A 141321-nucleotide genomic window follows, 5' to 3' on the forward strand; every position below is an offset into this window, starting at 1 on the left:
TGTCGTCTAATAAACCTCTGTTTTACTGGCAGGCTGAGAATCACATCTGACTGTGAAGTTGGGGGGCAGGGCCCTGTGTCCCCCTTCCCACCCTTTTCTGGCCTGGGCGGGGGGGCCTGTGGTCCCTCTTCAGCCCCTTTCCCGTGCAGGGGGGGGGCCCTGTGTCCCCCCTCACCCTTCCCCCCCTTTACTGGGCTGGGGGGGCCCTGTGTCCCCTTTCCCGGGCTGGGGGGCCCTCTGTCCACCTTCCCCCCTTTCCCGGGCTGGGGGGGCCCTCTGTCCCCCTTCACCCCCTTTCCCGGGCTTGGGGGAGCCCTGTGTCTCCTTTTCCTGGGCTGGGGGGGCCCTGTCTCCCGCTTCCCCCCCTTTCCCAGGCTTGGGGGGGCCCTGTGTCCCTCTTCCGCCCCTTTCCCGGGCTGGGGGGCCCTCTGTCCCCCTTTCCCCCCTTTCCTGGGCTTGGGGGAGCCCTGTGTCCCCTTTTCCCAGGCTGGGGGGAGCGCTGTCTCCCCCTTCCCCCCCTTTCCCTTGCTTGGGGGGGCCTCTGTCTGCCTTCCCCCCTTTCCTGGGCTGGAGGGGCCCTGTGTGCCCCTTCCCCCCCTTTCGCAGGCTGGGGCAGGGCCCTGTGTTCCCCCTCTCTCTTCCCCCCTTTCCCGGGATGGTGGGGTCCCTCTGTCCCCCTTTCCCCCCTCTCCCGGGCTGGGGGGTGCCTCTGTCCCCCGTCCCCCCTTCCCTGGGCTGGGGGGGCCCTCTGTCCCCCTTCTCCCCATTTCCTGAGCAGGGGGGACCCTCTGTCTCCTTTCCCCCCTTTCCCTGGTTGGGGGGGCGCTCTATCCCCCTTCCCCCATTTCCTGGGCTGGGGGGGGCCCTCTGTCCCCCTTTCCCCCCTTTCCCGGGCTGGAGGGTCCTCTATCACCCCTCTCCTATCCCCCCTTTTCCGGGTTGGGGGGGCCCTCATTCCCACCCTCCCTTTCCCCCCTTTCCTGCGATGGGGGGCCCTCTGTACCCCTTTCCCCTGGTGGGGGGCCCTCTGTCCCCCCTCTCCCTGCCCCCCTTTCCCGGGCTGGGGGCCTCTGTCTCCCGTCCCCCCCTTTCCCGGCCTGTGGGGGCCCTCTCTCCCCCTTACCCCACTTCCACGGGCTGGGGGGGGAACTCTGTGCCAGTTCCCCGCTTTATCGGCCTGGGGGTGGCCTCAGTCCCCCCTCCTCCTTCCCCCCCTTTCCCGTCCTGGGGGGGTCTTCTGTCCCCTTTCCCGGGCTGGGGTGGGCCACTCTTTCCCAATACCCCTCCTGTCCCGGGCTAGGGGGGGCCCTCTGTCCCTCCTCCCCCTTCCCCCTTTCCCAGGCTGGGGGGACCCTCTGTCCCCCTTCCCCCCCTTTCCCGGGCTGGGGGGGCCCTCTGTACCCCTCTCCCTTCCCCCCCTTTCCAGGGCTGGGGGGGCCCTCTCTCCCCTTCCCCCCCTTTTCTGGGCTGGGGAGGGCCCTCTGCCCCCTTCTCCTCTTTCATGGGCTGTGGGGGGGGCCTCTGTCCCCATTTCCCCCTTTCCCTGGCTTGGGGGGCGGCCCTCTGTCTGCCTTCCCCCCTTTCCCGGGCTGTCTGGGGCCCTCTGTCCCCCTCTCCCTTCCCCCACCTTCCCGGGCTGGGGGGGGGCCCTGTGTCCCCCCTCTCTCTTCCCCCCATTTCCTGGGCTGGGGTGGCTCTGTGTCCCCCCTCTCCCTTCCTCCCCTTTCCCCGGCTGGGGGGGCCCTTTGTCCCCCTTCCCACATTACCCGGGCTGAGGGGGGCCCTCTGTCCCCCCTCTCCCTTCCTCCCCTTTCCTGGGCTGGTGGGGGCCCTGTGTCCCTCATCTCCCTTCCCCTCCCTTTCCCGGGCTGGTGGGGGCCCTGTGTCCCTCATCTCCCTTCCCCTCCCTTTCCCGGGCTGGGGTGGGCCTCTCTCTCCCTTCCCGCCCTTTCCCGGGCTGCGGGGGGGACCTCTGCCTCCCTTCCCGCCCTTTCCCGGGCTGGGGGGGGGGCTGTGTCCCCCTTCCCCCCTTTCCCGGGCTTGGGGGGGCCCTCTGTCCCCCCTTTCCATTCCCCACCTTTCCCGGGCTGGGGGGGCCCTCTGTCCCCCTTCCCCCCCTTTCCCGGCCTGGGGGGCCCCTGTGTCCCACCTTTCCCTTCCTGCCCTTTCCCCTGCTGGGGGGGGGCTCTCTATCTCCCTTCCCCCCTTTCCCGGGCTGGGGTGGGGCCCTGTCCCTCCTCTCCCTTCCCCCCCTTTCCCTGGCTGGGGCGGGGCCTCTGTCCCCTTTCCCCCCTTTCCCGGTCTTGGGGGTTCCCCTCTGTCCCACTTCCCCCCTTTTCCGGCCTGGGGGGGGGCCCTCTGTCCCCCTTCCCCCTTTTCTCCTCTCCTTGGGCTGGTTCAGGCGTGCGGCCTCTCCATCCCCCCTCCCCCTTCCCCCCCTCCCCTCGGGCTGGGGCAGGCGGGGGGCCCCTCCGTCCCCCTTCCACCTCCTCCCCTAGTGCTGGGTGGCCCCTCTGTCCCCTTTCCCCCCCTACCCTACCCTCTCTCCTCGGGCTGGGGGGGCCCCTCTGTCCCCCCTCATCCATTCCCCTTCCCCCCCTCCTCTGGCTGGGGGTGCGCCCCCCCGTCCCCCCTCCTTGGGCTGGGCCTGTCTGGTGGCTCCCCCCCCACCCCCTGTCTGCTCGCTGTGGATGGGGCACCTGTGTGGAGCATGGAGCTACCTGGGCCCTTTCCCTCCCATGGCTCCAAGCCAGTTGGGGGGCTAGTCATCAGCGCACTGTTGCTCCCTCTACCCCCAACCTTGTACCCCTGTACTCCCAACCGTCACGGGCATCCTCCCCCTGCCTGCAAGGGGGAAGGAAAGGGCCACTCCCACAATTTCCCCGCCCCTCCCCCCATGGGGGAAGTTTTGGACATGAAGTTTTAATGGTTCTATCGCCCACTGGGTGGGCACTTGGCCTTAGAAAATTACTGAAGTATAAATGGAAAAGTTGATTAAAATTGATCATTTCAATTGAGGCGTTGGACTTGGTGATTTAATTGCCTTGATTTTACTCAATCCATCCTGGTTCTCTCCCCCGCCCACCAACTCCCCACTCCTGTTAGGATTCTCGACTTGCTCTCGATTGCGGGAGGTATGTGTGGGGAGGGAGGGTTTTTTCCTCCTGTCAACCCCAGCTGGGTGCCTGTCACGCGGGGGTGGTGCACGGCGGGTGGGGTCCGTAGCAGATCAGGTCTCTGAAGCCCTGGGGGGTGGAGGGGCCGATGGCTTTTAAGGGGGTTCAATCATCATGGCACCACCTCTGGCAGGGGGTTGGGCTGCTGGCAGGGAACGAGAAACCACAAATCGTGCTCCACCCCCCACTGACCTGTCCTGCTGGGTCCCTCTTGACTTTCAGATCGGCCGGAGAGTCTGGAGCAGGGTGTGCGGGGAGCCAGGGCCAGGACCCCAGCTCGGCTTTGCTGCTGCTGAATCGGACCCAGTCACAGAGAGGAGCCGACCCCAGCCCAGCGTCTCCAGCAGCGTGTGCGGCCCGAGTGTCGCTGAGAGAGACGATGGGGCCAGCAGCTGGACCTGCTGGGAGCGAAGAGCAGCTGCAGGAGTGGCCTGTTGAGGGCCATGGACACCTGGAGACTGGAGGGGAGCCAGGTAATGGGGTGTCGCTGCCTGGGGACAGGCTGGAGAGAGACACTGAGGCTACCCCACATGGGGCCAGGCTCTCAGTGGCAGCAGCCAGTGCCCAGCAACACCCCGTCTGTGGGCAGCAGGGACTGGATCACCCCCAGGGGCTCTCAGGGCACCGATCCCTGGCTCACAGCTGCTGTCTGGCAGACACAGCGGTGGCCGTGGGGCTGTGCAGGGCCCTCCTGGGCTGGGTGTGTCAGACCCCCTGTGACAGCCCTGGCCCATCTCTGCCTGATTCGTTCTCCCCCCTTCTGCTGCGTGTGGCCAGTGTGAGACCCCAGTGTGCGGGGACAGGGGCACTCGGCAGTGTGGGCCCAGCCAGTGCTCGGCAGGGGGCAGAATGGGGGTGGGGATGGTGGGGGCGCAACTGCCACCAGGACATGCGGGTCCTTATCTCTGTGCCCCTGAGCTCACCAGGCCTCCTGGCAGCCTGGCTGGGAGTGCCCAGGGGAGGGCACTGGGCTGAGGGGAAGGAGGGGCTGTTCTGCCAGCCCCAGCCGGCCTGACCCTCCGGGCTCCTCTCCCAGAGCGTCTGACGGAAGGAGCAATCGACAGAACGGTGCATGTTCGAGTCCAGTGGTTCTCAACCTTTCCAGATGACTGTCGCCCTGTCAGGAGGCTGATTTGTCTTGCACTCTGCTAAGTTTCATCTCACTTAAAAACAACTTGCTTCCAAAATCGGACATAAAAATACAAAAGTGTCACAGCCACTATTCCGGAAAAATTGCTGACTCTCTCATTGTTGCGTATTTAATTATGAAATAGATGAACTGGACTATAAACGCTGTACCTTTCCGTGTATAGTCTATCGAGCAGTATAAACGAGTCATTGTCTGTATGAAATTTTAGCTTGTACTGACTTAGTGCTTTTTATGTAGCCTGTCGTAACACGAGGCAAATCTCTCGATGAGTTGATGTGCCCCGTGGAAGACCTCTGCTTACCCCCAGGGGTACACGAACCGGTGGGTGAGAACCACTGTTCTAAGGCAGCTCCAGCCCTGGTGCCGTCGGGGAGACGTGTCCTCGTGGCCCTGCCTGACGGGTCTTTCTGTTTCAGACCCTCGTCGTAACTGCAGGAGATGTAACTACAAGAAATGTACAATTGTGCTCGCAGTCGCCCTCGCAATCATGTTCTTAGTTCTCATCATTGTCCTGGCAGGTGAGTTCTCACCCTTCCCTTCCCCCTCTCTGCACATCCCATTCCCCCTGGAGCCACCACAGTCAGTCTTTCCTCCTGGCCTGTCTGGCTTCTGCCCCTGGGACAGAGGATTCCTGGGGGATGTTCCTCCAAGACCCCCCTCCTGCTCCCTCCCAGACCCCTGCACCTGGGCACTCTCTGTGTTGGGACTGACATTAGCTCCCCCCAGCCCATCTCTGAGCCCTTTGGGTCCAAGTCACTGTTGCCGGGCCCCAGGCACAGTCACTGATACTCGTGCAGAGTGGGGGTGATTGACGGTGCAGGGCAGCAATGAGCTGGGCCCTCTGCCTGCAGCGTGTCGCCCTGAGGTGCCAGCCTGGCCTTCCTGCATCCCTGGGTGGTGCCCAGTGCTGGGCAGGTGCTGGCGTGTCACTGAAAGGAGCCGTGGAACGCAGTATGGACACCTCCCTTAACGCAGCGTGAAACCCACCCATTGGTGACCTCGGCAGGGCAGGGTCTCGTCGCGCTATTGACGTCCCCGCCTGCACAGACAGTGTCTGCGAGCGCAGATGGCAGCTGCTTACGGTGACCGTGAACCTGGCTGGCTGCGCTGGACAGGCCGGGCAGTGGGCGTTCGGTTTCCTGAAGGGAAGGGAGTTTGTTCCCGTCTTCATCTCAACCTGCCTCTCCAGGGAAGCAAAGCGCAGAGCAGGGGGAGGGGGCAGCAGTCCAGGCTAGCAGAACTCCTTGGGGTACTAGACCTGGCGAATCATGTTGAAGTTAATCTCCTACCCATTAATTATTGCCCCCCTGCTGGCCCCCTGGTAACTGTCCCCTCCCTCAGTGGCTCTCTGCCCACCCCATGTTGTAACACGGAGCTTGGACCCAGCTCTCTGTCCTGGGCTTCATGGCACGAGCTGCTTGTCAGCTGCATCCCTGTTGAATGTGAACCCAAGAGAGGGAGAGCAGAGTCAGATAACTCCCCTCTGGGGCTGGATTCCCAGCGTCCTCCTCCTGGTTCCCTCACGGCCTTTCAGTACCCACCCTGGTTCGAGGTGTCTCAGAAGCCTGGGGCACAGGGTCTGATCTCCCCATGTTCTTTCTCCTCGTTGGTGGGTGGCGGGTCTCGCTCACACCACGTGTCGCTGTCTCATTCTCAGTGTGGAGACCTAAGCTTCCGTCACCTGAACCGGGGCCCGTTACTGGATCGGATACCGAGGGAAATGCTACTATTTCTCTGAGGCCGAAAGGAACTGGACCTGCAGCCTGACCTACTGCTCTGCGCTCAGCGCCTCCCTGGCTGAGATCAACAGTGAGCAGGAAATGGTGAGAGATGCTCGAATTGCAACGTTCTGGTCTTGGCTCAGCAGCTGCTGCAGGAGAACCTGGGCTCGAGGAGCAGCTCTGAGTAAATGAGCTTCCAGTTGCTGAATGCCAGGCCTTGCTGGCTGGCCCGGGGCACCTCTAGTGTCCGTGTCTGACTGCAGGGATCACTCACTGTCAGCCCTCTCAAAAGGAGACCGCCCCTCTCGAGGGCAAGGCTGGATGAGTGTCTTCTGGGTGGTGTGGGGCCAAAGAGGTACTGAGATCCCAGATTGACTTGAAGAGCCAGTGCTCTTGGGTAGCCAGATGAGGATGGGGGGGCTCCTCTTAGCCCTGGCCCCTTCTGGCTGAGGATTTGGTGGCTCTACTCTCATCCCTGGCCCTTCCCAGCATCCCTTATTGAGATCAGCTGGGCTCTTTCCTTCCCCTTCCCCTGTGATGGGGAGGGGAGCTCAGCTGTTCTGTAAGGCAAGGTTTGGGATAGGAGAGTTAATACTGAATTACCCAGAGCTGGGCAAGAGGGAGGCGAAAATCCCCAGCCGTTCCCTGAAAACAGAGCCCTTCAGTGTATCCCTGTGAGTCTCTGGTGCACAGATCCTGTGCTCTGACACCACCTCTCCCTCTGCTGTTTTTAGGCTTTCCTGCGGCGCTATAAAGGCAGATTTGACCACTGGATTGGCCTCCGGAGGGACCCTGGGCAGCTCTGAAAATGGGCCAATGGCACCAAATTCAACAACCTGTAAGTCCTCTGTGAATTCCCTGGGCTTTGGGTCCCTGGCGTCTGAGATAGCGAGTTCAGGCCGACGCACCAGTCAGTGCTATGTACTCTGTGTATTAGTGATGGGTGGAAGCAAGTGTTGTCTGCTGGGAGACTGGCCAAAGCTTTCAGATCTGTCTGGCTTTCGTGGGGCCACGTGCGTTAAAGATGCCTGATAGTCACAAATGCTGAGTGCCTGGGGCTGCCATGAGAAGTGGGGTACAGTAGAGATGGCCCAGACGACATCCCAAGAGGGATTTCAGTGGGATGTGGGTGGGATCAAATAACCAAACCCCAGTTGATCCGATAGCAGGGTTTGACCCTAGACCATCAGCGCTGAAAGAACGGCAGAGTAGGTCACGCGGGCGGGGGAGTGGTACTACATGTCCAGGAAAGCATAGAGTAAAGAACAGTAAAAATCGTAAACGAACCCAACTGTATCCTAGCATCTCTAAAGAATAGGAATTCCACACTTGAAGAATAAGAATCTAGCAGTAGGAATATACTACTGACCAGGATGGTGACTGTGAAATTCACCGAGATTAGAGAGGCTACAAAAGCAGAAAACCCAATAATAATGGGGGGTTTCAACTATCTCCATATGATTAGAGATATGGAACAGCTTCCATATGAGGGGAGATGACTAAGGGGGGGATATAGGAGGTCTATAGAATCATGAGTGGGGTCAAGAAAGTGAAGAGGGAAGTGTTACTTACGCCTTCATGTAACGCAAGACCTAGCGGTCACACAATTAAATGAATAGGCAGCAGGTCTGACACAAACAAAAGGAAGTATTTCTTCACACAACACAGTCAACCTGTGGAGCTTGTTGCCAGGGGATGTTGTGAAGGCCAAGAGTATAACTCTGTTCAAACAAGAAGTAGATAAGTTCACAGAGGATAGCTCGACCAGTTCCTATCAGCCAGGATGGTCAGGAATGCAACCCCATGCTCTGAGTGTCCATATACATCTGACTGCCAGAAGCTGGGTGTGAATGGGATGGATCACTCGATACTGACCCTGTTCTGTTCATTCCCTCGGAAGCACCTACCGCTGGCCAGTATCGGAGGACAGGACACTGGGCTAGATGGACCATTGGTCTGACCCATGTGGCCAGTCTTAGGTACTTAACAGCTGAATGGTGTTTTTAAAAAAGCCCTTTGTGATTGATGGGAAGCTGGAAAATGTGCCCAGAGGAGGCTTAGGAAACAAGTCAGTTGATGACCTGTTGTTTGATCCCAGTCAGATATTTTCACATATTCCAGCAAGGATGCCCTGATGTCGGCAGCAGTCTGTCTTTGTGATTGCCTCATGAGCCCATCTGTTAGCCGGCCTGTTTGGGGTCTGTCCACACCGCAGCTGGCAGCATGCCATTGCAGAGAAACTAAATGAATTCTTTGCAGCAGTCTTCGTGGCTGAGCGTGTGAGGGAGATTCCCAAACCTGAGCCGTCCTTTTTAGGTGACAAATCTGAGGAACTGTCCCAGATGGAGGCGTCATTAGAGGAGGTTTTGGAACAAACTGAGAAACTAAACAGTAACAAGTCACCAGGACCAGGAACTCAAATGTGAAATATCAGGACTACTCACTGTAGTCTGTAACCTATCATTTAAATCCGCTTCTGTACCCGGTGACTGGAGGATAGCTAATGTGACGCCAATTTACCGGAACTGGGTAAACAGGCATCTCAGTGGGGTGTTAACCCTGAAATCTGCCACCCTGCGGGCGCCCACCCCAGCAGAAGGCTCTGGGTGCATCATTGCCATCCCCTCAGAGCTCGTCTGGGGTGATGCTGGTGGGGGAGCCACCCACAGCCATCTGCTCAGGTGGCTGTGAGCTGGGTTCTCCCTTCTCTGGGACAGATCTCACCCCGAGCCAGAGGCTGGTGGCCTGAGGGCAGGGAGATCCCGGCCTGCCCAAAGAGTAGTGCTGGGCCTCCTCCCAGCCCAGCACATGACTACTGTGAGTAGCCAGGATGGGACCATGGGGGAGGATTTGCCTGTGGGCCTGGACCCCACCCTGTTCCCAGGTGGGAAGCGCTGGCCTCCAGCTCTCACGGGAAGCTCTGTGTGAGTGGCTGGGGTCACCCCATGGCTGCTGGGTTTGTGCTGCTGGCATTTCACTCCAGCCGCCCCCTGCAATACAGCCTGTCCTGACAGGCCTCTGGCCTGAGAGCTGATGTAAACTGTCCAGGGAGCCCTGGACCCAGCTCTTCTGTGCGGCGTTACGGCTGCTCCTCGCCACGCTGAGAGTCACCTGGAACCTGCGCCCGGGGCAGTTTGGGTGGGTTGGGCCTGCAGGGGCCCATCCAGACCCAGCTGGGGGTGGGGGGAGTAGGACCTGGGTTAATACCCACCCATCATAAATAGTCCATGGAGGTCAGTTGATCTTCGAACCTTTCCTGGCCTTGCTGCCTCACTGCCCCCTTTCTAGCTGGGGCCTGTGGCAGGTGCAGGAAGGGGAATCGTGAGGGGCTGTGAGTGCAGCAGCTCCCTGCACTGTGCGAGAGCGTCTCTCCCTGCCTGTGACTGATGGGAAATGTCCAACTCCTACCTGACACCAGCTCCCTGGCTTCTCTCTTGCAGGTTTCCGATAGGAGAAGGAGGAGACTGCGCGTATCTGAACGGTGTGCGTGCGGTCAGCAGCTAGCAATGCACCAGTGAGAGACACTGGATCTGCACCAAACCCGATGCATTTACACAGGCACAGGAGGCTGCAGTGGAAGGGGGCTGGTAACAAGAGTATTATAGAATCTAGCCCTGGAAAAGCCTGACTGTGATTTCTTGTGACCATTACATCTGAGCAATTCTGGAATATCGGGGAATGCTCTGCGCATCACTGGGTTACTTCCACGTCTGGCCATCCGTGTATTGTGTGCCTGATGTTGGATTTCTCTTTGCACACTGAGCCAGGTACAAAATTAGATTGCAAAATCCACAAAAAAGGAAATCTACAGGAAGAAACTTACAGCAGGGGGCTGTGTGTGTGTCCATCTGTGGTGTTTAAGCATAAAGACAAAGGATCGGTCTGATCTCTCTCGGTGTGCAAAGACATACTGGATCCTTCCCCTCGGAGACAAACTGACGGTATGCATGTCTCCTAAAAGAAGGGTCCGAGCTTGCCTGGCTGTAAAGTGCTGCAAGGATTTCGGGTGAACTGTACTTGGTTAGACTGGAGAATACCTTGTTAGTTCAATCTAGGCTCTAGAACGCATGTTATGACTTTGTTATATGTAACCATTTGTTTCCAACACTTTCACTCGACTCTTGGCTTTGTTGAACTGAGGCTTGATTTCGCTGTGAGCCTATGGCAGCGCTGTGTGTTAAGTGGAGCAGTGATCTGAGCTGGACCTGGTAAGCTGGGGCCGAGGATGTTACTGTTCCTTTGGAAATAGGCAATCTGTGAATAATACCGGTGCCCAGGGGACCAGGGACTGGACGCTCCAGACAGATGCTCAGAGGGCTTGAGGGCAGAGTGGGCCTATTGCTACCCTGCAGTGACGGCAGGCCCAGCAGCGAGTGCGTGTGGCCAGTGGAGTTGGGGAGCTGACCCCTGGCAGGCACAGACAAGGCTCCCTCGGGCAAAGGGCAGGTGGTGGCGAGGTGCCTCCCAGCCCTGGGTACCCTGGGAAGCATTGCAGGGTATTAATTTACTGCAGGTCTGGGGCAGTTAAAAATTACACCCCAAGGTCCCAGCCCAGTGAGGAGGACCGAGGAGAGGAACTGTGACTGCGCGGGGCACCTGAGTCCCAGCCCCGCCCAGAGTTCTGCTCTGCCTAAAGCCCCAGTCCCGCCCCGTGAGTAGGGCTTTACCAAATTCATGACCATGAAAAATGCATCACAGACTGTGAAATCTGGTCTCCCCTGTGAAATCTGGCTGCGGGAGGAGGGGGGGAATATGTCACAGAACTGCCACCCTTACATCTACCCCGCCTTCAGAGCTGGGCGGCCAGAGAGCAGCAGCTGCTGGTCTGGTGCCCAGCTCTGAAGGCAGCGCTGCTGCCAGCAACAGTGCAGAAGTGAGGGTGGCATGGTGGGGGGAGGGGCCAACCTTATGGGTGGGTGATGCGGGCAACTGCCCCGAGCGCGGTGGTCAGGAGGGAACCCCACCAACCGCCAGCTCCAGGCCCTTTTAACCTCTGAGTGCTGGACCCTGGAATGGGGGAGGGGCAGGGCTGGGAGCATCCCGGGCAGGGGCTCCTACCGTGTGCCAGGCTCTAGTTGCAAGTTCGAGCTGGGCTGGGGAGGAACAGGACCTCGTCCCCTGCATGGGCTGCTCCAGGGCCAGATCGGAGCCACTTCCAGGAACCTCCCCCAGCAGCAGAAAGCTCCGTGGCTGCTGGCCGGGAGCCCAGCTCTGAAGGTCGCACCACTGCCAGGAGCAGTGCCGAAGTCAGGGTCGCAATACCGTGACACCCCTCCCCCAATAGCCTTGAGACCCCCCATGACCCTCTTCTGGGATGGGATCCACACAGTTACAACAGGGTGACATTTCAGATGGAAATAGCTAAAACTGTGAAATTTAAAAGACTTTTAAAAATCTCATGACCATGAAATTTACCAAACTGGATGGGTGAATTTGGTAGGGCCCTACCCATGAAACTGAACGGGGGGTACTTCACATTACAGATACACAAATGTGGATCCTCAGTTGCACTGTTTATATCACGGCCGCTTCTTTCTGGCAGATCCATTTGAGCTCCGCGGCACACGTCTCAGACAGAACCTGGCTGCCTTTTATCCACCCGCAGCTGTTCCCATCTGCAGAGCCTGAGAAGCTGCAGAGTGAGAGAGAGTCCGTGTCACTGTGGGTCCCTGTAACAAGGAAAGGCCCAGGGGTGAGTCTTTTCTCCCCCTCTGCCTAATGGGAAGCTGGGCTCTGGTGTTGTCCTTCATCTCTAACTTTCCTGCAGAGTGTCAGTCGAGAAGATGTCCCAGGCTGTGAGGTGAGTTAGGGCAGTGGCTCTCAACCTTTCCAGACCACTGTACCCCTTTCAGGAGTCTGATTTGTCTTGCGTACCCCAAGTTTCACCTGACTTAAAAACGACTTGCTTAGAAAATCAGACCTAAAAATACAAATGTTGCCACAGCCACTATTGCTGAAAAATTGCTGACTCATTTGTACCATACAATTATAAAATAAACCCATTGGAAATAAGTATTGTACTTACATGTCCGGGTGTAGCATATAGAACAGTTTAAACAAGTCAGTGTCTGTCTGAAATTTTAGTTTGCACTGACTTCGCTAATGCTTTTTGTGTCATCCGCTGTAAAACTAGGCCAACATCTAGATGAGTTGACCTACTCCTCGGAAGAGCTCTGTGTACCGCAGGGATACATGTACCCCTGCTTGAGAACCACAGAGTTAGGGGGTCTGGAGCAAGGACCATACGAGGCTGAATCTCATGGGGTAAGGTGACCTGGTACTTGTTCATTGGAAGCGCCACCTTGATCTCCTGCATCTCAGTTTTCCTTTAAAAACGAAGTCTGATGGGTGAGAGGAAACCTGTACCCTGCGACCTGGGTAACGGGAGAGTTGCAGGGAGCTGAGGACTTGTCCAGATGAACGGTTAGGGCTGGATTCCCAAAGGGACTTAAGAGGCTTATGGCCACTTCAGGCACCTCTGTCTCTTGGAGTGGGAAGTTCCTTGGAGAATTCCACTGGGTGGGAGACTCAGCTGTGAAGGGAGGGGGTGGGCAGGAGCATCTCATCAACCCAAGATTGGAATAACTGAAGTAATATTCCTTTTGCACAGAGCCTCAGCTCTTTGGAACCTCTGCAAACGCTTTAGGCACATGTTTAACTCCATCCGTAGGAGTAGGAGTAGCCTTAGATCGCAGTGGGAGGGCTCAGGTGCGTAAGTGTTTGCAGGATGGGCACTCAGGGCAGTCCCTGACGCCAGGAAAAGTGGATGTGAAGTGCCAATGTCTGGGTTTGGGAGCCTGCCTGTACACCAAACTCACTAGGTGCTGGGTGCATGACTGCAAGGCACTGGGCCGGGGAAAATCAGCCCTGGGTGGTTATTTTGAGTAGAAAACCAGAGCCACTTCTGGGGTCTTTCACCTTCTAGTACCCTTTCCCTTCTGCAGCTGTATTTCAGCGTATGATAAAATCCCTCTCAATGCCAAGTCAATGCCATAAATCACTGGACTGGGTGCAGGAATCAGTAGGCGACGTTCTCTGGCCTGGATTATGCCAGGGCTCAGACTAAATTATTCTTCCCAAAACTTTTAAAAGCTGAGCCCCCTCCTCAAGGTAAAGAGACCAATCGTGCCCCTCACCCGTCAAAAATGTGTTAGCGACCCCACCCCGCCATTTTCATGTATACGTCTTCAAACCCCCAACCTTCCCACCATGGCTAGCCCTTCCCCACGCTTCAGGAGACGCTGGAGTACATGATCATAACCTTCCCCTCTAACCTTAAGACCTGAGGGACCCCATCCTGGAGCATCTTAAAAATCACGGTTCCCAGACTCTGGAACAGGGGCTGCTTTGCCGGGGTCACATTTCTCCCTCCGTCACATTGGCTGATGGGGATAATGAGCCTGGATATCTCATTCCCGCTGCTCTGAGTGCTGCCCATGTGCACACGACCTAACTCAGCTCTTCCTGTATCCCAGGAACGTCTTCATCTTCTGGGATCCTCATGGCAGCAGTGGGATGATTTAACGGCCACCCTTAGTAATGGGGCCCTTTTTTCTCTCTTTTGTTTCAGAGCCAGCGTCCTGGAATCCTCTCATGGTGCTTGGAGCGGTGGCAGTGGTGAGGGTGCTGGTCTCACTATACCTATGTGGGTTTTGGAAAGGTAGATGGAAAGTGTTTGCCTACCCCTGACTCGTCTTCAGGAAGCTGCTGACTCATCCCTCCCAGTAGCCTGGAAGTCCGCAGGATTCCCAGGAATCTGAGCTCCCCACAGTGTGTGACAGGGACGGGGACCAGGCCCAGGGAACCAGAAACAGGAATTGAGACCCAGCCCTGGAGAATGGGGAAGGAGACCTGCTCATGGAGGACAGACGCTTGACCCAGGAATCCAGAGGAAGGGATCCATTAGGTGGGGACACGGGTGTGGCCCAGGAAACTGGAGTAGCATTGCCAATCCTCCAGGATGACCGGGAGTCTGCACGAATTAAAGATTAATTTTTAATTAAAGATCATCTATTGTGATAAAATCTTCAGGAATACGTCCAATTAAAATTGGCAACCCTAAGCCAGAGTGGGGGGAGGGACCCATTAAAAGGAGACAGACTTGGGCTGGGGAACCAGCTAGAAGAGCTGATCCCTCTTACGATGCCCCTCAATGGTGGGGACTAGACTGGGCGAAACTTTTCATCTAAACCTATTTTAGGTGAAAAATGCAGATTCAGCAGTTTGCGAATTTATATCTGGTCTGCTGAATTGTTCACTTCCAGACCCTCCCCCCGGTTCTTAAAAAGTCGAAGCATTTCGTTTCGACACTTTCCAAACAAACCATTTTGACTTTTCAGTTTGAAACAATTTTTTGTTTAAAAATGTTCTTCACTTTTATTTTAAAAATTCAAAAAGTTACAACCCTTGAAATGTTCCTGGGTTTGTTTTTTTTTAAAGCTTTTTGGTTCATCAAAAATTTGGAAAAATGTTACATTTGTTCAACCTGAAACCAGTTTTTTTCCATCTCTTTTTTGGAATTGCCAGTGACTAAAAAATTTTGTTTGCCCAGCTCTAGGGGCGGGTGAGGATTTTAGCGGTTATATTGTGGCTTTCTGAGTCTCCTGGTTGCACAAAGTTTTCTTACTGTAACAGATTTATTTGGGATGAGGGCAGGATGGGCAAAAGCTTCCTAAAAGTGGGGGGGGCTGCTGGCACCCAAACTGTGGCCTAGGCCCTGTGCCACCCCTTCTCCTTGAGGTCCGGCCCCCTCAAACCGCCTCTTTCCCTGAGGCCCCCCCTCGCGCCGCCTTTCTCCCTAAGCTCCCACTTCATGCCCCCCTTTGCCCCCAAAACACCGCCCCCCCGCTCCCTTCTCTCCCCCCTCATTCAGTCGCTCACACTTATGGCCAGTAAAAAGTGGTGGGCCCTGGTCTCCCCTGTTCCGGCACCCCTGGTGAGAGTGGAAGAGAACGAAGAACTCCTTTCAAATATAACTCCCCCCACCACCACCACCACCACACACACACACACCTCAAAAAAGTACAGTTTACCAGCAACAGGAAAACATGTACCTCACCAACCCGGGCCAGTCACGCTGTGTTGTGTGTGACATTCCCGTCCTGGGGCGGTTTATGTCTTGGAGAATGTGAACCCTGCAGGCCTGGGTGTTTCTCTGCGTAATGTGACCTCAGTGATCCTGATGAGAGCCATTGTTTGTAAATGTTTCAGTAGCAGACATATTTATCATTCATGTACAGACAGACATTTATTCACAATTAGAACTGGTCAAAAATAGGGAGGGTGGAGAGGGGCATGAAAATTGAAGAGGAAACCATTCCCCCCCACATATTCTTCAAACTTATTTGGAAATGTTTTTAATTATCAAATTTTTGTTTCGTTTTGGTGGGAAAAACTCCATGTTCTCTCTCAAGTGGGCAGAGAAATCCCAAATGTTGTTTTTAAAGAGGGAACTTTTTTCAAATGATCAATGTAATCCAAAGTGGCATTTTTAGTTCAAAGGTTGCATTGTCAGTGTAAAACCCTTTTGAACCAGCTCTGTTACTGTATAACAAGATGAGTTTATTTTTCATGATGCATTGTTTGGGCCAGGTTCCAAGTGGCATTTCAGTTTTTGCACAGCTCTTCTCTTCTTGCATCTGCACCTCTCATAAGCTGTGGCCTTAATCTTGGGCCTGGAAACACTTATGTGCATGTTTAACTTTAATTACTGCTGTGAATAATTCCATTTCAATGGGACAACTCTGAGATCCTGTTTACGCTACGGCCCTATATTGGTGTACCTATGTCATTTATTTAATTTTCTTTCTTTTATATGTGAAAGTTCTTGAGAGGTTAAAGCAGGTAAAATACATGAACAGGTTCGGACAGTCCGAGTTTGTCCGTGCAAAGTGACAGCAGAGATGTGGGATCTGCTAGTTTTCCATAAGTCTCTCAGGGTTCCCCAGGGTAACTTTGGGGCTCTCTGTCTTGCATCGGGAATGTTCCCTGAAAGTGTCCAAACAGCTCAGAGCTACAGAACCATTCCCTGGATCCATTCTTATAGCTGTCTTTCCCAGAAAGCAGTCTGGCAAGTGGTCCTGTCAGCTCATTGCTAAGTTATCTGTCAAAACGCTAGAGTTTTCAGGTGCCTAAGTAGCCCCTGGAATCATGGTGAAATTATCCTCCCCGCCACCACCAAAATTGGAAATGGTGCCCGTGAGTGCACGGTACCCTACCGTGCTTCCCCCATAGGAGCTGCATTAACAGGCAACTCTGCAAGTTCTCTGCATGCCTCTGCAAGTGACCCCCATGCCTCTCCATTTCCTTGGCCACATGTATCCCGTCCCCATGCTGGCAGCTAATCCAGAAAAAGGGGGAAAGAGCTCACCACTGCGACCTCCTGAGGGATGTGTTGGGGTGAGATCAGCTGGTCAAAGCAGGCAATAGGGACCGAATCTGAGACTTGAAGCTCCTAGAGTGATCTCTGACCTTTCCAGACCTGCCCTTCAATCGCACACAGCGATTGTAAAGTTGAATGTGATAGTAACTAGACCCATTTTAAACCCTTCACCACACAAGACAAAGCCCGTAGGATTCATCATGAACTATTTATTTCTCCTCCCCTGGATTCCCGCAGCCACCAGCCACCTTGGAACTTTCCCTCGTCTCCCAGGCTGTGCTCACTTGATGGCAGGAGCTCAGCGGAGGGTCCAGCTTTGCTCTTTCGCTTCCGTTCTTCACATCTTTGGGTGGCTGCATTTGCAACTGAGCAGCCTGATGGAAACACTGAGTCCTCTGTCTCGGCAGGCAGGCCCAGCCGCGAAAGCCAAAGACTCCCTGAGAACAGGGGGAGGTTCGCCTGAACTCTCAGGAGTGGAGGCTTGGCCCATAGGTTAGGGTTACCATATTTGAACTTTCAAAAAAGAGGACACTCCGAGGGTGGGGGGCGGGGAGTGGTAGCCCTGCCACCTATCTACTCCCTCCCACTTCCTGCCCCCTGACTGCCCCCCACAGAACCGCCATCCCATCCAACCCCCCCTGCTCCTTGTCCCCTGATCGCCCCCTCCCAGGACCCTGCCCTCTATCTAAGCCTTCCTTCTCCCTGTCTCCAACTGCCCCCTCCTTAGACCCCTCCACCCTAACTGCCGCCCTAGAACTTCCCCCCCTACCTGTCCCCTGACTGCCCCGCCCCCTATCTGCACCCCCGACCCCTGACAGACCCCCGGGTCTCCCACACCTATCCAACCACTCTCTGTCCCCTGACTGCCCCCAGAGAACCCCCAACCCATCTAACCCCCACTGCTCCCTGCCCCTGACTCCCCCCCCGAACCTCCGCCCCATCCAACCCCCCCTTCTCCCTGTCCCTTGACTCCCCTGACCCCTCTCCATATGCCCATCCCCTAACAGGCTCCCCCCAGAACCCCTGACCCATCCAATCCCTCCTGCTCCCTGTCCCCTGACTGTCCCTTGGGACCCCATGCCCCTTCTCCAGCCCCCCGGCCCCCATACCCTGCTGCTCAGAGCAGTGTGTCTGGGGTGAGGAGCCAGACACAGTGCCGTGCTCCCCCGCAGAGCGCGCAGCTCCCCACCCCCCACCCCCAGCCCCCAGAGTGCTGCATTGGGAGGGAAATCCCGGCCCTTTGGAGAGTTTTACAAATTCCTCCCGGAGGGCAATTTAAAACCCAAAAAGCCGGACATGTCCAGGAAATTCCGAACGCATGGTAACCCGACCACAGGGACTCCAGGATCTGCAGCTGCTACCACCTCTATGGTGATTCCTCCGACTCATCACCAACCAGCTCTTCCCCATTCTGCCAGCCGGCCCCACGGTCTGACCGTGCAGGAGAACAGAAACCCTTTGGGACAGCGTGAGAGTCTCCCCAATGCCGCACTCTTTGCATGGCTTCCCACGGTCACCGGGAAACACAACTGCCCTGCCCCCAGGAGTGTCTCAAGGAGCTGCCGGCGCAGTCACTGGGCACCCACTCGTAATGCTCTCGGGCAGTGGCATTGCAGAGGGAGCTGAGCAGACCGTTCCTTCCGTGACTTCCTGAATTGCTGCCAGGACGGATTCTCTTCTGCGCTAGGGAGAGTCCCCGAGGAAAAGCAGCTGTGGTAGGGGAGGGGGCAAGACAAGCTCTCCCCCTGAGCCCTTGACTAGCAGGCAAGCAGGACTCTGGGAGCCAAGGGATCGGTGTGTCTTGCTGGGAGAGCAGAGCTGGAGAGCAGAAAAGGGCACTGGAGGAATTGTAGAAAAGTCAGTGTCACGGCCGGGTCATGGGCAGCCAGACCTAGTGGTCAGAGGCAGAGTCCACACTCACGAGACAGGAGTCGAGAGTCAGCTGGGTCAGGACACTGGAAGAGCAGAAGCAAAAGACCAAATTGTGTTCAGCACCTCAAGTCAGATGAGTCACCCCGAGTCAGGATGCCAGGAAATCAAGCCTGGAGAGTGGGAGCAGGAACAGCCAACACATGGTCCAGAGGGGGCGGGGAGGAGCTTGGGTGTTCAGACAGCTTGTTTCTGCTGCTGGTTTAAGGAGGTCCTGGGGGCCGATTAGCTGCTCTGGGACTCTGCCAATAGGAGTCTCAAACTGGGTCTGGACTTCGTCAGTCCTAGCTAAGCAGTTTTTCGTAGGCTTCCAGGTGGCGTGCTGGAGGGTGGCTGCTCCCAGGAACCCTGCAGACCCAGGTTAATGACCCATGGGTCATGACAGTGAGTGATCTCTCCCCGCTCAAACCTCCTGCACAAAACAGTCTCCAGGGTCCCGGACGCATCCTCTGAGAATAAAAAAACACAGTCAGGATGACAAATAGGCTATGGAACAGGAGTCCCCTCTTTGTTGCAACAGCCCCAAGTGCCCAGAAGAGTGGACGGTTCTTACCTCCAGGAGATGCCTGGGATCTTCCATCTAAGCCTCATTGGGATCCCTGTTTCTTGGTCTGACAGGATGAGATCATCTGTCCCCACTGCTCCCTGCACTGGGCTGGCTGCAGCACACATCTGTGTAAGAGGTTGGGCCAGAGAGATGTTACAGTCAGGGTCCAGGCAGCCCAGAAGGAGAACAGATGGTCTGAAACCAGAAGACGAAGCAATCAAATCAGCGGATTCGACAGAGACGTTTTGTACCCTACAGGGACTTCAAAGAAGGCCTGTTAGGAAAGCTGAGATGTTAGTCTGGAAACTGCTAAGGCAAAGATGATGACTTTTTAAGGTTCAGTTTAAGTCACTACAAAGTGTGTTTTGTTTTCTTTGTCTGTTTGAAATTTGTCTCTTTCTCTTGCTTAGTTCCACTTAAATCTCTTCTTTGTTACTGTGCTTCCCAAAGCACCTCAGCGTTGTGTGTTCGAGTGAAGTGTGAGTCTCCAGCCTACCCAACAGGCTGAGCTGTGCCCTGTCTCTCTGAAGGTAGCGAATAATTTCTGAGCAGTGCTGGGCCCACAGTCCAAGGGCAGTTCACCAGACATCTCCTGTGAAGCCCAAAGAGACCAAAGGAGCAGGAGAGATTCAGGCCCCACTGACCCATGGGAACTTCCCACAGAAGAGGCTACACAGGGCTCCAGACACAGCCAGCAGGATCCCTCCCACGAGCTGGGCCAAGTCCTTCCCCTCCCAGCCCCACAGCTTCCTCCCCACCCCAGCCTCAGGAACCTCTTCCATCTCCCTGCTCTCCCCACCCACTCTCCAATACCAGGCTGTTTCCAGAATGGAAGCAGGTGCATACCAGAGTTCACTCACCGCTAGATGCTGGCCAGGCCTCGTGTCACCGCTTTCTCACTGGGCTAGCAACCCCGCTGATACTCACTCTTGCAGTTTGTTGGCTGGGAACTCAGCCCTCCAACCAGGTGACTGTCCTCTAGTCCACTCCTTCCTGGGTCGTCCTCCTTCCAAACAAAGTCCAAAAATGTCTTGAACAGAAACAAGGCCTTCCACCCTCGTGGGGAGTTCTGCCTCAGCCTGATTTCGGCTCGGCCTGCCCTTCTTGGGTCTCTATGGTCTTCTATGTCCCCTTCCTTAGGGACGGTGAAAGAACCCAGTCCTACCCTGGACTCCAGGTTTTGGCCCAAGGCCGTCTACTGAACAGCTCGCTCTGCTTCTGGACTTTTGCTGCTGTTTTCCCTTGTTTCCTCTCAGGTGGGGCTCACTTGGTCATCAATTTGCCCTAGCCCCAGGCTCGGCAGCCATAGGCCAAGCCACCCTGTTAGATACCCTTCTCCTTCAAATCCGGTCCAGCCCGGCTGACAGGTTTGCTGCGGGGATCGTGAAACCCCATTGCTGATCAGAAGGAGTTCAGAGTCCGTTCTCTAGGAGCTGAAGGTCCGTTTGTCCTGCTGCGGGAAGTGGAGCTGGAGAGCGGAGATGTTAGGTGAAAGAGACTGCATGATGGAGTTGGAGACTGAGGGATGGGAGCCTCCTCCAAGAAACGCTCCCAGGAGAACAGGTTTGAGGAGTTCTCTGGGGAGCCTCTTGCTAGGAAGAAAACAAGGGTGGCACATTGATGGAGATGTCTCTGTCCCAGGGATGGGGGAAGCTCCCAGCCAGGCTATGCAGCAGGGATCCCATTTCTCCCCCAAGAAACCCAATGGCTCTTACCTCCAGGAGGGAGCGGGCTTTTCCCTCTCAGCCGCTTTGAGAACTACCACTGCTTGGTTTCCTAGGACAAGGAGAAGTGTCCCCACTGCTCCCTGAGGTGGTTCAGCTTCTGACTGCACCCATCTGGGAGGCTGTCACACACCCCAGGGCCTAGAAGACATGGGGGGAGGAGGCTCCTCTTCATCTCAGACTCGGAGAGCCCAGAGAAGGGCCAAAGGAAGAATAAAGGGCAGGAGATGAAACTAGCTCTGAGCCTCTGTCCCATCCTCACCTCCTCAAATGTGGAGCTTCCTGAGCTTCAGTTGGGCACACAGTCTGTCGCCCTGACACAAAGGTCCTTCTGCGCCGTATGGGGCAGGAAGATCTCTGCCTGGGAGCACAGGGAATGGGATGGGGGTCAGATCAAGGAAAGAGGGGAGGGGTATGGGTGCGAGGGAAAGAGCTCCTGCCCCAGATGAAGGAATTTGGGGGGCCGAGGGAAGGACCAGCTCCACAGAGAGGGCAGAGAATTTCTGTGAGTGCCAGGGGCCTCCATTTCTGCTTCCACTAGCCCCGCATTTGCAGTGAGACAGAGCAGTACCTGCAGCAGGGAGCGGGACTTGCTGAACAGGGAGGGGAACCTTTCAGAGCATCAGACGAGCCACAGTCCTTGCAGCACCTCGGGCATCTGGTGCAAGTGCCTGATGATGTGAAGCTGGCACATGACCTTGGCTGTGACATCCTCGTGCTGCAGGGGAACGAAAACATGGCAGAGACAGAGACACTCCCCAGGAATCAGGGAGGATGAAGGGCACCTGGAACCAGCACCATCATTTCCACCCAGCAGCTGCTCATGTCTGAGTGGTGGATTCACCCTCCCGACCCCCAGGATGGAGGCTTGCTGTCCTCTCTAGTGACCTCCAGTGCCAACCCCCCTCCTTGTAGGGTGAGCTTCTGCCACCTCCCCATCAGTGCCCCTGACAGCTGTTCCACTTCCAAGCCACCTGGGGACACAGCTCAAGTTCGTAGAACCCTCTCCTCCACCCCTACCTCCATCCCCACCCTGGTAGGGCAGGGAGGGGGCTCTAGCAGGGTAGCGGGGGGCAGGAGGGATTCTGGCAGCAGTGAAGTGGGATGGGGACAGGTTGAGACCTTTCCCCAAGTCACCCCAGTGACAAAAGCTGAAGCCACAGGACGGCAGCCCTGGTGAACGGGGCAGGTCAGCAGCCCCTGCTGACTGAATCCTCCCAATCTCTCTAGAGCGGGTCCAGCCCTACCAGCAGCAAGACCAGCTTCCCACGCCCATGTGCCTCAGCCCTTCCTGGTCAGTCGCCAGCACCAGTCAGTCCTTGGCCTCCCAGGCTGCCAGGGAAGGGAGTAACTCTCGATGGTGGCTCGGGTGACATGGACACTAGGCTATGGGGAAATGAGGGCAGCTCTGTGGGGCAGGAAAGGTTCCCAGAGGGCACTTAGGGGACTCTCCTGTCCTTCCCAGGAGTGATAGCAGAGCACCACATCCTAAGAACAGAAGTCCATGAAGTCCAGAAGTCCCCACTAGGCTCCTTGTCACCAGGCCAGCGAATGGCGATAGGATGGGAATGAGGCCCCGGCCCCCACCCCAAGCTCCTGAGTCGATTGCAGCTGCTTACCGTGACCCCCATCAGTTGCTGGGCTTCCCCCAGGAGGGAGTAGACGAGCACCAGCCCAGCCTGGCTGACACGCAGCAGGGGGTCGTGGATGGCCAGCACTGCTGTCTGCAGGAAGGATCTTTTCTGCCCGATGGAGAAGAATTTTCCAAAGACCTAAAACCAAGAGGACACGAGGCTCGAGCAGATTGTCCACAGCCAGCCTCCAAGTCCTGGCGGTACAATGGCCTCTAGTGCCCCAAAGGGCGGGGAAGAGAGCTGCTGTGGCCAAGGCAGTTCATTCCCCAGGAGGCTTTCAGGCTCCCAGGGCTCAGGGAAGCCCCTTTATTAAAAGGTCGCAGATGCTGAGGGACCAAAGCCTCCAGTGGCTCTTTTGGGAGGGCAATTTATGGCAGGGGCCAGGATGGGCTGGAAATGGATCTCTAATGTGTGTGAGCAGGCCCACTCTGCTGTGCAGGGCACAGAGACGACAGGGGACCCTGTATTGCTTCCAGCAGAGAGATCTCCTGCACCTCAGCGGCTAGAGGAGTGTGTGTGTGTTGTGGGGGGCGAGGGGGTTGGAGCTGACAGACCAAAGGTCTCTTCCCCGCAGCTTAATAATTTCTCTCGTCGCTGGGAATGACCTCTGCAGCTCCTTGGTTTCTTCACAGGGAATCCAACCTGCAGCCTGATAAGGACAAGGAGACTCATGGCCCAGGCCCCATCCCAGACACTCCTCGGAGACTTTTCTTCCGAGGCAGCAATTCAGCTTGTGGGAGGCGGGACAAGCTCACACAGTCTCTCTCACGGGGCATCTGTGGAGCAGCGTTCTGTCGATGCCCTTCTCGATCCAGGAGCCACTCCAAGGCCTCCTCTGTGATGTTGTGGAAATCACCCATTTCACCTTTGACTCCAGTCTGGGGGCACTGTGTTACGGTGTGTTCGAAGGTTTGGATATTCTCACCACAGTTGTGAGACGGGGGCAGGGGGGGTGTCTTTGGTTTTCTACTTGTGCAGCAAGTAGACGCAACTTGGCTCAGTGACAATGTGCTTCTTTGGAACAGTGGCTGAGGTCCAGATACTCTGCCATTCCCTGGCCGGGTCTGGAGACATGAGGGGGGCGCATGTGGTCCATATTGGCTCTGGAGCTCACTATGTCCCCTACCCAGTTCCCAGGTTGGGGCATTCTGCTTCCTGACCGCCAATGGAATTGGGCAAACCCCACCTCCTTTCTCTGCTTCTACAGGGTGCAGGGAATTAAACAAGGGTCTGATCAAGCAATCGTGACTCACTGACTCGGGGCTCTCCTCTCAGACACTTGGGGTTCAGCCAGGGGGACAAGGAGCAGAGAGACACCCAGAGCCATAATCCTATATTAATTCACGCACCCGGGGATCCTCCTTATGCCACGTAGCAATGCAGCCATGTAAGACACTCAAATCACGGCAACTAGCGAGGTTCCAATGTGGGGACCTTTAGCACCAGCCTGTCCCACTGGTTGCTGGATGAGGAACTCTGAGCTGGAAATAAGGAGTGGGCTCTTTTCCTGTCTCCAGGAGGCATCCACTGCAGGGAACCCAGCCAGCCACACTCCCTGAGCTGAGTCATGCCCTGGCACAGTGCCCTTACCTCCCCGACTCTGGCTGTATTCTTGTAGCCGAAGAGCCTTCTGTCCTGGTGCCAGTCATAGCACCAGAGATCTTCCGCGTCATGTATGGTCAGGCCTGGAAGAGAGAGAGAGAGAGAGACTTTTCTCTTCATTCTGGTTGCAGTTTCTGTGTCCTTCTAATCCCATTGGTGGCTCCACAGTGGAGAAGAACAGAGGCAGAAGAGAGACTTGTCCTCCAGCTGGGGTCAGTCTGAGAGAAATGGTCTGGGGTCCCATTATCCACCTGTGGTCACTCTCAGACCCCTATTGGGTTCCGTGTCCCAGCTGGGTTCCTTACCCCTCTGTTGGAGCAGCAGTTGGTAGAGCCGGTAAGTCCCCTCCCTGGCCTGCCGGCTGATGTCCTTGTCTGGATCGCTGACAAATAGAGCCAGCTGGGCCACATGGTGACCCATCCTAGGGAACTCGGCTGAGATCTAATGGAAGGGAGAGCAGAGGGGACTCCATCAGCATTTTCCTCTCAGCTCCCCTGGGCCAGAGGGCTCCTTCCCCTTAGCTCCTCTGCAGGAGATGCTGGGGGAGAGGAGCTTGAGATCGATCCTTCATTTTGCTCTGCTGCCAAGGGAGCCCGGAGCTGCTTTGGGATGCCAAGCAGGGGCTGGAGCATGGTCCCCTTAAAGGCCCAGGGACAACACTGAACCAGGACAAGAAGAACTTGACTCAAGCCTAGCTCAGTCCCTGCTCTGACTCTGCCTCCCCATGAAGAACCCTCCTAAGCCACAGCCCCGGCAGCAGCAGATCCTGCAGCCCGCTGGAGCCAGCCCGCCTCCACCTGGAGCCAGCAAGCTGGGGTTGGAGCTCACTTACGTCAAACTCAGGGAGGGTGACTGTGTATCTCAGCAGGGCTGTGCTGCTTCTGATGGCCCTGGCTCGCTCCTGCGACACCCTGGACACGACCCACAAGTTGATATCCTGTGGGGAAAGGAAGCAGGTCAGACTCAGTGGCCAGGTGCACCTGCTTTGCAAATGAGCCCCCCACGCCCCCAGCCCCAGGGGCCTGAGACATTCTGCGTAGGGGGGAATAGCTGAGTCCTTGGTGGCAGAGCTTTAGAAGGGGATTCTTTCCCCCAGGACGCAGCTTGTACCCTGCAGGTCACAACTTGTCAGCGTCTCTCTAGATTGGGACAATGTTCGGGGTCGGGGCTGGTCCCATCCTCCCAGAACTCCTGATTCCTGAACAGTTCACCAGAAAGGAGACTGAACCCTCGGCCCTTCCCTGCTGTGAAAATCCTTGCGGGGATGTAGGGAGTGACTGAGAGCACAATCCCCACAGGAATTTCAGAGCAGATCAGAGGGAAGGGCTGATTCCCTGGGCTCCTCCTGTTTCTCTAGGAAGGAACATGTGCCTCTTCTCTGAGAACCATCTCCCGAATCTCATGGGTGTGTGTGTTGGAGGGGTGGGGGAAGGGTGGGTTTTCAGACTCTCACTCCCCAAGACAGCCAGGAGCCCTGTGGTTAGTGCTCAGTAGAACCAGGCAGAGCTCTGGCTTGAAGTCCCAGCTCCTTCCTCTGTCCCTCAAGAAGGAAGGACCTGACACTGCATTGCACTGACCTCCCCAACCAAGGACGGCCCACTGGGGACACAGCTGGGAGGATAGAGTAGAAAATGGATCTTCCAGTCTCTCCTTACCAGTCCCCCAGAGGTCAGGTGAAATGGGGCTCACCTCCAAGATGAAGTGGAGCCTGTCTGTGTCTGGGGATTCTGCCAGCAGGTTCCCCAGCATGGCATCCAGGACCTCTGGGATGACTTTGTGCAGAGCCTGCAAAGCATGGGTCAGAATTAGGGAACCTGAGCCTACACCTGCCACAGGATGGGAAGAGGGGTCTCTGGGAAGCACTGGGAAGACTCCCAAAAACACATATCCTGGCCTCTCTCCTTCACATCCCACTGCAGGCAATTCGCAAGAATTGATGACCCCTGGACCTTTGATCCATGAGCTTAGCAGGTCTCTGCAGAGGGCCTTGTAGGCAGAAGAGTAGGAAACAGCCAAGTTGCTATGGATGGAAGCTGGGCTTCTGGGCAAAACACAGCTTATGGAAGAAAGAAAGAAAGAAAGAAAGAAAGAAAGAAAGAAAGAAAGAAAGAAAGAAAGAGAGAAATCCCCCAGGGAGGGGTAATCTCTTCCCTGCTGGAGGGAAGGATCCAACCCTGCAGCTTGTTCCATCTCTGCTATCCTCCCGCCTAAATCTGGAGCTCCAGCGAATCAAGGGAGCAGGGACCAAGGACCACTCTGGAAAAGTAAGAGGATGGAGGAGGAGGAGGTACCTGGATGTCGGTGGTGTCCTTCTCCGTGTCCAGGGTGAAGACGGAGTGAAGGGCAGCTCGCAAGAGGTGGGTCTCTAGGGCTGGCTCCAGGGCAGGTTTCATGGTGCTGGCAAGAGAGAGGAGCTGCTATTAGACTGTGCAGTACGGGGCTGGGACTGTCGCCAACATGGACACCAAGCCACAGGGATAGAGGCACAGGCTGGCGAGAATGGAAACTGAGGCACTTAGCTAGGGAATAACAAGGCCAAGGCGTCCCAGACAGACAGTGGCAGGACAGGAATAGCTCCTCTTCCCTGGAGCCTGCTGCCCGTCCTGTATCTGAGCCTGGGAGTGAGCCCCTCCCCAAGGCCCCTGTCATGTTATGGGAGTGAAAAGAACAGCCCCACCAGGAGAGAGTGACCCTTCCCACTCCACCATCTCTGCCAGAGGCGCCAGTCTTGGGAGATGACCTGGGGGGGATAGTGACGGTGACTCCCAGCCTTGGGCCTGAGCAGCACTGGGGTAAGGGGAGCCCACGGGGTGGGGGGGTGGGGCTGTCTCGGTACCAGAGGTTGCCCACTGCAGCCAGGGAGTGGGCGAGGACGGCGCTGGGTGACGAGTCATCGGGAAGCTCCTCGATGAGCTCCTGTGAGATGCGAAGGAGACAAAGGAGCGTGTGAGATTCAGGCCCGACTCACACCTCCCAGTGAGGAGATGACACAGCCATTGCCCCACATGGCCAGCAGGATCCCCCACCATCTCCCGCTCCTCTGATTCCTTCCTGCCCATTCGACTTGTCCCCCTTCCCGGATTCCTGCCCAGCTCACTCCCAATCCCCTTCTCTCCTCCTCCCTGTCAAAACTGCCCCCATTCAGCCCCATCCCAACGACCGAGCTGGGACCATGTGATTCCTTGGCCCCCACTCTCAACTGCCCTCCAGCCCCACAATTCCCCCCCTGCCCACTACTGACCAATCTCAGAATTTCTCCCTTCTCTTCTCCCAAGTCTTGAGCCCCAGCAATCCTTGTCCTCTGCTGCCCCTCCAACACCACCCAGCCCCCACCCATTAGCCCGGCGATACCCCTGCCAATCCCGTGTCTCTCTCCTCCCTCCAGCTGCCGTAAGGTGTGTCTCACTCACCACGATCCTCTTCACCACAGCCGCCTTGCAGCAGCGCGGCTCCAGCGTGTCCTCCCCTCTCTCCCGTGCAGCCAGACATGCAGGGTAGATGGCCTGAAGGAACAGGAACTGCTGCCCCTCATCCTGGACCCACCAGGAGTGGGGTATAGAGAGAGAGAACCTGTTAGCTAGGGACCTTCCTGCCCCACCCACACCAGCTCCAGGGCTCAGGCCTCAATGGGGGATTGTGGGGACCCGCCTATTCTCCAAATTCCCCACCACTCCTACACAAGCAGGATCAGGAACTGGAACAGTTCCTGTGGGGGGAGATGACCTCGGCTGTTGGGGGACAAACACCCCCATCTTGGGGGTCCCACATCATGGATGTAAAAGGGCCCCATTAGGGGTGGTGGATCATGAGGGACAAGACCCTCGACAGGGGGTGGGGATGCTGGGAAGGGACAGGGCAATCTTGGTTCAAGCCCAGGTGGGGAACATTTGTACCTTGAGAGCAGCTTCATCTTTGGCCACGTCCACCCCTTCCTCCTGCTCTGAATCCAGGGGGGTCCCTGCACCAGGGAGGGAAGGACAGGGGCGTGGTGGGCAGAGCAGGATTCAAGACCCCCCTTCCCACCTGAGGCACCGAGGGCAGATCGGGCCCCAAACCTCCCTTTCAGGGATGCCTTCAGCCCCCAACAGCTGCAGAAGCCCAGAGCAGAGCCCCTCCTCCCCTGCCCAGGACTCCAGGGGAGGTGCCTGTTCCCCCCGCCCGGAGCCGCAAGGACCAACGTGGCAGCAGCTCTTCACGCCCCCACCCCCAGGACCCCGTGCGGAAGGGGCAGCTGTGTGACGGCTGCTGCTGTCCGTGGGGTTCGCGGGGCTCAGGTCAGACACCTGGGCTGGGGAGCCCCACCCCCCCGTATCCCTGGGAGAGCGTCTGGGACCAGGGTGTTCACATCCCGTCCTCAGCCCTCCCTCAGCCCAGCCTGGCTCCTCACCTGGAACAAAGCAGTGGCCTCCATCGGCCTGGCTGCTGCCAGAGGCCCAGGTGCTGCCGCTGTCCCATGCTGAGCTGCCGGTGCTGGGACAGGGACCTTCCACCTCCTGGCCGGCGGGGGCTGGAAGGTCCTCAGAGACCGGGCAGGGCGATGCCTCCTGATGGGAAGGAGGGCTGGGCTCCTGGGGCCGCTGCTGCCCACACAACAAGCCCCAGAGCCACCCTGCCCGGCGCCCCTCCTGGGCTGGGTCCTGTCTGCCAAACTGCAGCCTGGGCCAGCTCCACCGGGGCCTGGTCGGGGCCTCTCCCAGCTCGGCGCCTGCGCCGGGAGCTGGGTTCCTTTTCCAGAAGGCCGGGCACTTCCGCCGTCTGGCCTGGACGGGAGCTGCTTCCCCGCCAGCGGGGACGCAGGGCTTGCTCTGCCCCTTGGGAAGATGGCAGCTGCTTCCCTCAGGCTCTGGGGCCACCTGCAGAGCCTTCCTCCGCCACATCCGCAGGAGCCTGGCCATCCTGGAACCGAGCAGGGAGCAGGGGTGAGACTGGGCTTAAGGCAGCCTTTCACTCCTGGGCCTTTTCCATCCCTCCTCCTCCCTCCTCCAACCACAGCAGCCCCCTCTGCCCCCACAGGAGTGCAGGGAGTGCCATCTACACACACGGGCAGGAGTTCATTGCATGATATTCTCCCAACGTTCCCCCTCGTAATCCCGGCTGCTGCAATATCCAGGAAGTCTCATCCTTTTCCAGCAAGGGGGTCAGTCCCAAAGACCATCGGTTACTCTGGACATGCAGCCCCCTCCTGTCGTCCCAGGCCACCCTCCCGCCCAGGCTAGAGAAGGAACAGAACCCAGGAGCCTGGACTTCTCCTGCGAAACCATTCTCCACGTCAAAGTCACAAAGACCCTAAGCACAGGAAGACCAGGGCCCTCCTCGTTCCCCATTGATTTCCAGGCTCAGCAGCTCACAGGGTCTGGTCCAGCTCAGAGACTCTCAGCCTGGGGAACAGTGTCCCACAAGGGAAGGGCTGGGAGCCCCATTGCTGGAACCTTTCCAAACACACTGGAGACGGCTCTGGAGAAGCCCCTGCCCAGTCTAAAAGTAAGGGGCTCTTGGGGGCTGTTTGCAAAGGAAATCCCCCTTTGGAGATAGTCTCTCCCCCTGTTTCTCCTCTCCTCAGACAGATAGGGGAAGCCACTGAGGAACCCGAATGCCACTCACTTGCTCTCAGTGATGGTATGATAGATGGTGGATGTTCAGGGTCAGCAGACGTCCCTTGCCCTCCTCCTCACTCTCCAAGCCCAAGGCAGGCTGGAGAGGGTGGTGACCTCAGGAGTTACCCTGCCCAGCCAGCAGGCAGGGTGATGACACGAGGGCGATCGACTGGCTGTGAAAACAAGACTCTGTCTTATTGCCAAGGGATGGAGAAACTCAGCCAGCAGCAGGGGGGTGCAGAACACTGCCCTAGGGCGGAGGTGACAGCGCCTCCAGGATCCTGACATCCCAGCACTTTACACACCTTCCTGGAGCCTCCCAACCCCGCTGGGCTGTAGCGATGGGACCCCAACCCTACTGATAGCAAACGGGCCTCAGCTACCAGCTCAGGGTCACACTGAGTGTCAGAGCCATGGATGGACCCCTTCACTAACCACTGCCGCACACTCCCTTCCACAGCTGGCAATTGCAACCAGGCCCTAATGTCTGGTCCCCCTGCCTTTGAGAGGGAGGGTCACTCCTGCTTCCATTGCTGCCTCTTGATCTGTGGGACTTTGGGCAAGTTGCTCCCCCTCTCTATGGCTCTCTGGGACTCACATCCCTGAATGGGCTTTAAAAAAGACAATGGTTAAAGTTTGGCCCCAACTAGTTCTTGTTTCTCGAGACTAGCCATTTTAGCAAAGTTTAGAGTTCTTGACATTCAGCACCTGGAAACATCCCTTTCTCCTTCGCAGACAGCCTTAACATCCCTTATCTCACCCAGGCTCCCTGCTGCCTGGAGTTAGAGAATTGACCCTTTTCCCATTGGACCTACCCAAGGTGTCACACAGCAAAGCGGTGACGGAGCCAGAAAGAGAAGACAACAGTTCTGACTCCTGTTCTAACAGACAACAACCCCCCCGGAGGCAGGGATAAAGCCCAGGAAATAAGGTGTGAACATTTGCATGGAAACCATTTTCTGTCAGAAAATCCATTCAGACGAAACCACTTTGTTTCTTGAAATCGTAACAAGTAGGAGGAAAATTCTTTGCAAAAATATTTGTTTGCAAAACAAGAGCATCTCCTGTCCGTCACAGCGCATTAAACTGTCTCATCGTACACAAAGGGGAGACACTATGCTCTAGAAAATTAGATGAGATGCTTCAGTCTGAGCTAAGTAGTTGCTGCTCTTCACAATTTCAAAACAATAAAATACAAATGAAATCGAACATTAGGTCATAATCTGATATGGCTCAGTGTGATAGGACACCCCTTAGTCTGCACTGCTCCGAGTGACACTCTTCAGTGGATCCCCAGCATCCACCCATGGCGAGGTAGGTGGGAGAGGATTGTTATTCGTCCTTGACAGAAGGAGAAACGAAGGCTGAGAAAGGAGCAGGGACTCGTCTTAGCTGATGCAGCCAGTCAGTAGCAGAGTTGCTCTCAAATGAGCTACAGACCAACAATTGTTCATAGTAATTATTCAGCAATTATTTCAGAAGAATTGGAATGTTCGAGAGGATCATGAACTGCTCTGAGACAATGAATGGAGAGCAGTGTCAACATTGGTCAAACATATAACTGGTTGTGACTTGTTTGCTTGGTCATAAAAGAGAACAACAAAGACCAGAGTTTCCTCCCTGTCAATAGCCCCCTCCTCAGCCAATCAAAGTTGGGACTTTGAGGGGTGGGAAGCTAAGCGTTCTCATCAAATAGCCCAAAGAATGGCCCTGGTCACCACCGAGGGGATCACTCTCGGAGCACTAGTCCAGTCTCACCTCTCTGTGAGGGCCTCCCACAACCCCTCCCCCCCGGGCCCCCGCTCCACCCACAGAGCTCCTGGTGGTGGGAGGAGAGCAGAGGAAAAGGACAAAGGAAGCAAGAAGAGAAAGGTAGGAGGGACAGAGGAAAAGGGAAGACAAAAAGGAGAAACCCCAATGTCCCCAGTAATTCTAAGGGACAAAGTCCTAGGTCGGAAATAAAATACTGCCCCCACAATCTAATGTTTTCCTTTCCTAAAAATCAGCCAGCACCTGATGGATCAGACTGAACAGGTTCCAAACCTCTCCGAGGCTCTTACCTTCTATACAGGGACGTCTGTTTTCGAGCAAAACCACTAAAAGAAAAGGAGAAAACTCCGAAGAGGGTCCTCCTTGCGCTCACGTACGTGCAAGTGAATGCTCTCTCAGTCCTCCAGGAGAGACCTCGAGAAGGAGACGTGCTGAAGCAAAGCCACAGGGATCTCCGAGGTTGCCCCTATCCTGCTCCCCTGTCCTGCCTGGCTGATGTCAAGATCTCTCTGAGGTCATCGCCTCCCCACCACCTTTGTCCAATTGGCTGAGGTCCTGCCAAAGGCCCTTGTGATGTCACTGCCACACCCACCCCTCCCTTGCAGTGCTGATGTCCTGCCCCTGTCCAGCTACATTGGATATTTGAGCTGCTTCCCCTAGATCACCCCACTCAATGACACTTCCTTGTGGGGTGACACCGCCTACACAGTAGAACACAGAGGTTCTTCCCCAGGCCACAATTAGGTTTCACAAGTTAGTCGACTTTATGGCCAGAAGGAACCGTTCGAGCATTTAATCTGATCCCCTGAGTGTTAAGGGGGCTTATTCCTTCACCCACTTACTTCCCTGGTCCTTCTCGCATGAACAGAAAGCAACAAGGCCTGTCTGTAAAGGCCTATACTCTAAGAATGTAGGTGTATTCTTATCACTTGGCTAGTGATAGAGGTATAAAAGAAAGAATCAAAATCACTGTCTGCTGGTGTAAGGGCCTTCTCTTACTGTGACAGTCTGAGGCCCTGTTCTTAGGCTAAGGCCTTTGGCTAAGCAGCAGAGGCAGCCATAAGCTGGGAAGCAAACAGTCACATCCTCACATTCCAAACTAGTCACACTGAAATAAGGTGCTATTCGGCTGTTAGGAATACAATCCTGTCCTGATAGTTCCTATCACCTCCAGAGAAAGGGAAGTGCCTAAAAAATGTAAAAGGAAACTTAGTTTGATAGCATCCTGTCTGGCAAGAACTCACTTATCAATAGCTGGGATGTGAAATCCTCACTTCTGTATTGTTTTGTCATTATAATTCCCACTTTGCTATTGTTTGTCTGTATAATCTCTGTCTGGTTCTGTGATTGTTCCTGTCTGCTGTATAATTAATTTTGCTGGGTGTAAACTAATTAAGGTGGTAGGATATAATTGGTTACATAATCATGTTACAATATGTTAGGATTGGTTAGTTAAATTTCAGGAAAATGATTGGTTAAGGTATAGCTAAGCAGAACTCAAGTTTTACTATATAATCTGTAGTCAATGAGGAAGTGAGTGGGTGTGGGTGTGGGTGGGCATGTGGGTAAGGGAGATGGGAACAGGGAATGGGGGTAAGGAAATTGCAATCATGTTTTGCTAAAGGGGGAAATGGGAACAGGGAATGGGAGTAAGGAAGTTGGAATCATGTTTGGCTAAGGGTAGGAATGGGAACAGGGACACAGGTGTAAGGCTCTGTGGTGTCAGAGCTGGGAAGGAGGATACTAAGGAAGGAAACTGGAATCATGCTTGCTGGAAGTTCACCCCAATAAACATCGAATTGTTTGCACCTTTGGACTTCGGGTATTGTTGCTCTCTGTTCATGCGAGAAGGACCAGGGAAGTAAGTGGGTGAAGGAATAAGCCCCCTAACACTGCGTATCCTAAGGCCTCCTGTATGTCAGAAGAGCTGGGCTTTTCTTTTATTCCAACATTTTCCAGAAAGGCATCTAGTCTTTATTCGAAGAGATCAAGAGATGGAGAAGCCATCATTTCTCTTGGTTCTTTGTGCCAATGACGAACCACCCTCTTACAAATCTGGGTCTTATTGTCATTATACTTTTTCTGATTTCTGCTTCCATCCATGGGGTCTTGTCATGCCTTTCTCTGCGACATAAAAGAGCCCTTTTATACTCAACATTTTCTCTCCATGAAGTCAAGCAACTCACTTCTCATTCTTCTCTTGTATATACTAAACAGCTTGAGGTTTTTCAATGTCTCATTATAGGGCATCATCCCCATCACTCAGTTATGAATCTTTTCTGCACCCTCTCCAATTGTTTTAACATAATATTCAAAATGTGGACACAAGAACTGGATTCAACATTCCAACATCAGTCTCACCAATGCTGTTTCACTTCCCTTTCCATCCTCACTACTCTATCCAGCCAAGAATGGCTTTAACCTTTTTTAACACAGTTTCACATTGACAGCTCATGTTGAGCAGCTCGTCCACTATGGCCCCAAAATCCTTTTCAGGGTCACTGCTTTCCAGCGGATAGTCCCCCATTCTGTAGGGTGCCGCCTGACTCCTTTGTTACTGGAGGTATGGGGTTGCATTTGGCTTGATTAAAACCTAATTATTGAGTAAGTATTTTAGAAGAACTAGCCCATTAGAGAGAGAATCGTGAATTACTCAAAGACAACGAATGGAGAAAAGCGGCAAGAGCAATCAAATACATATTTGGTTACGGCCTATTTCCTTGGTCTTAAAAGAGGGTAACAAGGACCTGAGCCTCCTCCCTCACAATAGCCCCAAGCTCCCCCAATCAGCATTGAGACTCTGAGAAGCAGAAAGCTGAGAGTTCTCACCAGATGTCCCGGGTCACCACCGGAGGGAGTCACTCTTAGAGCACCATTCCAGCCACAAGTCTTTGGGAGGGCCTCTCGCAATGAGAGTTGGAGTGCAAACCCCCCCCCCCGCCCCCCCCTCCGTCCCCAACTCCAGACGCACAGACAGGTCCTGGTGGTGAAAGCAAAGCAGGGGAAAAGGACAAAGATGCAAGAGAAGACGAGAAAGGAGGGAGAGACAGGAAAAGGGAAAACAAAAAGGAGAAACCCCAATGTCCCCAGTAATTCTAGGGGACAAAGTCCTAGGTCGGAAATAAAATACTGCCCCCACAATCTAGTGTGTTCCATTCCTAAAAATCAGCTGGCACCTGATGGATCAGACTGAACAGGTTCCAAACCTCTCCGAGGCTCTTACCTTCTATACAGGGATGTCTGTTTTCAAGCAAAACCACTAAAAGAAAAGGAGAAAACTCCGAAGAGGGTCCTCCTTGCGCTCACAAATGTGAAAGTCAATGCTCTCTCAGTCCTCCAGGAGAGACCTCGAGAAGGAGACGTGCTGAAGCAAAGCCACAGGGATCTCCGAGCTTGCCCCTGTCCTGCACCCCTGTCCTGCCTGGCTGATGTCAAGATCTCTCTGTGAGATCATCGCCTCCCCACCACCTTTGTCCAATAGGCTGAGGTCCTGCCAAAGGCCCTTGTGATGTCACTGCCACACCCACCCCTCCCCTGCAGTGCTGATGTCCTGCCCCTGTCCAGCTACATTGGATGTTTGAGCTGCTTCCCCTGGATCACCCCTCTCAATAAGCGTTCATTGTGGGCTCAAGCCGAACACAGTAAAACATCAGAGGCTTCTCCCCATGCTACGCTCAGCTTTTCATCAATTAGCAGACTTTATGGACAGAAGAGACAATTAGAGCATGTCATCTGACCCCCTGCATATCACATGCTTTCTGTAGAGCATAGGAGCTAGTTTTTGACTACACACGTTCCAGAAAGGCATCTAGTCTTCATTAGAAGACATCAAGAGGTGGGGAATTCCCACCACTTCCCTTTCTAGTTTGCTCCTTTGGTGATTCATCCTCACTGTTGAATATGTGTGCCCTCTTTCGAATACGAATTGGTCTCTTTTGAGTTTCCAGCCACTGGGTCTTGTTATGCTTTTCTCTGCTAGATTAATGAGCCATTTAATACCCGATATTTTCTCTCCATGAAGTCACTTCAACACTTCAATGACGTCACCTCCCGATCTTTTTTATCATCCAAACAGGCTGAGCTCCTTCAATAGCTCATTCGCAGGCATTTTTCTCCAGCCCTCAAAACGTTTCGTTGCTTTTTGCTGCCCCATCTCCAATATTTCAAAATCGTTTTTCAAAGGTGGAAGCTAAAACTGGATGCAGGATTCCATGATCAGTCTTCCGCATGGTGTGTCACCTCCCTCTGCGCCTCACTGCTCTTTTCATACATCTAATGATGGCTTTAGCCCCCTTCACCACAGCATCACCCTGGGTGCTCATGTTGAATGGCTTGCCCAGCATGGCCCCGAAATCCTCTGCACAGTCAGTGCTTTCCTGGATACACTTCCCCACTCTGTAGGTGTGGCCTGCATGCTTTGTTGCTAGCTATAGGACCCTTCCTTTGGTTATTTTCAAACTTGTTTTCTTTGAATGGGTCCAGCTTATCAAGGGATCCGATTTCTCTGTGTCACTGCCCTCTCCTCATCATTAATTACCAAGCTGCTACTATTTTATCACCCACCAATGTTAGCAGCAGTGATTTTCTATTTGGGTTGCAGTTCATTGATATTGATTTTCAAGAATTAGTCCTTGAGAGCCTCTTCATATCCCTAGTGCCTAGAACCTGCTCCACACAGCACAGTGAGAAAAGGCTGCCCGGCCCAGCTGTGCCATAGGGGCTAAGCACAGAACAACCTTAGGAGCTTGTGTCATCCATAGCTTCTGAACAACATGTGGGGTCATCAGCTTACAAATACATTCTAGACCGGTAGCGTAGACAGGCTCCAAATGTATCTAAGTGTCCCGCCTTGAAAAAGAGGAGAGAAAAAAACAGAACCTTGATTAGCTTTATTTTATAGTCGTGGAAACTGAGGCACAGAGAAGCAAAGAGATTCGCTCATGGTCAAAAAGCCAGGAATAGAAAACGGCAGATCTGCTGATAGTCAGTCCTGGGCCCTAGCCGTGTTTGTCCTGGCCTCTCTGCTTCAGCTCCAGCAACAACCCGAGTCGAGGTTTTCTTCGTCTCCATGTCCTTTAACTTCATGTCACTGCAGAAGAAAGATTGTTTCTGACCAGCTGGCTCTAATGCATGGAGATGTCTTTCCAGAAGACGTGCTCTGGCTCAGTCCCATGTCGTAGGTTTTCTGGAGGAAGTGCTCGGTGACGTTCTAGGGCCTGTGTTACACAGAAGATGGACAGAATGGTCCTTTCTGACCTTAATTCTTTTCTTTCGCTAGGAGGGTAACGCTGGACATTTTCTCTCATTCACTTTCCTTTGGAATAATTTCAATCCAGTCCAAAGGATTTCCTCTTCCATTGTGTCTTCAGCACCTTTCCTAGCAAACAGTTACTGTTTGAGCACAGGTTTCCAGTTTCAGGCTGTCCCAGGGTGAGATGGCTATGAAAGGGGTAGTAGCTCAACTGAACCTGTCCCCAGGTGAAGGGAATAAGTGCAGGGGCAGAAGGAGAGGCCCCGAGATAGGACAGATTCTTCTGCTGGGCGAAGAGTATAGTTGGATGCACTTCACTTCACTTCATCGGATGCATTCAGTGGAAAATACAGTGAGGAGATTTATATGCACACAGAACGTGAAAAAATGGGTGTTATCATACACACTCACTTCAGATGAGCTATTACCAGCAAGAGAGTGGAGTGGGGGAAAGAAAACCTTTTGTAGTGATAATCAAGGTGGGCCATTTCCAGCAGTTAACAAGAACATCTGAGGAACAGTGGGGGGTGGGGGAATAAACATGGGGAAATAATTTTACTTTGTGCAATGACTCATCCATTCCCAGTCCTTATTCAAGCCTAAATTAATTGTATCCAGTTTGCAAATTAACTCCAATTCAGCAGTCTCTCATTGGAGTCTGTTTTTGAAGCCTTTTTCTCGTAATATAGCAACTTTTAGGTCAGAGATCAAGTGACCAGAGAGACTGAAGTGTTCTCCGACTGGTTTATGAACGTTATAATTCTTGACATCTGATTTGTGTCCATGTATTCTTTTACGTAGAGACTGTCCGGTTTGGCCAAAGTACATGGCAGGGGGCATTGCTGGCACATGATGGCATAGATCACATTGGTAGATGTGCAGGTGAACGAGCCTCTGATAGTGTGGCTGATGTGATTAGGTCCTATGATGGTGTCCCCTGAATAGATATGTGGACACAGTTGGCAACGGGCTTTGTTGCAAGGATAGGTTCCTGGGTTAGTGGTTCTGTTTTGTGGTGTGCGGTTGCTGGTGAGTATTTGCTTCAGGTTGGGGGGCTGTCTGTAGTCAAGGACTGGCCTGTCTCCCAAGATTTGTGAGAGTGAAATGGCCCACCTTGATTATCACTACAAAAGGTTTTCTTTCCCCCACTCCACTCTCTTGCTGGTAATAGCTCATCTGAAGTGAGTGTGATTGATAACACCCATTTTTTCACGTTCTGTGTGTATATAAATCTCCTCACTGTATTTTCCACTGAATGCATACGATGAAGTGAGCTGTAGCTCACAAAAGCTTATGCTCAACTAAGTTGGTTAGTCTCTAAGGTGCCGCAAGTCCTCCTTTTCTTTTTGCTTAGATGAATGGGTCTGTAGTTGCCTGGATCACTTTTTTCCCTCTTGCTTTACTATCATCGGACACTAGATGGGGAGGAAGAGCCTCACCAGCTCTATAAAACCAGCTGGGGGAAGGCTGGGAGCAACAGGTATCAGAATAAGCTAGACCCGGGCTTCTCAAACTTTTGGTTTTGCTGGCCCCACTTTGAAAGTATTTCAGGCTATGACAACCCCCGACCCCCAAACAGTCATAGCAAGTTACTGTATGGACTCATAGAAACATACGCATGGTATTGCCACCCTTACTTCTGGGCTGCTACGGGCGGGGCACTGCCCTCAGAGCTGGGCAGCTGGAGAGGGGCAGCTGTTGTAGCCCTCTTCCCCTCCTGCCCCCCTCCCCTGAGAATAATTTTGTGATCTCTTGACCCCCCTCCCCCGCCATAGCCTTGCAACCCCCTTTTGGGTCAGGACTCCCAGTTGGACAAATGCCGAGCTAGACAATCTCAAACCATGAACTAGTTCCCAGGCATCTCTGGGCCGATTCTCAGAGGAGGCAGCTCCCAGAATCAGGCCCTCGATGGCTCTCCCAGTGCAGCAGGCCCTGGGTGCAGCAATCGGTTTGAAACAGGAACCCCTGCAAGATGCTCTCTACCTTCAATTCCTGACCCCTCCAGGGGCCGAGTGCATCTCCCCCAGCCTCAGGCAGAGCTCAGAGCAGAGTCAGCAGCAGCAGCCCCTCCCCAGCGAGAGCTCCAAGCGAAGGCAGGGGCCTGGCAGAGAGAGGAGAGGGGCACAGGCAGGTCAGCAGAGGGGTGGAAGGTGGATCCCACCCCAGGAGATTTAACAGAGAGAGGAAAGCGGGGCTGTGAGAGCGCAGAACAGAGACACCCCCCAGTAAATCCCCCCACCCCAGACACCGAGATCCCGGCCTGGGAGACGGGTTCGCTCCCCAACACTTACTCACGACAGCTGCAGCAAGGGGTCCCTGTGGGGCGGGAGGAGCTTCCACCCCGCTCCGGCTGGCTGGATCTGGAAAGAGAGAGAGAGAACAGGGAGAGGAGAGTGCGGTGAGGAGTTGGTGCCCAGGGGTCCCCCTGCCCCGCTTCTAGCTCTGGACCCCCATTGCAGGGGTGTCTGTGGGTGTGTTCAGGGAAGGGCCGGGGGCTCTGCTCCACCAGGGCTGAGAGTGTCAGAGCAAAGTAACTCTAACACTGCGGAGTATTTTCAATGTTGCCTCACCCTGAATGTCACTGATCCCCCAGTTTAGAATGCGTCTCCCCGGCCGCTTCTCTTGCTAATTTGAACCTCAGGGAACACATCAAATCTCTCTCCTGTCCTCCACAGCTGCTAGGTTTGGGCCACTGCCAGGGCCCTCTACACCAGGGTTAACATCTGGATCCTGGCCAAGCTGGTTCCAGCCCATGTGGCCAACCCCCAGTGACCAAAAATCACAAGTCAGAGCCCCCCAAAACCATGAGATTGGCTTAAACAAGATGAGATTTTGAAAACAACTGTGGGTTCTGTTCTTGATCTCCTGGTGGTGGAGCCTTTAGGGGTCACCTTTTCAAGCTTTTCTCCCCATCCAGGAGGGCTAGAACAAGAAAAACTTCTGACAAAAATGGCCAACCCCACGAAAATCTTCTACCAGAATCAGAAAAAATTAGTCCAGAATGATTGAAAACAGAACAATTTTTGGTTTTTAAATTTTCCAAGAAGACATTAAATGTTTTTTATTAAAGCCGACGCTTTCCACAAAAGGTTGCCTTGAATCAAACACCCAATTTTTCCGAAAAAAAAAAAAATTAATTGAGCCATTTCAGTGGTTCTCAAACTTTTGTCCTGGTGACCCCTTCCACACAGCAAGCCTCTGAGTGCAACCCCCCGTTATAAATTAAAAACCACTTTAATATATTTAACACTGTTATAATGGCTGGGGATGAAGCAGGGTTTGGGGGTGGAGGCTGACAGCTCATGACCCCCACATAATAACCTCACGACCCCCAGTTTGAGGACCCCTGGACTACACTGAGCATGCACAGAAAGAGAGCCAGAGGGTTGAAAGGCCGCTGGGATGGACAAGACTTGTGGGGCTCTGAGAGACTGTCTCCCCCCGCCACCCCGCAGCAGTGTGAATTCAGCTCCAACCAGGGGCAGGAATCTGAAATCAGTTAAACAGCAGAGACTTCATGCAGGCAGAGGTCCGGCTTGCCGGACAGGGCAGCTCCTTCCCTTCCAGAACGTGGGCATCAGCAAAACTCAAGCATCAGAAACCTGGGAATTAGAGGCGAGGGACAGAGGGCCCCCCCGCCCCCTAGCCTGGAGAGGGGGAAGGGACGGGGGACCCCCCCCCAGCCCGGAGAGGGGGAAGGGGAGGGGAGAGGGGGGACAGAGGCCACCCCCAGCTCGAAGAGGGGGAGGGGGCCCCTTAGGGGGAGCAGTCGCCAAACGGCGATGCCCAGCCCATGAGTCGGGGTTCCGGCGGGGGGGGGGCTCTGAAGGGCGGGGGTTCCAGCCCCTGCCCCCCAGTGTCCCGGAGCTCCCCCAGCGAGCCCGGCATGGGTTGCACGTTTCTCACCGGCTCAAGACCCCGAGGGGAAAAGGACCCTGCCAGATTTACTTGGGGGTGGGTCTTTTGCTCATGGGTTGTGTTATGAATCCCGTGGGTGGTGTTTCCCCAGCATAATGCCGCATTGTTTCCCTCCTTTATTAAAAGCCTTTTGCTGCACTCAGACTCTGTGCTTGCGAGAGGGGATGTATTGCCTCCTGGAGGCACCCGGGGGTGGTTTGTAATTGTCCCAGGTCTCTGGGTGGGGGCTCGAGCTGGTTTTGTATTGCATTATTGAAACCCCTAGATACTCAACCTGGCCCTTGTTCCTGCTAACTCTGACGTGCAGAAGGGTTACAGTTACATAGGAATTAGATACAGTGCTCCTGTCAGCTAATTTCCAAGTTATCTGCAAAAAAACCCTGGATTTTTCAGATGCCTAAGTAGTACCTGTTAAAGTTGCCCCCCCATCTGAAATGGCACCCCAGCACCGCCCCCAGCATGTACTGAGAGTTGGTCAGTCCCTGTCCCAACACATAACACCCCCCCATGTATCTCTACTTTTCTCCAGCTCCCTCCATCCTACCCCCATTTTCCCTGCACCCCTGGGTCTCTCCCTGCCCCCAGATGTCTATGGGGCTGTCTCTCCGAGGCCCCATTCCGGAGAGAAGCGTGTGGCAGAGTTGAGAATGAATGGCAAGTGATAGTTACATTCCACAATTTTCCAGGGAAACTTTGTTCCCTTGGGTTTGTGGCTGGCTGCTTCTTGGCTCTGTTCCCAGCACTGACGTGCTCCCTGGGCTGCTTTTCTGGCCCCCCTGGCTGGCATGACCCTGTTCCCCAGCTCAGCTTGGACCTCTGCTTTCTCCTTAGCTCGGCCCCTCTCTCTCTGACCCAGGCAATTCTGGCTCACACAGAGGATGGGACCCCCCTGGCCTCCTGACTCCCTGATTAACCTGCCCACCCTGTCAATCAGGCTGACCTGGCGCATTGGCCTCTCCCCATTGTTCCTGGGGACTGGCAGTCTCAGGGTCCTGATTTCCCATTGACCCTTCCCCTTCCTTTTGGTACTGGGAGCTAGCTAACCCAAACACCCCCACTGAGTTTTAGGAAGTGGACAACAGTTGCCTTACATCAGGGAGATTTGTACCCCCAAAGGGAGCAATGTACCCCCAACTTCCTTAAACTGATGTGGCTCTCAGCCACTGTTGTAAAAGCAGGAGGGTTTATTAGCTGTCTGGAACACAGCGTAGAGAGTCCTTGGTTAGAACAGAGAGTTCCGGCATGGTCCATCCGCATCAACCGAGAGCCCTTTGACCCCTTTGTTGTCCCAGTTCAGGAGAGCGTCCCCGATTCCAGTGGCCCCACACTGAACAACCCCCAACGTGGCTCCTCTTCAGCCCTTTCTTTTTGTTCCTGGGCAAACCTTGTCCCCTGGCCTTCCTCCTCAGCCCTTTGTTCTCCAGCTGGTCCCATCCCAGTGGCTTCCTGCAGAGGGTGGGCCATCCATGGTCGTTAGTTGCTGGGTGCCAAATGTCTGGGCAATTGGAGTGGCCATTGTCTTCTGGGGGTCTCCATGGGCATGGGGCCCCAGGGCCCAGGCATCTAGGTGTCGGCCACGTCTGTATCTCTGGGTCTCTACAAAGGATAAACAACCTTTTCCCACCACCTACTTAACCATGCAGCACATAGGGGAAACTGAGGCACATAGTATTCATACAAAATGTACAGAAAATTCCCACTCTGTCACAGTTCCAACCCTCCCCCAGTCTGTGCCCGGGGCAGAGAGGCCCTTCTTTGCCCCTTCTCCCCCCGTCCCACCAGGCTCTGCCCCTGCTCGCCCAAGGATTGCAGTGGCTCTCAACTTTTCCATACTGCTGTACCCCTTTCAGGAGTCTGATTTACAGACCCCAAGTTACACCTCACTTAAAAACCATTCGCTTACAAAGCCGGACATAAAAATACAAAAGTGTCACACAGCCACTATTATGGAAAAATTGCTGACTCTCTCCTTGTTACCATATAATTATAAAAGAAATCAGCTGGAAATGTACATGTCGGTGTACACTCCACAGAGCAAGATGAAGAAGTCACTGTCTGGAATGTTGGTTTGCACTGATGTCACCAGTGCTTTCAGGCAGCCCCTGGTAAAACTAGGCCAATAGCGAGATGAGCAGAGGCGGAGGAGGGTTTCCTGGGGCCCTGGGCCAGAGCAAGTGCACCCTCCTCCCCCTGTGGGGCTCCCGCCCCTTGTCCAATCAGAAGCAATATGCTAATAAGGCGTATGATCTCCCCCGTGCTGTGTAGTTTCATTCTCCTCACCGCTGGCTTTTTCAGGCGCTTTCCCTTGCACGAGCAATGGGGGAAGACATGATGTGTGTGAAGGGGGGAGTTGGGGCTCCCCGCTCAGCTAATGCGCAGAGAGGGGGAGATGGAGCAGGGACCTGCCTTGCAAAGGAGCCTGCAGCCATGGAGTCCCTGGAGGAGGTAAGCTGTGATCTTCCTCCAGAGCAGTGCCCTGGGAACCTGACTCCCACCCCCGCTCTGCAATGGGGGACTGGGGTTCGGGTGGAGACGGGGGGTTATTCTGAAGATCCCAGTGTCATTGCAGCCCTGTGATTATTGTTACAGCCCCCACAGGCAGGCTGCAGGGCCTCGCAGTGTATGTGAATGACGTACGATTTGTATGGCAGCCGCTGTTGAATTGTGTGTCCATTCTTCGGCCACAAATTGAGCTTGAATATTTTCGTTTCCCCCAAAGTGAGGTGTTGGGTAAAGGGGAGACTGGGGGGGGGGTCCAGGAAATGAACAGTAGCTTTTAGACGTGCCAGAAAACCCAGTAAAACACCCAGAATTGCTCCCAAGTCAGCGAGACGTCCTGCCTTTCAGAAAGGGCTCCTGTTCTCTGGCAAATCCTCCCTTCCGGGGACAAATCAACCTTGTGTGCAGACGTCACTTATCCCTTCCCGAGGAGCCTGGCCCAGAGCGCGATGCGCATTGCGTGGCCTCCTGCCCCAGTCCCTCCAACCTCTGGGGTCCCATGCTCATGGCTGGGGGGGGGTCTTACGGCAGCTGGCGGGGGCAGGCTCCTGGGGGACAGGGTAGCCGGGGTCTTTGCAGGAGCCTTCGCGAGAGAAGCTCACCCCTGAGCAACCCGACAGCTGCGCTCGCCCCTCGGGGGCTGCGAGCAGGAGCCGCGAACAGGCCGTGTGGCCGGGGAGCTCTCCGGGTGAAGGGCAGACGGTGTCTGACCCTGCATTGGCTTGGCTGGGGCGGGCGGGTCGCTCTGCTCATAACTCCAGCGGGAGAACAATGTTCCACCGCCAGGGTGATGTTTAAGTGGGTGGGGCGGGGGGAGAGACACCTTTAAATCTGCTTGAATGCTCTGGGTGCCGTTGTGATGTGCTGTACACCCCCAGCGCCCCTGTCTTCTTTCACTTCATCTCTCCCAGGTGGTGGGTGCAAGACCCAGGCTGTGGCTGCCTTTGTCTGTACCCCGATGGCCGGGTTCCTCTCCCTTCTCGGGGGCAGCGGTGTTGTGGCCGGGCTGGTCCCAGAATGTGAGAGAGACAAGGCGGGGAGCTGATAGCTTTTCTTGGACCAACTTCTGGTGGTGAAAGGTACAAACTCTGGAGCTCCACAGAGCTCTTCTTCGGGTTTCCTCTGATGTCCTCCCCCAGCCCTGAAGAAGAGTTCTGTGGAGCTCCGAGTTTGTATCTTCCACCAGTGGAAGTTAGTCCAGGAACAGGAATTACCCAGCTGGTCTCTCTCTTTCCTTGTTGCCATCCTCCTCTTTCTCTCCACACGTTTCACATCAGATGTTCAGGCTGGGAGCTCTTTGTGGCAGAGATTGTCTTACTATCTGTGCGCAGCATCCCTAGACCAACCCCTAACCCGATCCAGGACAGAAACCTCTCAGCTCTACCCTATTTCTTTCCACTGCAGTCCTGCCTCAGGGATGGAGGCCCCATTGTGCCAGATGCCATAAAAAACACATCACAAAAAGACAATCCTTTCCCCACGGAGTGTGCAGGCGAAGCACAATAAGTAATTCTCAGCCGCTTGTGAAGAGGAGCAGCAGTGACCTCTAGTGGGAAGAGGAATTCCCATTGCTGGAGCGCAGACAATCATAACAATAGTGTAATAAAGAATACAACTGCTCTGGAGGTTGGATCCCAAAGTGCTTTACCAACCACATCGTACTTATGGGAATCCTTTCCCCCCACTACTGACATGCAGCCACCTCTGGAGTGAAACTCCACAACTGTTCAGCAGCACACAACACGGGCAGACGATGTCTTAGGGGAATGATTGAAGCAGAATCCACTCGCCTATTGGAATTTCACAGGGCATTTGAGGGAGGCAAATTGTAGTCCCCCGAACTGTCATTTGAACCGACTTAGATCTCCCCCATTAAAGAAGAGCCATAGGATTTGTAATGACCATAATGGGACCTTGCTTTTAACTCCCAGCTGAATCCTGGCACCAGCAGAGGTACAGCGCCCCCAGCTGCCAGGTTGAGTCTCTGGGTTCAGTTCTGCCTTAGTCGGGGGTGTCATCCGTCTTATTTGTTTCAACTCTGAGTTTCCCTTGAGGTTTCCCATTGGGAAACAGCCTGGGTCTGTCCCTGTTCAGCTTTTATAAGCTCACACCGTCAAACCTCAAGGAATTACATTTGAATGCACCAAGCCAGAGATTCCTCCCAGCCAGTGATTCCTACATCGAGCCCAGAACTTGTGACTGAGTTAGAGCAGATCATTCGTAAGAGAGCAACTCCGTGTAAAGACTTGGAGTGAATTCTCTCCTCTCTGGCCTCCCAGCACCTTGCTTTCCTGACCTACAGCGTGCCCGGCTGTTTGAGTGCTGACCCTGAGAAAAGCCCTCACTAGTACATTGAGCCTGAAGGCTTTTTACTAGGGCTGGCAAGCGATTAAAAAAAATAATCGCGCTTAATTGCACTGTTAAACAATAAGAGAATATCATTTATTTAAATATTTTTGGATGGTTTCTACATTTTCAAATATATTGATTTGAATTACAACAGAATACAAAGTGTACGGTGCTCACTTTATATTTTTGGTTATAAATATTTGCACTGTAAAAAACAAAAGAAAGAGAATATTTCAATTCACCTAATACAAGTACTGGAGTGCAATCTCTTTATCATGAAAGTTGAACTTACAAATGTAGCATTATGTACAAAAAATAACTGCATTCAAAAATAAAACAATGTAAAACTTTCAAGCCTACAAGTCCACTCAGTCCTACTTCAGCCACTCGCTCAGACAAACAAGTTTGATTACAATTTGCAGGAGATAATGTTGCCCACTTCTTATTTACAATATGACCTGAAAGTGGGAACAGACGTTCGCATGGCACTGTTGTAGCCGGCATCACAAGATATTTATGTGCCAGATGCGCTAAAGATTCATATGTCCCTCCATGCTTAAACCACCATTCCGGAGGCCATGCGTCCATGCTGATGACGGGTTCTGCTCAATAACGATCCATGGCAGAGCGGACCGAGGCATGTTCATTTTCATCATCTGAGTCAGATGCCACCAGCAGAGGGTTGATTTTCTTTTTTGGTGGTTTGGGTTCTGTAGTTTCCGTATCAGAGTGTTGCTCTTTGAAGACATCTGACAGCATGCTCCACACCCCGTCCCGATCAGATTTTGGAAGGTACTTCAGATTCTTAAACCTTGCGTTGAGTGCTGAATCTATCTTTAGAAAGCTCACACTGGTACCTTCTTTGCATTTTGTCGCTGTGAAAGTGTTCTTTAAATGAACATGTGTTGGGTCATCATCCGAAACTGCTATAGCATGAAATATAGGGCAGAATGTGGGTAAAACAGAACAGGAGACATACAATTCTCCCTCAAGGAGTTCAATCACAAATTTAATTAACGCATTTATTTTTTTTAACGAGCATTATCAGCATGGAAGCATGTCCTCTGGAATGGTGGCCGAAGCATGAAGGGCAGATGAATGTTTAGCATATCTGGCACATAAATACCTTGCAATGCCGGCTACAAAAGTGCCATGCGAATGCCTGTTCTCACTTTCAGGTGACATTGTAAATAAGAAGGGGGCAGCAGTATCTCCCGTCAATGTAAACAAAACTTGTTTGTCTTAGCGATTGGCTGAACAAGAAGTAGGACTGACTGGACTTGTAGGCTCTAAAGTTTTACATTGTTTCATTTTTGAGTGCAGTTATGTAAGAAAAAAATCCACATCTGTAAGTTACACTTTCACGATAAAGAGATTGCACTACAGGACTTGTATGAGGTGAACTGAAAAATACTATTTCTTTTATCATTTTTACAGTGCAAATATTTGTAATCAAAAATAATCATGTAAAGTGAGCACTGAGCCCTTTGTGTTCTGTGTTGTAATAGCAATCAATATATTTGCAAATGTAGAAAAACATCCAAAAATATTTAATCAATTTCAATTGGTATTCTATTGTTTAACAGTGTGATTAATCATGATTAATTTTTTTAATCACAGTTAATTTTTTGAGTTAATCACGTGAGTTAACGGTGATTAATTGACAGCCCTGCTTTTTACACAACTGTAGGGGAAACTTCAGCAATGTCTAGAACTAGAGCTGATACAGTGTAAGCCTAGGTCATGAAAAACGTGAAAAGAAATGATAGTTTGATGTCCTTTGAAGGAAGTAGAAAAGTGAAAGTCCTCCCCCACTTTTCAAATGGAGGGAACTGTTAAGAGTAAATGTTTATTTCCCCTCCAGAACTGAATGAAATCCTCCCTCCCACCCTCAAAACCAGTATTTCCATTCTAAGTCCACTCCCCCATCAAAAAATGAAAAATGGCAATCAAAATAAAACCTTTCATTTGGGTCAAAATGGCATTTTCCATTAAAAAAACAACTTTGAACATGAGTTTTCATCCAGCTGTAGTTTGAAGGTTCAGAATTAATGACACCTCGGTTCCCATTTCTCCCTCCAGAGGGATCCGGGTGCAAACTCTGCCCCAGGGACTGGCTGCTGCATGGGGACAAGTGCTACTGGCTGTCTAAGGAGCGTAAAGATTGGACTGGGAGCCGTGACGACTGCTCGGGGAAGAGCTCTCGCATGCTCGTGATCCAGAACCGGGAGGAGATGGTAACATAAAATATAGGCTCATCCAACTCCAGCTGGAGAAAGACGTGTGTGTCACTAGTTACAATCCCAGTGTCTTTCACTAGAAAGACGTGTGTCACTAGTTACAATCTACCACCCCCCCGCAAATCAAACTCCACACTGGGGTGTTTTCTCCCCTTCTAGGGGTCTGGCTTATTAACATACAGTTCAGAACAAGAACCCCACAGCTTTCCCACCCCAGACTGCCCAGCTGGCTCCTGTAGGCGTTTCACTCCCAGGCCCTCTGTCTGAGAGCTCAGCAGAGCCCTTCTGCATAGATCTACTCACACAAACCTCCTACCCCATCAAATCTCTCCCTGCCCAGACTGGCTGCCCTTGTAGCCCCACCAGGCCTGGCTCCTGGTCACCTGCTTCCATCACCTTTGCCTCTAAGTCCAGGGGCATCTAGTCACAGGTGAGGCTCAAGACTCCCTTAAAGGGCCAGCTCACCCTGTGCCACCAAGGACTGGTGCTGATGTTACCATGTCTGCATAGAGAGAGCCACGTTCACCTGCACTGGGACCCTGCCTACCCAGGGGAGAGGGTGAACTAACTCAGGGGCTGGTGGGGTCTCCTGCTGGCATTATGGGCAGAGCTACTGAAGGAGAGAGCAGGCTCTTCATGGGATCACTAAGGGAATTCTAGCATGTTACAGGATACTCATCCCCACCCCCTCTGCTTTGCACATCACAGGATTTCATACAAGATGTTGTACAAGATGCAAACTACATCTGGATTGGCCTTAAAGTGACACCCCCAGGGGGGAAATGGACCTGGGTGGACGGTTCCCCATTAGATCCAGTGCGGTAAGTGCTGCTTGACGTTTACTCTTTGAGACGTTTGGGAAAAGCTCCCATCTGCTGCAGTTTCCACGGTATGTATCTGATGAAGTGAGCTGTAGCTCACGAAAGCTCATGCTCAAATAAACTGGTTAGTCTCTAAGGTGCCACAAGTACTCCTTTTCTTATTGTATAACTTGCTCATGTTAAATGTCCAACGTCTGTTCGAGGCCTGGTCTACACTGAAAAGTCTTACCAGCGTAACTAGGTTGGTTAAGGGTATTTTTCCTAACAGAGGTGTGCCAGCAAAGGCCCTAGTGTAACTGCAGTTCTACCAATATCTCTGTGTGTATAGCAGTGTAGCTTAGGGGGGTCAGGGGAGCTGGCATAAGCGATAGTGGTAGAAGCAGTTGTATATGGATATAACTGTACTTATCCTTAGGGGACCCAGCTATTTTCCTCTTTCCATTGTGAAAACAGAGCATTTATTCCTGTTGTTTCCTATCTTTTAACCAGTTACTGATCCATGAGAGGACCTTTCCCCTTATCCCATGACAGCTTCCTTTGCTTAAAAGCCTTTGGTGAGGGACCTTATATTTTCCTGCTTCTAATGTACTTAATTTTTTTAGGTTTTGCATCTTTAGGAAGTTGCTTCTCAAACTCTTCCTTGCCCTCCCTCCTTATACTTTACAATTTACTTGCTGGAGTTTGTGCTCCGTCCTAGTTTCCTCATTAGGTTTAGACTTCCAGTTTTTCAAGGATGCTTTTTGCCTCTAATGGCCTCCATTACTCTGCTGTTTAGCCAGGATAGCATTTTTTTGGTCCTCCTCCTGTCTTCTTTTATTTGGGGTACACACTTAGCCCTAGTCTACACTGTGTGTGTGGGGGGGGGGATCGACCTAAGACATGCAACTTCAGCTAGGAGACTAGCATAGCTGAAGTGGACGTGTCTAGCTCGACTTACCTTGGCATCTTCACGGTGCTCCCCCATCCACTCCGCCTGCACCTCTCGTGGCACTGGAGTACCGGAGTCGACGGGAGAGCGCTCGGGGTTCGATTTATCGCGTCTAGACTAGATGTGATAAATTGACCCCCAATAGATAGATCGCTACCTGCATTTCCGGCAGGTAGTGGAGACCTGCCCTTAGACCCGGTCTACATTACAGACTTATGACGGTCTAACTATGTTGCTCAAGGGTGTGAAAAATCCACCCCCCAAGCGATGCAGGTATCCTGACCTCACCCCCAGTGTAGACAGCACTACGTTGAGGGGAGCGCTTCTCCTGTCCCCATAGCTATCGCCCTTGGGGAGGGGGATTGGCTCTGCTGATGGGAGAAGCTCTCTGGTCAGCGTAGGTAGCGTCTTCACTGCAGCGCTGTGAGTGTAGACAAGCCCCTCGTCTGAGCCTCTCATGATGTTTTTAAGGAGTGTCCGTGATACTAGGAGACATTTGACCCTGGTGACAGCTCTGTGCAATTTCCATCCAACAAGCATCCACATGGTTTTGTGGTTCCCCTTTTAGAAGTGAAAGGTGGGGGCTAGAAATCATCTCTCTGCATCATGCCCCAAGGTGACAGTTAGTCTGTCTGCTCCAATCACTCTTTATCCCGAGTCTGGAACAGGGTTAACAGGAGAGAATAAGGGACCCCCCACCACCACCACCTCAGACTGTCCTCTAGCTCAGTGGCGTCAGCCTACTCCTAAGAGGTGAGAGACGCCTGTTCAAATCCCTTCTCCTACCCAGCTACAAGGGGGACTTGAGTTGGGGTCTCCTACTTTCCAGGTGAGTGCCAGAACCCCTGGGCTAAATGTTACCAGGAAGCGCTTGCTCCTCTCTGGTTTCAGAGTAGCAGCCGTGTTAGTCTGTATGTGCAAAAAGAAAAGGAGGACTTGTGGCACTTTAGAGACTAACCAATTTATTTGAGCATAAGCTTTTGTGAGCTACAGCTCACTTCATCGGATGCATTCATCGGCTGCATGCTCCTCGCTGCCAGTCTGTGGACGCTCACCTGTGGGGCCCAAGCTGGTACGGGTCCTTTGAACATGCCCACTGGCTTGGGGCCCCAAGGCAAGGCAGGCGGAGACTGGCTCCTGGATCGTACTGGGGCTTAGGCAGCCAGCAGCCTAGAGGGAGGGAGCAGCACAGGTGCTCGGGGCGCACACAAACACCCCGTAAACTTTGACTCAGAAAATTGAGGCACCGAGCAAGTTCAGGCGCTTCCAGGGTTTGGTGGCAGCTGAGCTGGGGTTTGGTGAATCCCAGGGGGATGCGGTTCTGGGACGGAGGTGTCTGAAGTGGCCTTTAGCCTCTTAAGTCTCTTTGTGAATCCAGCCCTAACCGTTCATCGGGACAAGTCCTCAGCTCCCTGCAGCTGTCCCGTTACCCAGGTCGCACGGTGCAGGTTTCCTCTCCCCCATCAGACTTCGTTTTTAAAGGAAAGCTGAGATGTAGGAGATCAAGGTGGCGCTTCCAATGAACAAGTACCAGGTCACCAACCCCATGAGATTCAGCCTTGTATGGTCCTTGCTCCAGACCCCCAACTCTGTGGGTCTCAAGCAGGGTTACATGTATCCCTGGGGTACACAGAGCTCTTCCGAGGAGTAGGTCAACTCATCTAGATATTGGCCTAGTTTTACAACGGATGAAACAAAAAGCACTAGCGAAGTCAGTGCAAACTAAAATTTCAGACAGACACTGACTTGTTTACACTGTTCTATATGCTATACACGGATATGTAAGTACAATACTTATTTCCAATGGATTTATTTTATAATTGTATGGTACAAATGAGAGTCAGCCATTTTTCAGTAATAGTGGCTGTGGCAACATTTGTATTTTTAGGTCTGATTTTCTAAGCAAGTCGTTTTTAAGTCAGGTGAAACTTGGGGTACGCAAGACAAATTAGACTCCTGAAAGGGGTACAGTGGTCTGGAAAGGTTGAGAGCCACTGCCCTAACTCACCTCACAGCCTGGGACGTCTTCTCAACTGACGCTCCACAGGAAAGTTAGAGATGAAGGACAACACCAGAGCCCACCTTCCCAGTACAGGGAGGGGGAAGAAAGACTCACCCCTGGGCCTTTCCTTGTTACAGGGACCCACAGTGACACGGACTCTCTCTCACTCTGCAGCTTCTCAGGCTCTGCTGCTGGGAACAGCTGCGGGTGGATAAAAGGCAGCCAGGTTCTGTCTGAGACGTGTGCCGCGGAGCTCAAATGGATCTGCCAGAAAGAAGCGGCCGTGATATAAACAGTGCAACTGAGGATCCACATTTGTGTATCTGTAATGTGAAGTACCCCCTGTTCAGTTTCATGGATAGGGCCCTACCAAATTCACCCATCCAGTTTGGTAAATTTCATGGTCATGAGATTTTTAAAAGTCTTTTAAATTTTACAGTTTTAGCTATTTCCATCTGAAATGTCACCCTGTTGTAACTGTGTGGATCCCATCCCAGAAGAGGATCATGGGGGGTCTCAAGGCTATTGGGGGAGGGGTGTCACGGTATTGCGACCCTGACTTCGGCACTGCTCCTGGCAATGGTGCTACCTTCAGAGCTGGGCTCCCGGCCGGCGGCCACGGAGCTGTCTGCTGCTGGGGGAGGTTCCTGGCGGTTGCTCTGATCTGGCCCTGGGAGCAGCCCATGCAGAGGACGAGGTCCTGTTCCTCCCCAGCCCAGCCCGAACTTGCAGCTAGAGCCTGGCACATGGTAGGAGCCCCTGCCCGGGATGCTCCCAGCGCTGCCCCTCCCCCATTCCAGGGTCCAGCACTCAGAGGTTAAAAGGGCCTGGAGCTGGCGGTTGGTGGGGTTCCCTCCTGACCACCGCGCTCGGGGCAGTTGTCCGCATCACCCCCCCATAAGGTTCCCCACCACCACCATGCCACCCTCTGTGGGTCTCAAGACTTCTGCACTGTTGCTGGCAGCAGCGCTGCCTTCAGAGCTGGGCACCAGACCAGCAGCTGCTGCTCTCTGGCCGCCCAGCTCTGAAGGCGGGGTAGACGTAAGGGTGGCAGTACTGGGACATATTCCACCCCTCCCCCGCCGAGCCAGATTTCACAGGGGAGACCAGATTTCACAGTCTGTGATGCATTTTTCATGGTCATGAATTTGGTAAAGCCCTACTCACGGGGCGGGACTGGGGCTTTACGCAGAGCAGAACTCTGGGCGGTGCGGGGACTCAGGTGCCCCGCGCAGTCACAGTTCCTCTCCTCGGTCCTCCTCACTGGGCTGGGGCCTTGGGGTGTAATTTCTAACTGCCCCAAACCTGCAGTAAGTTAATACCCTGCAATGCTTCCCAGGGTACCCGGGGCTGGGAGGCACCTCGCCACCACCTGCCCTTTGCCTGAGGGAGCCTTGTCTGTGCCTGCCAGGGGTCAGCTCCCCAACTCCACTGGCCACACGCACTTGCTGCTGGGCCTGCCGTCACTGCAGGGTAGCAATAGGCCCACTCTGCCCTCAAGTCCTTTGAGAATCTGTCTGGAGCATCCAGTCCCTGGTCCCCTGGGCACTGGTATTATTCACAGATTCACTATTTCCAAAGGAACAGTAACATCCTCGGCCCCAGCTTACCAGGTCCAGCTCAGATCACTGCTCCACTTAACACACAGCGCTGCCATAGGCTCACAGCGAAATCAAGCCTCAGTTCAACAAAGCCAAGAGTCAAGTGAAAGTGTTGGAAACAAATGGTTACATATAACAAAGTCATAACATGCGTTCTAGAGCCTAGACTGAACTAACAAGGTATTCTCCTGTCTAACCAAGTACAGCTCACCCGAAATCCTTGCAGCACTTCACAGCCAGGCAGGCTCGAACCCTTCTTTTAGGGGACATGCATACCGTCAGTTTGTCTCCGAGGGGAAGGATCCAGTATGTCTCTGCACACAGAGAGAGATCAGACCGATCCTTTGTCTTTATGCTTAAACACCACAGATGGACACACACACAGCCCCCTGCTGTAAGTTTCTTCCTGTAGATTTCCTTTTTTGTGGATTTTGCAATCTAATTTTGCACCTGGCTCAGTGTGCAAAGAGACATCCAACATCAGGCACACAATACACGGATGGCCAGACAGGGAAGTAACCCAGTGATGCGCAGAGCATTCCCCGATATTCTGGAATTGCTCAGATGTGATGGTCACAAGAAATCACAGTCAGGCTTTTCCAGGGCTAGATTCTATAATACTCTTGTTACCAGCCCCCTTCCACGGCAGCCTCCTGTGCCTGTGTAAATGCATCGGGTTTGGTGCAGATCCAGTGTCTCTCACTGGTGCATTGCTAGCTGCTGACCGCACTCACACCGTTCAGATACGCGCAGTCTCCTCCTCCTCCTATCGGAAACCTGCAAGAGAGAAGTCAGGGAACTGGTGTCAGGTAGGAGTTGGACATTTCCCATCAGTCACAGGCAGGGAGAGATGCTCTCGCATAGTGAAGGGAGCTGCTGCACTCACAGCCCCTCACGATTCCCCTTCCTGCACCTGCCACAGGCCCCAGCTAGAAAGGGGGCAGTGAGGCAGCAAGGCCAGGAAAGGTTCGAAGATCAACTGACCTCCATGGACCATTTATGCTGGGTGGGTATTAACCCAGGTCCTATTCTCCCCCCCACACACACCCAGCTGGGTCTGGATGGGCCCCTGCAGGCCCAACCCACCCAAACTGCCCCGGGCGCAGGTTCCAGGTGACTCTCAGCGTGGCGAGGAGCAGCCGTAACGCCGCACAGAGGAGCTGGGTCCAGGGCTCCCTGGACAGTTTACATCAGCTCTCAGGCCAGAGGCCTGTCAGGACAGGCTGTATTGCAGGGGGCGGCTGGAGTGAAATGCCAGCAGCACAAACCCAGCAGCCATGGGGTGACCCCAGCCACTCACACAGAGCTTCCCGTGAGAGCTGGAGGCCAGCGCTTCCCACCTGGGAACAGGGTGGGATCCAGGCCCACAGGCAAATCCTCCCCCATGGTCCCATCCTGGCTACTCACAGTAGACATGTGCTCGGCTAGGAGAAGGTCCAGCACTACTCTTTGGGCAGGCCGGGATCTCCCTGCCCTCAGGCCACCAGCCTCTGGCTCGGGGTGAGATCTGTCCCAGAGAAGGGAGAGCCCAGCTCACAGCCACCTGAGCAGATGGCTGTGGGTGGCTCCCCCACCAGCATCACCCCAGACGAGCTCTGAGGGGATGGCAATGATGCACCCAGAGCCTTCTGCTGGGGTGGGCGCCCGCAGGGTGGCAGATTTCAGGGTTAACACCCCACTGAGATGCCTGTTTACCCAGTTCCGGTAAATTGGCGTCACATTAGCTATCCTCCAGTCACCGGGTACAGAAGCGGATTTAAATGGTAGGTTACAGACTACAGTTAGTAATCCTGCAATTTCACATTTGAGTTCCTGGTCCTGGTGACTTGTTACTGTTTAGTTTCTCAGTTTGTTCCAAAACCTCCTCTAATGACGCCTCCATCTGGGACAGTTCCTCAGATTTGTCACCTAAAAAGGACGGCTCAGGTTTGGGAATCTCCCTCACCATGAAGACTCAGCCATGAAGACTGCTGCAAAGAATTCATTTAGTTTCTCTGCAATGGCATGGTGCCAGCTGCGGTGTGGACAGACCCCAAACAGGCCGGCTAACAGATGGGGTCATGAGGCAATCACAAAGACAGACTGCTGCCGACATCAGGGCATCCTTGCTGGAATATGTGAAAATATCTGACTGGGATCAAACAACAGGTCATCAACTGACTTGTTTCCTAAGCCTCCTCAGGGCACATTTTCCAGCTTCCCATCAATCGCAAAGGGCTTTTTTAAAAACATCATTCAGCTGTAAGTACATAAGACTGGCCACATGGGTCAGACCAATGGTCCATCTAGCCCAGTGTCCTGTCCTCCGATACTGGTCAGTGGTAGGTGCTTCCGAGGGAATGAACAGAACAGGGTCAGTATCGAGTGATCCATCCCATTCACACCCAGCTTCTGGCAGTCAGATGTATATGGACACTCAGAGCATGGGGTTGCATCCCTGACCATCCTGGCTGATAGGAACTGGTCAAGCTATCCTCTGTGAACTTATCTACTTCTTGTTTGAACAGAGTTATACTCTTGGTCTTCACAACATCCCCTGGCAACAAGCTCCACAGGTTGACTGTGTGTTGTGTGAAGAAATACTTCCTTTTGTTTGTGTCAGACCTGCTGCCTATTCATTTAATTGTCTGACCGCTAGGTCTTGCGTTACGTGAAGGCGTAAATAACACTTCCCTCTTCACTTTCTTGACCCCACTCATGATTTTATAGACCTCCTATATCCCCCCCTTAGTCGTCTCCCCTCATATGGAAGCTGTTCCACATCTCTAATCATATGGGGATAGTTGAAACCCCCCATTATTATTGGGTTTTCTGCTTTTGTAGCCTCTCTAATCTCGGTGAATTTCACAGTCACCATCCTGGTCAGTTGTATATTCTTGCTGCTAGATTCTTATTCTTCAAGTGTGGAATTCCTATTCTTTAGAGATGCTAGGATACAGTTGGGTTCGTTTACGATTTTTACTGTTCTTTACTCTATGCTTTCCTGGACATGTAGTGCCACTCCCCCGCCCGCGTGACCTACTCTGCCGTTCTTTCAGTGCTGATGGTCCAGGGTCAAACCCTGCTATCGGATCAACTGGGGTTTGGTTATTTGATCCCACCCAGATCCCACTGAAATCCCTCTTGGGATGTCGTCTGGGCCATCTCTACTGTACCCCACTTCTCATGGCAGCCCCAGGCACTCAGCGTTTGTGACTATCAGGGGTCTTTAACGCAGATGGCCCCACTAAAGCCAGACAGATCTGAAAGCTTTGGCCAGTCTCCCAGCAGACAACACTTGCTTCCACCCATCACTAATACACAGAGTACATAGCACTGACTGGTGCGTCGGCCTGAACTCGCTATCTCAGACGCCAGGGACCCAAAGCCCAGGGAATTCACAGAGGACTTACAGGTTGTTGAATTCGGTGCCATTGGCCCATTTCCAGAGCTGCCCAGGGTCCCTCCGGAGGCCAATCCAGTGGTCAAATCTGCCTTTATAGCACAGCAGGAAAGCCTAAAAACAGCAGAGGGAGAGGTGGGTTCAGAGCACAGGCTCTGTGCACCAGAGACTCACAGGGATACACTGAAGGGCTCTGTTTTCAGGGAACGGCTGGGGATTTTCGCCTCCCTCTTGCCCAGCTCTGGGTAATTCAGTATTAACTTTCCTATCCCAAACCTTGCCTTACAGAACAGCTGAGCTCCCCTGCCCATCACAGGGGAAGGGGAAGGAAAGAGCCCAGCTGATCTCAATAAGGGATGCTGGGAAGGGCCAGGGATGAGAGAAGAGCCACCAAATCCTCAGCTAGAAGGGGCCAGGGCTAAGAGGAGCCTCCCCATCCTCATCTGGCTACCCAAGAGCACTGGCTCTTCAAGTCAATCTGGGATCTCAGTACCCCTTTGGCCTCATGCCACCCAGAAGACACTCAAGCCAGCCTTGCCCTCGAGAGGGGCGGTCTCCTTTTGAGAGGGCTGACAGTGAGTGATCCCTGCAGTCAGACACGGACACTAGAGGTGCCCCGGGCCAGCCAGCAAGGCCTGGCATTCAGCAGCTGGAAGGTCATTTACTCAGAGCTGCTCCTCGAGCCCAGGTTCTCCTGCAGCAGCTGCTGAGCCAAGACCAGAACGTTGCAATTCGAGCATCTCTCACCATTTCCTGCTCACTGTTGATCTCAGCCAGGGAGGCGCTGAGCGCAGAGCAGTAGGTCAGGCTGCAGGTCCAGTTCCTTTCGGCCTCAGAGAAATAGTAGCATTTCCCTCGGTATCCGATCCAGTAACGGGCCCCGGTTCAGGTGACAGAAGCTTAGGTCTCCACACTGAGAATGAGACAGCGACACGTGGTGTGAGCGAGACCCGCCACCCGCCAACGAGGAGAACAGGGGGAGATCAGCCCCTGTGCCCCAGGCTTCTGAGACACCTCGAACCAGGGTGGGTACTGAAAGGCCGTGAGGGAGCCAGGAGGACTCTGGGAATCCAGCCCCAGAGGGGGGTTATCTGATTCTGCTCTCACTCTCTTGGGTTCACATTCAACAGGGATGCAGCTGACAAGCAGCTCATGCCATGAAGCCCAGGTCAGAGAGCTGGGCCCAAGCTCAGTGTTACAACACGGGGTGGGCAGAGAGCCGCAGAGGGAGGGGACAGTTACCAGGGGGCCAGCAGGGGGGCAATAAGTAATGGGTAGGAGATTAACTTCAACGTGATTTGCCAGGTCTAGTACCCCAAGGAGTTCTGCTAGCCTGGGCTGCTGCCCCCTCACCCTGCTCTGCGCTTTGCTTCCCTGGAGAGGCAGGTTGAGATGAAGACGGGAACAAACTCCCTTCCCTTCAGGAAACCGAACGCCCGCTGCCCGGCCTGTCCAGCGCAGCCAGCCAGGTTCACGATCACCATAAACAGCTGCCATCTGCGCGCGCTGTCTGTGCAGGTGGGGATGTCAACAGCGCGACGAGACCCTGCCCTGCCGAGGTCACCAATGGGTGGGTTTCACGCTGCGTTAAGGGAGGTGTCCGTACTGCGTTCCACGGCTCCTTTCAGTGACACGCCAGCACCTGCCCAGCACTGGGCACCACCCGGGGATGCAGGAAGGCCAGGCTGGCACCTCAGGGCGACACGCTGCAGGCAGAGGGCCCAGCTCATTGCTGCCCTGCACCGTCAATCACCCCCACTCTGCACGGGTATCAGTGACCGTGCCTGGGGCCCGGCAACAGTGACTTGGACCCAAAGGGCTCAGAGATGGGCTGGGGGGAGCTAATTTCAGTCCCGACACAGAGAGTGCCCAGGTGCAGGGGTCTGGGAGGGAGCAGGAGGGGGGTCTTGGAGGAACATCCCCCAGGAATCCTCTGTCCCAGACAGGCCAGGAGGAAAGACTGACTGTGGTGGCTCCAGGGGGAATGGGATGTGCAGAGAGGGGGAAGGGAAGGGTGAGAACTCACCTGCCAGGACAATGATGAGAACTAAGAACATGATTGCGAGGGCGACTGCGAGCACAATTGTACATTTCTTGTAGTTAGGACAAGGATCTGAAACAGAAAGACTCGTCAGGCAGGGCCGCGAGGACACGTCTCCCCGACGGCACCAGGGCTGGAGCTGCCTTAGAACAGTGGTTCTCACCCACCGGTTCGTGTACCCCTGGGGGTAAGCAGAGGTCTTCCACGGGGCACATCAACTCATCGAGAGATTTGCCTCGTGTTACGACAGGCTAAATAAAAAGCACTAAGTCAGTACAAGCTAAAATTTCATACAGACGATGACTCGTTTATACTGCTCGATAGACTATACACGGAAAGGTACAGCGTTGATAGTCCAATTGATCTATTTCATAATTAAATACGCAACAATGAGAGAGTCAGCAATTTTTCCAGAATAGTGGCTGTGACACTTTTGTATTTTTATGTCCGATTTTGGAAGCAAGTTGTTTTTAAGTGAGATGAAACTTAGGAGAGTGCAAGACAAATCAGCCTCCTGACAGGGCAACAGTCGTCTGGAAAGGCTGAGAACCACTGGACTCGAATATGCACCATTCTGTCGATTGCTCCTTCCGTCAGACGCTCTGGGAGAAGAGCCCGGAGGGTCAGGCCGGCTAGGGCTGGCAGAACAGCCCCTCTTTCCCCTCAGCCCAGTGCTCTCCCCTGGGCACTCCCAGCCAGGCTGCCAGGAGGCCTGGTGAGCTCAGGGGCACAGAGATAAGGACCCGCATGTCCTGGTGGCAGTTGCCCCCCCCACCATCCCCACCCCCTTTCTGCCCCCTGCCGAGCACTGGCTGGGCCCACACTGCCGAGTGCCCCTGTCCCCGCACACTGGGGTCTCACACTGGCCATACACAGCAGAAGGGGGGAGAACGAACCAGGCAGAGATGGGCCAGGGCTGTCACAGGGGGTCTGACACACCCAGCCCAGGAGGGCCCTGCACAGCCCCACGGCCACCGCTGTGTCTGCCAGACAGCAGCTGTGAGCCAGGGATGGGTGCCCTGAGAGCCCCTGGGGGTGATCCAGTCCCTGCTGCCCACAGACGGGGCGTTGCTGGGCACTGGCTGCTGCCACTGAGAGCCTGGCCCCATGTGGGGCAGCCTCAGTGTCTCTCTTCAGCCTGTTCCCAGGGAGCAACACCCCATTACCTGGCTCCCCTCCAGTCTCCAGGTGTCCATGGCCCTCAACAGGCCACTCCCTCAGCGGCTCTTCACTCCCAGCAGGTCCAGCTGCTGGCCCCATCGTCTCTCTCAGCGACACTCGGGCCGCACACGCTGCTGGAGACGCTGGGCTGGGGTCGGCTCCTCTCTGTGACTGGGTCCGATTCAGCAGCAGCAAAGCCAAGCTGGAGCGGGGGTCCTGGCCCTGGCTCCCCGCACACCCTGCTCCGGACTCTCTGGCCGATCTGAAAGTCGAGAGGGACCCAGCAGGACAGGTCAGTGGGGGGTGGGGCACGATTTGTGGTTTCTCGTTCCCTGCCCAGCAGCCCAACCCCCTGCCAGAAGCGGTGCCATGATGATTGAACCCCCTTAAACGCCATCGGCCCCTCCACCCCCCAGGGCTTCAGAGACCTGATCTGCCACTGACCCCACCCGCCGCGCACCACCCCCGCGTGACAGGCACCCAGCTGGGGTTGACAGGAGGAAAAAACCCTCCTTCCCCACACATACCTCCCGCAATCGAGAGCAAGTCGAGAATCCTAACAGGAGTGGGGAGTTGGTGGGCGGGGGAGAGAACCAGGATGGATTGAGTAAAATCAAGGCAATTAAATCACCAAGTCCAACGCCTCAATTGAAATGATCAATTTTAGTCAACTTATCGATTTACACTTCAGTAATTTTCTAAGGCCAAGTGCCCAACCAGTGGGCGATAGAACCATTAAAACTTCATGTCCAAAACTTCCCCCATGGGGGGAGGGGCGGGGAAATTGTGGGAGTGGCCCTTTCCTTCCCCCTTGTTCATTGGGAACGCAGGCAGGGGGAGGATGCCCGTGGGAAACCACGGTTGGGGGTACAGGGGTACAAGGTTGGGGGTACAGGGAGCAACAGTGCGCTGATGACCTCCCCCCCAACTGGCTAGGGGCCATGGGAGGGGAAGGGCCCAGGTAGCTCCATGCTCCACACAGGTGCCCCATCCCTAGCGAGCAGACCAGGAGTTGCGGGGGGAGCCACCAGACAGGCCCAGCCCAAGGAGGGGGGACGAGGGGGCACCCCCCACAGCCAGAGGAGGGGGGGAAGGGACGAGGGGGGAAGGAGGGGCCCCCCAGCCCGAGGAGAGAGGGGAGGGGAGGGGAGGGGGGGAAAGGGGACGGAGGGGCCCCCCAGCACTAGGGGAGGAGGGAGAAGGGGGACGGAGGGGCCCCCCGCCCGCCCCAGCCCGAGGGGAGGGAGGGAAGGGGGAGGGGGGATGGAGAGGCCGCACGCCTGCCCCAGCCCAAGGAGAGGAGAAAAGGGGGAAGGGGGACAGAAGAGCTCCCCCCAGCCCGGGAAAGGGGGGAAGGGAGAGGGGGGACAGAGGCCCCCCCCAAGCCCGGGAAATGGGGGAAGGGGGACAGAGGGCCCCCCAAACCGGGAAAGGTGGGGGAAGGGGGACACAGGGCCCCCCCAGCCCGGGAAAGGGGGGAAGGGAGAGGGGGGACACAGGGTCAACCCCCAGCCAGGGAAAGGGGGTGAAGGGAGAGGGGGTACACAGGGCCCCCCCCAGCCCGGGAAAGGGGGGAAGGGAGAGGGGGAAGGGAGAGGGGGGACACAGGGCCCCCCCCAGCCCGGGAAAGGGGGGGAAGGGAGTGGGGGGACACAGGGTCAACCCCCAGCCAGGGAAAGGGGGTGAAGGGAGAGGGGGTACACAGGGCCCTCCCCCCACCTCAGGAAAGGGCGGGAAGGGAGACAGAGGGAACCCCCCAGCCCGGGAAAGTGGGGGAAGGGGGACAGAGGGCACCCCCCCCAGCCCTGGAAAGGGGGAAAGAGAGAGGGGGGAGAGAGGGCCCCCACCCAGCCCGGGAAAGGGGGGGAAGGGAGAGGGGGGACAGAGGGCCTCCCCCAGCCCGGGAAAGGGGGGGAAGGGGGACAGAGGGCCCCCCCAGCCCCAGGAAAGGGGTGAAGGCATACAGAGGGCCCCCCCCCAAGCCCGGGAAACTGGGGAATGGGGACAGAGGGCCCCCCATCCCGGGAAAGGGGGGAAAGGGGGACACAGGGCCCGCCCCCAGCCCTGGAAAGGGCGGGAAGTGGGACACAGGGCCCCCCAGCCCGGGAAAGGGGGGGGAAGGGGGACACAGGGCCCCCCCAGCCTGGGAAAGAGGGGAAGGGGGAAGGGGGTGTGAGGATGTGACTCAGCAGGGAGGGGGGAGTGTTGACCTGGGAATGTGCCCTGGGGATGGGAGACCTGAGAGCCTGTCACCTCAGCCAGGAAGGGGGAGGGGGAGGTGACACCTCTGCCAGGAATGTGGACGGAGACTGCAGCAGGGAACCTGCTGGGTGGGTTTAGTTTTCAGTTTGGGGCTGGGTGGAGGAACACAGGGAACCCCAGGGTTGGGGTCTAAGCTCCCTGCTCCCCCAGAAGGACTTGACTGAGGGGTCCTGGGTGTACCCACAAGCTCTGTTTTGGACTGGGTTCCTGTTGTCCAATAAACCTTCTGTTTTACTGGCTGGCTGAGAGTCTCAGTGAATCCCAGGAAGAGGGGTGCAGGGCCTGGACACCCCTACACTCCGTGACAACTGGTGGCAGCGGTGGGATGTACTGCACCCCGTGAACGGCGCTTCCTGCAGTAAGTGACTGGGGAACAGTAAAGCGAAGGGGAATTGACGGGGACCAGGCGTGCTGAAGATTCAGAGAGAGACGGTTTCAGGGGGCGGTTAACCCCTGGGAGTGTGTGACCAGAGAGAAGGACTTTTGCAGTAACAGAGTCCCCCGGGGGTTGCAGCGAATGGTCCCAGGGGCAGAGGAGTCTGCAGCTCGACCCTGGCAAAGAGGTAGTGACCTCAAGAAGGACTGGCACACTAAGGGCTTTTCCTGGAAACCGTGGAAAGCTGCCCGGCCTGTGAGTGGCCAGCAGGGAGATGTACGCTAAACGCCTGAAGAGCGACCTGGTGGAGCTGTGCAGGCAGAGGGGGCTGCGCATTGGGAGGTCCACCAAGGAACAGCTGATTGCCCAGTTGGAGGAGAGGGATCGCTTGGATGACCCGATCCCTGTCCCTGAGGGAAGCCGCCCGGCAGACGCAGCGTGGGCCCTGGGGCCTGATCGGGCTGGGAGGGGTCAGACTGCTGCCGAGGACATCCCGAGACCTTTCCTACCTATGCCGGGGGGGGGGTTGGGGGAAGCCCAGCAAATACCGAGGGCACCCTGACCCCAGCAGCCAGCAGGGGATCCTCCTGGCAGAGCTCCCCATCCCTGGAGCGGAGGCGGCTGGAATGGGAGAGGGAGATGAAAATGAGGGAGCTGGAGGATCATGAAAAACAACGTCAACAAGAGGAGAAACAACGTCAACATGAGGAGAAACAACGTCAACATGAGCAGGAGGAGAAAGAGAAACAACGTCAACATGAGCACGAGGAGAAGGAGAGGGAGCGTCAGGAGAAGGAGAAACAAAGACAGCACGAACTGGAGCTGGCCAGGCTGAGGAGCAGTGGGGCCCCGGCTGCGGTGATTGCGGGGAGACCCAAGACTGCAAGGAAATTTGATAAGTGCTTCCTGGCCCAGCGGAAGGAGGGGGAGGACATAGATAGCTTCCTGACAGCCTTTGAGAATGCCTGCGAGATGCACAGGGTTGACCCTGCAGACAGGCTCCAGTTTCTCACCCCCTTACTGGACCCCAAAGCCGTGGAGGTGTACAGCCGAATGACAGGGGTGGAGGCAGGGGACTACGAACTGTTCAAACAGGCCCTGCTCCGTGAGTTTGGGCTGACCCCCGAGATGTACCAGAGAAGGTTCTGGAGTCAACGTAAAACGCCTGAGGTCACCTACCTACAACTGGTCAACCGGATGCAGGGATATGCCCGCAAGTGGACAGCTAGGGCCCAAGCTAAAGAGGACCTGCTTGACCTAATCGTACTGGAGCAACTGTATGAACAGTGCCCTTCCGACCTGAGGCTGTGGTTGGTGGACAAAAAGCTCGAGAACCCCCAGCACGCAGGGCAGCTGGCTGACGAGTTTGTGAACAGTCGGTCAGGGGGTAGCCGGGAGGAGTCCCAAAAGGACAGGCCCCCCCCAATGCAGAGAGAGAGTCACCATGGGGCCTCCCAGCGGGAAAATAGGGAGAACCCCCTCCAAAGGGGAACGCCTGGCGTTGGGCCCCTCCGACCCGCTCGAGGGGACTAACGTGACCTGAGCTGCTATTACTGTGGCCAGAGAGGCCACGTAGGGTCCCAGTGCCCCGCGCTCAGGGACAAGCTGAGCAGACCCAACCTACCCAGGGTTAACTGGGTAGGGACTCAGCTGGATGAGGGGCAGACGACCCAGGAAAGGGGGGCTACCAGTTTACCACCTGCGCAGGAGGGAAGAATACCCCAGGCCAGCTCCGCCAGAGGGCTGGAGGCTCTGGACTCAGGGTGCTTGGTTTACAGGGTGGGCGCGGGGCTGTCCCTCCGGAGAGAGTGCCTTGTTCCCCTGGAGGTGGACGGGAGGAAGGTCAATGGATACTGGGATACAGGCGCGGAGGTGACGCTGGCCCGGCCCGAGGTGGTGGCCCCAGATCGGGTGGTGCCCAACACCTACCTGACCCTGACAGGGGGGGCGGGACCCCATTTAAGGTGCCCGTGGCAAGGGTACACATGAAATGGGGGGCCAAGGAGGGCCCCAAAGATGTGGGGGTACACCACCATTTGCCCACTGAAGTTTTGATGGGGGGAGACCTAGAGGACTGGCCAAGCAAGCCCCAGACTGCCCTGATTGTGACCCGTAGCCAGAGCCGGCAAGGGGCACTGCACCCTGACCTCAGGGAGGGTACCACACCGGAGGCGCAGGACCCTTCCCTGGTGGGGAGGGAGGGCCGAGGGGCACGGCTCAGAGAAGCGGAGGCCTCAGACCTGGCCACTGAGGGGGAACCGGGCCCCATCCCTTCACCAGCCGCTGAGATCCAGGCCGAGTTGAGGAAAGATCCCTCCTTGCGGAAGCTCAGGGACCTGGCCGACCTCGGTGTGGTACGGACCATGAGGAGAGGCTGCCAGGAGAGGTTCCTGTGGGAGAAGGGGTTCCTGTACCGAGAATGGGCTCCCACAAGGGAAGTAGAGTCCTGTGGGATCAGGAGGCAGCTGGTGGTCCCCCAGAAGTATCGCCGCAAGCTCCTGTACCTGGCCCATGACGTCCCCCTCGCAGAGCACCAGGGAATCCGGCGCACCCGGCAGAGGTTGCTACAGAACTTTTACTAGCCCGGGGTCTTTACCACCGTCCGGCAGTATTGCCGATCCTGTGACCCCTGTCAGAGGGTGGGGAAGGCCCAGGACAAGGGGAAAGCGGCTTTGAGACCTTTGCCCACCATAGAGGAGCCTTTCCAGAAGGTGGCCATGGACATCGTGGGGCCTCTCAGCAAGACGACCCGGTCAGGGAAGAAATACATTCTGGTGGTGGTAGATTATGCCACCCGCTACCCCAAGGCAGTGCCCTTAGCTTCCATTGAAGCAGACACCGTGGCCGATGCGCTCCTGACCATTTTCAGCCGAGTGGGGTTCCCCAAGGAAGTCTTGACAGACCAAGGCTCCAACTTCATGTCGGCCCTGCTCCGGTGCTTGTGGGAGAAATGTGGGGTCCGGCACGACTGGGCCTCAGCTTATCACCCCCAGTCCAATGGGCTGGTGGAGAGGTTTAACGGGACGCTAAAGATGATCCTGAAAACCTTTATGAACCAGCACCCGCAGGATTGGGACAAGTACTTACCTCACCTGCTGTTCGCGTACAGGGAGGTGCCCCCGGAGTCTACCGGATTTTCGCCTTTCAAACTGTTATATGGAAGGAGGGTGAGGGGCCCCCTGGACCTGATGAGAGACGAGTGGAAGGGAAGGCCACTCCCGATGGAGAGTCAGTGGTGGAGTATGTCCTGATCTTCCGAGAGAGACTGGCTGAACTCATGGGCCTGGCCAGGGAGAATCTGGCCAGAGCCCAGAGGAAGCAGAAGGTCTGGTATGACCGCACGGCGCGGGCCCGTGCCTACGCCACCGGGGATCAGGTGATGGTTCTCATCCCCGTGAGAGAGAACAAACTACAGGCCGCCTGGGAGGGCCCTTTCAAGGTTGTCAAGCAGCTCAATGAGGTAAACTATGTGGTGGAGCTGTCGAACCGGGCGCACCACCGCCGGGTGTACCATGTGAATATGATGAAGTCATATTATGCCAGGGGGAATGTGGTGTTGGCCGTGTGTGGACAGTGGGAGGAGCAGGGAGATGACCCTTTAGTAGATCTATTCCCTGGGACCAGAGCTGGTTCCCCCCTGGAAACAATTCCCCTCTCGGATCAGCTAACCCCTGCCCAGCAAGCTGAGATCAGGGGGGTGCTGCATCCGTACCGACAGCTGTTTTCCAACCAGCCTGGACGCACTAATCTGACTGTCCACTGGGTGCAGACAGGGTCGCACCCGCCGATAAGATGCTCCCCCTTCCGAGTCACAGGGAAAACTGTTCAGGACCTGGAAAGAGAGGTCCGGGACATGCTGGCTTTGGGGGTGATCCAGCCATCGGCCAGCCCTTGGGCCTCGCCTGTGGTGCTGGTCCCCAAAAAGGATGGGTCGGTCCGGTTCTCTGTGGACTATCGGAAGCTCAATGCCATCACTGTATCTGATGCCTACCCCATGCCCAGGCCGGACGAGCTCCTAGACAAGCTGGGAGGAGCTCGGTACCTTACCACCATGGACCTTACAAAGGGTTACTGGCAAGTGCCGCTGGATGCAGATGCCCGGCTGAAATCGGCCTTTATCACCCCTCTGGGGCTCTATGAGTTCCTGACCCTGCCTTTCGGCCTCAAGGGAGCGCCAGCCACCTTCCAGAGCCTAGTGGACCAGCTACTGAGGGGGATGGAGAGTTTTGCCATGGCATATATTGATGACATCTGTGTCTTTAGCCAGACCTGGGAGGACCACGTGTCCCAGGTTAGACAAGTGCTGAACCGACTCCAGGGGGCTGGGCTGACTGTAAAAGCAGAGAAGTGCAAGGTGGGGATGGCTGAAGTATCTTACCTGGGCCATCGGGTGGGGAGTGGCCGCCTAAAGCCGGAACCAGCCAAGGTGGAGGTGATCAGAGACTGGCCCGCTCCCCACACCAAAAAGCAGGTCCAAGCCTTTATTGGGATGGCAGGATACTACCAAAGATTTGTGCCCCACTTTAGCACCATAGCCACCCCCATCACTGAGCTATGCAAGAAGGGGAAGCCAGACAATGTGTTCTGGACCGAGCAGTGCCAGGAGGCTTTCCGGGCGCTGAAGGAGGCTCTGGTCAGTGGCCCAGTTCTGGCAAACCCAGACTTTGACAAGCCCTTTGTGGTGTTCACCGACGCCTCCGACACGGGCCTGGGGGCGGTGTTAATGCAGGAGGATGAAAAGGGAGAGAGACACCCCATCATGTACCTGAGCAAGAAGTTGCTACCCCGGGAGCAACACTACGTGGCCATCGAGAAGGAGTGCATGGCCATGGTGTGGGCCCTCAAGAAACTAGAGCCCTATCTCTTCGGGCAACAATTCACTGTGTACACCGACGACTCTCCCCTGACCTGGCTACACCAGATGAAAGGAGCCAACGCCAAGTTCCTGAGATGGAGCCTGCTCCTGCAGGATTACGACATGGACGTGGTCCACGTGAAGGGAAGTGCCAACCTGATAGCGGATGCGCTGTCCCGGACAGGGGACCCCGAACTTCCCCAGGTCACCGGTCACAGTGACCCGGCTCAGTTCAGTCTTGAAGGGGGGAGAGATGTGAGGATGTGCTGCAGCAGGGAGGGGGGAGTGTTGACCTGGGAATGTGCCCTGGGGATGGGAGACCTGAGAGCCTGTAACCTGAGCCGGGAGGGGGTGGGGGAGGTGACACCTCTGCCCAGGAATGTGGACGGAGGCTGCAGCAGGGAACCTGCTGCGTGGGTTTAGTTTTTTCAGTTTGGGGCTGGGTGGAGGAACGCAGGGAACCCCAGGGCTGGGGTCTAAGCTCCCTGCTCCCCCAGAAGGACTTGACTGAGGGGTCCTGGGTGTACCCACAAGCTCTGTTTTGGACTATGTTCCTGTTGTCCAATAAACCTGTTTTACTGGCTGGCTGAGAGTCTCAGTGAATCCCAGGAAGAGGGAGGGGTGCAGGGCCTGGACTCCCCCACACTCTGTGACAGGGGAATACAGGCTCCCCCACCCAGCCCAGGAAAGGGGGGGAAGGGGACAGAGGGCCTGCCCCAGCCCGAGAAAGGGGGGGAAGGGAGAGGGGGTACAGAGGGCCCCCTCAGGACGGAAAAGGGGGGGAAGGGGACAGAGGGCCCCCCCAGCCTGAGAAAGGGGGGGAAGGGAGAGGGAGGACAGAGGGCCCCCCAGCCTGGAAAAGGGGGTGAATGGGGACAGAGGGCCCCCCCAGCCCGGGAAAGGGAGGAAAAGGGGACACAGGGCCCCCCCCAGCCCGGGAAAGGGGGGGAAGGGGGACACAGGGCCCCCCCCAGCCCTAGAAAGGGGGGAAAGGGAGATGGGGGACAAAGGGGCTCCCCCATCCCGGGAACGGGAGGGAAGGGAAAGGGGGGACAGAGGGCCCCCCCGAGCCCTGGAAAGGGGGGGAAGTGGGACACAGGGCCACCCCCAGCCCAGAAAAGGGGGGAAGGGAGAGGGGGTACAGAGGGCCCCCCAAGCCCGGAAAATGGGGGGAAGGGGACAGAGGACCCCCCCAGCCCGGGAAAGGCGGCGAAGGGATAGGGGGCACAGAGGGCCCTCCCAGCCCGGGAAAGGGGGGGAAGGGAGAGGGAGGACAGAGGGCCCCCCGCAGCCCGGGAAAGAGGGGGAAGGGAAAGGGGGGACACAGGGCCCCCCCATGCTCGGGAAGGAGGGCGAAGGGAAACGGGGGACACAGGGCCCCCCCACGCACGGGAAAGGGGGGTAATTGGGATACAGGGCCCCCCCCCAGCCCGGGAAACGGCAGGAAGTGAGACAGAGGGCCCCCCCCAGCCCAGGAAAGAGGGGGAAGGGAAAGGGGGGACACAGGGCCCCCGCATGCTCGGGAAAGAGGGCAAAGGGAAAGGGGGGACACAGGGCCCCCCCAGCCCAGGAAAGGGGGGGAAGTGGGACAGAGGGGCTCCACAAGCTCATGAAAGGCGGGGAAGGGGGACAGAGAGACCCCCAAACTGGAAAAGGGGGGAAAGGGGACAGAGGGCACCAGCATGGGAAAGGGGGGGAAGGGAGAGGGGGGACAGAGGCTCCCCCCAGCCCAGGAAAGGGAGAGAAGGGGGACAGAGGGGCACCCCCAAGCCCAGGAAAGGTGGGAAAGGGGGACAGAGGGCCCCCCCAACCCAGGCAAGGGAGAGAAGGAGGACAGAGGGGCACCCCCAAGCCCAGGAAAGGCGGGGAAGGGGGAAGGGGGACACAGGGCTCCCCCAAGACCGGGAAAGGGGGGAAGGGGGACAGAGGGCCCCCCCAGCCTGGGAAAGGGGGGGAAGGGGGACACAGGGCCCCACCCAGCCCGGGAAAAGAGGACAGAGGGCTCCCCCAAGACCGGGAAAAGGGGGGAAGGGGGACAGAGGGCCCCCCCCAGACTGGAAAAGGGGCGGAATGGGGACACAGGGCCCCCCACCGAGCCCGGGAGAGGGGGAGAAGGGAAAGGTGGGACAGAGGGCCCCCCCAGCCCAGGAAAGGGGGGATGGGGGACACAGGGCCCCCCCCAATCCGGGAAAGAGGGAAGTGGGAGGGGGGGACAGAGGACTCCCCCCAGCCCGCGAAAGGGGTAAGGGGGACAGAGGGCCCCCCACCAGGCCTGGAAAGGGGGACAGAGTGCCCCGCCCTGCCCAGGTAAGGGGGGTAAGGGGGACAGAGGGCCCCCCCCAGTCCGGGAAAGGGGGGAAGGGAGAGGGGGGACAGAGGGTCCCCCCAGCCCGGGAAAGCGGGGGAAGGAAGAGGGGGGACAGAGGGCCCCCCCAGCCCGGGAAAGGGGGAGAAAGGGGACAGAGGGCCCCCCAAAGCCTGGGAAAGGTGGGGAAGGGGGACAGAGGGCACCCCCAGCCCGGGAAAGGGTGGGAAGGGGACAGAGGGCCCCCCCAAGCCCGGAAAAGGCGGGGAAGGAGGACAGAGTGCCCGCCCAGCCCGGTAAAGGGGGGGAAGGGGGACAGAGGGCCCCCCCCAGCCTGGAAAAAGGGGTCCAGGGAGAGGGGGGACAGAGGGCCAACCACCATCCCGGGAAAGGGGGAGAAAGGGTCCCCCCCAGCCCGGGCAAGGGGGAGAAGGGAGGGGGGGATAGAGGGCCCACCCAGCCTGGGAAACGAGGAATGGGAGAGGCGGGACAGAGGGTCCCCCCCAGCCCGGGAAAGGGGGGGAAGGGGGACAGAGGGTGCCCCCACAGCCCGGGAATGGGGGGGAAGGGGGACAGAGGGCCCCCCACCAGCCCGGGAAAGGGGAGAGGGGGGACAGAGGGCCCCCCTGAGCCCGGGAAAGGGGGGATGGGAGAGGGGGGACAGAGGGCCCCCCTCTCAGCCCAGGAAAGGTGGGAACTGGGACAGAGGGCCATCCCCCCCAGCCCGGGCAAGGGGAAGAAGTGGGACAGAGAGGCCCCCCCCATGGCCGGGAAAGGCAGGGAAGGGGGACAGAGGGCCCCCTCCCAGACCGGGAAAGGTGGGAACTGGGACAGAGGGCCCCCCTCCCAGCCCAGGAAGGGGGAGGTAGGAGGAAAGAGGGTCCCCCCAGCCCAGGGAAGAGGGGGAAGGGGGAGGGGGGCCCCCCACAGCCCGGGAAAGGGGGGAAGGGGGACAGAGGGCCCCCTCCAGCCGGAAAAGGGGGGAAGGGGGGACAGAGCCCCCCCCAGCCCGGGAAAGGGGGGGAAGGGAGAGGGGGGACTGAGGGCCCCCCCAGGACGGGAAAGGGGGGGGAACAGGGACAGAGGGCCCCCCCCAGCCCGGGGAAGAGGGGTAAGGGGGACAGAGGGCCCCCCCAGGCCGGGAAAGGGGAGGAAGGGGGACAGAGGGCCCCCCCAGCCCAGGAAAGGGGGGCAGAGAGTGAGGGGACAGAGGGCCCCCCCAGCCCGGGAAAGGGGGGGAAGGGGGACACAGGGCCTCCCCCGGCCTGGGAAAGGGGGTGTGGAAGTATAACGTTGTATAAGGGGACATGCTGGATACATTGTATATGAGAGGGCATGCCAAAACATGTTACAAAGTATCTGAGGGAGCACACGTAGGGACAATTAGCTTTTGAATGGAGAAGCAATTAAGATAGAGCCAGCACGTCTAAGAAGCAGGCATCAGAATGGAAGGTGTGAAGGGCAATTAGTTAAGTTAACTGGAAGCTGTTAAAGGAGATTGTTAAGGGTGGCAGGTAATTGAAGATACGTGACTGGTCTCAGGGATCTCGAAGAGTGGTGACTAAAATCTTTTTCTTCTTTTGTCTGTAACTTCTCTGTAACTTGTTCTCCAAAAAACTGTATAAATTAACAGACACAAGCCCCACTCGGGGGGCTCACTTCTAAATGTATTAGCAGAGCAGCTTTGCTAATAAAACAGAGTGGTCTGATAAATTGTGAGTCTGAGTCAAACTTTGACAATTTGGAGGTTCCACCGAGATGGCAAGCGGCTGTGTGATCCCTGACTGCCTTGCAGGACGATCATGGCAGCCGGCGCCTGGACGCTTAGTCCAAGCGATCCTCCACAAGACAGAAAGGTACACAGCAGCAGCGCAGTCTACGCCATTGAACTTGTTGGTTCCCACTCTGTTCGGGTAGGGGTCTTTGGATCCAGGTTCTGGAATCAGACGTCTCAGGTAATTATTATTTTTGTGCTTTAACCGGTTTGAGGACTGTCTTGTCTTTGTGTCTATCCGTCTTCCCAGTGGTGTGTGTGTGAATCTGGGAGCCATCTCTGTCCGGAGACTGGCTGACCAAGGGGTCCCCGTCCCCACGGTCTGAATAAGTGGAATCTGCACAGCTGCAGCTGCACCACGCCTTGGGTATAACCCCTGGTGTGAAAGCAAGGGCAGTTGAGGCAGTAGCCTGTGGGCTCCTTTTTGTGTGTTGCACCGGGCACCGCTCTGCTGAGCCCGAATTTCCTTCTTGTGCGAGTGCTGTGTGAAGTCCTCCTGGATGGGTAATCAGAAGTCTAAGGTAGAACAGTTCCCTAAGGGAACTCCAGCTTATTTTATGTATTTTAGGAGGGGTCCGGACTCTTGTAGGTTTCTTGAAAAATGGTCCAAATTAGCTCTAGAGAACCCCAAATTACAGTGGCCACTGTTAGGTTCTTGGGACAAGGATCGAGTGGACGCTTTAAAAAGCGAACTCGTCCTCCCAAAAACCAAATTGGAGAGAGGAGAAGTAGACTGCTTCATGCAGTGGTGGGAAGAGGCAAATCGTAGATGGACTGAGTCAAAACTCACCTCTCTTAAAAATTCTATCAAAAAACTAACAGTTCAATTGGATGCAGTCTCTCCCACCACTAGTCCGAGCGCTCCCCTTTGCCCAGTCCTGTGCAATGATCCAGATCAAACCCGATCCCCACCATACTCCTGAGCAAATAAGAAATCAGAAAAGGAAAAATCTTCAGTGACTACAGATAATGAAAGTGAAGAAGATACCCTCATTGGCCTCGCAGCTCTGCAAAATATTATGAAGAAATCCAAAGCAGTCTGCAAAGATTCTCTTGACATCTCTTCTTGGAAAAGAGAACCTGATGGGAGGTTAATGAGAGACTCTGATCAAACTGTTGTGGCACCCTTACGAGTCCTTCAGATGGGAGAAAGTGAGTCCATATGGGATTATAAGCCCTGGACTCGTACGGAACTTTTATCTATAGTTAAAAGTTTTCCCAAACCACAGGAAAACTCTGTCAAATTTGCTGAGGAGTTTCTGTTAATCTGTGAAACCTATGAACCCTCTGAGACAGATCTCCTCCAACTGTGTAAATTGTTAGTTCCTGCCAGTTATTATGAAAAATGGTTGGCTGCCGCAGACTGGCCAGCTGAGGCACGCCACTCAACCATAAAAAGTACTGGCCCAGATTCGGCATACAGAGACCGGTGTATGGCTCTTTGGAAGCACCTGCATCAAGCCATTCCCAAAGTGTGGTCTCCTAAAACAAACTGGACAGCAATACGTTGCTGTAAGCAAGGGCAAGGAGAAAGCGCAGGCGACTATAGGTCCCGGCTAACTGATATTTTCCTACAACATTCAGGAATACAAGAGCCCGATGTAAATGGGCAGGGGGCCTTGGCACATGCATTTGTTGATGGTCTTCTCCCTGCCACAGGCAGCATGTTAAAACGAATAAGTGTGGGATGGGAGACTGAAACCATGGACAAATTGCTGGCAGTAGCAGAGCATTGCCACCGCACTTTAAAAGGAAAGGAGGAACAGTCCTCCCAAAAGTTAATGGCTCTGCAGATACAGCATTATTCAGGACTAAGCAGACCACACCGGGGAGAGGGAAGGGGTTGCGGAAGGGGGCGGGGGGCTGGATTAACTGGGGTTTGTAACTACTGTAAACAGCCTGGACACTGGAAAAAAGAGCGTCCAAGACGACCTAATAATTGTATGGGAAATCAAGTGAACCCCCCGCTGGTTCCTCCAGCTGATCCCCAACCCTATTTTTCACCCCAACAATGACGGGATGCTGGGGAACCTCACAAAGTTTTAGCTCCCTTATTACCTTTGTCCCCTACTGGAGAATGTGTCCTGACTGTAAATGATCTCTCTCTCCCTTTTCTTGTTGATATTGGAGTTCTCTTTCTACAATCCGCACCACTGACTTGCCTGAGGTTCCCTGATCTGGAAAATCTGTGTCTGCTGTTGGCATTACAGGGATCCCTACCTCTTTTCCCCTCTCAAAACCTTTGTCTGTTCAGGTCGGTCCCCTCTCTGAGGAGCATGCATTCCTCCTCTCTGATTCCACCCCTGCAAACCTTCTGGGACGGGACTTGCTATGCAAACTTGGCTGTTCTATTTACTGCTCCCCAGATGGTGTCTATCTGCAAATCCCTCAGTCTTCCTTATGTGATTCTGTAGCCTCCCTGCTGTCTGAAACTTCCCTCTCCACTCCGGTCCCTTGCTGTCCCTTAACTCCATCCCTAGAGCACCTAATCTCTCAGGTTCCTTCCTCCCTATGACCATCTCACCCATCTGAAGTGGGCCGATTAAATACTGACCCAGTTCGGACTACTGTAGACAATTCCAAACCCCTGCCTCGCCTGTCTCAGTATCCTTTGAATCCTGAGGCAGAGGCTGGGATTGCTCCAGTTATATCTGATTAAAAAGAACAAGGAATTATTGTCCCTTGTTCCAGCCCCTGTAACACCCCTATCCTCCCAGTTCAAAAGGCTGATGGCAAATTGTGGCGATTTGTTCAAGACCTTCGAGCTATTAACCGTATTGTCATACCTTCTTTTCCAGTGGTTCCTAACCCTGCTACAATACTAGCGTCTATTCCTCCAAATGCAACCCACTTTACTGTTGTAGATTTGTGCTCCGCTTTCTTCTCTGTCCCAGTTCACTCTGAATCCCAGTATCTCTTTGCCTTCTCCTACAAGGGTCAGCAATATACACGGACTACCCTTCCCCAGGGGTATACAGAGAGGCCATCCTATTTTTCTCAAGCCCTAGCCAGGGATCTCGCTGATCTGGTTTTCCCATCAGGATCCACACTGATCCAATATGTGGACGACTTACTCCTGTGCTCCCCCTCTCTGTCTGCCTCAGAAACTGATTCACTAACACTTCTCACAGCTTTAGCGAACAAGGGTCATAAGGCTTCTCGCACAAAATTGCAGCTCTGCCAAACCTCTGTCACATACCTAGGCTTCCTTCTCTCCCAGGGCTCCCGTACACTCTCTCCAGCCCGGGTACAAGCCATCCTTAGATTTCCCCAGCCTTGCTCTCCACGCCAGGTCAGAAAATTCTTAGGCATGACAGGGTTCTGTAGGCAATGGATTCCCCAATATGCTTCTCTGGCTAAACCACTCCAAGAACTCACTCGATCCTCTGTACCTAACCCCATGCCATGGCCACTTGAAGCAAATGCTGCCTTCATCTCCCTTAAGCAGAATTTAGCCTCTGCCCCTGCCTTAGGGGTACCTAACTATGACAAGCCTTTTACCCTTTTCTGTCAACAATCTGCTTGTGCCCTCAGGGTTCTTACTCAGGAGCACGGTGACAGAAATCGCCCGGTGGCTTATTTTTCTGCAACCTTGGACCCTGTAGCCCAGGGTTTACCCCCTTGCCTACGTGCTGTAGCTGCTGCAGCGTGCCTAGTCGAGATGTCTGAGTCCCTTGTCCTCCGCTCTCCTCTCACTCTCATGGTTCCCCATTCTGTGGAAACTCTCCTTCTGCAACACAACACTGCTCACCTCTCCTCTGCTCGTCTCACTAGGTATGAACTTTTGCTGCTTTCAGCCTCACATATCACTATTAAGCGCTGCTCCCGGTTAAACCCTGCTACCCTCCTTCCTTTACCTAGTGAGAGTGAACCCCATGACTGCCTTGCAACTGTCTCCGCTATCACTATCCCATGCCCCGACCTTTCAGATGTACCTTTCCCTAACTCTGACCTGGTATTATTCACTGATGGGTCCTGTTATAGAAATGACCAAGGCCACCTTCTTGCAGGGTACGCTGTGGTCTCTCTCTCTCTCTGAGACCATAGAAGCTGCGCCCTTACCCTCTGTGACCTCTGCCCAAGTGGCTGAACTGATTGCTCTAACCCGTGCCTGCATTCTAGCCGAGGGGCTCTCTGCCACTATTTTTACTGATTCTCGGTATGCCTTTGGGGTTGTGCATGACTTTGGCACCCTCTGGCAGGCTCGAGGTTTTCTTACCTCTACTGGTACCCCTATCAAGAATGGCCCCTACATTGCCGCCCTCCTGTATGCAGTTTTACTACCGTCTGCCTTGGCAAGTGTTAAGTGTACTGGCCACTCAGCGGCAGACACCGAGGTGGCAAAAGGTAATGCACTTGCTGATGCTGCTGCAAAACATGCCGCCACTATAAAACCTTCACCAGAAGCGTTTCTTGGTCCCCTCTCTGTCTCTGTAACGCCACCAATCCCTGTCTCATCTCGCTCAGCTCCAGGATTCTGCCCCAGAAACAGAGAAAGACTCCTGGAGTGCTTTGGATTGCTCTTTGCATTCTGATTCCCTTTGGCGATCGCCCACCGGTACCTTTGTAGCCCCCCTCTCACTCTCCCCGTCTCTAGCCGCCCTGCTACATGGTGTTTCACATGTCGGCAAGGAGGGGATGGTCTCTGCTATGAGTAAGGCGGGGTGGTGAGCTCCCCATTTCAGCTCCTTTGCAACCCGCCACTGTGCCGCTTGTGTTACTTGTCAAAGCCACAATGTAGGCAAATCTGTAAAAGTAACACAAGGGTTCCGGGGTTTGCCTCAAGCACCTTTCCTACACTGGCAACTTGATTTTGTACAAATGCCAAAGTGTCAGAAATATGAATTCATTTTAGTTATAATATGTCTGTTTTCAAGTTGGATTGAAGCCTTTCCCTGTCGCAAAGCTGATTCATTGTCCGTTGCAAAATGTCTGTTAAACCACATTATCCCTACCAAGGGAATTCCTGCCACTTTGTCTAGTGACCGGGGAACACATTTTACTGGAAAAATTGTTCAACATCTAAACCACGTATTACATGTCACCCACCTGTTGCACTGCCCTTACCATCCACAGAGGGCAGGGGCAGTTGAAAGGCGAAATGGTGTGCTTAAAAATAAGCTGGCAAAAATCTGTAGTTCCACAGGGTTAAACTGGCCAGCTGCTTTACCACTGGCCCTTATGGAAATTCAGTCATCCCCATCCCAGAGACACAAATTGAGTCCATTTGAAATCATCATGGGACGCCCTATGCGAACAATGGCTACTATTACCCCAGCCCCAGACCTAAACCTAACTCACAGCACGCTCCTCCAGTACTGCAAAGGGTTAATGCAAGCTGTGAGCTCCTTCCATTCACAGGTGCGAGCAGCTTGGCCGGCGGAACCCACCTCTGCTGCCTGTCACACTCTTGAGCCTGGTGATTGGGTCTACCTGCGGCACCACCTTCGGAAGCACGCCTTGGAACCCCGGTGGAAGGGTCCATACCAGGTACTGCTCACCACCCAGACAGCAGTGAAATTATCCGGCATCGCTGCATGGATCCACGCCTCACAGTGTAAGCCAGCGCCACCTCAAGGGGACCAAACACCTCTGCAAGACCACACAGAACCAGCTTCAACCCCAGAAGACAAAGAGGAACAGCCTGCAATACCTTACAATCTGCGCTCTCATAAGGGTTGCCAGAAGCAGAGGGTAAGCAGACAGCAGGACCCAACAAACAAGAAGCAGTAGTGAGCCTAGCGCCTGCTGCCTGGTGGACGTAAAACCGTGACTGCGGTTCCCTCGAAAGGGGTTGTCGGAACCAGAAAGGGTCCGGCTTCCAACATGTGTCCTTTGAGAAGCTTAATCCTCAGCTACTGTGTCCTGAGGGTCTGGGGAATCCAGAGTGACAGTGACAATTCTTTCATCCAACAACAGGTGCAGATAGCCCAGATCCTGAATATTTCTAATTGCTGGGTCTGCAGCCACATCCCAGCTCACTCACAAGCTAGTATCCCCACCATGGCAATCCCTTTGAATTCCTCAGAGCTTGCTGGAAAACCCTATCCACTTAAAAGGACATGGAAGGAAAATGACACTTGGGGGCTGGGAAAAACATATGTTCCTAAACTTATAAATGTGGTGAAAGGAAAGGGCCACTGGTGCTGGGTGTGTAATGGGACAGGGCTGAATCTAGGGAGGAGCAGCTGTCTCCAATACATCATGTCCCATGGTGTATGGGACTATTCAAACAAGGTTGGAGAATGGCGAACCGGGTATGGAAAGATAAACTTCCTCTCAACCTGGGATCAAACCAAAGATTCAATCTCTTGCTCCCCCTACAGCCTCCCTGAGAAAAACAGCACCATCTACAAATGTCATGTGAATGCTACCTCTTCTCCCAGTGAAAATCATCCTGTGCCCTTTGGGGGATACTATTCCTCCTTCGTAAATTCTTACATGTCAAAGGGTTGCAGTCAACCCTTCCCAGCTTTAATGGGACATCATTGGGTTTGTGGGGAAAATGCTTACACTGTGTTACCAGCAAATTGGTCAGGTATCTGTTATCCTGCTCAGCTTTTCCCACAATTCTGGGTGCTTCAATCCCTCCCACGAAATCGCCTCCGTAATTTCAGGCGAAAAAGGAGGGACTTGCCAGATGCTAAATGGTATGTGGATAACATAAGCCCCCTAACTTGGGAAGAATGCTGTTGACATTTCTTTAGTCCCAGTAGGGGGGGGTAATCCACCATGCAAAAAGGCTTTTAAGGTTACAAGCGGTGGTTGAGATCATGGCCAACGAAACAGGAGAGAGCTTAAAAGCTCTAGCCAAAGAAGCAGGAGCTGTCCGACAAGTGGCCCTGCAAAACCGTCGGGCATTAGATACAATACTGGCAGCCAAAGGAGGGACCTGTGCTCTAATTGGAACAGAATGCTGTGTATACATACCTGATAATACTAATGAGGTAATAAATCGTGCTAGCCATCTGGAGCAAATTGCATACCTTCCCCACGAAGAACCAAGTTCCTTGTGGAAATGGATAAGTAACTTATTCAATTTCTCTAGTCTGGGAAACTGGTTGTTTCAAGGAATCCTGACTATCCTATTTGGAATTCTAATAATCTTTGTGTGTTTTCAATTGATTTCTTGTTGTATCCAAAACTGCACAAGACACACCATCCATCAGGTTACCCCTAACCAGAGTGCTAATCTAATGTTGTTAAATGTCACCAGTGGAAGTAATGAAAGAGAACGATTGATGTATGGAATCCAGTAAGTCATTGGTCATGGGCGTAGCCTTGACCAAAAAGGGGGATTGTGGAAGTATAACATTGTATAAGTATAACGTTGTATAAGGGGACATGCTGGATACATTGTATATGAGAGGGCATGCCAAAACATGTTACAAAGTATCTGAGGGAGCACACGTAGGGACAATTAGCTTTTGAATGGAGAAGCAATTAAGATAGAGCCAGCACGTCTAAGAAGCAGGCATCAGAATGGAAGGTGTGAAGGGCAATTAGTTAAGTTAACTGGAAGCTGTTAAAGGAGATTGTTAAGGGTGGCAGGTAATTGAAGATACGTGACTGGTCTCAGGGATCTCGAAGGGTGGTGACTAAAATCTTTTTCTTCTTTTGTCTGTAACTTCTCTGTAACTTGTTCTCCAAAAAACTGTATAAATTAAAAGACACAAGCCCCACTCGGGGAGCTCACTTCTAAATGTATTAGCAGAGCAGCTTTGCTAATAAAACAGAGTGGTCTGATAAATTGTGAGTCTGAGTCAAACTTTGACACCCATATTGCCCAACACCTCCACTCCTGCCAGACGTTGCTGCAAGGAGCTTGGCTAACTCAGGGAATTACAGACTGTACGAACCACCCCACACCCCAGCTCTCTCCCCACAAACACCAAACAACTGATTCACCCGCCTCAAAGCCTCCCTCTGCTTCCTGCAGCCCCATTCCCAAAGCACCCAGCATCATCCCCACTCCGGTGCTTCCCCCACACAGACAGACCTCTCCCCCACAATGCTCAAGTGAGTTTTACTGCAATTTTTTTTAATGCTGTAGAGTTCCAATCAAGGTCCATCATGGATTCCCATCCCACCTGGCTTCACTGGTGGTCTGAGCATTCTCTGTAAAGTCGACATTTACAGTGTTTCCCATGTGGAGTCTCCGATGTTTCAGAAGGGCCGAGCTCTGCCTGAATCTTTTCCCACATTCCGGGCATTTATAGGGACTCTCTCCAGTGTGGGTTGTCTGATGTCTAATAAGATGGGAGCTGTTGGTGAAGCTTTTCCCACAGTCAGAACAGTTATAGGGTCTTTCTCCCGTGTGGATTCTCCGATGCTTAGTAAGGGCTGAGCTCTGACTGAACCTTCTCCCGCAATCAGAGCAGTTATAGGGTCTCTCTCCTGTGTGCAGTCTCTGATGCGTAATAAGGGTTGAGCTACTAGTGAAGCTTTTCCCACAGTCAGGGCATTTATAAGGTTTCTCTCCCCTGTGGATCCGCCTGTGGGCAGCAAGGTTGGTGCTCCGAGAGAAGCTTTTCCCACAGTCTTTGCAATTGTAGAGTTTCTCTCCCGTGTGGATTCTCTGATGCTTGAGAAGGTCAGCACTCACAATGAAACTTTCCCCACAGTCACATTTATAGGGTCTCTCTCCTCTGTGGATGCTCCTGTGCGCAGACAGGGCCGAGCGCTGGCTGAAACTCTTCCCGCAGTCGGGGCATTTATAGGGTTTCTCTCCCGTGTGGATCCTCTGGTGGGTGACAAGGGATGAGCTGTTACTGAAGCTTTTCCCACAGCCTTTGCATCTGTAAGGTCTCTCTCCCGTGTGGATCCTCTGATGAACAGTCAGGGCTGAGCTGACACAGAAGCTTTGCCCACACTCAGGGCATTTATACGGCCTCTCTTGCAAGTGTAGTCTCTGATGTTTAAGAAGGGTGGAGCTCTGCCGGAAGCTTTGCTCACATTCGGGGCATTTATAGGGTCTCTCTCCGGTGTGGATCCTCCGATGTGCCGTGAGGTTTGAGCTCACTCTGAAGCTCTTTCCACAGTCAGGGCATTTATAGGGTCTCTCTCCCGTGTGCACTCTTCTATGTTTATTAAGATCTGAGCTCATGCAGAAGCTTTTCCCACAATCTTTACATCGATAGTGTTCCCCTTCCACATGGATTCTCCTGTGTACAGAGAGGGCTGAGCTCCAGGCAAATCTTTCCCCACAATAGTCGCATTTGTAAGGTGTCTCTCCCGTGTGTATTCTCTTGTGTTCAGTAAGGATGGAGCTCCGCATGAAGCTTTTCCCACAGTCCTCACATGTAAAGGGTTTCTCTCCCGTGTGACATCTCCAGTGTGTGATAAGCTGTGCTCTCCAATTGAAGCCTTTCCCACAGTCGGCACACTTATGTGGCTTCTCTCCTGTGTGGATTCGCCGATGAATGGCAAGGCGTGAGCTCCAGTGGAAGCTTTTCCCACAGTCGGGGCATTTATAAGACTGACTCGCACTGGCTTTTTCCTTTTCATGATTCTGGGAAACTTCCCCTTTGGTGCTTCCTGATAACATCCCATGCAGGTCCATTCGCTCGGGACTTTCCTGCTGAGGACTCTCATCTTCATTCTCCCTGCTGAACCCATCAGCTCCCTTCTGAATCCAGACATGAGTCATTCCCTGTGCTGCAAAGGTGAATGGCAAATACGGGTAAAACAAAACAAAACAAACCAGCTGATAAGCTCAATACCCAGCCAGCGAAGGAGAAGGAGCAGAGGGACCAATTCTTCCTCCTCAGCCCACCTGAACGTGGAGGAGAGGTCACTACTGGCTGGTCTCAGTCAGGATGGGTGACAGGCCATGAGTGATGTCTGCCATGAGGCTATGACACCTGCTAGCTACTTTTCTGACTGAGCTGAGAAGAGGCAGGGGTCAGAGCACTTACAGGGGCATTGGCAGTTTTGGGGTTTGGTTTGACTTATTCCTTACCTATGTGGGAGTCGCTCAGTGTCTCCTTTTCTGAAGAATCTTGAGGGTCTGGGGCACTGGGTTCTTCCCCTTGGTCCATGTGGGAAATAAGGTCTGGTGAGGTGGTCGCGGGCGGGGAGGGGGCAGGGGGAGGGTCCTGCTCATAGGATGGAAAGGGGTGATTATCAGAGTTTGTTATAGCTCCATTAACCATTTCCCAGAGAGAACATCCCACCCGGTCCCATCCAGCCTCTTTCTTTCCAGGAGGGATATTTCATCCTCAAAGATGGGGAAATGTTCATGAAGACCCCATGGGAAAGCCTAGTGACTGGAGGGAAACATGTTGTGTGTCTCCTGGAATAAACTTAGGGATCCCCAAACATGGGGCATTGATTACTTGGGCAGAGAGCAGATAATAAGCCACTTGTCACAACACTGCAGAAGGCCAGAGAACCTCAGTAGATGTGGTATATCTTGACTGCAATACAGAGAACCTCAGGGGAGGGAACCAGAGAACCTCAGGAGAGGGAACCAGCCCAAGGCAGGGGACACAAGGAGTCTGTGTCTATTTAAGCCCTGTGGATATTCAGATACTCATATGAATAGGACAGATAGAGAGTATGGCAAGAGACCACCCTGGCTTCACCAGGAGATCTTGATTGATCTGAAACTCAAAAAAGAGTCCTACAAAAAGTGGAAACTAGGTCAAATTACAAAGCATGAATATAAACAAATAACACAAGCATGTAAGGACAAAATTAGGAAGACTAAGGCACAAAACGAGATTAAACTAGCTAGAGACGAAGGGTGACAAGAAAACATTCTACAAATACATTAGAAGCAAGAGGGAGATGAAGGACAGAGTAGGCCGGTTACTCAATGAGGGGAGAAAAACAATAACAGAAAATGTGGAAATGGCAGAGGTGCTCAATGACTTCTTTGTTTCAGTTTTCACCAAGAAGGTTAGTAGCGATTGGACGTCAAACATAGTGAATGCCAGTGAAAATGACATAGGATCAGAGGCTAAAATATGGAAAGAACAAGTTAAAAATTACTTAGAAGAGTTAGATGTCTTCAAGTCACCATGGCCTGATTAAATACATCCTAGAATACTCAAGGAGCTGACTGAGGAGATATCTGAGCCATTAGCAATTATCTTTGAAAAGTCATGGAAGACAGGAGAGATTCCAGAGGACTGGAAAAGGGCAATTATAGTGCCAATCTATAAAAAGGGAAATAAGGACAACCTGGGGAATTACAGACCAGTCAGCTTAACTTCAGTATCTGGAAAAATAATGGAGCAAATAATTAAGCAATCACTGTGCAAACACCTAGAAGATAATAAGGTGATAAGTAACGGTCAGCATGGATTTGTCAAGAACCAACCTAATAGCTTTCTTTGACGGGGTAATAAGCCTTGTGAATGGCAGAAAGCAGTAAATGTGGTATATCTTGACTGTAATACGGCTTTTGAGACTGTCTTGCATGACCTTTTCTTAAACAAACTAGGGAAATACAACCGAGATGGAGCTACTATAAGGTGACTGCATAACTGATTGGAAAACCATCACCACAGAGTAGTTATCAGTGGTTCACAGTCAAGTTGGAAGGGCATATCAAGTAGGGTCCCACAGGGATTATATCTGGGTACAGTTGTCTTCAATATCTTCATCAATGATTTAGATAATGGCATAGAGCAGAGGTGGCCAACCTGTGGCTCCTGAGCCACATGAAGCTCTTCAGAAGTTAATATGCGGCTCCTTGTATAGACACTGACTCCAGGGATGGAGCTACAGGTGCCAACTTTCCAATGTGCCGGGAGGTGCTCACTGCTCAACCTCTGGCTCTGCCACAGGCCCTGCCCCCACTCCACCCCTTCCAGGGCCCTCTCCTGAGCCTTCCATAACCTCACTCCTTCCCCCTACCCCCCCAGAGCCTCCTGCATGCTGTTCGGGAGGTGCACAGAGGGAGGGGGAGGCGCCGGTCGGCGGGGCTGCCGGTGGGTGAGAGGCGCGGGGAGCAGGGGTGGGGGAGCTGATGCGGGCCGCTGACGAATTACTGTGGCTCTTTGGCAATGTACATTGGTAAATTCTGGCTCCTTCTCAGGCTCAGGTTGGCCACCCCTGGCATAGAGAGCACACTTATAAAGTTTGTAGACGATACCAAGCTGGGAGGGGTTGCAAGTTCTTTGGAGGCTAGGATTAAAATTCAAAATGATATGGACAAACTGGAGAAACGGTCTGAAGTAAATAGGATGACATTCAATAAGGACAAATGCAAAGTACTCCACTGAGGAAGGAACAATCACTTGCACACATTCAAAATGGGAAATGACTGCCAAGGAAGGAGTACTGTGGAAAGGGATCTGGGGGTCATAGTGGACCACAAGCTAAATATGAGTCAACGATGTAACACTGTTGCAAAAAAAAAAAAAAAAAAACCATTATTCTGATATGTATTCGCATGAGTGTTGAAAGCAAAACACGAGAAATACTTCTTCCGCTCTACTTCATGCTGATTAGGCCTCAGCTGGAATATTGTGTCCAGTCAAGGGAAATACCAAATTTTTACATTTCTTTCTGATCTGGAACAAATTTAAAAAACACAGAATTTTCCCTGAAATTCCAGTTTCACACAGCTCTAACTACAGTGACTGATACTTTAAAAAAAAAAATCCTGGGATAAAATCATGTTTCCTTTGCTCTGTTCCCTAAATTTTGTAAACCTAATAGTTCTTCAGTTGTCCATACAGTCTTTTAGAAAATATTAGAATACTTGTGTACTTCTAATATTTAAAAAAAAAGAAGAAAACCAAAGTCTCTTTCAGATCCTTTTTCATTGAGCACAAAGGGGGGAAATTGGTCACGAACCCAACTGTTTTTTTGGGTAACCTTTAAAAATTGTGGGTACATAGAATCATAGAACTGGAAGGGACCTTGCTCATCTAGTTCAGTCCCCTGCACTCGTGGCAGGACTAAGTATTATCTAGACCATCCCTGACAGGTGTTTGTCCAACCTGCTCTCAAAAATTCTCCAATGATGGAGATTCCACAATCTCCCTAGACAATTTATTCCAGTGCTTAACCACCTTGACAGTTAGGAAGTTTTTCCTAATGTCCAACCTAATGCCTTGTCTGAATTATAGTTCAGCAACTGTCAGGCAGGATTTGGTCACAACTATGTGCTTGATAAAGCTCTAGTTACATCCCTCTGCCACTAGTTAGTGACACTAATAAATAAAATGCTGACGAGAAAGGGAAAGTATGCACATTATGGTCTGAAATTTATATTTTGGGGGATAAAATCTGACAGGCCTGTTCTCTCCAATGAAACATTGCTATTTTCCAGGAAGTTATGAAAGCATGGGTGTGTCCAACAGAAATATTATTTAGAGAAACACAGACTTTTCTGAAGCATGAGAGTCTGAAATTTGATAGGCTCTTTCTCCCCAGTCAAACATGATTTTTGAAGCTATTATGAAGTGATGTGAGTGTTAAAGATTTAAAAAAAAAATACAGACTATCTGGCAGCAGAAATATCCCTTTAACAGCTGAACATTCAGGATCCTTCTACTCTGATGTGCCCTTGATAAGGAATAACCACTGAATGCCTCCATCCTCCCAAGTGATCTGTGCAGATCATTTCAGTGGGGATGGGTGGGTAACATTTTTACAAGGTAGGAAGAAAGTAACACTGTCCAAATCCTTTTACTCCTGATGTGCATGATAGAGCAAACACTTCCCTACTGGCACTTCACAACCACGGAGGTTTATCTATCAAACCAAAATTTGAGAGGACCCCACTGCTTCTCTTAGAGAGGTTGGTAGTGGGGTTATATTTGTAAATGAAGAATAAGAACATATGAACGGCCATACAAGGTCATACCAAAGGTCCATCTAGCCCAGTATCCTGTCTTCCAACTGTGGCCATGGCAAGGTGCCCCAGAGTGAATGAACAGAACAGATAAGTTAAGTGATCCATCCCCTGTCGCCCATTCCCAACTTCTGGCTATTACCAGCAGGAGAGTGAGTTTGTGTGTTGGGGGGGTGGAGGGTGAGAAAACCTGGATTTGTGCTGGAAATGGCCCAACTTGATGATCACTTTAGATAAGCTATTATTAGCAGGATAGTGGGGTGGGAGGAGGTATTGTTTCATGATCTCTGTGTGTATATAAAGTCTGCTGCAGTTTCCACGGTATGCATCCGATGAAGTGAGCTGTAGCTCACGAAAGCTCATGCTCAAATAAATTGGTTAGTCTCTAAGGTGCCACAAGTACTCCTTTTCTTTTTACCTTATCTAGTTCTTTTTTGAACCCTGTTATAGTCTTGACCTTCACAACATTCTCTGGCAAAGAGTTCCCCAGGTTGACTGTGCATTGTGTGAAGAAATATTTCCTTTTGTTTGTTTTAAACCTTCTGCTTATTAATTTTACTTGGTGACCCCTAGTTCTTGTATTATTAGAAGGAGCAAATAACAATTCCTTATTTACTTTCTCTGCATCAGTCATGATTTTATAGACCTCTATCATATCCCCCCTTAGCTGTCTATTTTCCAAGCTGAAAAATCCCAGTCTCATTAGTCTCTCCTTGTATGGAAGCTGTTCCACACCCCTAATAATTTTTTGTTGCCTTTTCTGAACCTTTTCCAAATCCAATATATCTTTTTTGAGATGGGGCGACCATATCTGCACGCAGTATTCAAGATGTGGGCGTTGCATGGATTTATAGAGAGGCAATATGTCTTATTTTCTGTCTTATTATCTATCCCTTTCTTAATGATTCTCAACATTCTGTTCGCTTTGTTGACTGCTGCTGCACACTGAGTGGATGTTTTCAGAGAACTATCCACAATGACTCCAAGATCTCTCTCTTGAGTGTTAACAGCTAATTTAGACCCCATCATTTTATATGTATAGTTGGGATTATGTTTTCCAATGTGCATTACTTTGAATTTGTCAACATTAAATTTCATCTGCCATTTTGTTGCCCCGTCACCCACTTTTGTGAGATCCCTTTCCTAATGATTCCCAACATTCTGATTGCTTTTTTGACAGCAGCTGCGCCTTTAACCAACCCCACCCCATCCCCTCCATCACTACTGCACACACACTCTCCCCTCGCCTGTGAGCCACCCTTTTGCCTCTCCCCTGTTGTTCACCTAACTTCAGAGATGAGTAAACTGACCCCATTTCACACTGTCTCTCTACTTCTCTGTCATATTTTTCACCCTTAACCTTCCTGACAACCCTACCCTCCCTCAGACAAAAAGGGGACACCCCCTTGGGGGGGGAGTCTGTTGATGGTGCCCCTTAAGTCCCACTTCTTCCTCCCCAATTTCTCCATCTGAAGCCACCACCCCGCAACTTTGCCCCTAGGACAGATCCTGACCAGTGCTCAGAGCAGACTGAGACCAGAAGCAGCAGCAGCCTTGCTGTTAAGGCAGCTCCAATCCCTCCGGCAGGCGCATTAAACAAGGGAGCAGATTCCCAGGGGCCGTTGGTGCGGAGCCACTTTCCTGCCCGGCCCCGGCCCTTTCCCCGGGTCTCTCCCCTCACCTGCAGGCTCCGGCTCAGGGGCTGGTGTCGGCAGAGCCCGGGGCTGGTTCCGGCCCCCGGAGAAAGTCCCCCGGCTGGGCCCAGAGGGGGTTAATGCAGGGCTCTCCCCAGCACAGACGCAGCTGGGAGGGGAGCAGTAGCGGCTCAGCCCGGGCTCCCAAGGTTGGCAGCAGAAGCCGCTTCTTCTAACAGCCGAGCTGATGAGCAGCTCCCAGGCAAGGGGATGATGCCGAGACTCTGATCCCTCTCTTCTTTCCTCTCCCCCTCCCCTTCCTCCCACACCAGCCACCAGCTCTCAGCCGCACACCGCTCCCTTCCTGTGCGTCTCTCCATAGCGACTCGGGCTGCAACCGCCCCTGGGGCTTTCTCGGGTTGGACCCGAACCTTCCCAGACCCTGGGGTTAGAACCCAGGCGTCCGGTCTCCCCAGCCCTGCCGCTCCCCTTCCCTTCCCCCCAGCCTGGCTCTCTCCTCCCGCTCCCCCAGTGGATCTGCAGACCTGGGATCAGGGTGTTTTCTCTCCCCTCCAGGCTGACTTTTGTCTCAATGCTCCCAGTGTCACAAAGACCTTGGCGGGGGCCCCCAGAACATGAGCCAATCCCTGGCGAGGAGACGCCTCTCCATTTCCCACCACAACCTCGCCTTGCCCCCCTCGCCCCCAACCCCAGCAGAGACTAGAGCCCTTTGTATGTGCGGAGCAGCCATGGCCGGTAACGGGAGCCCAGGGCCGAGCCTGCCAGATATGCTCTCCTCCTGCCCCGTGTGCCTGGAATATTTCATAGATGCCAGCTGTGGGCACAACATCTGCCCGCGGGCCTGCATCCCACACCCCCTGGAGGAACCGGAGTGGAGCCCTTGCTGTCCTAGATGCCAGAAGCCCGTCCTGCATGTTTCATGTGCCACATACTGGGTAATAATAACGTGAGCTGGACTCCATGCTTGTGAAACTGAGGCAGAGAAGTATTGACAGAAGTGCTGCAGCTGCAGCTGGCATGCTAGCCATGTGCACACAGACTGACTGCTGCCTGGGGCTTCCTTCCTTACTGCGGGGCCCTGGCTCCTCCTTCAAAGTTCCCTGCAGGAGGCTCTGTGGAGCGTGGTGGGGATGATGCTATTGCCCACCGAAGCATTTGAAAATCAAGAGATTGACTTAAGAATCGTGAGATTTTTTTAAAAAAAATAACACACGTGGAGATCTCTTTATTTTAGAGTGACCATATTCCCAAAGGGAAAATGGGAGATGGCACGGGGCTGGCCCCAGCCACTTGCCCGAGCCACTCCCACCCTGTGTGGGACTGGCCCCAGCTACTCGCCTGAGCCCTGCCCCCCTCCCCTCCCCGCGCAAGGCTGGCTTCACTGCTTGCCAGAGCCCTGCCTGCCCCCTGCCTAAGCCCTGTCTCCCCACTGCATGTTCCTCCACACCCCATTTATTTGACAAAAGTGGCATTTGTCCCATTTGCTCTTGCCATCTGATCAAGTTGGCAAGAGCAAATGGGACAAATGCCCACTTTTGCCAAAAATGTTGGGACGGGCGGGACACAGCTTAAAAAAGGGGACTGTCCCGGCCGAAACGGAATGTATGGTCACCCTTTTCTATTTTCTTTCTGGCTTTTGAGCCTTGAGGGTTCACCACGTTGATGCTTTTTAATTGCAACCATAAGGATGAGAAACTTAATTTTTGTAGAAAGTGAAAGCTGAGAGTCTGGTGTAGTCACACGACTCCAGGTTCTGGGGCCTTAGGGGAAAAATCACAATAGATCATGAGACTCAGATCAGAAGAGCTGGCCATATGGGAATCATCAGGCAGCTCAGTGCATGGGGTGGGGGAGAGGAGCGAGCAGAGGTGGGACATGAGGTAGACCCAGGGAAGTGCTGACAGTGTCCTGCCAAGGGGATCAGGAACCCATCTCCATGGTTTGCTCCAGGGACCCTGAGTTCCCCCTGTGGGGCCCAGAGCGGGGGATGACCCAAGGCACTAAGGTGAGAAGCGATGGGCTAGTCACAAACTAGAGAGAACAGCCCTTGCTGCAGGGTGGGTGTGACTGAACCAGGGAGAGGCTGGGGCTGGGGTCGGGGTCGGGAGATGGAGGTGGGGAGCTATAGCCCAATGCCCACTGCAGCGCATGGTGCCAAGTCTCAGCCTCTCCCCACCCCCACTTCCGAAAGTAAGCGGATATTCATAGTGGGTCATCTTAATGTGGGGGGTGTTTGTTTGGAGCTAGGATGTGTGGGTACAGTGTGTGGGGGAGCCGGGGGAATTGAACACATGGGGTTTTTAAGAGCTGAGATTTTGGTTGGGGGGGTATTTAGCTTTGGGGTGATGGGGATGTGGGATACATTGATGGTGTGCACCCAGGGTCTCTGGAGAAGATATGGGGTGTGTGGCAATATTTGGAGCCGGGCTTGGGGGCATGTCAGGGGGTTGGGAAGGAGTTTGGAACTGCGGGGGGGAGGAGGATGTTGAGGAGGGGAGGGTCGGCAGGTTTTGGAGCTGTGCTTTTGTGCTGTATCATTACTACTTCCAGTTCTCTCTGTTTCTGTAAGGACAATCCAGCCCCTTATTGCCATCCCCTCTCCCATCTGCTGTAGCTTTAAAGTAGTGATAGTCAGTGGTTTAGGAGCCAAATTAGTGATCGCTATTAGCCAAAAGAGCCACAGTTGTGTGAATTCATTGTTTCATTTACTATAGTACTATATAGTCATATTTAAACAGTATGACAGGGGAAATATATATATATATAGCCCTACTTAATTTACAATTTTGCGGAAATTGTGGATCCCACAATATTAGACTTCCACCACAATTTTGATGCTGAATTCAGGTGTATGTATGTTATCTTTTAACAGTCAGCCTCACTGACAGCCCTGGGCGGCCAGGGCTCCGGCTGTCATCCCCATGCATGGCAGGGCTCCAGCTGTCAGCCCCAGACAGCCAGGACTCTCGCTATCAGCTATGGGTGGCCAGGGCTTCTGCTGTCAGCCAGCTTTTCCAAATTACCACAATTAATAAAGGTCCATTATTACTTTTCTGAAATTTTCCATTTCTTGTCCACAACTCAGCTGCAATTATTTGACAATCATCCTACGATTCAAGGAGAGCTTTTATATATATATATATATATATATATATATATAATTCTCAAAGCAAATAAGTTAATAACTTAGTGCAAGTTAATACCATAATTGGTTAATAACATAATAAAAGCATCCTGATTGGTTAATAACATAGATTGGTTAATAATGAAATCACACAGTGTTTTACTATCATGTGCTGCAAAGAGCCGCAGGAGACACATTGAAGAGCCACTTGCAGTTCTCGAGCCTCAGTCTGAGTATCGGTGCTTTAAAGAAAGAAAGCTAAGGGCCAAATCCTGCCCTAGGATCTGTGTGAGTGTGTGCCAGGGATACTGCTGGGCAGAGGGGTCCCTGAAATCTGGCAGCTGTGACACTGTCTGTAAAATCAAATCCTCTTACACCTGACTCCCACCCCCGCTTCTTCCAGGATATGTCGAAAGAGCGGCTGGCCTGTCTGATAAAAGAGAGAGAAGAAGCCAAAGCTGATGAGGAAATGCAAAGTGAGAAGCTGCTGGTAGGTGCCCAGAAACCCTTCCCCAAGGCTTGCCTGGTGTCACAGTACCCTGAGTGACATGGCAACACAGGGCTCGTCCTGCCAGCCCCGTCAGGGAACCATCCCCATTGCAGCCCAGGGAGAAGGGCAGGATCGGTCAGGGGTTGGGTCATGTGATGCCCTCGGAGTGTGAGTGGCTGCCATGTAGGAAAGCGTCTGTCTGCGTCTTGGCCCAGAAAAACCCCTGCCCAAGCTGTTCAGATATTACAGGGACCAGGGCTCCTGTAAAGGTGGCGCAGGGCCTCCATAGGAAGAAAATACTGGGTCCTGAAGGGCTCTTTCACTGTCAGAGAAAAGCATAACAAGAACCCATGGCTGGAAGCTGAAGCCAGACAAATTCAAATGAGAAATAAGACACTTTTATAAAAAAGTGAGGGTGATTAACCAGTAGGACAAACTACCAAGGGAAGCGGTGGATTCTCCATCTTTTGATTCCTTCCAATCCAGAGTGGATGCCTTTCTGGAAGACCTGCTTTAGTCAGATACCGGTTGTTGGGTTCAATATAGGAGCCACTGGTTTGAAATTGGACAGTGTGTGATATACCGGAGACCAGCTAGATCAGTGAACCTCAACCTATTTACCATTGTGGGCTGCCCTACACACCCACACTCTGTGGCCCTGCCCCCACTCTGCCTGGGCTTTGCCCCGAGGCCCTGCCCTATCTTGGCCTCTTCCCCCCAAGGCCCTGCCCACTGCTTACACGGGGTGGGAGGGGCAGAGAGGAGGGAGCAGGGGGCCAGGAGGGGAGGTGGTGGAGAGGAGCGAGTGATGGGCTGGGCCTCCAGGGCGAAGAGACCGAGCGGGGATGGGGCTTCAGAATGGAGCGTGGGCAGAGCATGAGGTGGGGCTACAGTTCACGTGCCGGGGACCCTTCTGAGTATGGGCCCTGTGCCATTGTAAACCCAGTGTGACTGGCTGCAGCTGCGTGCTCATTGGGCTGCGGGATGAGAACCACTGGTCTAGATGATCTAATGGTCCCTCCTAACCTTAAAATCTTGAAGGTAGAGCACCGAAAGGAGATAAAACGTGGGCTGACTGGATGGAGATTTTGGTTCAATGCAAGTTGTGAGATTGAGAGAAAAGTCTATCCCGTTGTCATTAGTGACATGCGGCTCTCCCCTGCCCTGAGCTCTCCATCCTTCCTGTTCTAAGTGAACTTCCCATCATGCACCACAAGGGATCCTGGCTCTGGCCAATATCTCTCCCATCTTGCTGGGAGACAAATGTACGATATTCCCCTGGTTACCATGCCACCCTCTCCCTGTAATTGCAGAAACAGATGGAAGCCGAGAGACAAAGGATCCTCTGCAAATGGAAGGATCTACGTGGGTTTCTGGAGAAGCAGGAGCAGCTGCTGCTGTCCCAGCTGGAAAAGCTGGACAGAACCATTGTCAAGAGAAGGGACGAGAGCATCTCTGAACTGTCCCGGGAGATTTCTCTGCTCAGTGAACTGCTCGATCAGAGGGGAGGAGAGAACAAGCAGGCGCCACTGAGCCAGTCTGTACAGGTGAGACTGTGCTATTGCAATGACAATGCACAGCAATTCTATGGCAGCATCTCAGCCCTAGATCCCAAAGCAGGGGGGGTTGGGATCATATTCCCATTTTACACAGGGGAGAAACTGAGATGCCGAGAGAGGCAGGGACTCACCCAAGGTCACACAGTGAGTCTTTGTGAGAACCAGGAATGGGATCCAGGGCTCCTGAGTCCTGTAACCCCAAGACCATCTCTCCCGCCCTGTTAAGCATCTATATGTCCTTACTCTTTGAGAGTGAAATTCCTCCCAGTGCAGAGGGCCCATGTCAGCCCAAATCAGCCCCAGGGTTAAGTGGGGAAGAGGGACTTGTGTGGGCTCTTAGCACCATGCGAAGTTCACGCTGAATATCACAAACGTTTTCTTCTTGTGAAGTGCCTGGGTTGCCAGTGAGGACCTCTCAGCAGGGGTTCCCCGGGGGCTGCTGAGAGTAAGGGCATGGCTATACTCGAAACTTGAAAGCGCTGCCGCGGGAGCACTCCTAGTAATCCACCTCCATGAGGGGATTAGTTTAGAGCGCTGGGAGTGCGGCTCCCAGCGCTGGGGCACTGTTTACACTGGTGCTTTACAGCGCTGTATCTTGCTGCACTCAGGGAGGTGTTTTTTCACACCCCTGAGCGAGAAAGTTGCAGTGCTGTAAAGTGCCAGTGTAGCCATAGCCTAATTATCCCACCTGGATGGGATGGCCGCTGCTCTCTGAGTGTCTGAAATTCCCCAAATAGCTGAGACTCCAACAGCAACTTGCCTGCAGGAGCAGAGGCCTCCCCCAGCCTGGGATACATCCTCTGACTGCCTCTTCTTTCTCTCTCTCTCTCTCTAGGGTGTGGGCAGCTCTGGGAGCAGGTGAGTTCTGGGCTCCGTCTCCCTCATGGTCACTTAGGCTTGGAAACCGCACTGAATACACAGCTGCCCACAGAGCGTGACACACTGGCTTGGGGGGGCGTGATCATGTCTCCCCCTAGTGGCTGCCAGTGGCATAGCTAGGAGTGGAAATATGGGTGGGCACCGACTTGTGGGTGGATGGGCAATGACAGACGGTGCTAGCTTGGCTTCTCCCCTGACGCCACACCCTCTTCCTAGCCCTGGTGCCCCCAGACACAGGGCTTCACCTGCCAAGCTGGAAACGCACATGGGGCAGCTCAGAAAATGGCAAGGCAGAGCTGCCGGAGCATAGCTTTCTGAAGGGCGAGTGCGCAGCTCCAGCTTGGATTGCAGGTGCCCAAGGGACGCTCCAGGCTGCTGTGGCAGCACTAAACCCCTGCTCAGATTTGGGCGGGCCTGGATGCTAAGTGTCTACACGCCTGGCGGCTGCCCCCGTACAGAGAGAAGCCAGCTACTATCTGACAGCCAATGAGGTTCCTCCTTTAGCTTAAGTGTTATGGGCTTTGTGTGAAAGGACCAGGTTCAAAGAAAGCTCCCAAACTGGCCACTGTTCCTTGCCTCGGTGTCTCCCCACATCCCCATTTTGCCCTGGGCCCACTGAAGGCACAGGGCTCAAGGCAGGTGACACCATCTCAGTCTACAAAGCTTATAACCCTGGAGTTTGGGGAGCTGCCGGGCTTGGGTTGTGGACCAAGTCCCTTTGTCACCCCTCCGCCTTTCTCCAGCAGGGAGTACAGGACGCTGCAGAAGCCAGAGTCTGGGTTTGTGGAGCTGGAGAAGAGACTTGGGGATTTCTCTCAGAGAAGTGCCATCCTGCTGGAGCTGCTGCAGGGATTCAAAGGTAAATGGGAGTCTCGTGGTGGCATCTCCTTTGGTTAGAGTAACGGTCGCCCTGGAGAGGAGTCGGTGGCTCTCGTGACATCACTTACCCCGGGCACCATCTTGCGTTCCCCACCTTGGGTGAACTGCCCTTTGCCATGGCAATAGCCCTCGGGGGCTTGCCCTGTCTGGAGCAGCTGCATTGCTGGCCTTGGGCTGCCTTGCTAGCTCATAATTAAAAGCGCAGTTACATTAATGTCCAATTGGAACATCCCCATGAATGCTGGGGCCTGAATTCTCACCTCTCTCGTGCTCTCCTTCCCCTAGAGACTCTGCGACTGGAGCTGGACAGCGACATAGGTATGTGTCTTTCTCTGACGGACCGTGGGGGCTGACGTCAGAGATTTAACACCAGGGACGTTATTGGAGGCCTGAGGGGAGGCCGTTTCTGTGGGCTCAGCTGGTGGGGTTGAGCAGGCCCCTTGCCCATCTGTCTTCAAGCCTTCCTGCTTTAATAACCTACATCCGGGACCCCCGTTAATGTCAACATTTCACATGTCAAACCAGAGAAGCAAAACATTCTCAAACGTTAGAGAATCAGGAACGTTCCTCCCTGGGTGCAAACTCTGAGGGGGAGGCATTTTCTGACATTCCCGCCCCATAGCCCCCAGAACCCATGTGAGAAAAATTGTCTCCCCCACACTCTCTCCCATGGGAGAGGAGATTCAGAGACACAATGCAGAGAATAATCCATCCCCATTGTTTCCAAGGGAGAGGCTGGGTGGTAGATACTTCTCTGTGTTATTAAACATGGGCGCACACTCACATAAAACAAGATTTCATGTCTCCCTCCCTTCCCAGGAATAGCTCTCTGCCTGGCAAGAGCTCTGCCTTCAGCACTGTTAGAAATGGGGAAGAGGTTGCACAGCTATGCTCTTCCAGAGTTATAAAATTACCCAGTGTGTAAAGATCCCTGGATCTTCTGCTGGAGCAACGGCACATCTTCCAGGAAACATCTGACTTCCCGCAAAAGATCTCCAGGAACATTTGCCCATCTGTTTGGTTTATACAAGTGTGCCCACCCAGTCAGCACATCTGGAAACAGCTCTGTAAAACCCTGGACTCACGTGTTTGCTTTCCCTGGAACAGGTTTTCTAATTCCAAAACCTGACATGATTGCCCGGGTGGAATGGGGCAAAGAACTCTGGGTGCCCGATCTCCAATGCTGTAAGGAAAGAGAGATCCTGAGAAACATCTGCACAGGTGAGGAATGAGTAACACAGATTGGAGAAACCATCTATCATTGGTGTAAACAGCTGGGATTCCCACAAAGGCCCGGCATGCTCATCCAGTGCTACCTCACCTCACCCAGATGAAGAGGGCCCTAACAAATTCACGGCCATGAAAAACATGTCACGGACCGTGAAATCTGGTCTCCCCCCTGTGAAATCTGGTCTTTTGTGTGCTTTTACCCTGTACTACACAGATTCCACGGGGGGAGACCAGTGTTTCTCAAATTGGGTGTCCTGATCCAAAAGGGAGTTTCAGAAGGGTCACAAGGTTATTTTAGGGGGTCACAGTATTGCCACCCTTACTTCTGTGCTGACTTCAGAGTTGGGCGGGATACCATACTATGCTACCCTTACTTCTGCGCTGCTGCTGGCAGCGGCTCTGCCTTCAGAGCTGGGCTCCCAGCCAGCAGCCGCCCTCTCTCCAGCTGCTCAGCTCTGAAGGCAGCACCGCCACCAGCGGCAGCACAGAAGTAGGAATAGTAGTACTGCAACCCCCCCTACACTAACCTTGTGACCCCCACCCCCCACAACTCCTTTTTGGGCAGGGTGACCAGAAGCAAGTGTGAAAAATCGGGACAGGGGGTGGGGGGTAATAGGTGCCTATGTAAGAAAAAGCTCCAAAAATCAGGACTGTCCCTATAAAATTGGGACATCTGGTCATCCTATTTTTGGGTCAGGACCCCTACAATTACAATACCATGAAATTTCATATTTAAATAGCTGAAATCATGAAATTTACCATTTTTAAAACCCTCTGACCATGAAATTGACCAAAATGAACAGTGAATTTGGTAGGGCCCTACAGATGAAGATTGGTGACATATCTTCCTGGTAGATATCATTCATGGCTTCCCACCTATCATGACTGAAACCTGGCAGTACATCCCTTCCCCCCTGAGTGTTCTCATGGAATGTGGAAGCATAAGTGGTCCCCTCCTCTCTCTGTCTTCTGGGAAAGGTGGGGATGGGGTGGAATTCAGCTCCTGGTTTTTCAATTTCCCCAGCAGATATTTCGGTTTGTTCCCCCCTTTCCTGTTCCCCTTTCTGAGGTTCCCTGTCCTCCGGCACAGAGACTGACTCCTGTCTGGAATCCTTCTGTCCCAGCAGGTGATGGGATGATGAGTGGGGATGAAGAGGAGAATCCACAGCAGGAAGGTCCCAAGCAAGTGGAACCTCACGGGATGGTATCGGGAATATCCAAAGCGAACGTTTCCCAGAGTCCTGATCTGGAAGAAGCCCATGAGAGTCGGTGCAGGTCAGAAAGGCAGCAGGAAAACTACCAAGGGAAGATACAGGGTAAATCCACTCACCAAGGGGAAGGCTCAGAGGATCTCAATGAAACGGTGATCCAGCTGAGAATCGGCACTAAAAAGAAACAGCATGAATGTATTGAGTGCGGGAAAAAGTTCAATCACAAATCAAACCTTACTAGACATCTGAAACTGCACACAGGAGAGAAACCATTTATGTGCAGTGACTGTGGGAAAACCTTCACTCGGAGGTCACACCTCATTTCGCACCAGACAACGCACTCGGGTCAGAAACCTTATCCCTGCTGTGAGTGTGGGGACAGATTCACACGGTGCTCAAACCTTATTTCACATCAGAGAATCCACATGGGAGAGAGACCCTATAAATGCCCCGACTGTGGGAAAAGCTTCAGTTCAAAATCAAACCGCACTGTTCATCAGAGAATCCACACTGGAGTAAAACCTTATAAGTGTGCTGACTGTGGGGAAAGTTTCATTCAGAGCTCACACCTGGTTGTTCATCAGAGAACACACACGGGAGAGAGACCCTATACATGCCCTGACTGTGGGAAAAGCTACAAGGCGAAGGTTGCTCTAATTTCCCATCAAAAAGTCCACAGAAGATGGGAGCTCTCACTGTGGGGCAATGGGTCTGTGCCCACCTGCAATAAACTATAATTTGCTTCATTTGAGGGTGGATCTGGGTGGGGCAGCAGGTGGCTAGATGGTTTGGGTTCCAGTGGATGGTGGTTTAGGCCAGAATAGGCTGGAGCGCTAGGGAGCACTACTGGGGAGATGGGTCATATCAGGGTCTGGGAGGAGCAGGTGATGGAATTAATGGGGAGACATTTCTGTGGGTTCCACGCACACTTTCCAATTTAGAGAAGAGGTAAACTAAAGCTCCCTTGCAGTTTGTCTTGGAGACACGTCGGCACCTCTTGGGCAGGGGCAGAGGCACATTATTCAGGGAAGCAGTGAGAGGCCCGGTGGGTTTGTACTTACCAGGCGGTAAGAGATGCTGATCAGAAGTTGCAGAATTTTAGCATAATGTTAGGTGTACTGTACATCTCTGCAGTCACAGGCAGTCGGCTGGAGATTGGGGGGATTTGAGGTGGAGATTCCCTGGAGAGGTGGGGGTCTTTGTGGGGATTGCGCAGTTCCAGTGAGAGTAGTATGGTGTAATAGTGAGAGCAGGGGGAATTGCGACTCAGGACTCCTGGGTTCAGATCCCAGCTCTGAGAAGGGAGTGAGGTCTAGATTAGAGCGGGGGGGTGGAAGTGGGAGGCTGGAATGCTAGGTTCTATAACCAGCTGAGTTCCTCCCCTCCTCTCTGTGTATCTGTTCCTCCCATTCCCACCATGGGGATAATAGTAGTCTCCCACCTCCCAGGGAACCATGCAACCTCACTAATTACTGTGTATTAAGAAGGATGCAGGTACCAGAGCAGGGAAAGGTCCTTAATTGGCTGAGGAAAGAAAGGACCGACAGTCAATTTGATGGCATTTTTCTGGATGTAATGCGATAACTTTTGAACACCATATCCAATTGGGTCAAACCCTTCTGAGTCTCCAGTTGTCTGTAGATCAAAGAAATGGCTGATACGGCAAATCCCAAAGGAATGTGGCCTTCTTGGAAATTCAGAGCCACTTGGATTGATCTCTGGCTAGGTGCGTAAAGTGGTCTATTCAGTTTATATCCATCGCTGGCCATCTTATTTGTGCCACCAAAGTTTCTGGTGCCCATGTGATCCTTGGCTGTTTAGTGGCATTCTTTCATAAACACAGTTCGGAACTCATTGGTCTTCCTTTCTATAATATGTCCACACCAAGAAAGCCACTGAAACCAAACCCATACTGTTGGAGGTGGTTGCTGGGTTTGGCTTCAAATAGCCTCATTTCTGATCTTGTCCTGCCGCTGGATCAGGAGCAGTTTATGCAGATGATGAGAATATGATGTTCTTCAGTCTTCCCCAGCGCCCACTTCCATACAATAGAATTAATAGAACCATGCTTCTTTAGAGCCACATTTTCATAGCAAGCTTGATGTCACAACATTCCCAAAAAGGTCGCTGAAAGACCTGAAACACGGCAACCACTGCTACTGTATAAGTGCCATCTTTTGAGCATCCTGCAGCCCTGTCCATGATACTGGCCAAATATATGACAGTTGCCACTTGCTCAGTCTCCTGTCTGGACAGGTTAATACTGAGTTGGTTGCAATCTGGAGCTGGAGGCCACTGGATGGTAATAGCTGGGGATTAATAACCAGATCAATGTGCAATTGAGACTGAACCAGCAAGACAATGTCATTGATGTATTTGAGATCTCAAAGCAGAGTAGTATTCAGTTCAATTCCACCCACTTCTGCCTCCTCAATCTTATTCGTCAACCGATCAATTGTTGACACTGAACAACGATGGTGTCAGAACTCAGCCTTGTTGAACTTGCGTGGATATAGGACACCATGCTCTGTATCTGCTATTGACTCCAACGCAGCTTTCCTTCCATGATAGAGCTTCTCTGTCAAGGATATCCAGGGATGCCGTGTCACCTCATCAGACCTACGGCCTTGTTCAGTGCACTGACTCAAAGGGCTGGTGGAAATCTGTACCATGGCTGTGCATGGCTTATTAAGTTCAGCTGTCTTCTCACAAAGCTGTCTCGAGGTAAAAATCCGGTCAATCGTGGAACAATGAGATCTCAAGCCACACTGTGAATATCGTGACCTTCGCAAAAGTGCTTTGTTAATTCAAGACATTAACACAGAAGTGAAGATTTTCCTCCAGACCGACAACAGCATGATGCGTCCATAATTGCTGCATTCCCACCTCCCAGGGAACCATGCAAGTCACTAATTACTGTGTGTTAAGAAGGATGCAGGTACCTAAGCAGGGAAAGGTCCTTATTTGGCTGAGGAAAGAGAGGACCGACAATCAATTTGATGGCATTTCTCCGTTTATCTGGATGTAACGCAATAACTTTTGAACACCACATCCAATTGGGCCGAACCCTACTGAGTCTCCAATTGTCTGTAGATCAAAGAACAGGTTGATCATTGCAAATCCCAAAGGAATGTGGCCTTCTTGGATACTGAGGGACACTCAGATTGATCTCTGGCTAGATGCTTAAGGTGGTCTAGCTGTATATTCAGTTTGTATCCATTGCTGGCCTTCTTATTTGTGCCACCAAAGTTTGAGCCAGAATAACACCCTTCTTCCAGTCATGGGGGATGGTATTCATGCACTGGAGGATTTGAAAGAGCTTATGCAGCCAAAGGACAACAATACTTTCATCTGCCTTCCGCAACTCAGGAGTGATGTTACAATCTCATTGATGGCAACTATTGATACCTTCCAGCTAGCAACACCCCCCATCTGAGCCCTGTAGTCCCAGCAGAGTTTAAAATGTTTAGGGAAAAATGGGAGCCTGGGAGCCCTTGGCATGGGGGTGGGAGGAATGGGGGAACCTGAAAGAGAGGCGATGGGAGGGAGGCACACAGGGAACTTGCAGAGGGAATAGAATGATGCAAGGTTCCCAAACTGTGGAGTGGCCCCCCCTTAGGGAGCCATGGAGGAACGTTCAGGAGGGCTTGGTGGGCCAAGCCAGCTCCCATGGGGGATGGGAAGGGAGCACCACCCAGCCACACCCCGCCCCCAGCTCTGCTCTGGCCCCACCCCCAGGTGCGACCCTGGCTCCTGGCCCTGCATCTGACCTCGGCCCCAGTCTCACTGCTGCTCCACATCTGGCTGGGGGCCCGTCTGCGGCTCTGCTCCCAGCCACAGACCCATCCGCAGCTGCGTCCCCAGCCTTGGCCTCCTTGTTCCTGTCCATGTTCCCCTCTTCCCGCCCCTCCATGTTTCTGGATGGGGGCTGAGAGAGGTCTTGTTCTTCTGGAGGTGCAGATTTTGTAGAGTCTATTTCTCATGGAAGTCTTTCCCTCTATTGGTTTCTCTTTTTACAAATAAATTCGTAATAAAATATTTGTTGCACATCCTCATCTCCCCAGGCATGTTCATGTGCCCTGGTTCCCAAAGCGCAAGGGCAGAGTGCTAGTAAGTGTGTTAATGGTGCGTTAGGACATCACTCAAAGAGATGGCGCTGCTGGGGTGGCATCTACCTTCGCTTTGTATTGCCTGATTTTTAGAGGTTTCAGTTTAGCCACTCTCCACATCCTGGAAGGGCACCAGGCACCACACTGAGCAATCTTAACTCTGCACTAATTAAGTTTTGGGGCAATTAATTTATAAAAAATATTTTTTCAGCACCCCCATATACCAGAGTGCAGCTTTAGCACCTTAGCATTGATTATCCTGGCCACAGAATTCCCTGGCTGCACGTTAGTCATTTCACCGCCCCTGCATCATCTCTTTGTCTCCCGTCCCTTTGCCTGTCGAGCCTGGTTGTCCATCCCCAACTGTCCTCCCCATGGAGAAAAGAGCATCATTGTGGGTGCTGCAAGTGGAGGAGCTGTGGAGAGGATGCCGGAACAGTGCCGGGAGCAGCATGCAGTGTGTGGGGCCATTTTTGATGGGGGTGGCAGATGTGGGGGACAGTCGTAGACGTGCGGGTTTGGAGAAGACAGAGACGAAGTCCCCAATACCCTCCATTGCACAACTGGGGCCTCCTCTTCACCCCACTCTTCCCTGCACTATACCAACCCCTTCCAAATTTCCCCTCACTCCTCTGACTCCCAACTGCAGAAACGTCCCAACCAATGCTCCTCTGAAAGCCCCTGCAATGTCTGCTGAGAAGGGGATTTCTTTTTATACTACCATCAGAGAACAATCCCAATATACTGGCTAGCTGCCCACTGGTAGCAAAAGCATAAGTGTCCTCAGAGGAGTTAAGTCTAACTTTTCTTCTACCCATGAGATCATAGTTCGTGACCGCCTCAAGCGGTACCAGTTGCCTAGCTGCGGTTTTGTCCATGTGATCCAGTAATTTGGGTATGGATGTGTAATAAGTGTGTCTAGGAAGAAGCTCCATTTCTTAGCTCCATGAGTAACTTCAAAAGGGATGGCTTCAGTGATACTGTTCCAGTGGTGTGGGTATTGTATTTCCACACACCCCCCATAGGTGCCCACTCCATGAGTGCTCCGGGACACCCATGGAAAAAAATGGTGAGTGCTTAGCACCCACCGGCAATTGCCCTATCAGCACCTCCCCCTCCCCCCAGCGCCTCCCACATGCTGCAGCCCCGCTGGTCAGTGCCTCCCCCACCCCGCTCCAGTGCCTCCCACCTGCTGTGGATCAGCTGTTCTGCAGTGTGCAAGAGGCACTGGGGAAGGAGGAGTGGGGATGGGCCATGCTCAGAGGAGGGAGCAGAACAGGGCGGGAAGAGCCAGGATGGAGGCACAGCGGGGGTGGGAAGAGGCAGGTTGGGGGCAGGGCCTTGGGGGAAGGGGTGGAGTGGGGGCAGAGCTGGAGGGAGCACCCCCCGGCACATTAGAAACTCAACCCACCTCCCAGGCCTCTACGAGATCCAGGGATTTAACTAGCTTATAGTAAAGGTCAAGCTGATGTTTTGTGGGGAAAACCTCCGAGTAAGCATTGCTAGATAAAGTGATGTAAAAGCTCTTGTGACTCTTTTCCCCCCACTCCTTCTTGCAGGTGTAATTGTTTTATTTTACGTCTAAATGTCATAGAATTGAGACTTCCACCCAACTGTTAAATCCATCGGGCCAGCCCAACCATTTCATAGATTCATAGATCCTAAGGTCAGAAGGGACCATTATGATTATTGGGGGGAGGGATAGCTCAGTGGTTTGAGCATTGGCCTGCTAAACCCAGGGTTATGAGTTCAATCCTTGAGGGGGCCAGTTAGGGATCTGGGGCAAAAATTGGGGATTGGTCCTGCTTTGAGCAGGGGGTTGGACTAGGTGACCTCCTGAAGTCCCTTTCAACCCTGATATTCTATGATTCTATGATCATCTAGTCTGACCTTCTGCACAATGCAGGCCACAGAATCTCACCCACCCACTCCTGCGAAAAACCTCACCTATGAAGTCCTCAAATCGTGGTTTAATGACTTCAAGGAGCAGAGAATCGTCCAGCAAGTGACCCGTGCCCCATGCTACAGAGGAAGGCGAAAAAACTCCAGGGCGTCTACCAATCTACCTGGAGGAAAATTCCTTCCCGACCCCAAATATGGTGATCAGCTAAACCCTGAGCATATGGGCAAGATTCATCAGCCAGATACTACAGAAAATTCTTTCCTGGGTAACTCAGATCCCATCCCATCACAGGCCATTAGCAGCAACCCCTTTTTTTCTCCCCTTTCCTTTCTCAGCTAGAAGCATTTCAGCCCTCTAAATCCTGCCCTGTTTGGGTTTATCTTTTTGTAAGTCTTCAGAGTAAGAAGAACCAATGACTGTCTCATCCCTGTTATCTTTTAACTTGTATGCAGGCCTCTGTCTCTTGGTTAAGAACATAAGGATGGCCATATTGGGTCAGACCAACAGTCCATCTAGCCCAGTATCTTGTCTTCCGACAGTGGCCAATGCCAGGTGCTTCAGAGGGAATGAACAGACCAGGTGATCATCAAGTGATCCATCCCATCACCCATTCCCAGCTTCTGGCAAATAGAGGCTGGAGACACCATCCCTGCCCATCCTGACTAATAGCCATTGATGGACCTATCCTCCAAGAACTTATCTAGTTCCTTTTTGAACCCTGTTATAGTCTTGGCCTTCACAACATTCTCTGGCAAAGAGTTCCACAGGTTGACTGCGCGTTGTGGGAAGAAATATTTCCTTTGTTTGTTTGGTTAAGGCTTCATCCACAATGAATATTTCATCAGTAAATGTTTGTTCGTAAAACCTTTGTCAACAACTTCTTTGGTTTTAGATCCTTTTCTAAAAGAAGGAACAGTGATTTAATTTAAAACTCTCTCCATAAGCCATTTCCCACACCTTCAGAGAATTCGAGGTCTCATCAACATCAACAGGCCTGCTACAAATAGTTTGGTGAAAGTTTTGGCTGAAACTCTTTATAAACTCTTTATAAACTGGTAACACACTGATGTAGCAAAAGGTGGCGTGGATCATAAAATGCCACCACATCTTCGATTTTAAAGTTCTGTTAAATCACTCCATAATCCCCGCTTTGACTTGAATATTAGTAACAAAATGGTGATTCTTATGCTGTTTTGACTATCTTGCTTGTTTAAAAATTCTTCTCCCTGATCAGTCTGTAATTAGGGGTATGTGCCCTTCATCAAAAATAGATTCAGAGGCCTTAGATACTATGTCTTCAGTCTTGTCTTTTAGGCCTAAGGCCCAATCATGTTTAGACAGAATGTCTTATCACCGTTAAGATGTGCTTAAAACCACCACTGTGTTTGGAGGTCTGATGCATATCCACCAAATCTGCCTGCCATTATGCATCCACATCTGAATCGATAGCCTTATTTCTTTTAAAACAGAGTTGTTCTGGTTTGTTTAAAGGGTAAGCATCCTGGTCTGAAAGCCATATTGTGACTTGCCTTCTAGTCAAAGCTTTAGTATGCTTTTTGGCTGCTTGAAAAACAGGGTTCAAAGCTCCCACCCTTCTTGGGAAGTAATACATTTTCTTTAACAGAGCTGCCTGTGTAGCTGTGATGTCTTTTGCTAACATGAGTATGGAGGTGTCGTGTTCACAACAAAAAATTTAAACAGAAAACAAGTTTTATTAATCACTTGGTTAAACACAACTTTTTCCAGATGCCCCTGGAAAATGCCCATCATGAGCCATACTGTTGCAGATTCAGAGTAGCAGCCGTGTTAGTCTGTATCCACAAAAAGAACAGGAGTACTTGTGGCACCTTAGAGACTAACAAATTTATTTGAGCATAAGCTTTCTTGGGCTACAGCCCACTTCATCAGATGCATAGAATGGAACATATAGTAAGAAGATATATAGACATACAGAGAACATGAAAAGGTGGAGTAAGAAGCTAATTAATTAAGATGGGCTATTATCAGCAGGAGAAAAAAACTATTACAGATTCAGAGCTTCAGTTTTTTCTTACTCAGCATTTCTTCTTGAGCTCCATGTCTCATCTTGAGACACCTGATATGAGATAAATTCATCCGCACAGGACTACCAATATGTAGGTTCTCAAAGGCCACTAGAAAAACATCATCCTGCTGTTGAGAGATTTTCAGAAAAGAAACAACTGGTAGGCAACCGTTTTAGATTTCAACAGCTGCAGTCTGTTCCTAGCCCCCAACATCCTCAGCCCCTCCATATTTTATACTTTATTTATCTGCAACGTGGCTCTGTCGTTCAAAGCACCAAATGAAATTAATAGGCAGCAGATTTAAAAGAAACACAAGGAAATATTTTTTCACAGAATGCACAGTCAACCTGTGAAACTTCTTGCCAGAGCATGTTGGGAAGGCCAAGACTGTAACAGGGTTCAAAAAAGAACTAGACAAGTTCCTGGAGGATAGGTCCATCAATGGCTATTGGCAGGGGTGGTGTCCCTAGCCTCTGTTTGCCAGAAGCTGGGAATGGGTGACAGGGGATGGATCACTTGATGATTGCCTATTCTGTTCATTCCCTCTGAGGCACCTGGCATTGGCCACTGTCAGAAGACAGGATACTGGGCTAGATGGACCTTTGGTCTGACCCAGTATGGCTATTATGTTCAAGGGAGACCCTCCCCCCAGCCTCAAAAGACGTCTCCTCTTCCGTGGGTTCAGACAATGGGCAGGCAGCATGCTTGTCAGACAACACGATAGCTTGGTTCTCCCAGTTAGATTCCAGGGACTTCAGCAGCGACTTCACCAAATGGCTCTTCTCAGCCTCCCCTTCCTTGTCCTCAGAGCAGTCTCTGAGGTAGCACTTTCTCTGCAGCTGTCCAAGAACTGTGGGAGCTAAAACAAATTCCATAATTCTCACTGGGATGGTGAAGGAGTCCATGTTTCCTCTCTGTCTTTCCACAATTTCTGAAAATGTGCTCTTGGAACAAGATGGCCACTTTCATACTTGAAGGGCTTAAGGGCTTCCGGGGTGCTGTTGCCAACCAAGAGCTCAGTGCTGGAGGCCAGATTTCTGGCTTAGATACTCTCTCTGGTTGACCTGGGACTTGGAGGTCACCAAGGTGCCACCGATTGGCTCACACTCCTGGTTGGGCCTAAGCAGAGACCTAGATTGAGATTGATTGGCAGAGGCGAGGATGGGGAAGCTGCAGAGTGGGTCACAGGGGCTGACTTACCTCAGGAATAAAAATGAATGCACATGGCAATTATGGGGGACATCGAGGGCTGTGATTTATAGACCCATCTCAGCACTGACTGAGAGGAGGTGCTACCACCAGAAATCATGCCTGTGCCCCATAGCCCATAATTGGGAACCAGACCTATGTCATGCCCCTCTTAGTGTCCTTACCCGCTCCGGCCAATCTTCACTGATGGGTGTGAATAGAGGTTTGCATGAGGTGCGAAAATTTGCCAGGTGGGTGTGAAAAGTTTGGAAGGGGTGTGAAAAATTCATAGGATGTGAAAAATTTTCACAGTGTGGGTCCTCCTAAATGACTTGTGGAGATCTGTCAGCTGCAGCTCTTCCCCAGGGCATCACATAGTTCCTGGCAGCCTAGCCTTCCACCTCTGTTTGGGAGATCCTTTTGCTGAGATCAGGCCTACCTGAATGCCGAGTATCTCCAAGGATTCCTGCTCTTCTTGAGCTCCTCTTCTCAGAAGCTTCCCTTCTCCTTGGGAGTCCCTCCCTGACTAAACTCAGGGAACCTTTTTGTCAGGGCCAGGTGCTTGTGTACCACTTAACCATGACAAGTAGCTTTGGAAAAGAATTTTTATCATTAATGTTAATTTGGGTGACATTATTCTACGTAACTGAAAATTTAGGTTTCCTCAGAGATTGGTGGATAACGTTCTCCTCCAGAGAATGCCATCTCTTATATGGCAGCCTCTATCTCCTATTGTTCTCAATGGGAGAGCGGCTATGGGATCCTTTTAGCAAAGCCAGCTGTCGCCAAACCATCAGCACCTCCTCTTATTGCCAAGGGGCAGGAAGACAAGCTGCCCTTGGGGAAGATGGTGGCTCCTTATAGGCTGTTTGCAGTATTAACCACCCCAAATGCTTGACGTTCATGAGTTATAACTCAAAATCAAGAAACTGCCTTTAAGATAGTGTAAATTGTGTGTGTGTGTGTGTTTGTGTATGTGTGTATGTACCTTGTGATTTACGAGCTTTCAGGATGAAGCTGCTGGCACCCAATCAGTGTGACAGCAGCCCTTATGCAAAATTTAAATGCACACGGAAACTTGTAAACTTCTCTGTAGGGTGGGCAAAGGGGATTTACTTCTCCTAACTTCAGGCATTGGGGAGCTGCCTTTCTACCCCTTCCATCTCATAAGAACATAAAAGCGGCCACACTGGGTCAGACCATCTAGCCCAGTATCCTGTCTTCCTACAGTGGCCAAGGCCAGGGGCCCCAGAGAGAATGAACAGAACAGGTGATCATCAAGTGATCCATCCCCTGTCGCCCATTCCCAGCTTCTGGCAAACATCTCCCTCTGCTATCATTGTGTCATTCCTCCCTTTCCTGTATGGCACCCTACCCCACCCCATCTTCTCCTCCACTCACATTCTCCTCCTTCACTTCCCCAGTCTCCTGTCCACATATTATCCCCTCTAATTCCTTCACATACTCTTTCTCCTTACCTTTTTTCTCTCCCACCTCTACTCCCGCACCCAGTTTCCTTCCGCTCCCCACATCCCTAGCCATAGATCGGCCCTCGTCTTCACTAATGAACAGCCTGGGTTCAGACTCATTGACTGAACAACAGGAGTCGGCCAAACTATTTATTGGGGGGCAGCTTCCTGGGGAATGGCAGGTATTTTCTGAGAGAGCAGCGTGGACTCAGGCCCACAGAAAGTAATTGGGGGATGGGGATTGCTTTGGCTGAGGGAGAATTTGCAAGGCAGATGCTGGCGATCATGGGACGACGTGAAAATTTTAAAGAAACATAAATATCATGAGTTTTGCAATAAAATCCCCAGGGCTGGGAACTCCCCAGCTGCTTTTCCCCTCCCAACCTCTGGCACCTCCCCCAGCACTCACCCTGATGACCCAGCACAAAGCCACCTTGCCTAGAGGTGGGTGTGCAAGGTGGGTTCCTCCCACCAACACTTTCCAGGGAGTGGACGGTTGGGGCCCCCACCCACACTTGCTAGGAGCACAATGATGGGCCGGGGCACAGGGAGGAGGTTTAAGTACCTGCTGCCACCAGAGGGCTGTGGCTATTGCTAAGGGAGGGCAACCTTGTGAGTTCTCTGTCTGTGTTTGTTCCGCAGGGGGGAGGTGGGGTCTCTGGGATTCCTGGGTCAGATGCTGCTGTTGCTGCCGCTGCCTCCGTCTCCATTGTGATCTGGGAGCCTGATGTGCAGCTGCTGCTCCCCCAGTGGGCTCTGTGTTGGGAGATGGGAACTTTCTGCGGTGGCTGGAACTAGCCCGTGGGGCAGCCCCGGGCTCCGCCGACACCAGTCCCTGAGCCGGAGCCTGCAGGTGAGGGGAGAGACCCGGGGAAAGGGTTGGGGCCGGGCAGGAAAGTGACTCTGCACCAACGGCCCCTCCTCGCCCCAACTCTGCTCCCGGGGGGGCGGGGGTCTGCGAGTCCCGGAGCTGCTGGCCCCTCCAGGCTCTGCCCCCCTGAGCGCCTGCAGGAGCCGAGCCAGCGCCGGGAGAGCGACCGCCTCAGGACCGGGCCAGGGACCGAGTCTCCCAGCCCGAGGGGAGGGGCGGGGGCAGGAGGGAGACAGGGGCAGAGACTGGCAGGGGCAGCAGGAGAAATCTGAGGAGGGAGGTTCCCGGCTCCCAGCCCTGCCCAGCCCCGTTCCCTGCAGCACCCCGGGCAGATTGACTTCCCTGGGACAAGGGGAGGCGCAGGGAGAGGAAAAGCCAGTTCCTGCCTCTGCCTGGTCCCCGCGCTGCTGGGGGGATGCGCTGCCCTGGGGACAGTGTCAGGGGGACCCCCAGTGCGGCTCCTTTGGTTCTGCACTTGGCTGAGAGGCTCAGTACCTGGGGGGGGGGGGGAGGGGGGCACCAATGTCTGGGTGGGTTTGGTCCTGGTGGGAGGGGCTGGGTCTGCACTGGAATAAAGTGCCCCAGGGTTTTCCCAGCCTCACAGAGTTTAGAACTAGTCTCTCTGCGGCGGAGGGGGGGGGGGGGGCAATCGGGGTGTGAAATGGACCAAAGTCTTCTGAAACCTCCTCCATCACCTTTCTCACCCTGACAGGCTGCAGAATAAGGACCACGTTTCACTCCAGGCTGACCCGTCCTCCCAGGGGACAGGGAAGGGAAATGGCTGTGGTGGAGCCAGCTCAGGTAGGGGATTTTCAGGGAGCTGCTGGTGGGTTTGTGTGTGTGTGAGAATTCCTGCACCCTGTGCCTGGGGGTGAGGCTGTTCTCATGCCCTGCCCATGGCTGAGCTGGGGGCGTACTGCTGCGGGTGCTGGTCCTGAGTGGAGGATGCTGTTTCAGGTGCCAGAGGCTTTCGAGGAGGTGACCATCTGTGCCACAGAGGAGCAGTGGGCTCTGCTGGACCCTGCTCAGAGAACCCCCTTCGGGGATGCTGTGCCAAAGCATTGCAGGACAGTGCTCACAATGGGTAAGGATTCCTCGCCACTTGGTTAGGAGAACTGGTGGGGGTCTCTAAAGGGCCCTGGATGCTCTACTGGATATCAGATATCAGATATCAGAGGGATCAGACATTTCCAGAGCCCACGTTTGCCAGAAGCTGGGAATGGGCGAGAGGGGATGGATCACTTGATGATCACCTGCTCTGTTCACTCCCTCTGGGGCACCTGGCATTGGCCACTGTTGGAAGACAGGATACTGGGCTAGGTGGACCTTTGCTCTGACCCAGTATGGCCATTCTTATGTTCTTAATAGAGACCATTCCCTGCTCACTCACTTCCATGGGATAAGTAAGGGGTAGAGAGGAAAATCCCGATGCCATCCATCTCCCTGAGCCAAGGCAGGATTGTTCCCTGTGGTGCATTTTCTAGTGCTTTGGCCAGTCCTTGATTCAAATATTCTGAGTGATGGGGCTCCCACCCCTACCCTAGGGAGACCATTCCCACTCCCACACCGGTGCACTGCCAGATTTCTCCAGGTAACTGTGCACACTCCCTTTCTATTCCCATACAAAACCCTGGAAGTAAGTTTGAGAGGACAGACCAATAATTTAGGGTCAAATAAGTCACAGGGATGCTGTAATTCTCCCAGAGCCAAGTGTTACAAGCCCAGGAAATTCAGAATTAGTGTGACACTCAAAAGAATTATAAATGCTTTAAGCTCTGGAAACACACAGTTAGGGCACCCAGATGGCTTTAACTCCACCCTGCAGTGAGACCACACAATAACCATACCTCTTTTAATCAGTAGAGTGCAAAGGGCTTCACAAAGGAGGGCAGTATCATTATCCCCACTGTACCGGTGGGGAAACCGAGGCACAGAGCCATGATGTGACTTGGCCACAATCACCCAGCAGCAGAGCTCTATCTTGAGAGTGACAGGATCGTGCTCTACCCAGTAGGTCACACTTAAAGCATTTTAAGGTTCATTGTCCGAGATCAGATTCAATTGATTTTTAAAGACACATTTGATTTTGCTCCTCCTTCCCCCCATGGTATCATCATAGGGATGAGTTAAGGTGGTTTGTGTACATAAGAATGGCCACACTGGATCAGACCAAAGGTCCATCTAGCCCAGTATCCTGTCTTCTGACAATGGATATTGCAAGGTGCCCCAGAGGGAATGAACAGAACAGGTAATCATGAAGTGATCCATCCCCTGTTGTCCATTCCCAGCTTCTGGCAAACAGAGGCTAGGGACACTGTCCCTGCCCATCCTGGCTAACAACCATTGATGGACCTATCCTCCATGAACTTATCTAGTTCTTTTTTTAACCCTATTAGTGTCTTGGCCTTCACAACATCCCCTGGCAAGGAGTTCCACAGGTTGACTGTGTATTGTGTGAGAAAATACTTCCTTTTGTTTGTTTTAAACCTGCTGCTTATTAATTTCATTTGGTGACCCCTAGTTCTTGTTTTATGAGAAGGAGTAAATAACACTTCCTTATTTACTTTCTCCACACCAGTCATAATTTTATAGGCCTCTATCATATCCCCCCTTAGTCATAACTTTTCCAAACTCAAAAGTCCCAGTCTTATTAATCTCTCATCAGATGGAAGCTGTTCCAAACCCCTACTCATTTTTGTTGCCCTTTTCTGAATCTTTTCCAATTCCAATATATCTTTTTTGAGATTGGACAACCACGTCTGCACGCAGTATTCAAGATATGGGAGTGCCGAGGATTTATATAGAGGCAACGTGATATTTTCTGTCTTATTATCTATCCCTCTCTTAATGATTCCCAACATTCTGTTAGATATTTCATACCTTAACATGTTTGGATTTTTGTTGTTTTTTTAGGTTATTTAACTCTGAATTTCCTGGTCTTATAATACTTGATTTGAGATAATTACAGTCTCCATGTAATGTATAATTACCCTACATTACTGATGTGTAATCTCAATTTCTATCCCAGTTCTTAACATAGAAATTCCCAAGCAAAACATGTATTTGTTTATTTAAATTAAAAATGGCATGCATGAACAGTAAGCAAGAAGCCCAAAGAGAATGTTACCATGGGCTATTTCTCATTGCTTGAATAAACATGGGATCAACAGCAAATCTTTTATTTTTATTTTAACATTTAGACTAGACATAGCTGCCAAGTTTGTACAACTCCATGTGTGACATTTTATGCAAATTAGACCATCATTTGCATAATTTGTATGTGGCCATAAGCTCCGTCTTAAGAACATAAGAACAGCCATACTGGGTCAGACCAAAGGTCCATCTAGTCCAGTATCCTGTCTTCCTACAGTGGCCAACACCAGGTGCCCCAGAGGGAATGAATAGAATGGGTAATCATCAAGTGATCCATCCCCTGTCGCCCAAGGCTTGAGGACAATACATCTTGTCCCAAATCATGAAGGGACAGGACATGAAGTTGCATGAAACTTGGCAGGTGGGCAGGCGTACTGACGGTGTCTGGGGAGTAGGTCGGGGCTGTCTGTGTGTGGAGGGGGAAGCCAGGGTAGGTGGGCTTGTGGGGTGTCTAGTGGTGGGGGGAGATGGAGCAGCTCAGTGCCGGGGGGGTAGAGATTTGGGGACAGCTGGCTTTGTGGGTGTGTCTGGGTCAGCTAGGTGATGGCTAGTGTAGGTAGATTTTCATACAAATCAAGGGGGGAAGATAGGAGCAGCTTGGGAGCTTCAGGGGTAGATAGAGGCAGCTGGCAGGGATGGCCGATGGCTGGGTATGGGAGTAGTTGGCTGGGAATGTTCATGTGGAGCTGGCTGCTTGCTGGGTGGGGGAGCCTGAGACCTGCTGACTCTGCTGCCACTGCTTACTGCTCCCCACTGCTGGATATGGGCAGGGAAACAGTGAAATGGAAGCCACATGGCTGCCCACTCAGCAGGTTCCCCGGGAGCCTCTGGCAGCCATGAGGCAAAATTGCAGCCCATTCCTGCAACCCTGCTGAATGTGACGCCCCAGCTGGGCATCGGGAGTGCAGACAAGCCTGGCAAGATGCATGGGTGCCACGCAAGACAAGCGACATTTGGCAGCGCCAGCCAGATTCAACCGTAGGCTGTGGCTGCTTTACACCACTTCGGAGCAGCACAAAGCAAGCAGAGCATACCGTCCAGTTGGGTTGACAGCTGCTTTGCATCCCTGTTTCCCACAGTACACATGCTCCCCAAATCCCCCAGTCCCCTGAAAACACCCCTAACTTCCCCGTGCCTCTCTGCAACTCCCTGCACACACTCCCTCCCTCCTACACCTCACATTCCCCAGTGCATGAGTGGATGCACACGCATGTACACACGTATTCAAACAAACACACATGCGTGAGTGGATGCACACACGCACACACAAAGTTTTCCCCTCCTACCTGAAATGGGGGTCTACCATCACCCCCACATCTATTTATCCTTAGACCCTGCCACTAATTTTGGCCTCCAGGCCCCATCTGTTCTTCTCCCACATCTCTTCTGTCCCCACCCCCACCCCCCGTGCCAACTCTGGCCCTCCTACAGCTCCTGGGGCTCTTCAACCCCTGTCCCAACCCGGGGGGGAGGGTCGGCACTATGGTCCCCTCCACCATCCCTGCTTCCAGGCCAGGTGTTGCAGGGAGAGAGGAGAGAAGCAGAGGAGTTGTCATGTTGTTCATGGTGGGGGACAAGGGAGCAGAGCCAAACTGAGCTACTGTGAGAATAGTGCTGGTTCCTGAGGGGAGGGAGGAAAGCTCTGCCTGCCTCCTGCAGCAGCCCTGATTGGCTGCCAATCCCCAGGATGTGGGGCAGTAGCGAAGTCAGCCAATCAGAGAGGTTTCTCTCCCCAATGCAGTACTAAAAATATGTCTGACCCATTTGGAACCAGTGCACTTTAAACCCTGGTTGAATTGGTGTGGTGCAATGTGCAGCTTTTGAAAATAAAGATTTAGGACTACGGGTCACTGTTTGCTGTTATTTGTCATGACAGAAAGTTTTATCCTTCCACAGAGGCTGGCAAGTAAAATCTTTTCTTTCAGAGAAATTCACACAAAATTATCCTTTTTCAAAATAGCTGCCCTCTCTCATTGTTCTCAAGGGGGAATTCAGCCAAGCTGCCCTTTATGGGTATGTCTACACTGCAATCAAAGGCCTGCAGCATGGCTGCTGCTGGCCCAGGTCAGCTGACTCAGGCTGGGGCTGTGGGGCTATAAAATTGCAGTGTAGAGATTCAGGCTTGGGCTGGAGCCCAAGTGCTGAGACTCGGTGCCAGGTTTTTTATTGTAGTGTAGACATACCGTAGGTTGTCAGGAGTCAGAGAGTAGTAATGAATGGAGACTGTGGCCACCTTTGCTAAGGGCAGCCTGCAGACAGCGGTTCTCAAACTGTGGATCAGGACCACAAAGCGGGTTGCAATCCTGTTTTAATGGGGTTGCCAGGGTTGCTGTTAGACTTGCTGTGGTCTGGGGCTGAAACTGAAGCCCGAGCCCCACCACCTGGGGCCAAAGCCGAAGCTCGAGGGCTTCAGCCCTGGGCGGTGGGGCTCAGGTTACAGGCCCCCCCATCGAGGGCTGAAGCCTGTGGGCTTCAGTTTTAGCCCCCTGCCTGGGGAGGTGGGGCTCTGGCTTTGGCCCCCCCTTCCTGGGGTCATGTAGCATTTTTTGTCGTCAGAAGGGGGTCACGGTGCAATGAAGTTTGAGAACTGCTGGATTAGTCTCACTGAGAACAAAAGGAGATGGCAGCCATTTTGAAATAGAGCAGGGCTTCACGGAACTCTCTGAAGATTATTCTATTGGAGGAGAAATTTTCATTTATGAACAATGACGGCAATAAATGACCATGAATCTTAAAAACAAACACACACACACACAAAAGCCCTTCAAATTTAACTTATATAGAAGATGCCAGTGAGTTTTAACTATAAGGGAAGTTTAAAGAGTCTGCATTATTACGTTACTAAGATCACTTGAAATGAAAAAAGTGAGACACCAAGTGGTAAAATTTCTTAAAGGACCCATTATTTAATTATTTTTAACTTGTAAACTAATTAATGGATTTACTAGCAAATTCTCAAAAAAAAGATTCCATGTTCAAAACGTAAGTGCTGCAATTTTGAGGAGGATACACTGTGTTCTTCAGACATAACATTGAGGCGGAATCCTGCTTTAAGTGCAAAATTAGCCTTAATGTTAATCTTAACTATGGGTCCACAACTAGCATCTCCATATTTTACTTGCTGGAGAGGGCCATTATAAAGTTTAGTGCCTGGTCATCTATGAGTCATTATTCTTTTCCTTACCCTCCATTTGTTAATGGATCTGCCTTGTCCAATGCTCCTTTTTGACCTGGTAGCTTTGTAAAATCTCACATTAGTCTCCTTAGCCTCTTTGGGTACATTAGTTCATTCTTCTTTTCTGCTACCTTCCTCTTTTCCCTGCAGCTGTAACTGACTCTGGGTATCCTTGTTCAGCTTCTTCCATCTTTCCTGAACAGGTTAATTTTAGACTTAGACCTTTGAGTGACATGGTCCAATTTTTATTTTCCTGAGGAATTTCCATTGTCCTTTTCCCAAGGAATTAGAGTCAGAGACTTTACTATCAAAATAATAGAAATAGGCTGAGGTTAAGAAAGAAAGAAAGAAAGAAAGAAAGAAAGAAAGAAAGAAAGAAAGAAAGAAAGATTACTTCAAAAATGGACACAGATTTTCATGGATAGTCAGACAACAAGGGACCACTATGATCATCTAGTCCAACCTCCTGCATAATACAGGCCAGATAATTTCATCCACTTAAGTCCATAACTACTGATTGGGCTGGAGCAAATCATTTTTAAAGAGACATCCAATCTGGATCTAAAGAAATGAAGAATCTGCCTCATCCCTTGGCCAGTTGTTCCAATGGTTAATCGTCCTCACTGTTAAAAAAAGATTGTATCTTATTTCTAATCCAAATTTCTCTAGTGCAGCTTCCAGCCCTTGGATCTTATTCTGCCTTTGTTTGCTAGGTTGAAAACCCCTCTGTTATCAGAAATCTCCTCCTTCAGATGGTGCTTCTAGGCCATGACCAAGTCACCTCTTAACCTTCTCTTGGATAAAATAAACAATTTGAGTTTCTTAATTCTCTCAGTATGAGAGGTTTTCCAGACCTTGAATCATTCTCACACGTCTTTTCTGAAACCTTTCTAATTTTTTTCATCACCCTGCTTGAAGGGTGGATGCCAGAACTGAACACAATGTCCAGTAATGGTCGCATCAACTCTGTATAAATTTCCCATCCTCCTTGATATCCCTCTTTTATACATCCAAGGATCATGTTAACCCTTTTAGCCATAGCATTGCACCGGGAGATCACATTCAGCTGATTATCTGCCATGACCCCTAAGTCCTTTTCAAAGTCACTGCTTCCCATGATACAGTCCCCCATCCTGCCAGTGTAACCTACATACTTTGTTCCTTAACAGAGGTTGCTTTTGTTTAAAAATGTGACTATTTTCATTTAGGCCATGAGTGTTACTAGTGTGGGTCACTGCCTGTTCTATTCATTATTACCCTCCCCCAGCCTCCCCTCTCCCTTGTTGTTTGTTACACTCACTCCTTGATCCCTATCTAGATAGCAAACTTTTCAGGGCAAGGACTGCGTTCACTGACCCTGAACCTCTTCACTATTCTCTCACAGTCACCAGGCCCCTCTCTGCTTTTAAGGAGCAGATCCAGGGAGATGGAGCTGTTTTCTATGTAACTTAGGAACCCCTTTGATGATGGGCATCTGGCTGTGTGAGTTCCCAGAAGAGACATGAAGAGTTAAATCCTCACTCTTAGCAGAGGGTCCTGTGGCTTTGAGCAGCCATGTGGGTGGGCAGAGGATTTTATTTTTTTAAGAAGAGGTTAGGTTTGAAAAAAATCATAGCACATTCTCTGTATCAAACACTCTGCAAATCTGTGCTTCACGCTGTTGTCACCTGTGTCTTTCCCCCAAGCAGGATCTCCGATTTACCAACCTGAGTTGCTTGCTCAGCTAGAACGAGGGGAAGAAGCCTGGGTCCCAGATATCCAGAGCTCCGAGGAAAGCTCAGAGGAAGAACCCGTTAGACCCATTCTCAAACAATGGCTGAGGAAAGGAAAATGGTGGGATTATGACAAAGGCCCTGTGAGCTCCTCCACTTCTTCCTCATCTCACTCAGGTCAGGCTTGTGCCCATCAGGTGCCGTATTCTTATGGCAGACGTCACTCATGGCTTCCCACCCCTCCTGACTGAGACTTGGCTGTAGTTTCCTCCCCCTGGGTATTCAGATGGGATGTGAAGGCAGAATTGGTCCCCTCCTCTCTTTCCTCTGGTGAAAGAGTTGGGGGTGGAGAAAATTGCCTCCTAATTTTTCAATCTTCCCAGCAGTTATTTTGTTTGTTCCCCCATTTCTGAGGTTCCCTTTCCTCCCCTCCCCTCAGCACAGGGAATGACTCCTGTCTGGATTCTCTCTCTGTCCCAGCAGGTGATGGGATGGTGAGTGAGAAGGAGGAGGAGGATCCTCAATGGGAAGGTGGTGAGATGTCATCGGGAAGATCAGAAGGGGATGTCTCTCTAGCCTGTGAGAGTCAAGGCAGACCAGAGAGGCCACAAGGAAACTACCCAGAGAAGAAATGGGTTCAATCCACTCACAGTGGGGAAGGTCACAAAAACCACAACATTACGAGCCATCAAGGAATACAGATGGCACAGAGAAAACATGTATGTATCGAGTGTGAGAAAAGCTTCTGTAGTAGCTCATCCCTCCTTAGACACCGGAGAACCCACACAGGAGAGAGACCCTATAGATGTCCTGATTGCGGGAAAGGCTTCATCTCCAACTCAAGCCTCATTAGCCATAAGAGAATGCACACGGGGGAGAGACCCTATAAATGCCCTGACTGTGAGAAAGCCTTCATTGCAAACAAGTCCCTCAATAAGCATCGCAAAATCCATAGCGGGGAGAGAGCCTACCAATGCCCTGACAGCGTGGAAACCTTCATCAGGAGTGAATCCCTCCAAAAGCATCAAAAGAAACACCTGTCAGTGAAACCCCATCAAAGCCCTGAGTGTGGGAAAAGCTACACTGTTCATTCAGCCCTTGTCATCCATCAGAGAACCCACATGGGAAATGAAGCTCATGTATGCCGCAACTGCGGAAGAAGCTTCAGAAACAGCAGGACCCTCATTAGACATCAAAGAATCCATACGGGAGAGAAACCCTATAAATGCTTTGAGTGTGGGAAATGCTTCCGGGCCAGCTCAACTCTCACTATCCATCAGAGACTCCACACAGGAGAGAAACCTTATAAATGCCCCGAGTGTGGGAAAAGCTTCAGATCCAGCACAGGCCTCACAAAACACCGGAGAACACATGTGAGAAAGAAATTGTCCACGGGCCCTCAGTCAGGTTGGCCAAAATGAGTAATGCATTTGCCCAATCCCACAAATATGGGCAGGATACAGTCAAATATCTGTCTAGGAAAAAGCCAGCAGCAGCTAACCCCATGCTGACCAGTGACCTCTGACTCTGCCTAGCCTACAAACCCCAGGCAAAGAAGGAGATGACTAATCAGCTCCTTGCTGCCGAGTTGCTGGGTTCTTCTGCCTCCTGACAATGTCTGGGAGAACAGGAGAGAAAGAGTCCCATTAGCTAAGTCTCCTTGGACTTGGGTGCTCTCCTTTCCCATGTCCTATTCCTCATCCATGAAGCCAGAGAGACAGAGGGAAGACTACTTAGTTCAGGCCTTTCACTCACTCTGTAGACTTGTCCCTGCCTCTCCATACACCGCGACATCTGGCTGGGCTCCATGACTTATATGGATCCATTTCCTGTGGGAGGGATGTCCCAAAAACTTTGATGCCTGCTCCACTCCTTTAATTCCTCAGACAACAGGGTGACTGGGAGAGGAATCTAACACTAGGAGATGCTGTGCAGAAGCTGGTGTTAGTTGCTCAACGAAGGTGACAGGGAACCAAAGTCCAGCCTGACTGGTTATGAAGTGAGAAGAAGTTGGAGATAGACAGACTGGAACTGAACTGGATGTGTTTGGACTAGAAGAACTTTGATGGGGGGGAGGGGTCTTTGGGGTGAGGCCCCCGGTTGGCACAGCAACAAGCTGATGATTTCAGGAATGGATGGAAGTGCCCATAATTGGAATCACTTGCTGTGTGCCAAGACTGGGTAACTCTGAAGGGGTGAGATTGCCTCCTTCTAGGGGCCACTTGAGGCCAGAGACACAAAAATATTTAGGCACCTAAAAGCCTTGTTAGGTACCACTGACATTTTCAAAACCACTGCTGAGCTGCCACCAAACCCCACAGGCACCTCGGTTTCTGCTGGGGGGAATGAACAAAGTTGGCTATGCACTGATGCTCAAAGCCCATGCCAAAGCTAAAGCCCCAGTGGCCATGAAATGGGATTCTCAGATGAGATGTTCCCACCATTTATCTCACCAGCATGACCCAATTCCATTGGCATTCTCAGAGCAAACACCCAAGACCCAATACCAAAAGGCAGCCAGGTTGTGACTTTTGTGTGTCTCCCCTAGCAATTAGGACACTCACATAGGAGGTGGGAGACCCAAATTCAAAGCCCTGCTGTGATCGGGAGCAGGGACTTGAACCCAGGTTTCCCACATGAGTGCCCTAACCAGGGGGCTACGGCTCTCCCCATCGCTCCTGATAGAGTTGTGCCACTGTGTATAAATCATTAAATATTCATTTGTCCACAGAGGAAGTCCCATCTTGGATATGGGTTCAAGATCCTGCTCTAAATGAGGCAGAGCAAGGACTTAAACCCAGGGGACTACTGGATGTACTGAGATTGTGTATCTCTCCTTCCCCCTTCCCCGCCAGTGCATGGGCTGATTAAGCAGCTGACCTAGCTCAGGAGCTTAACTCCAGGAGAGGGTTTCATAGCTGAGAATTCGGAGTGGAGTGAGTTCCCTCTCAGATGCACAAGATCCAGATCAATCAGAGTTAGGGAATGTCACCCCTTTCCTCTTCATCTCACTCTTACCTAGCTTAGGTGGCTCTCTGCTCAGTTTGCCCGGTTTCTGATGATTCCTTCCTTAGGCCTCTACTTCTCCCTGCTCAACACCTGGAGGAGCCTGGGAACCAGGGCTGAGCATGTCACTGGGTGGTGGGGCACCCAGGGGTTAGGCATTGCAACACCTACGTACCTTTGCGCTGTCACCTGCTTGAGCTCAGCCTGTAGATGGAAGAGCTTGAAGAAACCAACATGCTGCGGAACAAGGGGCTTCTCCATCAGGGATCCCAGCATCTGCTGTCACCCACAGGTCCTTCATTTTCCTGACAGGAGTCCCAACCGGACTGGGTGAGAATTGAGAAAGCACCATTCAGAAAGGCTGATCTCCATGGTGCCATACATGGAAGACCTAGAGAAACCTTTGTGGGCGGTGGGAATCCCACCTGATGCCCAGCAGCGCTAGCTTCTGAATGTTGTTGAACACTGTTCCCCAGCTCAGTTAGTCTCTGAGCATTTCATTTATATTGGTCCCACACTTAGAGTTGCTAAATAGCCTGTCTCATTCCAAGTTATTCTCACAGTGCTCTACATTGTTCTTAAGAACTTTTGTGTGGTTTGTTTTTGTTTTTTGTACCTTCTCATTTAAAATGTGCAAATCACCAAAGAGACACATATAAGAGCTTATACCCACCCAGTGCAATGTTGGCCAAATGTGCGAATGTGATCCATGGAGGTGTAAACAGGGGAATCTTGAGGAGGATTAGGAAGGTTTTATTACCTCTCTATTTGGCACTAATGCAACTGCTGCTGGAATACCACGTCCAGTTCTGGTGTCCACAATTCAAGAAGAATGTTGATAAAATGAAAGGGGGTTCAGAGAAAAGCCACAAGATTGAGTAAAGGGTTATCTATTATCAAAGGTATACCAAGATCCAATGGCTGGAAGTTGAAGCTAAACAAATTCAGACTGGAAATGAGGCACACATTTTTAACAGCGAGGGTGATCAGCTGTTGGAACAGTTTACCAAGGGTTCTGATGGATTCTCCATCACTTGAAATGTTTAAATCAAGATTGGTTGTTTTTATAAAAGATCTGCTTTAATTCAAACAGGAATTAATTCAGGAAAGGTCTCTGGCTTGTGTTAGTCAGGTAGGTCTAGATGATCACAACGGTCCCTTCTGGCCTTGGAAACTATTAATTGAGGTTTTTCTATTTCCTGAAGGTTGTTTGGTCAGATACTCTGATTTTTATTTATTTATTATTATTATTTTGCTTTATCTGGATATAGTACCAGCTAATTTGGTTTTTAGTCTTACAAATTGTCGTTTGTCCCATAATAATTTCTTTTCTCTCATTTAGTCCTTATAATTTTTCAGTTCAAAATGCAATGTTCTGAACTGGCTTCTGGGCAATACTTTATTTGTGTTTTTCTTGCCTTGAATAAGGAGGAATAAAATGAGCTGAGTTCCCCAGAGTCCAGAGCCCTTTATCTAGTGAGAACCTGAGTAAACATATTTATTTAATGGGGCAAGATGGGGCTGCCAGCAAAGTCTCTTTATAAGGGTTTATAGCAGTGGTTCTTAACTTTTACTGCAGCCTGCACCCTTTGGTTCTCAAAATATGTTCTCGCACCCCTTATCAAAAATCATTGAAGTAGGTCAGTTCTTTAAACCTAGATATATTTTTTGTTTGTATATTACAGTAATTGTTAAATGTATAATGTTAATAAATACATAGGTTTGATGAAACAAAGTAGTTACGTGCCTGTGCTTAATTTGTGTTTTCGATGATTTACCTTCTAAAAAAACCTGGCATGTCTCACACCCCCAGAAAGGGCATCTCGCACCCCCAGGGGGTGCATGCACCCCAGGTTAATAACCACTGGTTTATAGGTTACACTTTACAAAGCCACTGAGTGTGTATAATAATTCCCATTTTTGCCCCTTCTCTAAAATAAATAAAAATAGCCAGATTGGCCTGAAATTTGGTAAGTCAGATCTCTCTGAGTTGAAATACCAGCTCTTAGCACTCTCATCTGAACTGAGCCTTTTCATCTCATCTCATCCAAGAAAGGAAACAGAAGAAACAAGACAACTGAGGCTTTGTTTACACTTATGGTGGCGTGTACAGTACAGGTACTATGCATATTGCTACACACCACAGTGAAAGGTAGGCTGCATCCGCACTTCTCACTGTGGTGTGCAGCTCTGGCAGAGGGGAGGCAGTGGTGAAAGGTTCTCGCAGCGTGAAGCTGTAACTCTGTTGGCCCCTATGTTTTTGCACTAACATTTCCCGTGGTGCCCATGTTTCCACCTCTGGGCATCCGCAAAGATACAGGTCTATCTGTTCCTCTCTTGCTCTACTGTGGATTTTATTATAGTTAGTAAAGTTTGAGCTCTGATTGATGCTTTCCCCACAGTCCAGGAACCATTAGAAAAGGGATAGAAAATAGAACAGAAAATATCCTAATGCCACTACATAAATCCATGGTACACCCACAGCTTGAATATGGCATGTAGTTCTGGTCGCCCCATCTCAAAAGAGACATATTAGAATTGGAAAAGGTACAGAGAAGGGCAACAGAAATTATTAGGGGTATGGAACAACTTCCATATGAGGAGAGATTAGTAAGACTAGGACTGTTCAGCTTGGAAAAGAGGCATCTAAAGGAGGATATGATAGAGGTCTGTAAAATCATGACTGGTGTGGAAAAAGCAAATAAGGAAGTGTTATTTACCCCTTCTCATAACACAAGAACTAGGGATCACCCAATGAAATTAATAGACTACATGTTTAAAACAAACAAAAGGAAGTATTTCTTCACACAACACATAGGCAACCCTTGGAACTCATTGCCAGGGGATGTTGTGAAGGCCAAAAGTATAACTGGGTTCAAAAAATAATTAAGTTCTTCGAGGATAGGTCCATCAATGGCACAACCCCATACTCTGGGTGTCCCTACACCTCTAACTGCCAGGACAGCTGAGACTATATGACAGATGATGGATCACTTGATAATTTCCCTGCTCTGTTCATTCCCTCTGGGGCACCTGCATTGGCCACTGTCGGAATACAGGATACTGGGCAGATGGGACATTGATCTGACCCACTCTGTCCATTCATATGTTCTTAATATAGGGAGTCTCTCCCATGTGATGTCTCTGATATCAAAGAAGGGTTGAGCTCTGAGTGATTTTGTTTCTGACACCTGATACATTTTTTTCTTTCTCTCTGCTGATCCATGATTTCCTGAAGGTCCTTGAAACTTCCTCACAGTGAGTGGATTTGCACCAATTCTTCCCTGTGGGGGCAGGGGGTCTGATGCTTCCTTGCATTGACACTCACAAGTGGGTCTTCCCCACAATGCCTCATGTCGTTCCACTTGCTCAGGGCTTTCCCGCTGAGGATTTTCCTCTGTGTTCTCACTCATTGTCCCTTCTCGCCTTCTGGATTTGAGAGAGAATCCAGACAGGAGTCGTTCCCTGTGCCGGGAACCTCAGAAAGGTTGGGGGAGGGCGGGGGGGGGGGGAGGAAAACACAATAACTAATGGGAGATTTAAAAAATCTGGAATTGAATCAACATCTTTCCCCAGAGGAGAGAGAGAAGGGGACCAATTTCTGCCTCCAGATCCCACCTGAACTCCCAGGGAGAAGGTATCTATCAGGGTGGGTGGGAAGCCATGAGTGATGTCTTCTAAGAGGATATGACACCTGCTGGCCACAGTCCTGACCTTGGGAAATGAGGCAAACCTAGAGAAGCTCATGGGTTTTGGGGGGAGGGGGATCCCAGCTCTTTCCTTCATACGTTGATGGTTTCTAACTCATTTTAGATTCCTCATGTGTCTGTGGGATGATTATACTGGGTTTAAGAATCTGAAAACCTATTCCTAGGGAAAGTTAACAGGTGAGATGAGAGTGAATTATGTATCTGAGGAATATTCCATGCATAGACTTCCATGATTTTGACCCAGTCCCCTTCCATTGGTGTGTGTGTGTGTGTCTGTGTGTGTGTGTGTGTGTGAAATTCCAACAGATGTGAACATGGTTATGGAGAGTCAAATGTCTGTGTTGCACTCCCTCCCGCCCCACATAGGGAATTGGTGGACACAGCCTTGGTGTTAAGACTTTGGCCTGTTTTTATATCTCCAAGCCAAGAGATCCAAGTTATCTTCTCAGAGATCTTTCCAGTCCCATGAGCAAAAGAGGGCAGTAAAAACTGTTGGCTGTGTGACTGAGATAAAGTTGTAAGTTTGGTTTTATGGACTATTGGGCCACATTCCAGTGAAAGAAGGGGTTATAAGAACAGGATAGCCTAAATTTCACATGCAGGGGGTCAATCTTCTCAGTTGGAAACTAACTGGAGCAGTCAGGAGGGCATTAAACTAACAACACACAAGGAGGTGCTAAGGAGGCAAATGCAGGACAAACTCAAACTCAGTGTGCCACAAAAAATTGAATCATAGAATCAAAGAATATCAGGGTTGGAAGGGACCTCAGGAGGTCATCTAGTCCAACCCCTGCTCAAAGAAGGACCAATACCCAACTAAATCATCCCAGCCAGGGTTTTGTCAAGCCTGACCTTAAAAATGTCCAAGGAAGGACATTCCACCACCTCCCTAGGTAACGCATTCCAGTGTTTCACCACCCTCCTAGTGAAAAAGTTTTTCCTAATATCCAACCTAAATCTCCCCCACTGCAACTTGAGACCATTACTCCTTGTTCTGTCATCAGCTACCACTGAGAACAGTCTAGAGCCATCCTCTTTGGAACCCCCTTTCAGGTAGTTGAAAGCAGCTATCAAATCCCCCTTCGTTCTTCTCTTCCGCAGACTAAACGAACCCAGTACCCTCAGCCTCTCCTCATAAGTCATGTGTTCCAGTCCCCTAATCATTTTTGTTGCCCTCCGCTGGACTCTTTCCAATTTTTCCACATCCTTCTTTTAGTGTGGGGCCCAAAACTGGACACAGTACTCCAGATGAGGCCTCACCAATGTCAAATAGAGGGGAACGATCACGTCCCTCGATCTGCTCGCTATGCCCCTACTTATACATCCCAAAATGCCATTGGCCTTCTTGGCAACAAGGGCACGCTGTTCACTCATAACCAGCTTCTCATCCACTGTAACCCCTAGGTCCTTTTCTGCAGAACTGCTGCTGAGCCATTCGGTCCCTAGTCTGTAGCGGTGCATGGGGTTCTTCCGTCCTAAGTGCAGGACCCTGCACTTGTCCTTGTTGAACCTCATCAGATTTCTTTTGGCCCAGTCCTCTAATTTGTCTAGGTCCCTCTGTATCCTATCCCCACCCTCCAGCGTATTTACCTCTTCTCCCAGTTTACTGTCATCTGCAATCTTGCTGAGGTTGCAATCCACACCATCCTCCAGATCATTTATGAAGATATTGAACAAAACCGGCCCAAGGACCGACCCTTGGGGCACTCCACTTGAAACCGGCTGCCAACTAGACATGGAGCCATTGATCACTACCCATTGAGCCCGACAATCTAGCCAACTTTCTACCCACATTATAGTCCATTCATCCAGCCCACACTTCTTTAACTTGCTGGCAAGAATACCGTGGGAGACAGTGTCAAAAGCTTTGCTAAAGTCAAGGAATAACACGTCCACTGCTTTCCCCTCATCCACAGAGCCAGTTATCTCATCATAGAAGGAAATTAGATTAGTCAGGCATGACTTGCCCTTGGTGAATCCATGCTGACTGTTCCTGATCACTTTCCTCTCCTCTAAGTGCTTCAGAATTGATTCCTTGAATTGATTCCCTGCTCCATGATTTTTCCAGGGACGAAGGTGAAGCTGACTGGCCTGTAGTTCCCGGGATCCTCCTTCTTCCCGTTTTTAAAGATTGGCACTACATTAGCCTTTTTCCAGTCATCCAGGACCTCCCCCGATCGACATGAGTTTTCAAAGATAATGGCAAATAGCTCTGCAATCACATCCGCCAACTCCTTTAGCACTCTCAGATGCAGCGCATCCGGCCCCATGGACTTGTGCTCGTCCAGCTTTTCTAAATAGTCCCGAACCACTTCTTTCTCCACAGAGGGCTGGTCACCTCCTCCCCATGCTGTGCTGCCCAGTGCAGTAGTCTGGGAGCTGACCTTGTTCGTGAAGACAGAGGCAAGAAAAGCATTGAGTACATTAGCTTTTTCCACATCCTCTGTCACTGGGTTGCCTCCCTCATTCAGTAAGGGGCCCACACTTTCCTTAACTTTCTTCTTGTTGCTAACATACCTGAAGAAACCCTTCTTGTTACTCGTAACATCTCTTGCTAGCTGCAACTCTAGGTGTGTTTTGGCCTTCCTGATTTCACTCCTGCATGCCCGAGCAATATTTTTATACTCTTCCCTGGTCATTTGTCCAATCTTCCACTTCTTGTAAGCTTCTTTTTTGTGTTTAAGATCAGCAAGGATTTCACTGTTAAGCCAAGCTGGTCGCCTGCCATATTTACTATTCTTTCTATACATCGGGATGGTTTGTCCCTAAAACCTCAATAAGGATTCTTTACAATACAGCCAGCTCTCCTGGACTCCTTACCCCCTCATGTTATTCTCCCAGGGGATCCTGCCCATCAGTTCCCTGAGGTTGTCAGAGTCTGCTTTTCTGAAGTCCAGTGTCTGTATTCTGCTGCTCTCCTTTCTTCCCTGTGTCAGGATCCTGAACTCGACCACCTCATGGTCACTGCCTCCCAGGTTCCCATCCACTTTTACTTCCCCTACTAATTCTTCCCGGTTTGTGAGCATCAGGTCAAGAAGAGCTCTGCCCCTAGTTGGTTCCTCCAGCACTTGCACCAGGAAATTGTCCCCTACACTTTCCAAAAACTTCCTGGATTGTCTGTGCACTGCTGTATTGCTCTCCCAGCAGATATCAGGGTGATTGAAGTCTCCCATGAGAACCAGGGCCTGCGATCTAGTAACTTCCATTAGTTGCTGGAAGAAAGCCTCATCCACCTCATCCCCCTGGTCCGGTGATCTATAGTAGACTCCCACTGTGACATCACCTTTGTTGCTCACACTTCTAAACTTAATCCAGAGACACTCAGGTTTCTCTGCAGTTTCATACCAGAGCTCTGAGCAGTCATACTGCTCTCTTACATACAATGCAACTCCCCCACTTTTTCTGCCCTGCCAGTCATAGAATCATAGAATCATAGAATATCAGGGTTGGAAGGGACCTCAGGAGGTCATCTAGTCCAACCCCCTGCTCAAAGCAGGACCAATCCCCAATTAAATCATCCCAGCCAGGGCTTTGTCAAGCCTGACCTTAAAAACTTCTAAGGAAGGAGATTCTACCACCTCCCTAGGTAACGCATTCCAGTGTTTCACCACCCTCCTAGTGAAAAAGATTTTCCTAATATCCAACCTAAACCTCCCCCACTGCAACTTGAGACCATTACTCCTTGTTCTGTCCTCTTTTACCACTGAGAATAGTCTAGAACCATCCTCTCTGGAACCACCTCTCAGGTAGTTGAAAGCAGCTATCAAATCCCCCCTCATTCTTCTCTTCTGCAGACTAAACAATCCCAGTTCCCTCAGCCTCTCCTCATAAGTCATGTGTTCCAGACCCCTAATCATTTTTTTTGCCCTTCACTGGACTCTCTCCAATTTATCCACATCCTTCTTGTAGTGTGGGGCCCAAAACTGGACACAGTACTCCAGATGAGGCCTCACCAATGTCGAATAGAGGGGAACGATCACATCCCTCGATCTGCTCGCTATGCCCCTACTTATACATCCCAAAATGCCATTGGCCTTCTTGGCAACAAGGGCACACTGCTGACTCATATCCAGCTTCTCGTCCACTGTCACCCCTAGGTCCTTTTCCGCAGAACTGCTGCCTAGCCATTTGGTCCCTAGTCTGTAGCTGTGCATTGGGTTCTTCCGTCCTAAGTGCAGGACCCTGCTCTTATCCTTATTGAACCTCATCAGATTTCTTTTGGCCCAATCCTCCAATTTGTCTAGGTCGCTCTGTATCCTATCCCTGCCCTCCAGCATATCTATCACTCCTCCCAGTTTAGTATCATCCGCAAATTTGCTGAGAGTGCAATCCACACCATCCTCCAGATCATTTATGAAGATATTGAACAAAACCGGCCCCAGGACCGACCCCTGGGGCACTCCACTTGACACCGGCTGCCAACTAGTCCTTCCTGAGCAGTTTATATCCATCCATGACAGTACTCCAGTCATGTGCGTTATCCCACCAAGTCTCTGTTATTCCAGTCACATCATAATTCCTTGACTGTGCCAGGACTTCTAGTTCTCCCTGCTTGTTTCCCAGGCTTCTTGCATTTGTGTATAGGCACTTAAGATAACTCGCTGATCGTCCCTCTTTCTCAGTATGAGGCAGGAGCCCTCCCCTCTCGTGTTCTCCAGCTCATGCTTCCTCCCGGTATCCCACTTCCCCACTTACCTCAGGGCTTTGGTCTCCTTCCCCCGGTGAATCTAGTTTAAAGCCCTCCTCACTAGGTTAGCCAGCCTGCTTGCGAAGATGCTCTTCCCTCTCTTCGTTAGGTGGAGCCCGTCTCTGCCTAGCACTCCTCCTTCTTGGAACTCCATCCCATGGTCAAAGAATCCAAAGCCTTCTCTCCGACATCACCTGCATAGCCATTCGTTGACTTCCACGATTCGACGGTCTCTACCTGGGCCTTTTCCTTCCCCAGGGAGGATGGACAAGAACACCACTTGGGCCTCAAACTCCTTTACCCTTCTTCCTAGAGCCACGTAGTCTGCAGTGATGTGCTCAAGGTCACTCTTGGCAGTATCATTGGTGCCCACGTGGAGAAGCAGGAAGGGGTAGCGATCCGAGGGCTTGATGAGTCTCAGCAGTCTCTCCGTCACATCGTGAAGCCTAGCTCCTGGCAAGCAGCAGACTTCTCGGTTTTCCCGGTCGGGGCGGCAGATGGATGACTCAATGCCCCTGAGGAGGGAGTCCCCGACCACCACCACCCGCCTCCTTCTCTTGGGAGTGGTGGTCGTGGAACCCCCATCCCTAGGACAGGTTTCAGAGTAACAGCCGTGTTAGTCTGTATTTGCAAAAAGAAAAGGAGTACTTGTGGCACCTTAGAGACTAACCAATTTATTTGAGCATAAGCTTTCATGAGCTACAGCTCACTTCAGCTCACGAAAGCTTATGCTCAAATAAATTGGTTAGTCTCTAAGGTGCCACAAGTCCTCCTTTTCTTTATCCCTAGGACAGTGCATCTCATGCCTTCCAATCGATGGAGTCTCCTTCTGTTCCCTTTCCTCAGATGTATCGTCTAGTCCACTCTCCACATTAGTACCTGTGGAGAGAACATGAAAACGGTTGCTTACCTGTATCTGCATTGCTGATACATGGACGCTCCCCTTTCTTCTTCTGGAGGTCACATGCTGCCAAATTTCTTCACCGTCCTTCTGTCCCCACTGTGCAGCCTGCTCTGAATCTTCAGAACATTGTGCCTGTAGAAGCATATCCTGACGTCTGTCCAGGAAATCTTCAGTTTCTCTTATGCAACGCAGGTTCGATACTTGTTTCTCCAGACCTTGAACTTTCTCTTCCAATATGGAGACCAGCTTGCACTTTGTACAGACAAAGTCGCTTCTGTCCTGTGGAAGAAAGACAAACATGGCACATCCAGTGCAGGTCACAACAGCTGAATGCTCACCATCCATATTACCTTCCTTCTACGAGCTTCCTCAGGAGCTGTAGTAACTACTCAGAGAAGCCTGCAAGATGAAAGCCTCAGTGGGCTCTCTCCAGGCGAACTCCCAGGCAAACTCCCTCTGTTAGCCTCTCCATTGTTCGCCACTCCACTGTTCGCAGCTGACTGGCTTTTTATAACAGTCAGGCCCACTCAAGGCTCACCTGGAACAAAGCACTCCCAATTCACACTTTTCAAACAATCAAGCACACAGTCAAACTGACAAACTGTCCCCGCAACAGACACTCAGATACTCACCAACACAGCCCCCGTAATGGAGCACTTAGCGTACCTCCACTCAGACAGATCCCAGGCAAACTCCCTCTGTTAGCCTCTCCACTAGTGGTATAACTATTTTGGTTGACATCACACACACACCTAACCCACATACTTATACTGGTGCAAAATCTGTGTGTAGATCAGCCCTTAGACCAGGAAGGATGGTGGGCTTAGAGGAGAGGTGAGCAGCAACATCTGGTACATTGGCAACAGAAAGGACTTTTCTCCCCCAAACCTCGTCAACTTGTGCTGATCCAAATTCTCCAATCAACCAGGCCACATTTCCGATCCTCTCGCCCCATCTCCCCTCTACATGTTACAGCATAACTCTGGTCATTGTAATATCAGATTTCAGAGTAACAGCCGTGTTAGTCTGTATTCGCAAAAAGAAAAGGAGTACTTGTGGCACCTTAGAGACTAACCAATTTATTTGAGCATGAGCTTTCGTGAGCTACAGCTCACTTCATCGGATGCATACTGTGGAAAGCGTAGAAGATCTTTTAATCTTTATCTTTTAAAGATCTTCTACACTTTCCACGGTATGCATCCGATGAAGCGAGCTGTAGCTCATGAAAGCTCATGCTCAAACAAATTGGTTAGTCTCTAAGGTGCCACAAGTCCTCCTTTTCTTTTTATAATATCAGAACATGGGCAGGGGGTCTCTCCAGGCCATGAGGACAGGCACTCATCTGCACAGCAGCCCAAGGGGCTTCACATTACACAGCACGTGTCTGGCCCTGCCCTCCCTGGGCTCCCACGCAGATGGTTTCCTGGCTCAGACCCAGCCCGCAGCATGGGCCCTATGGTTGCTATGCACTCAGGCAAACCCTCCTCCTGGGCAAATCTCAGAGGGGTGGACATTGGGCACCCACCAGCAGCTTCTCTTTTTGGGTCTGCTCATTGGCTTCCTCTCTCTCTTTTTATAGCTAGGCTCTCGCAGTGCCACCTGAACGAAGCAGGGGGGTGTGGTTTTTACAAGCCATCACTACCAGCCTCACAGCTGCCAGATTTCACAGCCCAATCCTGTCCTGCAGGTGCCTAGGGCTCACTGACACCCATGGCAGGGCTTTTTAAAGCTACACTGAGGCAGACTGGAGAGCGGGCAGGGGTAGATTGTCCACAGGAAAAGAGGGACTACTAGAAGGAGTGGAGACGCAGCCCACAACTCCAGTTCCAAACATACCCAGCCCCCCCCCAACCAACATTCCCTCTAACAATTAGCGCCTGCAATCAGAAAATTGGGCACCAGTAGCATGGGCGCTGACTTTTAGTTTTACCAGTGGATGCTCCTCTCCACCCCCTCCCTCCCGTGTGGGGCTTCAGGGGGAAGAGACCAAGCAGGAGCGGGGCTTCAGGGGGAAGAGGCTGAGCGAGGGCAGGGCCACAGTAGGATCTGATGAGAAACAGGCAAAAGAAAAAAAGTCCCATTCAATTACATCATGTAATGGCAGACAGCTAAAAAGTGACAAGTTTTTAAAGTGCTTATATACCAGTGCTTGAAGTCTAAATAATAAGATGGGTGAACTAGAGTGCCTCATATTAAATGAGGATGTTGATATAATAGGCATCACAGAAACTTGGTGGAATGAGGATAATCAATGGGACACAGTAATACCAGGGTACGAAATATATCAGAAGGACAGAACAGGTTGTGCTGGTGGGGGAGTGGCACTATATGTGAAAGAAAGTGTAGAATCAAATGAAGTAAAAATTTTAAATGAATCAAATTGTACCATAGAGTTTCTATGGATAGTAATTCCATACTTGAATAATAAGAATATAGCAGTAGGGATATATTACAGACCACCTGACCAGGATGGTGACAGTGACTGTGAAATGCTCAAGGAGTTTAGAGAGGCTATTAAAGTAAAAAACTCAGTAATAATGAGGGATTTCAACTATCCCCATATTGACTGGGTACCTGTCACCTCAGGACAGGATGCAGAGATAAAGTTTCTTGACACCTTAAATGACTGCTTTTTGGAGCAGCTAGTCCTGGAACCCACCAGAGGAGAGGCAATTCTTGATTTAGTCCTAAATGGAGCACAGGATCAGGTCCAAGAGACGAATATAGCTGGACCGCTTGGTAATAGTGACCATAATATAATTAAATTTAACATCCCTGTAGTGGGGAAAACACCACAGTGGCCCAACACTGTAGCATTTAATTTCAGAAAGGGGAACTACACAAAATGAGGAGGTTAGTTAAACAGAAATTAAAAGTTACAGCACCAAAAGTAAAATCCCTCCAAGCTGCATGGAAACTTTTTAAAGACACCATAACAGAGGCTCAACTTAAATGTATACCCCAAATTAGAAAACATAATAAGAGAACCAAAAAAGAGCCACCGTGGCTAAACAACAAAGTAAAAGAAGCAGTGAGAGGCAAAAAGGCATCCTTTAAGAAGTGGAAGTTAAATCCTAATGAGGAGAATAGAAAAGAGCATAAACTCTGGCAAATGAAGTGTAAAAATACAATGAGGGAGGCCAAAGAAGAATTTGAAGAACAGCCAGCCAAAGACTACAAAAGTAATAGCAACATTTTTTTTAAAATATATCAGAAGCAGGAAGCCGGCGAAACAACCAGTGGGGCCACTGGCCAATGGAGATGCTAAAGGAGCACTCAGGGACGATAAGACCGTTGCAGAGAAACTAAATGAATTCTTTGCATTGGTCATCACGGCTGAGGATGTGAGGGAGATTCCCAAAACTGAGCCATTCTTTTTTAGGTGACAAATCTGAGGAACTGTTACAGATTGAGGTGTCATTACAGGAGGTTTTGGAACAAATTGATAACTAAACAGTAGTAAGTCACCAGGACCAGTTGGTATTCACCCAAGAGTTCTGAAGGAACTCAAATGTTAAATTGCAGGACTACCAACTGTTGTCTGTAACCTATCATTTAAATCAGCTTCTGTACCCGATGACTGGAGGATAGCTAATGTGACACCAATTTTTAAAAGGGCTCCAGAGGTGACCCTGGCAATTAGAGGCCGGTAAGCCTGACTTCAGTACCAGGCAAACTAGTTGAAACTATAATAAAGAACAAAATCGTCAAACACGTAGATGAACATAATTTGTTGGGGAATAGTCAACGTGGTTTTTGTAAAGGGAAATCATGCCTCACCAATATACTAGAATTCTTTGAGGGTGTCAACAAGCATGTGGACAAGGGGGATCCAGTGGATACAATGTATTTAGATTTTCAGAAAGCCTTTAACAAGGTCCCTTATCAAAGGCTCTTAAGCAAAGTAAGCTGTCATGGGATAAGAGGGAAGGTTCTTTCATGGGCTGGTAACTGGTTAAAAGATAGGAAACAGGGTAGGAATAAATGGTCAGTTTTCAGAATGGAGAGAGGTAAATAGTGGTGTCCCCCAGGGGTCTGTACTGGGACCAGTCTTATTTAACATATTCATAAATTATCTGGAAAAGGGGGTAAATGGTGAGGTGGCAAAATTTGCAGATACAAAATTAGTCAAGATAATTAAGTCCAAGGCAGATTGCGAAGAGCTACAAAAGGATCTCTCAAAACTGGGTGACTGGGCAACAAAGTGGCAGATGAAATTCAATGTTGAAAAACGAAAAGTAATGCACATTGGAAAACATAATCCCAACTATACATATAAAATGATGGGGTCTAAATTAGCTGTTACCACTCAAGAGAGAGATCTTGGAGTCATTGTGGATAGTTCTCTGAAAACATCCACTCAATGTGCAGCGGCAGTCAAAAAACCAACAGAATTTTGGGAATCATTAAGAAAGGGATGGATAATAAGACAGAAAATATCATATTGCCTCTATATAAAGCCATGGTACACCCACCTCTTGAATACTGCATGCAAATGTGGTCACCCATCTCAAAAAAGATATATTGGAATTGGAAAAGGTTCAGAAAAGGACAACAAAAATTATTAGGGGCATGGAACGGCTTTCTTATGAGGAGAGATTAATAAGACCGGGACTTTTCAGTTTGGAAAAGCGATGACTAAGGGGGGATATGATAGAGGTCTATAAAATCATGACTGGTGTGGAGAAAGTAACTAGGGAAGTGTTATTTACTCTTTCTCGTAACACAAGAACTAAGGGCCATCAAATGAAATTAATAGGCAGCAGGTTTAAAACAAACAAAAGGAAGTATTTTTTCACACAATGCTCAGTCAACCTGTGGAACTCCTTGCCAGAGGATGTTGTGAAGGCCAAGACTATAACAGGGATCAAAAAAGAACTAGATAAGTTCATGGAGGGTAGGTCCATCAATGGCTATTAGCCAGGATGGGCAGGGATGGTGTCCCTAGCCTCTGTTTTCCAGAAGCTGGGAATGAGCAGCAGAGGATGGATCACTTGATGATCCCTGTTCTGTTCATTCCCTCTGGGGCACCTGGCATTGGCCACTGTCAGAAGACAGGATACTGGACTAGATGAACCTTTGGTCTGACCCAATGTGGCCATTCTTATGTTCTTATGAATTAATCCTAGAACCACAACAGAGGCAATCTTTGCAGCTGAGATCACGAAACCTGGAATAATGGGTTAATGAGGGTGACGCCCGTTTATATATATATATACGGCGAGGGAGTCACTGTACAGCTAGGTAGGGTGGGTAAATTGCAATAGGTGAGCATCACCAGGATGGCTGCAACCACCCTTTGCTTGCACACCAGGATCTACCATAACGGTATTGGGCTTTCATCATCCTGATCATGAAAGTTGTGCTGACCAGAGAAGAGCAGAGAGACAGAACTACTTGTCCTGAAATGGTAACTTTAAAACATTTATTGTAATATTATCTGGCTGAAATTGCCCCTGATAAAACATCCTCTCTAACAAAAGGGAAGGGAGGGGAAGTTTTAAATGCTTTAGCTCATTTTCCAGGACACTCCCACAAAAGACACAAATGGAGGGCTGTAGACATTCATGTGCAAATATCTCAGATGGTGAAGGAGATTTGGTGGCTACGCAGACTAGCAGTGTCAAAATTAACATCTCACTAAGAATATAATGATGCATTTAACATCTATTGTAACTTCATGCTGCATAGTCTTAGGGCTTTTCTGTACAGGGAATCATACTGGTATAACTATACCAATAATGACGTTGTTATACTGGAATAACTACCTGGGTGGACACTCCTACTCGGGAATAAGGCTTTGTCTATGTTGGAAGTTACCTGAGTGCTGGAGAGAGGCAAAATAATGATTACGGAAATCTGTCCTCATTGGTAGATCCAAAGAAATAGAGGTTTTTATGGCAACTCAGGAAATCAGACACCCCTGAAGTTACATAATAACAAAGAATAAACGTGTGCTATAGAGAAAATAAAAACAAAAAAAATTGAAATAACAATTGTAAATTACAAAATCACAATAATAGGATATTTTATATTTCAAAATACTATGGCATGTAATTGTTTATCCACTAGCATTGATTATTATTTTCCGTTTTTGTATGCTATTAAAACCATACATTAAGTAGTCCGACATCTGTCTGTTCACCGTTAAACAAGGTAAATGATGATGTGCTAAGGGCAATGAGTCATAAAAATAGTGTTTTAAAAATAAATGGAGTGAAACGACATTTCCAGAGGGTTACAGGAAATGGAGCAGAACTACAGATAAGACAAATCTGTGAGCTACCATGAGGCTATGTGCATGGGCACATTCCATCTATGTAACCTGACAAGGAATTCTTTTAAACACCAAAAACATGTATGATAACGATGAACATTTTTAGGATGGGTTTCAGAGTAACAGCCGTGTTAGTCTGTATTCGCAAAAAGAAAAGGAGGACTTGTGGCACCTTAGAGGCTAACCAATTTATTTGAGCATAAGCTTTCGTGAGCTACAGCTCACTTCATCGGACGCATTCAGTGGAAAATACAGTGGGGAGATTTTATATACACAGAGAACATGAAACAATGGGTGTTACCATACAGACTGTAACAAGAGTGATCAAGAAAGGTGAGCCATTACCAGCAGGAGAGCGGCAGAGGGCGGGGAGGGGAAAAATCAAGGTGGGCCATTTCCAGCACTTTACAAGAACAGTAGGAGGGGAAATAAACAAGGGGAAATAGTTTTACTTTGTGTAAAAAGAAAAGGAGTACTTGTGGAACCTTAGAGACTAACCAATTTATAAATCTATAATTTTCTTTTTACACAAAGTAAAACTATTTCCCCTTGTTTATTTCCCCTCCTACTGTTCTTGTAAAGTGCTGGAAATGACCCACCTTGATTTTTCCCCTCCCCGCCCTCCGCCGCTCTCCTGCTGGTAATGGCTCACCTTTCTTGATCACTCTTGTTACAATCTGTATGGTAACACCCATTGTTTCATGTTCTCTGTGTATATAAAATCTCCCCACTATATTTTCCACTGTATGCATCCGATGAAGTGACCTGTAGCTCACGAAAGCTTATGCTCAAATAAATTGGTTAGTCTCTAAGGTGCCAAAAGTACACCTTTTTATTTTTAGGATGGCATCTGTGTGTAAACTTCTTCTGTATCCCGTTTCTTTTGTCAGCTCAGTACATCAGTTCAGACAGAGAAGAGCAGCTGTATCTGGGCTTTGGGCCACACTGCACCTTTAACACCATAACCCTGGGAAGAGGGTGCTGAATTGGACCATCCAGTGAGGAACACAAGCCCCCCTGCCAGTCCACACCTTATTTTGACAACCATTGCACATGGCTCACCCCACTTGTGGTAACTTACCCCTCCCTATCCCAGGGTTTCCCTATCTGGCAGTGCATTCCCCCGTTTCTAAATCCCACTCCCGCACTCTGTGCCCAATTGTCTTTCTCTCCTTTCCCCTCCCTTCACCTGTTTGACCCCGCTGCAGGCTGTTTTGTTTGGGGCACAGATTAGCTCCAGTTTACAGCAGGGAACAGATCTGGGGATGGCGAGTGAGGGCAGTGGTTTCAGCAGATGTTAAAGAGCACAGCTCAGATCCATGCAGCCTGCTCAGTGACAGCAAAGGAGCAATTCCTGATTCTGACCCTTGCACCTGCCCCACAGCCCAGCCCACTGAAATGCCCTAGCAGGCCCCCAGGGCAGGTGTGCACGTCCTGCATGCTCCAAGCTGGGTTCCCAGCCACTGGTCCATGACTCCTCTGCCACTACAAAGGGCTCCTTGGCCTGCGGGCAGGGGGAGGCTGCGGTGGGACATGGAGGGGGTGGCTCCACCCCTGGCGGGGATTGGCTGGTGCCTCCGGCACTTCCCTGTCAGCGGTGTTCTTGACACCCGTGAATGGAGCTGTCTGATCCCAGGCTGTGAGGGGGAGAGTAGGAGTGGCGGAGGCGCGGGGAAGGGAGCTGGGATCTGGGAATCAGGACGCCTGGGTTCTAGTTCCATGTTGCAGACTGAGGAAGTCCCCGTCCCAGGGAGTTGTTGTAGCGCGGGTTGGTATCGAGGGGCACAGGAAGGGGCTGGAGCAGCAGAGAGTTTGCAGCTCAAGGAGGGGAATAGGAAAGGGGGAATAATAAAGAACAAAGGGATCATATACACTATGCAGGTCCAAGCTGCCCATGCTAGCCGGGAGCCTGGGCTGAGCCGCTGCTGCTCCCCAGCGGGGTCTGTGCAGGGGAGAGACCTGCACTAAACCCCCTCTGTGCCTAGCCCGGGAGACTTGAGGCGGTGGCTGGAACCAACCCCTGGCTCCAACTCCTCAGCCGGAGACTGCAGGTAGTTGAGAGAGACCTGGGGGGAAGTGCTGGCTGGGCTGGGCAGGAAAGTGACTCTGCACAAAGGGCCCCGGGAGTCTCAGCTCTTGCAGCCCCTGGGAAAAAACTGTGTCCCCTTTGTTATCAATGCACCTGTGGGACTGGGATCTGAGCTGCAGGAGCAACAGTGAAGCGGCTGCTCTGTCCTTCCAGGATGCAGATTGGAGGTGCAGGTGAGAAGAGAGGCTGCTGGGGCTGAGAACAGTTCCCAGAGGTGTTGCGAGGAAGGAAGAGGGGAAAACGACACAGAGGTGGAGAGGGCGAGGTGAGAAATGGTGTGAAAGGCGATAGATTGAACGGTCTTTGTGCACGTAAAGGGACTAACAGAAAGAGAAGAGCGGTGGGGTTCATTCATCATTTAAAAGTCTAGCCCCCTTGCAAACCTCCCCTCAGACTCTGCAGTGATGGGGTAAACCTCCCCAGTATTAAAATCCTGACAAGAATGTGTTTGTTCCAGGAGTTTGACAGGTCTAAAAGGACTAGGACTGTTTGTGTTTCTATGAACATTTTGAAAGAAACTCTTCTCCCTGTAATAATGTGATGGACACCTCCTGAAATGATCCATGCGTGTCCCTTGGAAGAGGTTCTCAATACTTTTGCTTATCTGAGCAAACTGATTTTAATAGGCAGCAGGTTTAAAACAAACAAAAGGAAGTATTTCTTCACACAAGGCACAGACAACCTGTGGAAGTCCTTGCCAGAGGATGTTGTGAAGGCCAAGACTATAACAGAGTTCAAAAAAGAACTAGATAAGTTCATGGAGGATAGGTCCATCAACAGCTACTAGCCAGGATGGACAGGGATTCAAAACCATGCTTTCAAGTGTCCCTAGCCTCTCTTTGCCAGAAGCTGGGAATGGGTAACAGGGGATGGATAATTTGATAATCACAGTTCTGTTCATTCCCTCTGGGGCACCTGGCATTAGCCACTGTTGGAAGACAGGATACTAGGCTAGATGAACCGTTGGTCTGACCCAGTATTGCCATTCTTATGTGCTTATGATTATTCCATATGGAGGGTTCTAGCCACATGCAGGGCCAGGCCATGTTGAATGTTAAGCTATTTTTAGAATATTTGTGCTTCAAAAAAGTCCATTAAAACAGTTGTTTATATTTTTATACAATCACACAACTTTATAATAGCTTTAAAAATAATGTTTTTGGGGTTTTTTTGCAGAGTAGAAAAAGCCTTTCAAATTTAATACAAAAATGGATACATATTAACCTCTTATGTTAGCACTTTCCCCTTCCCCATCAGCAATTTATTTATTAGTCTGATTGGGTCAGATTAGTGCCTCAAAAAGAACAGGAGTACTTGTGACACCTTAGAGACTAACAAATTTATTTGAGCATGAGTTTTCGTGAGCTACAGTTCACTTCATCGGATGCATCAGTGATTTAAGATCTTAAATCCCTTTGAAAGTCAATAGGACTTGCCTCCGGAGTGATTTAGGTGCTTTTAAATTTTGTATTCCTTAATTTAGAGGTTTATCAGAAACCAAATTCTTTGACCCAGACAGGTGCAACAGGGGATGGGTCACTTGATGATTTACCTGTTCTGTTCATTCCCTCTGGGGCACCTGGCATTGGCCACTGTCGGAAAACAGGTTACTGGGCTAGATGGACTTTTGGTCTGACCCAGTATGGCCGTTCTCATGTTCTTATGACCAGATCCTACTGCCTAATCTGGACAGCTGCTGAGCTGTAGCTTAGATAAACCAGTGAGTCTATGCACTATGAATTTTTAAATGTGACTTGCAACAGGGGAAAAATATGTTTTTAGCTAATTATTTATGTTTGAATAAGAAAAAGCTGTAAAGGTTTTAATTTTATTTATTTTCTTTTATTTTCTTTTGTACAGTAGAAATTCCCATCTGATGCTCTCCAAGATGTTTTCAAAGATGATGTTCAGAGAGGAAAGTATGGGTTTGCACCCATTTTCAGAAGTTTCCACTGACTTTGAATGCCTCAGTTTTGGGGTGTCTGACTTGTGACACCACAGGCCTAATTCTCAGGGAGTGTTGAATTGCCATAGATTTCGTTAGGAGTTGTAACAGCTCAGCCTTTCTGAAACGAGGCCCAAGATGTTTCAGGGTAGGTACCCATAAATTAAGGAAGGCAGAGTCAGTAGCCTCTTGGGAAAACTTGGCCCACTGTTCTCCCCAAGTGCACAGAATTGAATATTTCAACACAATCCCCTTGGGTACCTCCCTAACAAACTTAACTGACCCCCAAGTGAATACAAGTCTTTTATATTCTCAGAAACTAAACCGGACCCAAAATGCTTTCTGAAAAACCTAATAAATCATTTACACATTAACAGCACCTCTGGATCAGCCTGAAAAGCAAATCCACATACATTCAAAAATAAAACAACTTCATTATAATGAAGTTTGCTTTGTTAACCTATATGCAACCCCCAGGCAAATGTGAAACAGAGAAAAGCAAACACCACCCAGGCAGAAATCTAAATCCTTAGGCATGCTCCTCAAAGTTCGTATTCCCATTACTACAAATATGAGTCTTGATCTTGCAGACATTTCACTTCAAGCTTCTGAGTAATCATATTGATTTCAGTGGGAATAACATGTGCAGAAAGTTAAACAGGTGCATGTTTGCAAGAATGAAATTATAGCTCTGCAGGGCAACAACCAGCAGATATTGCGGCCTCAGCTCTGACCAACATTCATGAGCATCCCATTAAAATTGCACACACTATCCTACATTTTTAAATAAATCAACACCATACCAACTGCAAACCTACCTCCATTACAATTCATGAGTGCCTGTTCTGTTCATTCCCTCTGGGGCACCTGGCATTGGCCACTGCTGGAAGACAGGATACTGGGCTAGATGGACCTTTGATCTGACTCAGTTGTCTGGCCAGTCTTATGTTCTCATGTAACTCCTTTACAGCTTCTGTAGACTGAGCTTATTGCACAAACTGGGCTCCCTGAAACCCTCCATATTCCCCGACCGACCAGCTCATTGTCTGCCACCCTCCCATCCGCCTGTATTTCAGGAACTCCCTGCAAAACCCCCCATCCCCTCCCTCATGGCTGGGGTTCTTCCCCATCCTCCTCATACCAGGGTCCCCCAAGCTCCCCCCTCCCAGGGGTTCTGTCTGCCCCCCCCATCCCTTTCTCCCATAGCAGGGTCCCCAATTCCGCCCCCTCCTTCAGGCCAGCAGCTGCATGTGTACCCCCTTCCCACATGCCCTCCTTTCCTCTCATACCTTAGTCCCCCAATGTCCCCCCTGCTAATGGTTCTTTGTGCCCCATTCCCCACTCCTGCCATGCCAGGGAGCCCCATTACCCTCCTCCCACTCCCACCACCTGGGCTGTTTGCATGCTCCTAATCCCCCCAAGTTCCCTCCTTCCTTTCCACCCTTTTGTCATTCAGGGAATTGACATGTTAAAACTATAGCCAGAGGGGTCAGAGATGAGATGGTGTATTGTTATGCTGGAAGGTGATAACGTCTGCCATCAGCCAGAGAATTACAGAGGTGCTTGAAGCTCTGTGGCTGTGCTAACCAGGGAAAAGGGGGCTCCCTAGGTCCTCAGCTTTTCCCCTTCCAGTTTTTTCAGTTTTCACCAAAATTAATAATAGGGTTCTTCTGCCCATGGATGACTAGAACATTACCTGAACATTTGGAATTGATCAGCTGGGGAGTTCAAGTAGTGCCTGACAAGTTGGCCCAGTTAAAATATAAAAATGACACCTATGTGAAATATAATGTGTTACAATTAGTATCTCAATCAGATGTAAAAATCTAAATGGATTGAAATGAAAAATCTGGAATAAAAATGTTTCAATATTATTAAAATGAAACAAAAACATTAAAATGAAACATTTTGACTTTTTCCATCAAAAATTAATTGAAATTGACACATTCCCAGAAAACATTTTGATTTTGACAAATCTGCATTTTTGATAGAAAACTGCTCCATTTAATTTTTTTGGCCTGATTATCAAGTACTAATTATCAAATACTAATATAAATTCTAATTTGCTTTATCCCTTTCCCCCCACTAATGAGCAAATATTTATATAAAATCCTCTCAGATTTTGCCTCGTTTTGACCTAATTATCAAATAGGATATACATTTCCCCTTTGATTTTGCTCCTTTCTCTCTCATTATGCTAAATATATTATGATAAAATTCCCTCACAGTTTTCAATTTTGTCTCTAATCATCCAATATTGATATAAAACTCTCTCCGATTTTTATTTTTCTAATCACCCTTTTGGAATGCAGCAGCTTCTCCTGGTTTTGAAGGAAACTGAGTCATTATCCCAGATGGGGAATGTGAGGGGTGTGTGATTAAATTCCCCCAGTGGGCACAGACATGGGGAACGAAGCCAGGGGTTGAACTCCCCAATGATCAACTTTCCCCCTCACATCTGAGAATCAAATTTTCCTCCCCTTTGCAGACTGCTTTATAAATAGAGCAGAATGAGGGGTTATAGGTGATCCTTCCACTGGGAGTTGTTCTGTTCCTGTCTGGGTCCCTATCCCAGTTCCCGGAGTTGCCACAAGTTCCCATTGCTTATAACAATCCCGCCGGATTAACCCCTCACATTCCCATCACTGCTTTAACCCCAAAGGGTCTCAAATACTTGTGACAGATGAATGGTATGGGACTTGCTCCCCTCCGTATTGAGATGCAGACAGCTCTGGAGAGGGAATGGGGTGACTGGCTGTTCTCTGTCAATGACAGGGCATGGCAGGCCCAAAAGAGAGGCCATGAAAAGTGACAGGTTTCAGAGTAACAGCCGTGTTAGTCTGTATTCGCAAAAAGAAAAGGAGTACTTGTGGCACCTTAGAGACTAACCAATTTATTTGAGCATGAGCTTTCGTGAGCTACAGCTCACTTCATCAGAAGTGAAAAGTGAATGTCTGTGGCTGATGGGGACACTTTCTCATTTTCCATTACTAATGTTCTATCTCCTCAGATTTTGTGTAATGTATCAAACACTTGTACCAAGCATTTTGATACTTGTATCAAACACTGATATAAAATCTCCTCATATGGTGCCACTTTCTATCTAATCCAACACTCTACTATGAATTTCAAATCCTCTCTGATTTCACCCATTTTCCCCTCTAGCTACTGAACATTGACCCCCGTAGATTTTGCTCCTTCTTTCTGCTGGTTTTTAATTATAAAATCTCAATTGATTTTCTATT

General features: G+C 51.5%; 3 protein-coding genes and 2 pseudogenes across 7 annotated transcripts; 3 read left to right on the plus strand and 2 right to left on the minus strand.

The window, feature by feature from the left end:
- Positions 1-3467: 3467 nt before the first annotated feature.
- LOC144275012 (C-type lectin domain family 2 member B-like) lies at positions 3468-9638 on the plus strand (annotated as a pseudogene).
- A 33066-nt stretch (positions 9639-42704) lies between these two features.
- On the plus strand, positions 42705-51611 carry LOC144274716 (killer cell lectin-like receptor subfamily F member 1). Of its 3 annotated transcripts, XR_013347933.1 has the most exons (4): positions 42705-42842; positions 47328-47482; positions 48194-48306; positions 51411-51611. XR_013347933.1 is itself a non-coding variant. In XM_077833761.1 (3 exons), the coding sequence occupies exons 1-3, from the start codon at positions 42714-42716 to the stop codon at positions 51526-51528; spliced, it is 360 nt and encodes a 119-aa protein (XP_077689887.1). In that variant the 5' UTR covers positions 42711-42713; the 3' UTR covers positions 51529-51611. The 3 variants fall into 3 exon arrangements, 1 of the variants encoding a protein (XP_077689887.1); XR_013347934.1 differs by lacking the exons at positions 48194-48306; positions 51411-51611 and adding an exon at positions 48796-48812; XM_077833761.1 differs by lacking the exon at positions 47328-47482 and having other exon boundaries at positions 42711-42842.
- On the minus strand, positions 51117-59669 carry LOC144274715 (C-type lectin domain family 2 member D-like; annotated as a pseudogene). The gene is made up of 6 exons (XR_013347932.1): positions 59427-59669; positions 58246-58332; positions 56967-57132; positions 56230-56333; positions 53049-53614; positions 51117-51500 (listed from the first exon to the last, which is right to left on the minus strand). The product of XR_013347932.1 is annotated as a C-type lectin domain family 2 member D-like (transcript).
- Positions 59670-78948: 19279 nt separating this feature from the next.
- On the minus strand, positions 78949-86761 carry LOC144275201 (uncharacterized). Of its 2 annotated transcripts, XM_077834363.1 has the most exons (3): positions 86488-86761; positions 80955-81090; positions 78949-80650 (listed from the first exon to the last, which is right to left on the minus strand). In XM_077834363.1, exons 2-3 carry the CDS (start codon positions 81031-81033, stop codon positions 79065-79067), a joined length of 1665 nt encoding a protein of 554 aa, XP_077690489.1. In that variant the 5' UTR covers positions 81034-81090; positions 86488-86761; the 3' UTR covers positions 78949-79064. The 2 variants fall into 2 exon arrangements, with proteins under 2 accessions (XP_077690489.1, XP_077690488.1); XM_077834362.1 differs by lacking the exon at positions 86488-86761 and having other exon boundaries at positions 80955-85939.
- Positions 86762-89991: 3230 nt separating this feature from the next.
- Positions 89992-116879, plus strand: LOC144275013 (uncharacterized). Its single transcript, XM_077834089.1, has 7 exons — positions 89992-90075; positions 91389-91622; positions 92470-92492; positions 93260-93372; positions 93678-93710; positions 95747-96442; positions 116176-116879. Exons 1-7 carry the CDS (start codon positions 89992-89994, stop codon positions 116877-116879), a joined length of 1887 nt encoding a protein of 628 aa, XP_077690215.1.
- The last annotated feature ends 24442 nt before the right edge of the window (positions 116880-141321 follow it).

The sequence above is a fragment of the Eretmochelys imbricata genome, chromosome 14 (assembly GCF_965152235.1).
Source record: "Eretmochelys imbricata isolate rEreImb1 chromosome 14, rEreImb1.hap1, whole genome shotgun sequence".
Taxonomy (NCBI): Eukaryota; Metazoa; Chordata; order Testudines; family Cheloniidae; genus Eretmochelys; species Eretmochelys imbricata.

What these genes read in the sequence shown, in the direction of transcription:
- LOC144275201 (XM_077834362.1), bottom strand. Translation starts at nt 81,147, where the DNA reads ATGGTTAATGGAGCTATAACAAACTCTGATAATCACCCCTTTCCATCC. An exon ending in ACTGAGCGACTCCCACATAG is followed by an intron (nt 80,651 to 80,954) that starts GTAAGGAATAAG and finishes TCACCTTTGCAG; the next exon opens with CACAGGGAATGACTCATGTC.
- LOC144274716 (XM_077833761.1), top strand. Translation starts at nt 42,714, where the DNA reads ATGGGGGAAGACATGATGTGTGTGAAGGGGGGAGTTGGGGCTCCCCGC. An exon ending in CCATGGAGTCCCTGGAGGAG is followed by an intron (nt 42,843 to 48,193) that starts GTAAGCTGTGAT and finishes TGCACATCACAG; the next exon opens with GATTTCATACAAGATGTTGT. An exon ending in TCCCCATTAGATCCAGTGCG is followed by an intron (nt 48,307 to 51,410) that starts GTAAGTGCTGCT and finishes CTCACTCTGCAG; the next exon opens with CTTCTCAGGCTCTGCTGCTG.
- LOC144275013 (XM_077834089.1), top strand. Translation starts at nt 89,992, where the DNA reads ATGTCGAAAGAGCGGCTGGCCTGTCTGATAAAAGAGAGAGAAGAAGCC. An exon ending in GCTGCTGCAGGGATTCAAAG is followed by an intron (nt 93,373 to 93,677) that starts GTAAATGGGAGT and finishes TCCTTCCCCTAG; the next exon opens with AGACTCTGCGACTGGAGCTG. An exon ending in ACACACGGGAGAGAGACCCT is followed by an intron (nt 96,443 to 116,175) that starts ATACATGCCCTG and finishes CACAGAGAAAAC; the next exon opens with ATGTATGTATCGAGTGTGAG.